Raw genomic sequence first — 144,179 nt, forward strand, 5'->3', positions numbered from 1 at the left:
TACCTACATATCATTGTATGCTTCCTGAATGGATCTCCAAAATCGAGCTTACTTTCATGCAACAAAGCCAAGTCACCATCTTGATTTTGGTGACCATACATGATCAGGTGATCAGAAGAGTTAGTAACATCATACACATTCACTAGTATCGCCTGATTTCCAGCAAGTTGCCCGAGCAGATTCTCAACAAGGGACTCCACATCAAAGGCTCCACCAAGGTATCTGTGTTCAGTTACAAGTTTATTTTTAATGCACAAGAAAATCCACTATACACGTAAAAATATGAATAAACCACAGCAATTAGCCCAGTTAATGCATAAGGCATCCATGTTCATCCAGAATCCCGGAGGCAAAATGAAGATCAAGATTTCTAGGTGTCTACTAAACAAAGAACAGTTGCTTTTCAATTTGACCAATGAACGTCAAAAGCATTTCAATTAGCCCAGTTTATGCTATGCATAAGGCACTCATAAACTATCTTTTGTTGCTTTTCAAATTGACCAATGAATTTCAAAATTACGTTGAAGAATGCACCAACTCTAGTAGGCAAAGCTTACAAACACAACCAAGCACAAATAAGTTTCAAAAAGACAAAACTTTCATTTCCAATTTGAAATACAGGGAGTAGAACTTACCCAGCAGTTGCTCCTATGCGCTCTGCCACAGTTGGCCTCAGTGGGAGCTTGGATTTGTAGACAGGGAACGTCAAAACAACACCAAGATGATGAGAACCAAGAAGCCTGAAGGGTCTAGTTAGGACGGCTTTCCCGGAAGCCCCAGCCCTTAAGATGTTTTCTCGGTCTTCCTGTGCAATGCAACACGGGCAATGCCAATACTGATTTTAAACATCAGAGTAAGGTAAAGCTTAGAACTTACAAGCAGATTGTGGATAGTAAATGGCATACCTCCCCTGACATCATATCAAGTGATTCGATATAAGATACAGTTTCTTGAGAGAATATCACCGGAGCATATTCATCTCGAATAGGAGAAGGTTCCCTCTGCATTGTTTTTATTGTCCAGCCATGCTGCCTCTCAAATTCCTCCCTCTTTGAATGCACTACTCTTTCTGCATAGCCCACCCCACTAAGCAATGGCCTCTCAAATGCAGTTCTTGCAGTGTACTCAGCAAAAGTCTCCTGCATTTATTGTAAAAAACAAAAAAGAAAGAAAGAAAAAAAACCAAAGTGCACAATCAGAAAAAGAATGATCAAAGATGCCACTTTTGATATTGTAAAACTCAGACAGATATGAACTAGAAAAACAAATCACCATCGTTGACCCAAAAAAATAAAAACAATTCACCGTCAAAAAACAGAAGAAAACATCCCAAAGTGCACAATCAGAAAGAGAAACTATTCAATATGCCATTTTTTTATATTGTAAAAATCAGGCAAATGATGAATTAGAAAACAAGTTCACAATCTAGGACTTCCAAGAAAATATGAGATCAACCAGACCAAGCTCCAGAAAGGGGCTTTTCTTTCCCAACAAAATACAACAGGTATAGAACTTTGATTCAAATAGAAACATATAAATTTCCAAATTCAAGAACAAGAAGGCTCAACCTGATCAATAGCAGATGGATTCTTGTAGTAATGAAAAGTGGAAATAAGGATGGCCAAGGCATGAACATGGTTAACGCTAACACTGAATTGATCTTGCAACATCCTTGCCCTCTCATCACACATGCTACTCAATACTTCCTTCCTCCTTACTTTGTTGTCAGCATCCATCTTTTTGTAGATCCAAGTGCTCAAAAAAGCCATCACCATTACCCAAAGCAAAAGAAATTTTGGTAACCAAGCTCTGTTAGCCTGAATAAATGTGTACCCTCTTTTGGTCCCCATTTGTTCATTAACTTTGACAGCCACCGAGTGGTGCTGGTGCAGGCTCTGTTGCAACTTTAGACCCATTAGTAAAAGCGCTACACAAATATCTGAACTTGTTCTTCTTCTTCCTCTTCTTCTTCTTCTTTCTTTGATACCCACTTCATATCGGAGCTAGAAAAAGCCCTCAATAAAACATGCATACACTATATATAAGGGTCAATAAATACCTGCTTTCTTTTTTTTCCTGAAACAAGGAGAAAAGATACTAGTTAAGCTAAAACTCCATGTTATTTATCACCATAACATTGTTTTGTGCGATTCAAGGACAAAAAGAACTTGGTGGGAAAAAAACAATACAAGCTTGAACAAAGAAATGAGTCGGAAAAATTAATTGAAAAATACAACTAGAGAAGAGATGGGAAACCCAGAACTCGAAAAAGAGAAAACTTTTCAATTCTCAGAAAGAAGCAAGCATGACTCTCAAAAGATGCAAAGACAGCTCAAATTCCAAAGATTTCTCATTATCTCTCACTACAAAATAATGGGTTCTTTTTCTATTTTCTGTTGCCATATAAAATAAAAAAAAAAGGGGATTTCACAGAGAAACAGCACTAATCATGTTCTCTTTCCAAGTGTGGAAGTGTTGGTTTAGTTTTAAGAGAACAAAGACAAAGAAGAGCACGTTTACAGTTCACTGTTTTTCTTCGATATTAAAATCAAAATCTGCAAATTGACCAGCAAACACTCACAGCAAAGCACAACAGAGCAAAGACCAAGGAAGACAAAAAAGAAAAAATAAAAGATAAAGTTGAAGACCTTTGGAGGAAGAAATGGGGTCAATTGAAATGGCGTAACAGGCACAGGTCATTGAATAATAGTAAAATATTTGTATAAACTACATAGTACCAAGTTTTTCTTTGGTCGTCCTTTGATCGGTGCAGTCTGCAGTGGGGTTCCCCTTTTTTTTAATTAAAAATTGATATTAATTTAATTTCAGAACAATTATTTAATGTTTCCAACTTTCTTCATTGCTTTTTAAAGCCAAAACTGAATCGAATTTTTTGGATTTTTTGCAGATACGCTGTTGTCTCCCTCTAAGACAAAGCCTACATTAAATATTTAAAGCCAACGACCCCTTCTCTCTTTTCCGTTTTATTTTTTCCATCATAATGTAATTTTTAAGCTAATGGTATTTCTCAACTTTGGTTGACAAGCATGACAAGTGAAGTTTGTATCGAATTTCATATCTAATATAATCTATTATTTATTATTTCATAGTTTTATATTTAATGTAATGTATAAATCACTCGTAGTGATTTATGTCATTAGCTTCAATTTTTTTAAAGGATGTGAATTAGCTTGTTAGATAGTTTATTTTTAAGGTTAAAATATATCATTATTTCATTTAAAATTTTCAATTCATTCATTAGAATTGTAAGTATTTTCTGTTAAAATTTGACAGCTTAAAATTTTAATTAGTTAAATAAATTTTGACAAAACTACCAACAACAGTAATATTTAAACTAAAATTTTTAAATTAAAAATTAAAAATAAATTCTATATAAATACAAACATCAACAATATTTTTTTAAAATTATTTGCATTTATCTTTAACGAGTTTAACAAAGGTTGATCATGTATTATGTATAAATTTTTATTTTGGTTCATACTAATAATGTATAAAATCACATGTCAGTTCTTTCGATTGAAATTTATATTTTATTTTAGTTTAATTTACATCATACATGACTAGATTTATTTTAGTATAATTATTTTTACTATATTTTAGTACAGATTAATATATATAACTACCCATAGTCTCTTTTTAACTCATAAATAATGGAATAATGCATTTCAATATACTCGAACCTATATCTTCTTACATTAACAATACTTATATCAATCGAATTAAGATTTAATCGATAAATATAAATAATTATTTAATATATGTAATTAAATTTTTTAAAAGTAAGAAAATAGTTACATATCCTTAATTAATACGAAACAATAAAAATAAATAAACCATAATAAAATATTTTAATTCTACATGTAAAATTAAAAATATATGACATCATTTAAACTAAAAGTGAAAAGGAATATGATGAATATTACAGAATAATTTAGAAATGAAAAAAAAATATTGAGATGTTAAATGTTATTGGAGGAAGGGGGTTTACCTTCAACATGTGATTTGATTGTGTTTTTGATCTCTTTCAAATATAAAATTATGGCTCTGCTTTTTCTATTCTTTCTCTCTCTAACGTGTATGACATCGTAGATACAAAACATAAATACAATTTTTTTTTTTTAAATGGCTCAACTCAACGCATAAATAAAATAAATTTAAAGAGATTTCGGAGGGTCTAAAAATCAGCATCACATATCTTTTAGAAAATGACCTGCGACAAGCCACGGATCTTATTCCCTTCATTGATTTGACATCTGTACGCTTACTTTATCACTCTATTTTCCACTTTACCCTTTTGCAGTTTAGACTTTTCTTTATAGGTGCCTCATCTGACCTGACCAATGGAGGAAATTTGGGAAGTAGTTTAATTTTCTGTTCATTTATGAAAATTAATATTTTTTTTATTTTAATTATTAGATTTGGTTTGTATCCTCATATTATTTTTGAAATTGAGAGTTTAGCTTAATTGCTGATTATTCTTTCTAATACATTTTGCCTCTTATGTTGAATAATTAATAAGAATCAATAGTTTAATTGTCTATAAGTAAATATCAATCGTTTAAGTTTATGGATTTTTAATTAGTTAAATTTTAATTAATTTAGATTCTGAATTCTATTAATTAAAAAAATTAAAGAAAATTTGTTTTAAGGGTTAAGGATTACATTTCAGCATTTGTATTTATTCCGACTCACATTAAATTGTATAATTGTTATTTGATTTTAATTGTATAACATATTTAATAAAATATTTTGATGATACTTAATATCAATGTCATTTTTATATTATCTAAATATTTCTAATTTTTTAAATAATTATTATATTATTATATTAAACATGTAAATACAAATCTAATTTAAAATATTTTAAAATAAATTATTAAGAAAAATGGGGAAAAAAACACGTTCCGTTTGTTATCGTTTATCAATAACGGGCAATTAAAAAATGTGCTTTCCAAATACATTTAATCTATACAGGTATAAAATCTTTGATTAAATTGATATTCACTATTAATTTGATACTAATTTAATTAGTAAAATTATTAAGTTTATGATATTTAATTTTTAATAAATAACACTTATTTAAAATTTAATTTGTATATTTAAGTTTATTTTATTCTTTGAAGATAATTTACTGACTTAAATGATATTTCAGATTGTAATGATAAAAAATATTTCATATTTTATTTTTATTTTTATCATAATGAAAGTAGTTTTTTCATCCTGGGTCTGATAAATTTTGCTACTTTAACGAAAAAATAATGAAATTCTCTTCTTTTTCCCCATAGTTTTCAAGTAAAATAAAGTTAAACAGATTAACGAAATTCAAGGCTTTGATTTCTTAATTTATTAAATTTTTTAAAAATAGGTTAAACTGTAAAAATAGTCATTTTTGTTTGCCTCATATTACATTTTAGTTACTTATGTTTGAAATGTTACGTTTTAGTTACTTACATTATCGTTTTGTTACGAAGTGGTCACTTTACCGTTAAACTTCGTTACCCCCTAACGACAACCTTATGTGGCAGTCTAAATGAGTTTTAAATATCAACTTGGATGTCCTGTTGCTGGGATGAAAATAAGTTTTTAATTAAATAAATTTAATTTAGACTACCACGTATAACATCGAAGTTGGCATTTAAAACTCATTTGAACCTCCACGTAGGACCGCTGTTAGAGAGGTAATAGAGCTTAATGGAAGAGTGACCACTTCGTAGCAAAATGATAACGTAAGTGACTAAAACATAACATTTTAAACATAAGTGACTAAAATTAATCTGAAGCAAATAAAAGTGACTATTTTTATAATTTACCCTAAAAATAACATTTAATAAATTTAAAAAAGAGTTACTAATCAACTATTTTTTATTCTAACTTAACATCTTTATTTAAAAAATAATAATTTGTTATACAAAAATTAAGTAAAAGGTAGATGGAAGGTACCGAGAACTTTTTTTTCATTTTTCAATTTCACTTACAATGAGCTTTATTTGTAAGCTCCTTTACATTCAATGAAGGAAAAAGAGTATACAATCTCTCATTGTACGTTGCCTTGTTAAAAATCTTTACCAGAAAAATCCAATAGAACAAAGTCTTGGTTAAAAGAAAATAGTGCAACATACTTTGGACTCCCCTTAATGATGATGTCACTTAACATTTTTTAGACAGGGCATTCCAATTTTGTATATCAACCTTTCAAATGTTGTGGTTGGTAATGTCATGCTAAAAATATCTGCTAAATTATCACTAAAACGAAGTTGTTAAATTTCAATATCACCTTTCTTCTCAAAATCATGAGTGAAAAATAATTTTGGTGAAATATGTTTTGTTCTATCTCCTTTAATGTATCCTCCCTTTAATTGAGCTATATATGCTGCATTATCTTCGTATAAGATGGCTGGTGCATTTTCCTGTAGACGTAAATTACACATATTTTGGATATGTTAAGTCATTAGCCTTAGCCAAATACACTCTGAGCTAGACCTATTTATGAGTCGAGCTACTTGTCTAGGCCTGAAGGCCCACTTGAAATTTGAGAGGGTTTGAGCAAAAATATTTGGCTTGAAAATGGATTTGGACAAAAAAATTAGGCCCGTTTAAAATATGGGTTGAGCTCGGGCTTGAACATTCAAGGCTTAAGCTTGGCCCAACCTGACCCGATTTTAAGTTTATAATATTGTATATAATGTTGTTTTCATATATTATGTAATTTATAATAAGACTCTAATGTAAACATTAAAATAATGTTAAGATGACTAAATAAAAAATATATTAAATTAAAATAATATAAATATTTAAAAAAATAATATGGGCCGGACTAAAATGGGTTTGGGTTAATCTTTTGCAAATATGGGCAGGCTTGGGCAAAATTTTAGGCTCATATTTTGGGTTGGACAGGGCTTGGAGAATCATAAAATATGTTAATATCATACTTAGACTCAACTCAAACCCATGCCAACCTTGCCCATGAACACCTCTACTCTCGGCTAGCCTCATACATTACAATTATTCCTGCATGATTTGAAGAGACAACGACTAATGTTTGTTTTGTTGAATGTCATGATATAAATGTACCTTTACATGTAAAAAAAGATCCTATTTGGGATCAACCTCGATGAGGATCTATTAAATATTCAACATCTGCATAGTCAACTAATTGAGAATTTAAATGATTTGAATAAATAAACCTAAATTAGTTGTTCCTTTGAGATAACTAAATATATGTTTCATTTTATTCCAATATCTACGTGTTGGAGAAGATTTCACATTAATACCCCTACAACATTAAGATATGGTACTTCAGAATCAAGTAGCTCTTCATCATCTTTATAAGGATGAAAGGGGTCTTTATTCACATCCAGTGATCTTACAATCATTGAGGTGCTCCATGGATGAGCTTTATTCGTGTAATTTTTCTGTAAGATCGTTTATGTATAAGATGATTGATAGACATGGATTTCATCTTATACTTGATTTATAGGTCAAGACAATACTATCTTTCATTCAAATTCTTTCTTAAACAATTTACTGCATTTTAAAGATTTACAATAGTTCTAATAATATTTAAATCATTAACATAAACGACAATTATCACAAATTTTGATCCAAATATTTTTTATAAAAACACATTGGCAAAATGGGTTATTTGTATAACCTTTTTTCAAAAAATATTCGCTAAAACGATTGTACCACATTCGTCCACATTGTTTTAATCTATATAATGATTTTCTTAATTTGATTGAAAAATCTTCCTAGAAAACTTTGTATTCTTCTGGAATAGTACATCCATTAGGGATTTTCATATAAATTTCACTATCCAATGAGTCATATAGACAGGTTGTAACAACATCCATTAGATACATATCAAATTTTTCATGTGCTGCCAAACTTATAAGATATATCTAAACATGATTGCATCTACCATAGGAGAATATGTCTCTTCATAACCAATGTCGAGCCTTTACGAAAATTATTGTACTACAAGTTATGCTTTATATCTAACTTCATTTTTCGCAAAAATACTCATTTGTACCCCACCGGCTTTACATCTTTAGGTGTTTGGACAATAGGTCCAAAAAAACCTCACATTTAGCAAGTGAATTTAATTCTACTTGTATTGCGTCTTCCCAATTTGGTCAATCTTTTCTATTTCTACATTCTTCAACAGATGTAGGTTCAAGATTCTCGTTTTCTATTGCTATTTCAGCATTAACATTATAAGCAAAAATGTCTTCATTATCACTATTGTCATGTACTTGAACCTCTTTTGGGGTTCTATGATCAATTATGTCTTTGGCCTCTTTTTGGGCACTCGCCTCTATTATATGATCATCTAGAGCATTTACTCCTTTCTTTTTTACGAGGATTCTTATCTTTGGAACTGATTGGTCTACCACGCTTCAGGCAGGGCTTACGTTCATTTGCATTAGCATATTGTCCTACAAGGACATCAATTTTTATTGGAGCATTTTCAGTTGGCATGTGAGATTTAGTAACTCTTTTTAAGTCAGCAAATGCATCTAGCAACTGATTTGCAATATTTTGCAAATGTATTATCTTCTGAGTTTCTAGTTCACATTGATTTGTTCAATGATCTAAATGAGATGATAATGATGCATCCATGTAATTTCCTTTACCAATTGTTTTCTTTCTCCCCCTCAAGTTTGGAATATTATTTCATCAAAATGACAATAGACAAACTATGCCGTAATCATGTTATTGGTTCAAGACACTTAATCATAGAAGGGGATTCATACCCAACGTATATTCCCAACCTCCTTTGAGAACTCATCTTTGTGCATTGTAGTAGAGCAATTGAAACATATACCACACATCTAAAAATCCTAAGGTAGGAAATATTTGGCTCCTGACCAAAAGCCAATTGTAATGAGGAGAACTTTTGATACCTTGTTGGTTTCATGCGTGCAAGTGTTATAGCATGTAAAACAACATATCCCCATTTAATAAATGATTCAACTCGACCATTTTGTGTATGAACATGAGCAACAAGACTTTCAATTGTTATTCCAATAGGCATACAATAGTCATTGAAAACTTGATACGTGAACTTGCCAACACTATCAAGACAAATTGTCTTGATTGTATAATCTGAAAATTGTGCCCTTAATTTAATTACTCATATAAGTAATCTTGCAAAGGCTTGGTTGTGAATTAATAATAGACACATATGTGACCATCTAGTAGATTTATCTATTAAAATCATAAAATATCTAGACGGTCCACATTATGGATAAATAGACTCACATATATCACCTTGAATACATTCCAGAAATGCAAAGGATTCTATCCCAATCTTATTTGGTGATGCTCTAGTAATTAATTTACCTTGAGAACAAGCAACATATGAGAATTCCTTGAATTGAAGAATCTTTTGTTTCTTCAATGGATGACCATGTGAAATCTCAATTATTTTTTGCATCATTGATGATCCAGGATGGCCTAACCGATCATGCAAACTAGTAAATGTATTTGAATCAATAAACCTATGGTTTACTATAGCATGTGTTTCAATTGTACTAATAGTTGTACAGTACAAACTTGAAAATAAGGCATGTAATTTTTCTAAAACACATTTCTTTTCAACTATAACTGTTATAAATTGCAAATACTCAATATTATTCTCATTTGTAGTCTTAATATGAAATCAATTTCGATAGATATATTTGAAACTTAATAAATTTCTCTAGGATTTTGATGAAAATAGTGCATCATTTATAATGAATATTGTCCATTGGGGTAATAATATCGTAGCAGTTCCAGAGCCTTCGATTAATTTTGCATTACCAGATATAATGTTGACATTTTCATTTCTTGCAATTAAATGAGGAAAATATTTCCTATCTTTAAGTATAATATGTGTTCTAGCACTGACTGCTAGACATGTGTCTTCATTTTTTATCTTGGTTTCAACCAAAAGATCCATATTCTTCATTAAAACAAAACACTTCATAAAAGATATTGTAAACACTCAAAATTTATAATAGAAACATACTAAAAGTACACTAGAAACAAAATGTAGTATAGCAACTCGAGGATAAAACAAGAATGAAAATATAAGAGATTAGAGTGAGAAGTGATACCTAGAAATTTGATAAGCTTTGTTCTTTTTCTATCGTTTAATACTAAAAACCTAATGATGATTTATAGGTCTTAATAGTTAAAATGACATATTTCAAAATTGTTAATAATTGTACGTAGGATCAAATTTTACTTTCTATATAATATCAATCAAAAAAGATAATCGTACTGATAACTTGTTATAGAAAAATTAAGAAAACAATAGTAAAAAGTAAAAGATAAATGAAAGGTACAAGAGAAATTTTCTCATTTTTCAATTTTAGTTATAAGTAAATGGTCTTAATTTTCATTGAAATATTTAAAGTACTCTTGTATTTATAAATGAACTAAAGAGTTTTATCTCGTCATTTTAATAAAGGTTTAATGGGTTATAAACATTACAACATTACTTAATTTTGTTGGTTGTACCTAAAACCCAAATTAAAAAAGAATATATGTATATGTATATGTATATGCTAAGCTGGCTTTGATTTTAATTAATCAATTTATTAGATTTACATGTCAAGAAATGTATTAGAATTAAAAATTATAGTAGCTGTATCAGTTTTTAAAGAAAATAAAATTTTGTTTCTGCTTCGTCGTCTCTAGTTGTAGGGAGGATAACAAATTATTTTGAATCATTATTTTTAAATTTTAATTTATTTTATTTTTTTGAATATTTTATTTTATTTTTATTTAATCACTTGACATTTTATTAAATATTTTTTCATAAACAGAAGTAGATTAATTAAAACAAGGTTCAATATAAGGGAATCAACAGCAATAATAGAAAAGTTAAGAGTTTGTAAATAAATAATGGTGTTTCCATTTATGTCAGCAGTAGATCTAATTTTAGTGTCTTGTCGAGCCAGAATGTCAACATTACGATTCTCTTCACAAAAAAAGGCTTAAGCCTTAAGGCTTGTCGATACTGAATTTATTTCTTATTTCAGTTCTCGTGAATTAGAGTCATCAAAATCACAGAACAAATTTCGAATTTTCCCCAAATAACCCTAAACACTTTCAAAAAAAATAAAAGGTGATGGAGAATAAAAACTCTCTCTCTCAAACATTTCACCTGTATTTTGGTTTCGAATTTGGAAAAGAGGAAGAGAAAACATTAAAAATTCATCGACATGTAAAAGAAAGCTTAAAGCATAATTTCCCACTAAATTGTATATATTTTAAATTTTGGTATTTTTTTAGCTCAATTTGGCATTTAAGTTACATTTAATTTAATGATGCTAAGAAAAATTGACTGGCATGTGTTTATTAGAATGCACTTGCTACTTTCACCAAATAAAGTGTGATTTGTGGCATCTGTGTAGATAAATTTTATTATTTATATATAAACTCTAAAAAATAAAAAGAAAAATCTAAAAACAATATTTTACAAAATGGTAAAAGTATATAAATATAAATTCTATGTTAAAAAATATAAATTCTATAAATAATTTTTTTTTAAAAATTAAACTTTTATATAATTAAGTTTAATACACATTTTATCCCTTATAAAATTAGGTTTATAAAATTTTATAAAACTAAACTTTCAACGTTAAAAATTAACAAATGAAATATCTAATCAATCATATGTTGAAATGTGTTATATGATGACATCATAATGATGTCATCATTTGAAAAATCATAAAAAGATCTTTAAAATGAAAAGAAATTACAATAAATTATAAAAAAAATATAAAATTAAAAAATTAAAAAATAATATAAAAATATAAAAAATTACTAAAATTAAAAAAAAAACACACATTTTTTTTAAAATTTTATAAATCACATTTACTAGAGCTTGGACATTGTTTCTTGGAAGGATATTATCTACAATAATCATTTTATAATTCAATTAATCGGAATTTATAATTAGTAGATAAATTTGGATAAGTTTTTTTTTACAAATTATTTAAATAATAAAAAATAATGTTATTTCAAATCAATAATATTTTTAATTATTTCAAATATTTTTTACTATTTAAAAATAAATTATTTGTTTCTAGACCAAAATCTTAAAAACTGTTGTTGAATTTTTTATTAAAAAACTTTGGTACAAAATAAAACGAATATGTACACAATGATAAATGAAGAATGCTTACTCCATAAATTAAATAGGGAACCAAGTTAAATAAACATATTGTCAGTAACATTGGTAAATTACTAAAAATTGATATATTTTAAAATATTAAAATATTGATATAAAATTTATTCAATTATTATTAAAATATAAATTTTATAAAAAAATGATTGCATTACTATGTACAATTTTTATATCAAATTTTTAATATTTTAAATATGATTAGCAAAGATATATTTTATTATAAGATATAATAATTTTACTAGTTTTTAAATTTTTAAATAATTATTTATAATATTTTACGATTTCTAATCGTTTTTATAATTTTTTACAATAGTTTACAATTTCTAATACCTTTTTAAATTTATTTATAATTTTTACAATTTTTAAAAAATGCTAACATATTTTTAATTTTTAAACAATTATGTATATTATAATTATAATTATATTTTATTTTAATTATTATAAATTTTATATATTTAATTTTTTTTAGATTTTCTAGGTGATGATGTTATTGTGACATCAATGTATATCATGTGGCAATTTATAATTGGTTGGATACCTTCAACCAATTTTTTTAACGTCCAAATGATTGAACTGAGAATGTTTGATAATGTTAAAGACTGAATTGAAAACATCTGATAATGTTAAGTATTGAAGTGAGCCAAAAAAATATAAAGACCAAAGTGGGAAAAGCAATATACTTCAAGAGTTAAAGTCTACATTAAGCCAAAAAAATAACAAAAACTGTATAAAATTTTATAAAATTTGTAAATTCTAGAAAAATTTAAAATATATATATATCCAAAAATAGGAAAAAAATTAGTTAAACTTTATAAATTTTTTAAAAAAATCAAGATTCTCTCTATATATAGGGGTAAAGAGAGAAATTTTTTTAGGTGTCAGAATTAAATTATATATTTTTACGATAGAAAAAAAAATATATAAATTTTTTAATAGTTTATATCTCTATAATTTTTAAAGGATTAAATCAAATTTTTATAATTTTTAAGAAGGGTCAAAGTAAAAATTTACCATTACTCATTTAATTTTTTATAAATTATAAATAATCTAAATAAATAAATAAAATCATTTTAAGGGGTTAGAGCCCTGACTTTGCATATTTATATATATATTAGACAAATTGCAATAAGTTTTTTTCTTAACCAATAAGTTGATTTGCAAGCTATTTTATTTTTTTTCATCTTAGCATTTAAATTATTTTTTCTTAAATTGACATCTCCGCTAATTAAACCATTAAATCTATTTTAAAAGAAGTTTAAGCCACAAATTATTTGCGCAAGTAGAAAATTACTGGTAAAATGATATACTTTAGGTACTCATTTATGGATTAAGGTTAGAATGTTTAATTATTTTTTAAAAAGTTCCTATTAAATTTATTATATATTTTTAATTTCAATACAGATGAATGCGACATGCTATGTTCTAACCGGTCGAAAATCCCATGTTATTCATTTTAATAAGCGCCACAGTACATTGAATCGATTAACAAAATAACACTTTGAGTATCAATTTAGGGAAAAAAAAAGTATGGTGTAGGGCTAAATAATTCTTTAAATCTAAAAGGAATGATGATAGATGGAACAACAATGAACGGCCCAAAGCATACTTTACTGCTCAAAATAATATTTAAAAATTAAGTCATTTATATTAAAGGTTAATTTAATATGAACTCGCGTGTTGGCATAATAATCATGATGTTTACTGTTTTAGGTATGGTTTGAGTTCGAGTTACACTAATCGTATTATTATTAGAGCTTTGTCCTCCTTCTATAATTTACCAAAAAAATTAATATAATATTTTTAGACAGCCAAAAATAATATTAAATATAGCTTAACTTTATATATATATATATATTATTACAGTTAAATTTAAACACAATTTTATTATTAAACAACAATTTTTATAGATATTAAACATTAATGATTAATTTGTAGTTTGTTCCATGAATTTATTTGAAAGCATTTAGTTGGTACCTGAAATTTTATTTTGGATCTAATCGGCATTTGAACTTATATTTTGTCAGCTAGATTGCTACCTCTATACTAACACTGTTAGTTTATGTTGATGTAGCACTAATAATCAATCTGTTGATGATGCGAGTGGAAAATATATAATTAAAAATTAAAAAAATACTTCTAAAAATATATAAATTAATAAGAGAAAATATAATTTTTTCGCATAAAAAATCTAGACTAAAATTTATATTTTTATTAATTTATTTATTTTAAATATTTTTTTATTTTTTAAATCAATGTTCGTCACATGCTATATTGTAAAGCTATTATTTGTCACCATTAGATTACAACGAAAAAATCAATTTGAATAACAGAATATAAATTTAAATACTAACTAAATCTAAAAAAAATTAAATACCAACAAATATTTTTAAATAATTTTAGAAGTTAAACTACGTATTAAAACAAATATTAATTTAAACCAGCCTAAATTCATAAAACTTATGTGCAAAATCTGACCCTTGGTGTAATGAAAGGACAAGGGACTCTAAAGATATGTAGCAATAGAATAGCTTTGGGTTTCCTCTACTTATTTAGGCTTCTCCATCAATTCTATTCTTTTTTTCTTTTTCCTTTTCTATGTAAAACATTGCCCACTCTGTGTGTGGGTGTGTAGTGCTATGGGAGTGCTAGCGAAACCTCTCCCCAAAATAATGCCTAAAGTGTTTGTGGGTAGGTTGAACTCTGAGTTTAGGGATAATATTTATGTTTGTTTAAGTTTGGGCTAGATTTTGTCTAAGACCATTTATATTTATAAATAGTAAATTTAAATTCATTTTAAGCTCAACTATATTACATTTTTAAAAAATTAAATATATATATTTATATTACTTTTAATTTAACATTTAATAATTTTATATATTTTTTATTTATTGAAAATTTATATATAACGATTTTAACATTTTTTAATGTTTACATTATAGTAGTATATAATACTATTATAGATTTAATTTTTATGTGTTATAAAATACATAATATATACAAATAACATAATATAAAAACTTTAAAAACTTTAAAAATGGACCGAACCAAACTCAAGCCTTGAATGTTTAAGCCCGAGCCTGACCCTTATTTTAAAAGGGCCTAATTTTTTCTCAAGCCCATTTTTAGGCTAAATATTTTTATACAAACCCTTTTAAATTTTGGGCAGACCTTTAGGCTTGGGCGAGTAGCCTGACCCATGAACAAGTCTACTTAGAACTATCTATAACACATCCTCAACTTTTAAATCGGAGGATAAAAGTGTTTTAACACCCTGAAACTTACGTCCTTTTGCACTAGCAGTAAGACGAATGTCTACTAAGCTAATACTCAGTTAGCTCTCCCTAAAATAAGCTTAAGAAAGCGATAAAAAAGTCGATTGGGTCTTAATTTAATTAACACTATTGTTATTAAAGTAATTTTACAATGTGGGATTTAAGCATGCTTAAATGTATTATCCTTCAATTTAATTAGTTTGGGATTTGGGAACTTTAAAAAAAATTAAAAAATGTATAAAACAAGGGGCTTAACTAACAAATTGGTACATAAATTATATTTTTTTATTTTGGTACTTAAACTTTTTTTAGTCACAAGTGATACCTAAATTATTTTTTTCTCAAGTTGGTACCTCTGTTAGTTCAAACATTAGTCAAACCGCAACGTCAATTTAAAAAAGAAGAAGCCTAACCCACAAATTAGTTCCTAAACTATATCATTTTCTCAAATTGGTATCTAAACCTTTTTTGTCATTAGTGGTACCTAAACTATTTCTTCATTACCATTTGTACATCAAAAATATTATATTGATTAAAAAATTCCAGCTAATAATAATACCTAAACTATATTATACTATATTGATTAAAAAATTCCAGTCAAACAGTTAACGTCAATTTTTTTTTAAAATGCTTAACCCACAAATTAGTATCTAAATTATATTATTTTTCTTAAGTTGATACCTAAACTTTTTCCGTCACAAGTGGTACCTAGACTATTTTTTATTACTAATTTTACATCAAAATATTATATTGATTAAATAATTTTCAGCTAATAATAAGCTGTTACATTATATAAACTTTTAAAAAATAATTTTTAAATTCTTTTATTTTCTTTTACATTATTTTTTTTCACAAACCAACAATGCTCAAAATTTACCCTATCGAAGTTGAGGTGTTGGCGATTAATTTTATTTTCAAACTTCACTGACTACTCACTCGACCTGATAGGATCAAAAAAGTTTTTTTCATTGATCAAAACCAGTATTTTCAAATGGGACCGACAAAGGTACTGGTCCAAAGATAAGGGTTGAATGGATTGACTCGCAAACTGATGGTCCGATACTGATCAATTGAATTGGTTCTCTATTTTAAAATATTTTTTATTTTATAAAATTTTAATAATTGATTTGATCGAATCGACGAACCAAACAAACCGAGAACTAGTAGCTTGATCGATTTGACCATTAATTAGATTTCGAAAACTTTTATCAAATCATGAAGTCTAAAATGTTCACACTTGTTAAAAAAGCACAAAATGAGAGGAATAAGGAATATATATACAACCTAACCTATATTTGATATTGTAAAATGTTGTTTTATTTTTATAATTTTTATCACATAAAAATTCAACTTATAATAAAATTTAATGTTATAATGTCAATATTAAAAAAATGTTAAGTTGTATATATTTAAAATTTTAATAGAAGAAAAACATATAAAATTATTGTATAATAAATTAAAAGTAGCATGAATTATTATTATTTTTTATTTTTAAGAAAAATAGGGATATACTTAAATTGGGTTTAGACTTTAGATTAATCATTTATAAATTTAAGCATGTTTTGTTTTGAATTAAACTAGGCTTAAACAAAGAAGAAAAAATTGTTAACGCCATAAAATAACTTGACTCAAACCCAATCTCAATTCTCATCCAACCCACCAACAACACTAATCGCAACAACCCTCGTTGTAGAAGGCAGAAAATGAGTTTATAGTAAGGATTTCACTCGACAATTGTTGAAACCATTTTTATTTTGAAAAATAGAGGTCGACTTTAAAACGAAAATGGAGTCGCCACCAATCTTTTTTGTTTAGGTGTGATCGGGTCACCTTGTGATCGATCATTTTAATAAAGCATTTGGGTTTATTAAAACAACGTTTTTGGTCTACGAAAAACTAGAAAACGGATTCAGGAGTCAGTTACGCGCGAGGAAGGATTAGCACCCTCGCAACGCCCAAAATTGATACCGTATTGATCAATTAACGTCCTAATGTTAAAAATTTGAAAAAGATTTTAAAATACAATTTCTTTAAAACGTTTGGATAACTTGAATTGGATATTAAGATTCTCTCGCTTAGAAGGAATAAAATATCATATCTAGCACGATAGGATACAACATTTCAAACCCTCGATACAAGATCATCTTATAATTTCCAAAACTCATGCATTTGAAATTTCAAAAGGATATTTGGCTATCTGGTCAAAAGGTAAGTCGAAACCCAGCACGATTGGGCACGATTTCTCGAATTTCCAAACACAAAATATTGCCTCATTTTAATTTAAGAAAACATGGACCCGAAATTTCAAAAGGATATTCAGTTATTCAGTTGAACAAAAAATCGAAACCCAGCACGGTAGGACACGATTCTCGAATTTCTAAACACGAAATATTTTCTTATTTTGAGAGGTTTTTTAAAATGAGGATGATTATAAAAGCGATCTAAAGTATATAAAATAATTTTTTTTAAAAATTAGTATCCATTCAAGATAAAATAATATATAAAACTCTTTAAAAATAATATATAAACAATTCAAAATATATAATGTGTAAAAAAAAGTTTGAAATATATAATATATGAAAATATTAAAGCAAATAGTGAATAAAAATTTGAAATGAGCGTTATATAAAAAGTTAAAATAGATAATAACAAAAAAAAGTAAAAAAAAAGATAAATAAATAGAATGTTAATAACAAGAGTGAAAAACATATATAAGAAAAATAATAATGAAAATAATATTAGTATATAAATAGAAATAAAAATTCGATAAATAATAATAGTATTGGAATAACAAAATAAATATAAATGGAAACATAAAAATAATAGCAATAATATATTAAATTAGTTAATTTGATAATAAAATAGCGAAAATAAAAAAGGATTAAATTGAACCTTAAAGCAAAATTCTGGAGCAAATCAGAAATAAATAAAAGAAAATGGACCAATTTGAACGTGCGAATAACAATGAGGGACCAAAAGGGAAATAATCCCCACCCTCCAAAACACACAGCTTCAAGGAAGATCAAAATGTAGTCAAAACAAATTTTAGAGCTAAAATTAAGAATAATGAAAACTTAATTGCAAAAGAAATAAAAAATAAAAGGGCTAAAAGCAATCGGACGAATTTAGAAAAAAACAAAGAAATTGGAATGAAATGGACAAAATTCCCACGTAATTGAAAGAGAAAAAGAAATAACTCAATTCCAAGGAAAATAGGAAAAGAGAGAATAATCTAATTCCAAATTGAAGTAAGAATACCAAAAGTTCTCCAAAAGTAATTGATTCCCTTTCAAAGAACAAAATACCCCTATTTATATGCAGGGAGTTTACTAAAAATAGCCTAAATAATTTAATAATAAAATAAAATAAAATAAAAATTATATCTTCCTATTTTTAGCATTTTACCAAGTCAACAAATTTTGATAACTCATTGTCTTTCTCTATCTTTTTGATTTGGCCACAATTTAATAATTATCTTTCAATTTAACTATTTTTTAATTTATTTCTGACCGATTGCATCATTTTAGCTTCGGGTATTATTTGTTTGGGGTCCAAGCTAAAATTTACCTACTACAACAATCAATCGCTTAAAAGGGAAGACACTCATTTCAATCCTTTTGCGATTGGCTTGGAGTTGATATGGAAGGAACGCAACAACAGACCACTTGAGAATTCAAGGAGCTCCGAGCAATAAATGGTTGGTAAAAATAAAAGGATGTAAAGTAATGGATTCATATAATTTTTTTACATAATTGTAAAGGACTTTAGTATTTTTGTAGCACGAGTTTGTCTTAGAGTTGTTTTAGGGTCAATATATCCGTCAAAGCCTCAAGGTTGGATCAAATTTTTGGAAGGTACGAACAAAAATATTAAGTCTTAAAATTGAGTTTGAACAAAAAAGTTGGTCTCATTTAAAATATGGGTTAAACTTAAGTTCATGCATTCAAGGTCCAAGCCTAACTCGACTCATTTTCTAATTTTGTAATATATTATATTATATTATATTATTTTTATATATTATGTAATTTATATCACATAAAAATTAAATCAATTAAATTTATAGTAATATAAAATATAATAATGTAAACACCCATTTAAAATATGTTAAGTTTCTTATACATAAAAATATTAATTATTAAATTAAAATTAATATAAGTCATTTTCAAAAAAAAAGAAGGATAAATTTGAATGAAATTTTATGTTAATATTTTGATATGGACTAGAATATGTTTAAGTAAATATAAAATATATTAATATCCTGCGTAAAATCTAAACTCAATTTAATTTCCATAAAAAAAAAAGCTAAATTTGTCAAACATGTATGGCCAATTGCTCTTGCTAATGAACTTAAAATCGAAGATGAGTACCGGTTTGGCCGGTAATCAAACAACGATGGATTCGATAGCATAGAAAGCATGGTAAGGATTAAGGAAGCAGAAATAACGATGTTTCAAAGCACGAAGAGAAGTTGAGAGTTATAAGATGATTCGGGTGAAATCCGAAAAGTTTGAAAAAGAGTATGCGGAAAATTTCTCGAGTCGAGAAAAGACGAAGGAAGGAAATGGAAGAAGTAAAAGTTTTGGAACATTCACATTGTGATTATTACACATTATATATAATAAAAATAAAAATTTATATTTTTTAACTAAATATTAAACACGCAAATAATTTTTCAAATTTTAGAACTTTAAATCTTAATAAAAACCCACTAAAATCAAATTGCTCATTGCTGATTCTATATTTGAAAGAAAAATGCCAAAAAAAAAAAACACCGTATGCTTAGGTGTGTTTGAATGCATTCTATCATGCTTTTGACAATATTAGGTCAAGTTAAACAACTGAATCATAAATTATAAATAAATTATGCTTGCTATTATCATAAGAATAAAAGAATCTAAACTGATCAAGTTTGGTGCAACAAAAGAAATTATTCTCAATATCAGCACCGAAGCACCAAAGGAAAATAAAAAAAAAGCAGTTTTGGAAATGGTTGATGGAAGGATAAAGGGGAAATATGGAAATGCAACAGCAACATTGATTTTAGGCCACAAATTACTGTTTGGACTATAGAAATTTTAAATTGCAAAAGCCAAAATGCCATTTGCCAATGAGTCACGGCAACTTGTATTGGTTGGTTTCCCTTTTCGACATTATTTCCATTTCACTATGTCTGTCATATCTATAAAATATCTCTATTAATAGGTGTTAAAATTATTTTTTATTTGAAAAACGGGAGTCGACTTAAAAACAAAAATTGAGTCGTCACCGATCTATTTTCGAGATGTGATCGGATCACCTTGAGATTGATCATTTTAATAAAACATTTTGATTTATTAAAAACAATGATTTTGGGTCTACGAAATTCAAGAAAAAGGGTTCGGGAGTTAGTTACGCACGAGGAAGGGTTAGCACACTCGTAACGCTCAAAATTGGTACCAATTGATTAATTAATGTCCTAACCTTGAAAATTAAAAAAAAAATGTTAAAATATGATCCCTTTAAAAATGTGCAAACAACTCAAGTTGGATTTTAAGATTCTCCTGTTCCGAAAGAACAAAATATCACGTCCAATACATTAGGATGTGACATTTTAAACCTTCGAAACCAAGATCCTCTCAGGGTTTACAAAACTCATGCATAAAAAAAAGGATATTCAGTTATTTGGTCAAACGGAAACTCGACACCCAACACGTTAGGGCATTATTTCCCGAATTTTCAAACACAAAATATTGCCTTGTTTTTTAATTTAAGAAAGTACAGACGAAATTTTAAAAGGATACTTGGTTATTTGGTCAAACAGAAAATCGAAACCCAGCTAGTTCGGGCACAATCTTCTCAAAGATGTCAAATTTCGAGTATTGCCTTATTTTGAAAACTTTTGAATAAAATGATTTTAAAACTTAAACGATATTAAAACACGACCTTTTAAGCGAATAAAATGCGATGGAATAATAATATACAACGCAAAGTAATAATTCATAAACAAAATGTTATAATAATGAATCACAAATAACAAATAAATACAAAAAAGAAAATCTAAAATAAAATATAAAACAATTCTAAGCAAATAATACATAAAAATAATTTAAAATGGATATTATAAAAACGATCTAAAGTATATAAAATAATTTAAAAAAAGATTAGTATCCATTCAAGATAAAATAATATATAAAACTCTTTAAATATATAAACAATTCAAAATATATAATGTGTAAAAAAAGTTTAAAATAAATAATATATGAAAATATTAAAGTAAATAATGTATAAAAATTTGAAATGAATGTTATATAAAAACTTAAAATAGATAATAACAAAAAATGTAAAAAAAATAAAAAAATAGAATATTAATAAAAAGAGTAAAAAAACATATATAAGAAAAATAATAATGAAAATAATATTAGTATATAAATACAAATATAAATATAATAAATAAAAATATAATAATAGTTGAAATATAGATAGATAATTAAAAATTAGATAAGTAATAATAGTATTAGAATAACAAAATAAATATAAATAGAAACATAATAATAGCAATAATATATTAAATTAGTTAATTTGATAATAAAATAGAGAAAATAAAAAAAGATTAAATCGAACCTTAAAACAAAATTTTGGGGTGAATCAAAAATAAATAAAAGAAAATTGACCAATTTGAACGTGCGAATAATGAGGAGGGACCAAAAGGGAAATAATCCCCACCCTCCGAAACGCACAACTTCACAACTTCAAGGAGAACCAAAATGCAGTCAAAACAAATTTTAGGGCCAAAGAAAATAATGAAAACTTAATTGGAAAACAATAAAAAAAATGGAAGGGCTAAAAGTTATTGGACGAATTTAGAAAAAACAAAGAAATTGAAATGAAATGGACAAAATTCTCACGTAATTGAAAGAGAAAAGAAAATAATTTAATTCAAATAGAAATAGGAAAAGAGAGAATAATCCAATTTCAAATTGAAGTCGGAATATAAAAACAATTGATCCTTTTCAAATAACAAAATACCTCTATTTATATAGATGGAGTTTACTAAAAATAGCCTAACTAATTTAATAATAAAATAAAATAAAATAAAAATAATTAAAAACAAAAATAAAAATAAAAATAAAATCTTCCTATTTTTAACCTTTTACCATGTCAACAAAATTTAATAACTCCTTAGCTTTCTCCATCTAAAAAGATTTGGCCACAATTTAGTGATTGTTTTTTAATTTAGCATTTTTTCGCTTGTTTTCGACCGATTGCATTGGCTTTATTCATTGTGTTATTATTTTTTGGGAAATTAGCCTATTACAATAGGTATAAACATCTTTACTCAGTTTCTTTTCAATATAATAATATTCATAGCGATGTTTTCCTTTAAATTTTCGATTTTTACATATTTAGAAGATTATATATTTATGTTGTTGATGTAGGGTAAAGCAAAGGTGGTTTTTAAGTCATTGTATGGTGCCTGAAGATAGAGAAAATCAAGAATAGTAATATAATATTAGGACGAAGGGTGTAATGAAGAGGGTTGCTTATACCTTTTTTAGACATGTCTTGGGGAGGCTTCAATGTCTAAGTCAATGTTTGAGCACGGCGCACATGTAACTCTCGGCTTGTTACGTGTTTTGCTTCATCGGTTCTTTAGTTTTGCTCCAATAATTTATATTTGAAAATGGGGGAGGAAGTAAAACATGTTTAGGAGAAGTTGGAAATTGATCTAGCGTTGGTGAATTAAGGTGGAGTTTGGATAGACAGTTGAGTATAGTACGGTGCGTTTAATTATTACAACATTATTATAATATCTAATTTTATTATCACTACTATTTTTATAGTCTCAGCATTAATACCGAGTGTCCGATTATGACTATCTATATATTTAAAGAATTAACTGTTACAAATTTTGAATATAAAAATTCAAAAAAATGAAAAATTCAGATAATATAAGAATTGAGTAAGACGTTCACATGATTTGTTTTTTTTTTTTTACTACTTAAAGATATTTAAGGTTGGAATTTCATAAAAATAATTCAGTATCATGGTTACTGTACCTTTATACGATTGTCGTTTGTTTCTGATTTGGGCGTATTGCGTAGGGTATTCCATCATCATAGCCATAGGCGGCGTTGGTTACTTACCACAAGACCATCACAAATTTAGTAATGACTTAATTTATCAATTATTTAAACTTTGACTTGTATGAAGCGGCAGCCACTGGCTAATTTCCCTTAATTATATATGTGAAAGGAAAGCTTCTAACTATACAATCCCCTCAAAGTCTTTGTTCATCTGCACGATAAAATATCTAATAATAAAAAGTTAAATTTGATACTAAAAAGGTTTTTTTGTCCATTAATTACTTGAACTTTATTTTTTAATTTAAATTGGTATTTATGACTTTTTTAGTTCAAATTAATATTTACAATAAATAATTTATTTTAACCGATTTAAATTATAAAACCAAATTCAATTACCAATTTCAACCAAAAATATTAAATTTATGTGCCTAATTAAACAAAAAAAAAACTAAAATACCAAATTAAGCCATGAAACAAAGTTCAAATCCCAAAATATATTTTACCCAAAAAAAACTTCCACTCAGATTTCAAGTCAAGCATCACCCAGTTCCCCCATAAATGGATTAATAAATATATGAAAATTTTTGTAACCAACCAAATCAATAGTCAAAAAGTCTTTACGTTATACCAAGTCAATCCATTCAAAGCCGCCATTAATACTCGACTTTTAACTCTGTCCATACTATAAAGAAACTATCTCCAATTTCTCCATTAACAAAGCAGCCATTGAAGCACCATGTCTTTGCTTTTCTTCTTCTTCTATTTCTTGGCTCTCTTCCTCTGTAACCTTCCGCCATTGTTGTCCCAGCAAGACCGATCCTTCAACTTCTCGGATTTCCCATGGACTCCATCTCAAAACAGGTTTCTTATCTCTTCAAACAAAGTCTTCGCTGCTGGGTTTAAGTCAATAGGTTCTTCTGCAAATCTCTACACTTTCTCTGTTTGGTATTACAACATATCTGGAAATAACACCCTTGTTTGGTCGGCTAATGATGATTCTCCGCTGACCCGAAATTCATCTCTTGTGATCGGGGACAATGGCGAGCTTCGTTTAATAAACTCTTCGGGCCAAAACTTGTTGCCGGGGCAGCCATCAGCGACTGGTAATCGGAATTCGACGAGGCTGGTATTGGAAGATGAGGGAAATCTGGTTTATGGGAATTGGCAGAGTTTCGATTTTCCAACCGATACCATTTTACCCAACCAGAAGATGAAAACAAATGGGACGACTATTCGTTCAAATAACGATAAATTCATCTTCCAGAACAGCTAAAGCCTTGTTTTCAATTCGTCTCAATACTGGGCCACTGATAATCCGTTTCTGAGACTGGAATCAAGTGGGGAAGTGGTTCAAGCTAATGGGGCTACTTTGGTTTCTTCCGATTTCGGCGAACCCAATCGTTTACTATTGGATACCTACAATCTTTGACTTTTCAAAGATGAATAGTGGCAGAAAGTTGGCACCGAAAGGCACCGAAAGTAGAAAGTAAGATTAGTTGGCATGAGATAATTGCAATTTTGGTCCCTAATTGTATAGGGACATTGCAAGTTGATCCTTAAACCTCAACTATAAATAGGCCTAACCATTTCTTACTTTCTTCATCCCACACTTGCCATTCTCTACTTAAGGCAATTGTTCTCTCTCCCTATTTGTAAACTTTCACTTGTATTTTTGGAGTGAAATATATTTGGTAGTGCCCAAGGACGTAGGCAAAATTTGCTGAACCTCGTTAAAATTCTAGTGTTCTTTATTTTTGTTCTGCATATTTTGCAAGTGTCATTGTAGTGATTTATTGTGCTATTAAATTACGATAGAGGGATATTCTGGCTAGGAAAGATCTGGTATGTAAGCGATCCTCGTGATCCACCTCTCTTTCCTGGGAATTGAACTTAGTGTGATTTTTCAGTACAATAATTTTACTCTTTCACACGTTTCCGCGCAACAATTGGTACCAGAGCCAGGTTCGTACTTGGGGAATACGACCGTTTACGGTACTATTCACGTATACGGCACTATTCACGTATATGGTACTATTCACGTATACGGCACTATTCACGTATACGGTACTGTTCACGTATACAGTAGTTGGGATTGAGGAGAAAAATGGCAGCAGCATCGTCATCAGCAAGGACTACTGTGACAAATGCAAAATTTGAAGTAGAGAAATTTGACGGTACCAATAATTTTGGTATGTGGCAGTGTGAGATCCTGGATGTCTTATGTCAGCAAGAGCTGGATATAGCCCTTGAAGAAAAACCTGACAAGATGGATGACAAGGAGTGGGCCAAGATCAATAGACAGGCGTGTGGTACAATCCGCCTATGTTTGGCCAAAGAGCAGAAGTACTCCGTCATGAGGGAGACATCAGCGAAGAAGCTGTGGGATACATTGGAAGAAAAGTTTCTAACGAAAAGTCTTGAAAATAGGCTTTATATGAAAAAGAAACTTTTTCGGTTCACGTATGCACCCGGTATGTCGATGAATGACCATGTGAACTCATTCAATAAAATTTTAGCAGACTTGCTAAATTTGGATGAGAAATTTGAAGATGAAGACAAGGCATTATTGTTGTTGAATTCCCTTCCTGATGAATATGATCATCTTACCACAACATTGCTTCTTGGGAAAGATTCAATCACATTTGATGCAGTCTGTAGTGCGTTGTATAGATCTGAGACTCGAAAGAAAGATAAAAGAGATCACAGAGATACAACTGCAGAAGTCTTAACAGTAAGAGGTCGTTCACACAGCAGCAAACCTGGTAGAAGGGGTAAGTCCAAAGGGAGACCCGCCAAAGATGAATGTGCCTTTTGTCGTGAGAAAGGGCATTGGAAAAAGAATTGTCCTAAGTTACAAAAGGGCAAGTCTATTTCTAATGCATGTGTAGCGAAGCATGATGAGGAGTCAGACTTTAGCTTGGTTGGCATGGCAATGGCATGTCAAACGGATGAGTGGATATTGGATTCGGGATGTACTTACCATATGTGTCCTAATAAGGACTGGTTTTCTAGTCTTGAAGAACTAGAAGGTGGAGTTGTTTTTATGGGCAATGATAGGGCCTGTAAGACAATGGGTGTAGGTACAATCAAATTGAAGAACCATGACGGCTCAATCCAAGTTCTGACAGATGTTCGCTATGTACCCAGCTTGAAGAAAAACCTCATCTCATTAGGGGCCCTAAAATCTAAAGGGCTCACAATCACTTTGAGAGATGGATTACTAAAGGTAGTAGCTGGGGTATTGACGGTGATGAAAGGCACTAGAAGAAATAACTTGTACTATTTAAATAGAAGTACAGTTATTGGATCAACATCAACAGCTTCTGCGAAAGATGCAGATTCAGAGGCTACCAGGTTATGGCATAGGCGATTGGGACATGCTGGTGAAAAAGCTTTGCAGACTTTGGCGAAGCAAGGCTTGTTGAAAGGTGCAAATTCTTGCAAATTGGAATTCTGTGAACATTGTGTTCTGGGCAAGCAGACGAGGGTAAAATTTGGTTTAGCAATTCACAATACGAAAGGAATTCTGGACTATGTTCACAGTGATGTGTGGGGACCTACCAAAGTGGCTTCTTTGGGAGGTATGCACTATTTTGTCACTTTTCTTGATGATTATTCAAGAAAAGTATGGGTGTATCTAATGAAAAGAAAAAATGAAGTTTTGGATGCATTTCTGAAGTGGAAGAAGATGGTGGAGACTCAGACAGGTCGAAAAGTCAAACGACTTCGATCAGATAATGGTACTGAGTACAAAAATGATCAATTTCTACAAGTATGTCAAGATGAGGGCATTGTGCGACACTTCACTGTTCGAGATACACCACAGCAGAATGGGGTGGCAGAACGCATGAATCGGACTATACTGGAGAAAGTTCGATGTATGTTGTCTAATGCTGGATTGGGCAAGGAATTTTGGGCTGAGGCAGTTACATATGCGTGCCATCTAATTAACCGATTGCCATCAGCTGCAATAAATGGAAAAACTCCTATGGAGATGTGGACTGGTAAACCTGCTACTGATTATGATTCTTTACATGTTTTTGGTTCCACTGCATATTATCATGTAAAAGAATCTAAGTTAGACCCAAGAGCAAAGAAAGCATTATTCATGGGTATAACTGGTGGTGTAAAAGGATACCGTCTCTGGTGTCCTGATACAAGGAAGATTGTTTTCAGTAGAGATGTAACTTTTGATGAATCAACCATGATGAAGAACGAGGATTCACAAAAGGATGACAAAACCAGTAGTACTTTGCAGCAGGTGGAGTTTGAAAAGGTTAATGATGATCCAGCTAATATTGAAAGAACAAATGATGAAGAAATTTTGACCCAAGAACTTCTACAGCAACAAGATTCAATTGCATATAGGAGGCCAAGAAGAGAGATTCGTAAGCCTGCTCGCTTTGACGATATGGTGGCCTATGCACTTCCAATTGCAGATGATGATGTTCCTTCCACTTACACAGAAGCAATAAGTAACTCTGATGGTGTAAAGTGGAAGCAAGCTATGAATGAAGAAATGCAGTCTCTTCATAAAAATAGGACTTGGGAGTTGGTGAGACTGCCCAAGGGAAAGAAGGCAATTGGATGCAAATGGGTATATGCAAAGAAGGAAGGATTTCCTGGTAAAAATGAAATTCGATACAAGGCTAGATTGGTAGCAAAGGGTTACGCTCAGAAAGAAGGAATAGACTACAATGAAGTGTTTTCTCCAGTTGTGAAGCATTCGTCTATTCAGATTTTGCTAGCATTGGTTGCGCAATATGATCTTGAACTAGTTCAGCTTGATGTGAAGACCGCGTTTTTACACGGTGATTTGGAAGAGGAAATCTATATGACTCAGCCAGATGGATTCAAGGTTGCTGGAAAAGAAAATTGGGTTTGCAAACTGACAAAGTCGCTTTATGGATTGAAGCAATCTCCGAGGCAGTGGTACAAGCGATTTGATCAGTTCATGAAAGGGCAAAGGTACACAAGAAGTAAATTTGATCATTGCGTGTATTTTCAGAAGCTACAAGAAGGAACTTTCATATACTTGCTCTTATATGTTGATGATATGCTAATAGCATCTAAGAGCAAAGTTGAGATTGAAAGATTGAAGACTCAACTCAATCTCGAGTTTGAGATGAAAGATCTAGGAGAAGCTAAAAAGATTCTCGGCATGGAAATATGTAGAGATAGAGCTCATGGCAGAGTTAGCTTGTCTCAGAAGCAGTATTTGAAGAAAGTACTACAGCAGTTTGGCATGAACGAGCAGACCAAACCTGTAAGTACCCCGTTGGCTTCTCATTTCAAGCTTTCTGCACAACTATCTCCTTCGACGAATACGGAACGAGAATACATGTTGCAAGTTCCGTATTCTAATGCAGTGGGTAGCTTGATGTATGCAATGGTGTGTACAAGACCCGACATTTCACAGGCAGTTAGTATAGTGAGCAGGTATATGCATAATCCTGGAAAAGGACATTGGCAAGCTGTGAAATGGATTCTACGGTATATTCAGAAGACCGTGGATGTTGGATTACTGTTCAAGCAGGATAATACACTTGGTAAAGGTGTTATTGGGTACGTTGATTCTGACTATGCCGGTGATTTGGACAAGCAAAGATCAACCACCGGTTATGTGTTTACACTTGCTGGAGGACCAATAAGTTGGAAGTCTACACTACAGTCTACAGTTGCATTGTCAACCACAGAAGCCGAATACATGGCTGTAACAGAGGCTGTAAAGGAGGCTATTTGGTTACAAGGTATGGCTAAAACCTTGGGGTTGGTTCAGGAGCATATTAACGTGTATTGTGATAGTCAAAGTGCTATTCATTTAGCAAAGAATCAAGTCTATCATGCACGTACAAAACATATCGACGTACGATTCCATTTTGTGCGGGAAATTATTGAAGAGGGGAAAATTTGTCTTCAGAAGATCAAGACTGCAGATAATCCCGCAGATATGATGACCAATGTGGTAACAACAACCAAGTTCGAACATTGTTTGAACTTGATCAATATCCTGCAAGTTTAACAGTTGAAGAAGGCACTATCAAGTATTGTTGTCAAAGGTAGAAAGAATTGTGTGAAGATAAGATTATCCTAATCAAATCTTCAAGGTGGAGATTATTGGATACCTACAATCTTTGACTTTTCAAAGATGAATAGTGGCAGAAAGTTGGCACCGAAAGGCACCGAAAGTAGAAAGTAAGATTAGTTGGCATGGGATAATTGCAATTTTGGTCCCTAATTGTATAGGGACATTGCAAGTTGATCCTTAAACCTCAACTATAAATAGGCCTAACCATTTCTTACTTTCTTCATCCCACACTTGCCATTCTCTACTTAAGGCAATTGTTCTCTCTCCCTATTTGTAAACTTTCACTTGTATTTTTGGAGTGAAATATATTTGGTAGTGCCCGAGGACGTAGGCAAAATTTGCTGAACCTCGTTAAAATTCTAGTGTTCTTTATTTTTGTTCTGCATATTTTGCAAGTGTCATTGTAGTGATTTATTGTGCTATTAAATTACGATAGAGGGATATTCTGGCTAGGAAAGATCTGGTATGTAAGCGATCCTCGTGATCCACCTCTCTTTCCTGGGAATTGAACTTAGTGTGATTTTTCAGTACAATAATTTTACTCTTTCACACGTTTCCGCGCAACATTTACGAAGACTGAAATTGGATTCCGATGGAAATATCAGGATTTACAGCTTTGATTTGAGATCCGGTGAGTGGGAAATCGTCTGGTTAGCCGTTCAAGAAATCTGCACCGTTCATGGAACTTGCGGGCCTAACGCTATTTGTATGAAGGATGCAACGAACTCGGATTCAACATCTTGCGTATGCCCGCCGAGATTCAAGAAAAAATCGGGTGATAATTCTTCATGCGAGATCAAAATCCCGCTGGGGGAAAACACCAAGTTTCTTCGGCTGGATTACGTTAATTTCTCTGGCGGCGCAGATCAAAGTAATCTCAAGGTTCAAAATTTCTCCATGTGTCAATCCAGATGCTTGGCAAATCCAAATTGTTTGGGATTTGCGTTCAAACTTGATGGACACGGCTACTGTGTACTCCAGATTGATCGGTTGTTGTTCGGGTATTGGTCTCCAGGGACGGAGGCCGCATTCTACTTGCGCGTCGATAAATCCGAGACAGAACAATCCGAGTTCAGAGGCATGACGAGCTTGTTAGAAACAACATGTCCCGTTACTATAAGCCTTCCTTTACCGCCTGAAGAATCCGATACAACGACGAGGAATTTAGTGATAATATGTACCCTTTTCGCTGCTGAGCTTATTTCTGGGATTTTTTTCTTTTGGGGGTTCCTCAGAAAGTACATCAAGTATCGAGACATGGCTCGAACGGTCGGACTCGAGTTCTTGCCTGCAGGCGGGCCTAAACGATTCACCTACGCTGAGCTGAAAGCGGCGACAAATGACTTCTCGAATCTTATTGGGAAAGGAGGGTTTGGCGATGTTTATAAAGGGGAATTACCTGATCACCGCGTTGTTGCGGTGAAGTGCTTGAAGAATGTGGCCGGTGGGGATGGGGAGTTTTGGGCAGAGGTTACCATCATCGCTCGAATGCACCATCTAAACCTGGTCAGGTTGTGGGGTTTTTGTGCCGAGAAAGGCCAACGAATCTTGGTGTATGAGTTTGTCCCAAATGGTTCACTCGATAAGTACCTCTTTCGATCCACTCCAGTCCCCTCTAATGAATCGTTGGCCCAAGTCCTCAATGCCCCTATTCTTGATTGAAACATCCGATACAGGATCGCCCTCGGGGTGGCAAGATCGGTTGCATATTTACATGAAGAATGCTTAGAATGGGTGTTACATTGCGACATAAAGCCCGAAAACATACTTTTGGGGGATGATTTTTGCCTCAAGATATCTGATTTCGGGCTAGCAAAGCTGCGAAAAAAGGAGGACATGATTAGTATGTCACGTATAAGGGGGACTCGAGGTTATATGGCACCAGAGTGGGTGAAAATGGATCCAATAACACCGAAAGCAGACGTTTATAGCTTTGGGATGGTGTTGCTAGAGCCGGTGAGTGGGGCTCGAAACTTTGATATGCAAGACTCATTGTTGGATAATAGTGAAGACTGGTATTTCCCAAGGTGGGCATTCGACAAAGTGTTTAAAGAAATGAAAGTGGAAGACATTTTGGACCGTCAAATTAAGCATTGTTTCGACAATCGAATGCATTTGGAATTGGTGGATCGGATGGTAAAGACGGCTCTTTGGTGCCTACAAGATAGGCCAGAGGCGAGACCATCAATAGAGAAGGTTGCTAAGATGTTGGAAGGGACTGTGGAAATTACGGAACCTAGAAAACCCACAATCTTTTACTTGGTAGACGAGTGAGACTTCAGGTTTCTTTTTTAAAGAGTATTCGTCTCCCACATCTAAAGCTATAGTAGGTCGATATCAAAATCTTAAAATAATATATATTTAATTGTTAATATTTGTATCTGCTCTAAATTTATTGTGGATAATAACTAGAATATATATTAAATCTTAAAATAATAGATATTTGTATCTTGTACATACTCATATATGTGTATAGGGATATATTCCTCAAAAATTCTCAAAAAAACAAAAATCAATATATCCCTCTTGAAAATATACTTATATTCAGGGGTGAAATTCAAAAATTTTTTAGGGGGTCAAAATTAAATTTCAATTTTTACGATAATAAAAATGTAATTTCATAATTTAAAAAACCTATACCTTTATAATCTTTAAAGGATTAAATTGAATTTTTATTCTTTTTAGAAAGAGCTAAAGTGCAAATTTATTTTTATTAATTTAAAATTTTAAAAAATTTAAAGAGCCTAAATAAATATTTTTTCATTTTAGGACGTTGGCCCCTGTCAACCACCATTGGCTATGCCCCTGCATTTATTTAATATTTACACTTAACTATAAGTATTAAACTAAGCTTTGACAATAAATTCAAGTATTAAATTGAGACTAAAAAAATTATATATCAAGTTAAAGATTGAAACTAAATTAAGAAAGGGTAAACTATTAAAATAATCACTTTTATTTATCTTAGGTTATATTTTAGTTATTTATATTTGAAATGTTATGTTTTAGTGACTTACATTAACGTGCTGTAATAATGTAGTCACTGAGTCGTTAATTGCCATTAACAATATAACGGTAACCTGACATGGCCCATTAAATCATAATTTCAAATAAAAATTTTAGGTTAAATTTTATAATTAGTCCCCATATTTTTCCGTTTTGATTAATTTACTTTTTTTCTTTTATGTTCTTTTTAACTTTTCTTTATTTTCCATTCTCTTCTACTTCTCTCCCTATTTTTCTCCCTTCTCTATATCTTTTAAGGTAGTTGTTTTTATGTTTTCCATTTGTTAAAACTTTTTTATATTTATGGAAAACATAAAGAAAGTAAGTTAAAAGAAATGGAGAAGGGAGGAAAATAGAGAGAGAAGGAGAGGAGAATAGAAAATAAAGAAAAAAAGAGAAGAAAGTTCAAAGAATATAAAAGAAAAAAAATTAAATTGTTCAAAACGAAAAAAATATAGGGACAAATTGTATAATTTAATTTTTTTTTTGTGAAAAGATGATTTAACGTGCCACGTTAGTGTATCATTATACTGTTAACGGCAATTAACGCTCAGTTACTAAAATGTTACAACATAATAACATAAGTGACTAAAACATGAAATTTCAAACATAAGTGACTAAAATGTAATATTGGACAAATAAAAATGATTATTTTAATAGTTTAGCATTAAGAAAAACCAAATAATAAGTTAACGAGAATGCAGTGTAGTAGAAGATAAATTTGAATTTTATTGGAATAAATACATAAAAGTATTAAATAGGGCAAACTTGTTCACATTCAGAGTTCATCAAAACATCCCAAATCATACAACAATAACATACACGAGGGCCTGCGCATTCTTCTATACGACATGTTATTAATGTTATATTCACACCTTCCTTTTTCTTCCCATTCAAACCACCAACTCTTCTGTTCTTGCCTAAAACATTTTAAAAATATAAATAAAACCCAATAATAAATAAAATTAGACATCATAAATTTATTTTAAACTTCATATAAAAATTTATTTTATAAATTCATCTTTTGAAACAAATTCGAAAATGATAATAAAATATATGAAAAAGAACATACATTCGTAAAGATTCGAGTTGTCAACAAATATAATGCATAAAAGAATGAGATAACTTGAAAGAAATTTGGTATTTGCCATTATATGAAATGAAATTTTGATAGTATTCATGTTGAGAATTTAGGGTCTTCGTTTTTTCTAGTAGCGGAGTTAATGGGGTTGGCAAGGGTCTTGGCCTTTCTAAAATAAAAAAATTTTCATTTAAACCTTTTATAATTTATAAAATTTTAAATTATTAATGATAAAATTACACTTTAGTCCCAAAAAATGATAAAAATTTAATTTAATATTTTAAAAATTATAAAGATATAGACTATTAAAATGGTGAAATTGCATTTTTATTATCATAAAAATATACAATTTAATTCTGATCCTCCAAAAACTTTTCTACCTTTGCCACTAGTTTTTTGCTTAAAGTGAATATGATTTTTCACTAATATGGAAGAATTATTGTATTCGAATGTGCTTAAGATGTTGGGTTTATTCATATGGCACTTAATCTTTTAAGGGTTTTTTGAAATGGGGAATATGAATTTTTACTAATAAGAAAAAATTAACGTATTAAGATCTTTTGAACCTTTTTAAGGGTTTTTAGTTTTCACCCATCTATACTATTATTTAAATTTTTTATTGAGTTGGTGTTATCGAATTTTAATTTAGTTAAAGAAATTATGAAAATACCATTTGATTATAAATAAATTATATCATTTTAAGGGTACTTTTGTCTTTTTATTATTTTAATAAAATCAATAGATATATCCCAAAACTATACATGAATTATGGTTTAATGTGTAATTGTATACATGAACTTTGATTTTGGACAATTTTATACAAGAAATTTTGATTTGATTTAATTCTTGTAAATTATTAATACAATTATTGATATAACATCATTATTATTAGCTTTGAATATTACATTTCATTAATTATTGTATATTAGTTTTAAACTGTGTTCTAAATAAGTAGTTTCCATGTGCATACGTTGTGATAGAATTTCTAGTACTTTTTTTAAGATCTTAGTTTATATATAGCTTTGGATTAATTATTTTGAATCTAAATTTCTTCGTCAATATGAAAAAATTAAAGGCATAATGTCAAATTTAGCTCTTAATGTTTATATCTTTTGTCAATTGGATCATTATTTTTTCTTTTGGAGCTAAATTTGGTTGTTGATATTTCCAAAAGAGTTAAATTGCTTTTTAACAGAAATGTTGACTAAAATATTAAATTTTTAACGATGTTGGCATGACACCAGCGTGGCAAATACTTTATACTAGCATAATACTATTTGTCTTACATATATTATGCCAACAAATAATTTAAAATTTATAAAAGAAATATATTCAAAAATTATAACTATAAATTATAAAAATTCAAAAAATGTTAGCATGGAGTACATGTGGATTGTCATGTAGACTAAAATGTTCAAAAATTTAAAGTTTTAGTTAGTATTTTTGTTAAAAAAACTCTCAATTTAACTATTTTTAAAAATTTATGATTAAATTTGACTCTTTTTAAAATGTAGAGTGCCAACTTTAACTTAAAAAAATAATAAAGGTAAAATTGATAAAATATATAAACATTAAGGCTAAATTTGATATTATGTCAAAATTAAATTCTTATATATGTATAACACTTTTTTTCGAAAGCGGAATTTTGATTATTTTGAAGTTGAAAATTAATCGAACAGCTGAATATATTTAATATAATTGTACTTTTAATGAATGTAAATCTTTTAATAGATATGAAACCTCTAAATATTGTTTAACGGTTGAAAGTTTTTTATGTTAAACAACTATAAATAGTTAGAACTTTTTAATTTACTACAAAATTTACGTACATGATCTTAATAACTAGAAAATGAAATGTGATTATTAGATTATTAAAATATTAATCATACAAAAAATGCATGTAAATATATGCATACTTTATACCTATATAAATGAATTCCTTCCCTATATATGCATATATTATAGCACATAAGCATATAAATTACTCCGTCAACCAAATATGTGAAAATTATAATTATTTATAATTACAAGAAAGTGTAATTACTATACAAATAACCCTTAATCTTAATTTTAATTTTAACCCACTGCAACAGATTTAACTTTTAGCGGCGTTTTTTAGGCCTTTAGAGGCGCTTTTAAGTGCCACTAGAACTATTTGCGGCGTTTTTACAAGCGCCGCTAAAGAGCATGACCTTTAGTGGCTCTTTAGCCACAAACGCCGCTAAAGAACATAACCTTTAACGGTATTTCTCCCACAAACGCCGCTAAAGAACATGGCCTTTAGTGGCGCTTTCTCCACAAACGTCGCTAAAGGTCATGAAATTAAAAAAATATATATTATAAGATATTATAAAGGTCATGAAAAATATAAAAAAATTAAAATTAATTATCAAAATATTGAGAAGAATAATAATATTCAAGTTATAAATATATATCCCATCAAACAAAAAGTTGATCAAGAACAATCAAACAAAATACCGCACTTATCATACTACACCAAAAATCTAACAAAATACAAATAGAACAAAATAATGATAGAATGCACACTTTAAGATCAGCAGTTAGCTCAAACAAGTCGTCACTATGCATGAATTCAGCTAATCTTGGACCATGCATCCAACAAAAACTCAAACCTGCAACAATGGTGTTTGAGATGAACCGGTCTCTGGCCTCCAAGGTGGAGCAAAAGTTGTAGGGGCTTGGCAGTTGAGTGGATGTACTAGCAACAGACAAATTTTCTGTTCCAAGGGCACCACTAACTTCCGTTTGATTGTAATAATCAACCCATTGCTTGTAATGCTGCTGATAATGCAAAGAATTTGCACCTGCATTACCAACGGCATAAGTCCCACTTGAATCTTGAGTATAGTTTGAACACTGCTAAGTAGTATAATTTGCATAATTACTCCCATTCCATGTGGTAGTCTGATGAGTGTAACTACTGCTTGGGTAAGCTCCAGCTGTCTGATAATCACCAGGATTGTAGTAATTGCTTGAATAACTTGTAGGCCCAAAAGTTAATGAATGACATATGAAGGCAAGAACCAACCAAAATAACAGAATTAGATTCCAGTTATTATGAAAGTAGATAACTTATCTAAGATAAGGTTCTTCTAAATTCAGAACCCTAAGTCAGATTAATAATAAAATATGCAATTAACAAGTCAACATTAACGCCACATATAACATCAAATTGCACAGCTTAATATACTCAATACATTAGCATAAATAACATCACATTGAACAATGAATTTAACACATTCGAATAGATCAATTTTAAGCCCACTAACGGTTAATTTAGCATGTGAACAACATATAAATGTTTTGCATTTACAGCATGGTTTAATCAACTTCAAGCAACAAATTAAATGCTGTAAATTTCCAGCATTCAAAATCATATATGGACAACATTAATATGACATTTTCGAGCACCTTAAAGACAGATTTGGAAAATTTGAAGAACCATTTGAACAACCACATTCGAACATCTTAAAGACAACTAAATTTTGTCTTGTTTTGGACAACCTTACAGGTTAGCAAGGCATGTATTAAACCACGCCTAACATGTTTATTTCATCATGCTTTGAACAACAATAAACAACCATTAGGCATTATATTAAATCAACTCTTTGACACATTCGAACAACTTAAAATACATCATTCGAATATCATAAATCACAACTTTCAGACACCATAAATTGCAACATTTAACACCTAAATTTTCAGCTTACTAACATCATAAATTCGTATCTATTTGGACATCATTAGTTAACATTTAACAATTCGTATCCATTTGAATTGATTCTTATGCCAAATGTGAGTGGATTAGTAGAATATTTGGTGTCTATATACCCTTTAAAATTCTGCTTCATGCCATCAAGTTGTCGCTTCTTCATTTCCTTAACCATTTCAACCTCTGCTCCTTACTTATCACAATGTTAATTTTCAATGTGTTTCATAACATAGACTCGTATAAACATTTACATGTGATTTTAACTGTTTTTTTAATTCATTAAATATACATTTACAATTTAAAAAAAAATCCACTAATATTAATTTAATTTATACTAAATGTTTTTATTTTGAAAGAAATAATTAAAAATAAAAAATAATATTTTAAAAATAATGAAAGTAAGAAAAAGGTGAAAAATAGTCAATAGTGAAATATTAAATGATTAGATAAAATAAATAAAGCATAAAATTAATTTATAAAATTAAAATAATTGAATAGTTTGCCAATTGCAGCAAGATTTATCAAATAAAAAAGGCATTCATGTTATACTTTAAATTTTATGTTTTGCTATTAAAAAAAAAAAGCTCAGCTCAAACCCATTTTCCAAGAATGTAACCAGACAGAATTTAGAGAAGAGGATATCAAATATGTGATAAAATCAAATGCATGGTCATACATTTCAACAGAAGGAAATCATTTTAAATGATTATGTATATTACTATTGGACCATCAATAATTAAAGGCAACAAAGTTATGACCTTGCTAAACGTGTTAACTGAGCCTCATGAAGAATAACATCCCCAATAATAAAAGAACCAACTAAAAGAACATACAGCTTTTTGTTGAATCAATACTGTAAAATCTATGAGGTAACTTTGTACTTGATAATGTGAAGAGAAAAAAGAAAGAGTTTGACCCACGTACCTTGTTATCTTTTGCACCATGTGAACTGCTATTAATTTTTGGCCTGAAAGCATTTAGACTGCTCTTCAAAGTTGCTCCAACAGAATCTTGTCTCACAGCTTCATACTCAACATTGTTATAACAATTAACACAATTGCACTCATCACAATACATGCCAGATGCAAAGCATTCACAGTACCTGACCAAGGCATTGCAATAGTACTGAGCCTCATGAAGAATAAGAAATGGCATCTTATATCATCAGTCATGTTGACTACATTTCAAACGCAAAAAATGGCTCAATCCAAAGTATGCACCTGTAAGCCAAAGTCAGGCTAGTAAGGAAATCACTTATACGACACTCAAAGCCACATATGTCAAAGCACATTAACTGATCTTTTTGAGTTATAATATGGAAAGATAAATTTTTAATAATGCCACCATAAAGCAAGAATAAGAGTTTGTTTCAACAAAAGAGAAATAAAACATTGTTGCTAATAACCGGATAGAACAAAAAAAAACAGAACAGCATAACTGCACAGGCTCAGGAGCAAGAGGGAATTAAAGGAACTAACCTCCATATCTAAGAATATCCTTTTGCTGAAAAGAATATCAAGCAATAAATGCATCACCAAGTACATATGTATGAGAAAATGAAAATAATATTCCATAGTTAACTCATATCAAGAAAAACTAGAGGTTTCACAATAAAATGGAATGCTTCTGTTATTTATCAGAACTATTCTCATTTTTAAGCTCAAACTTATACATTTATTCAATTATGTAATTAAAACAGCAATCTTATATAAAAATAATAATATAATATTTAATAAATATTCATAAAAATGAATAAAATATGTAATTACGTATTAAATTAAATGAAATAAGCCGACACTTGGAAGTGCAGAACATAGAGATATAAATATAAATCTCAAGGATTTCAAACCTCAAAAACAAGCTCTAATTGCTTCCTTGGAGTTCTTTTAACAGTTTCACGTTGTTGTTTTGCACCATGTGTCCGCATGACATATGATGGTAAAAACAAATAAGCACCTTGGTCATACGTGCCAATATTCATCTAAATGATCAATATTCATTGCATTAGCAAAAACTAATAATAGGAGTAAACGCAAGAACATGGTAGAGTACCATTTATCATCTGCTTTGCACCTAAAACAGTCTGAAATTTAGCTAATTCGAGTAAAGCCCCTCCCCATTTGGTTAAATTCTACAACCATTTTTAACCGATAATAGGAAACGCCGCACGATTTCTTTAAAAAAAACTCAAACCAAAGAAGAAAATAAGAATAAAATAATTAAAACCTCATTGCTATTAAAATCGATCAACAGAGGAAAGTAACTGCAAACAAAGAAACAAATTATAAAAAAATTGAAAGGAAAAGAAATAAAGAAGGAACCTCAGCATCAAGAGGGTCCTAGGCGTAGTTGACTTCAGAGGTTTTATAAGTGTGTTCTGCGACTAAAAGGAGATCGAAGTCGACTTGAGAAACCTCCATTTCCGTGATTGTTTTCTTCTGTTAGTTTAGAAAGTGAGGGAAGAGTGTAGCCGCTAAGGTTTTTTCTTTTTCTATTGGAGAAATGAAATAGAGAAGGTAACATAAACTCCATTGCTTCTTTGATCATTGCTTCTACTAATTTCAGGTGAAGTTTTAGGATTTCTTTGGGGAGGGGGGAGGGAACCGATTTTCTGAAAAAGAAAGGAGGGAAAAAAAAGAGATTTCATGTCGAATTTTGGGATTTGGGGGGGGGGGAAGGGGGGAACTGATTTTGGGAAAAAGTCTTAAGGCATTTTAGGGTAAAAAAACGGTGCCGTTTTGTGTAATATTTTTTGCGGTATTTTTATAAAAACGCCGCTATTGCTTACCTTTTGTGGCCTTTTTTTTTTAAAACGCCGCAAATAGTCATTTTCCTTTACACAAAATAGAGTCGTTTTGCTCCACTAAAAATCCCTTATTTTGTTTTAATATATATAAACTTTATCGTTATCTCTTAAATAATTTAAACTATATTGATAATTTTAATATATTAAAATAAATATTATCTTCTTTACAATTATATAAGAAATTAATTAATATATAAATTTAAAAAATCAGTCATATACCCAAAAAAACTTTAAAATTATTTTTGACATGTATTTTTCTATGATTTTACTTTCAAAATTTTTTCAGTAAAATCCAAATGTTGTTTCAATTTTCTAACAATAAACCCTAAACTTTAAACCCCAAACCATAAACCTACACCCTAAACCCTAAATATATATTACAAGGGATAAAAGTTATTAAAAAAGAACCTTATTGCTTACCTAAACCTTAAAATAATTTGATTTTTTGTTATTTTATCAAAAACCCTAACCCTTAAACCTTAATAGCCTAACCCCTAAAACCATGAACAGTACTACGACCCTAACTATAAAACAAAAAACCACAAACTCTAAACCATAAACCCTAAATTAAAAACTCTAAACCTAAAATAATAAACATTATACCATAAACCTTAAACTCTTAAAACATAGACATTAAACCTTAAATCTTAAATTATAAACCTTAAACCCTAAATAATCCCTTAAACTCTAAACCATAAAACATACACCATAAACCCTTAACCCCAACCCTCAAACCATAATTAAATATTTAATTATATGTATACACCTAAATTTTGATAGAGATACATCTCAGAATTATATATGAATTTCGGTTTAATGTGTAATTGTAGACGTGAAATTCTAATTGTGGTTTAAATGTATAGTTGAAACTTTAATTTTGATTTAATCATACACATTTTAAAAAATAAATACATCGATATATTTTTATATTGAATAAATATAAATATTTATGTATGTAATATATAAATATAAAATGATGTTATATCAATAATTGTGTTGTTCATAATTTATGCTTTTGGGATTTAACCCATTGCACACTGAACCATTGTTCATGTATGCTTTTGGGATTTAACCCATTTTGACATATATATTTTTAAAATAATAATTTATTATTTATCTTATTTAGATTTATATTATAAAAAAATCCACACACAAGTAGTTCACCATATTCACCCTTAAACCCCTAAACCCCAAACCCTAAACACTAAACCCTAAACCATAAGGCATAAACTAAATTGATTTTTTGCGGCGTTTTTCAAAAAGCGCTGCTAATGCTCGATCTATAGCGGCGTTTTTCAAAAAGCGCCGCTAATTCCACTAAAGGTCACATAAAACGATGGCGTTGTGTAACACCCCTCACCCGTATCCAACACCGAGATAGGGTTCGAGGCGTTACCAGACTTAAACATTCACAACATGCAAAACCGGGCCACAAAATTATCACCAAAAATTAAACATCTCGGACACATGCATATCGTCTCTTATATAGGTCTTCGAAACCTATAACATATATTGAGGTGGTTTGGGACTAAACCAAGAACTTTGAAAATCTTTGGCCAACTTAACTAAATTTTCTTACTTCGGAGAGTCACACGCCCGTGTGGATTGGGCCGTGTGGTCACACACGTCCGTGTGGCTTGGGACACGCCTGTGTCCTGTGCCCATGGAGCTCTCTGTCCATTTGGCCATGAACAAGTTAGGGTCACACGGCCAAGGCACACGCCCGTGTGCTTAAGCCGTGTGTCACACATGGCCTAGACACACGCCCATGTATCTACCCGTGTGGACAATTTCAAGGCTATTTTCCAAGCCAATTGTCACCCTTAATTACCTACATACACTTATACATTTCATAGAAATTGACATGGCATATTTGAGTAATTATATATATCCACAATCAAGACACAAGCATGGCATTCTCATAACAACACATAACACATTACCAACCATGCATGGCAAATAAGCATATGCACATCACCAATATCAGACATAACATGAATAGCTAGATTTATAAGTCAGAATCATTAGCTCACTAAAGACCAATATATTTGGCCAAATTATAATAACACATGTTATAAAACTAGGTCCCTATACATGCCACTCACTTGATAATTCTAGCATATTTGTTTATACTTTCAAAGTGTTGGCTTGATAGTGTGATGCTGCCTCCGACGATCTCCAACCCTGAGCTAACCTGACAACACTAAAAGAAATTGAAAGGAGGGGGTAGGTTTTACGCTTAGTAAGCTCGCATGAAAATAATAAGCAATTTACTAACATGCTTTCCATAGTAAAACTATCCCAATTGTACATTTACACATGTTCTGGTTAAGCTGTTTTCTTGAGTCACAGACACTAAATTATTTATATCTGGAGCTACGAAAATTCAAATTAAGATCCGTAAATTTTCCCAGAAACTAGACTCATATATCTTCCCACCATAAAATTTTTAGAATTTTTGGCCAACAAATAAGTACATTTTATTATTTAAAGTATACCCTATTTTTCTATTTGACAGCTTCGACCTTTCTTCACTAAAATTTAATTATCTCATAGTACGAGACTCAGATAATGTTCCTGTCTCTTTATCCTGAAAGTAGACTCATTAAGTATTTCATTCATATGAATCTCAACTCATAATCATTTTTGTACAATTTCTACTGATTTTCCAAAATTGAGACAGGGGATTTTGGAATCACTCCGACTCTGTCTCACAAGAATTCAAATATCTCATGATACAAAATTCTTTTACTTTCACCGTTTCCTTTATGTGAAACTAGGCTCATTAAAATTTAATTTCATATTTTATTAAGCTTCAAATTCAATTTCCACTATTTTTAATGGATTTTCAAATTTGGACCAATGTTGCTATCCAAATTTGTTTTGGTACAATATAATGATCACTATCATAAGATCATTTCCAACTATCATGAACTTACCATTTCATGGATCCCTTACTCATTTTTCAAAATGGAGCTCAATAATAATAATGATAACATTACTTACATTTCTTTTTCCATACGTTACATTTACGACTTACCAACTTGTCCATTCAAGGAACGACTTATGGATTTGAGTACATCGTGATCTGAAGCCCCAAGTCTAGCTGAAGCACACAAGTGTTAAAAGGAAGCCCGAAGGCTAACTGAAACAAACAAGTGCTAAACGGAAGCCCGAAGGCTAGCTGAAGCTCATCAGAGCTGAACTGAAACCCCAAAAGGGTTAACTGAAACTCATATGAGTTAACGGAAGCTCGTAAGAGCTAAACGGAAAGCAAACACGAGAATTCACAACAAATTCTGAATCTTGGTTTACTTGGGTAATTTACCGTCAATTCATCTTTTTCACTGAATGATCGTACTCATTTCCTGTGTTCAATTCCTCCGAAATACTCAGTTTAATTTCGTAACTTTTGTACATAATTTACTTATTTTCGATAATTAACATACATAAATATTAATCACTATTCATAAAATAATATTTAAATTTAATAATTTAACTGTACGAACTTACCTTGGATCTAGAAATGGCAATTTACCATTCTAGTTCATAACCTTGTATTTTCCCGATTTAAGCCCAAATCTCGATTTCCTTGATCTATAATATCACATTTACCCTAATAATTAGTCACATTATTCATATGGGTCTAAAAATCATATTTTTACAAATTTTTATTTTGACCCCTAAACTTTTGCTTATTTTCATTTTTGCCCCAAGGTTCGGAAATTAAACTTCTTCCTATTTTATTATGTTTTATGACATTCTGATAATTTTTCCCTTCTATGGAAACATCAAATTCTCACTTTAACATGTACTTATGAACATTAGGTATTTTTATCGATTATGTCGTTTTACTCGTTTTCACGTAAAATCGCTTAGCAAAAGTTGTTTAACACAATTTCAAGCTTCATATTCTACCATTAAACATCAAAATACATGCATATCATTCATGGGTAAATTTTTAAACATAAATAGTAACTCAAAATAATGTTAGAAATGAGCAAATCATGTTACCGGGATTTTAAAAATACATAGAACATTAAAAACGGAGCTCAAAATTAATTACTATTAAGCTTGGAAGCTTGGCCAAACCCTAACCATAGCTGCTCTTGGTACACTCTGCTGTAGCAAGAAGAAAGGGACACATTTGGGGTTTAAAATTTGTCTTTTAATTCATTTTACCCCTAAATGACCAAAATGCCCTTTTTACTATTCTTTCAAATTTTACCCAACCAAGGCCATTTTTATCCAACAGGTTATACGATGGTTTAATTATCATTTAAGGACCTTCCATTTAAAATTTAATGACAATTAGACACCTCTAACATATAAAACTCAACTTTTGCACTTTTTACAGTTTAGTCCTTTTTACTAAATTGATTGCCCAAACGTCGAAATTTTCGAACGAAATTTTCATGAAATCATTCTGTGAAATCGTAGACCATACAAATATAATAAAAATGAAATTTTCCTCATCGAATTTGTGGTCCCAAAACCACTGTTCCGACTAAGCCCAAAATCGGGATATTACACATTGTGCTTAATTTTTTCGTTGCGTTTTTTAGAAAGCGCTATTAATGGTCAACCTATAGCGGCGTTTTTCAAAAAGCACCGCTAATGCTCGATCTATAGCGGCGTTTTTCAAAAAGCGCCGCTGATGCTTGATTTATAACGGCATTTTTCAAAAAATGCCGCTAATGCTTAATCTATAGTGGCGTTTTTGGTCCTAGCGCCGCTAAAAACCTATTTTGTTGTAGTGACCTCAAGCTAAACAATGGTGTAATACTAATATATGAATGAGAAAGAATACAAAATTATAATAGTTTTCATATTTACCAAACATTTTCTACTATTTATATAAAGTAAAAAATGCTAAATATTATAAATTAAAAAATTTATAAAAATATTGTCAATTAATAGAAAATGATAAATATGAATTTATTTATCCATTTCATGAATTTATTGAAATTAATACGAAATAAATGAGATTATTAATAAGAACAAATCTTTTCAGATCAACCTGTACATTAAAACATCTGAAATCAAGTTTTGCATTACAACAATAGCAATTATGTAACCCATTGCAAAACAATCTATGGCATGAGGACAATGTTATCGCATCGGTCTGAATTTTCTTCCCATTTTCTTCAAACCAATCTATATCATTTTTGGTACCTACAAGTTTTCTGGTTTTACTTACAAAATTAAACATCCAATATATAATTATTTTTCTAATGAAATAAAAAAATATAATACAGATATATATATTTTTATTTTTTATTGAGGAGTAAGAAATGTGATTTTCTAGTTAATTTGAACCTGAAACCTCATATAAATTATGCCAATCACATATATACTTATATTCGTAAAGATTTAAGTTTTCAGCGAAGATAATAGATAAGAGAATTAGACAAATAGAAAAGAACTTGAAATTTGCCATTATATCAATAGACGAAAGGATGGTATGATTCAAATTGAGAATTTGGGTTTTCATATATATGTGTCTTAAGTTTATTATTTTTTATTCTAAAGTCGAAATTTTTACCAATATGGAAACAAATACTTTTAAGATTTCGTGTTTCCAATTGCATTAATTATTTCGGACTTGGACTTTTCATTCATATAGAAGCATTAACTATTGCATTAATTATTTCGGACTTGGACTTTTCATTCATATAGAAGCATTAACTTATTCTTTCCTTTTTAAAGATAAAATCTTTTTGAGGATGTTTGTTCTAATTTTTTTTCCTATAAAGTGAAGCTTGTAAATACATATAACTCTTTAGTTATTAGTTTAAATATGAAGGTTTGAACAATATTTGAAGGGTTTGAACAAAAATAAAACTTAAAAATAGGTTTAGATAATAATATTAAATCTATTTAAAATATGGGTTGAATTTTACTTCAATAATCAAGGCTCAAGTTTTTCCATATTCATTTTTTTTATAATATGTTGAATAAGTTATTGCCCTTTTTTCTCTATCGTCTTGCTATCCCAAGGAGTGCTGCTATCGTCGATTTTGTTGGCTTCTTTAATTGCGGTGGGAGACGTTTGATTCTTTTCATCTCATTTTCTTCACTGTATAGGTCACTGTTCTTTTTTTGTTCTTGTTTCCCGTCTTTCGCCCAGTTCAGTTTGTGGAATAGTTACTTTTTGTTAGGATATTATTATGTGATATTATCTTCTAAAAATTTGATTTCTAATGGATATTAAATAATATTATCTCTTAGCAATTTGATTCTTAATAGGATATTATATGATATTATTATGGAATATTATCTTTTTTTTTCTTTCATCATTCTAAATGGGCAGTGAGACTTCTCCTCCTCCTCCACCTAACTCTCCATTTTTCTTGGATCCTCAAGATTGACCTGATGACTTTATTACTCCTATTCGATTAAAACTCGACAATTTCAATGATTAGGGTTATGCTATTCATGTCGCTCTATCTTCTCGACACAAATTTGGATTTTTTGACAGTACCATTATAGATCTTGTTCCCTCTCACTCGAAGGATGATTGGGTTACCACCCATTGTATGCTCGTGTCTTGGATTCTCAATACTATCGATTCGAAGGTAAGATCAATGCTTTCCAATTATGATAATGTGAAAACGTTGTGGGATGATTTACATGAATGTTATTTCGTTGTCAATGGTCCACATATTTAATAATTAAAAGAAGATATTAGTCATTGTGAGCAAACCAATATGAGAGTTTCAATTTATTTCAGTAAATTAAAGGTTTTGTGCGATGAATTAGATAATCATGAACCTTTGATTTGTTGCAAGTGTGGATAATGTTTAGGGAAGGCACATGGACAACGTCGTGAGCATGACCGGTTTCATCAAATTTATTCTTAGTCTCTTTTCTGATTATTATGCCCAGAATAGATCTACATTGCTTTCCCAAGATCCTTTGCCTTCCTTGAATCGGACATTCCAACAAATTACTCAGGAGGAACGTGTACACAACATTACACAGGTTAAGGAAAAGAAGCCCGAAATTCTGGGCTTTGCGGTGCATACGGAGAGTAGTAACAAAGGCCGGGCTGATCGTATTGATAAGTCGACCTTGTTGTGAACTTATTGATGTCACAAGGGGCATGAGGTGGTTACCTATTTTGACTTACATGGTCGCCCAAATTGGTGGCTCGAGAAATATAGGAAGCCGGAGATGAAAAGTGATGGCCACAGTGGCAAGACAAGTGTCGCATCTTCCACGCAACAAGTTTCTTGTGGCAAAGGCAGTGTGCAAGCCAACGCTACTACCATTGATACCAACCATAGAGCAACACCAGCACAGAACACAACAAGGGCAACACTTCCTAGTTTTACTGCTGAGCAATGGCAATCTCTTTTGGCGATGTTTGGTAATAAACAATCAACTTCCACTTGATGGAATGGTAAGTCCAAGAATAATTGGATTATTGATATTGGGTGTTCAAATCATGTTACGGGTGATCGTATGTGTTTGGTGAAATTCGGAAAAGCATGATGAACACATAATCAAGACGAACAAAATGAACTAAATTAAGAAAACCGAGCTAGAGGTTAGGGCATGATGCTCTAGCTAAACACATGGTGACGCCGGAGTGTCGAGGCATTGTTGCAATGTGCATCCACGTGAAATTCATTTTTTTTTGTATTTTTGTGATCAAAATAATCAAGTTGGTACACACTTTGATAATTTTATTCACCTTATTCATAAAACATTGGACTATCAACAGATCTTATCATGAATTAAGTAAGGAATGGCTGAAAAAGTGGACTGATAGGGGCTTCTCACTCTTCAAAGGTGTTGACAGGTTTGTTTGGAAGCATAATTGTTCGAGATTAATTTTTTTGTTAATAGTGCATATGAAGATTTATGGCAAACATACTATGGTAATAACATGACTCAAGGTTTTGGATTTAATTAGACTAAATTATGGAGCATAAAAATCCCTTTTAGGGTATGCGTGTTTATTTTGAAATGCTACAATAATTTCTTACCCTCGAGCATTAAATTGAGGAAGCGATCTATTTAGGTAAATGAAAGATATACACATATTACAAAGTGAAATTTGTGTACACGACAATCAGTCCAAAGACGTGCTATAACATTAAATGGATCGAATGACGAAGTCAGCCGCTAACCAGAGAATCTACTCTACTCTAGCTGCTCATGATTAAAATTTGTTTTGTTACCCAAAATTCCTCCAACCACCAAAAAAATAACCCCAATAGAACCGATAGTTTGTTAAAAGAAATTATGTGTAGAAGGTGATTTCTCCAAGGTTGTCACTTGCACCAATAGCATGTGAGATGTTGAAAAAATGAAAGGGATACGATAATATTTAGTCATTAAATTTAGTATTTTTCTCAATTTGATCCCTGAATTTTTTGTTGGTTCACATTAGCCCTTAAACTTGGCATTTTCTCTAGTTTTGGTTCATGTGATGATATGGTGCTCTAAGATTGTGCCACATCATCACATTAAAAATTATAATTTTTTCTAAAATATTTAGGTGATGTGATAGAATCTCAAAGTGTCACGACTAAAACTGAGAAAAGTTGTCAAGTTTAGAGGCTAATGTGTATCATATCATTTTTTGTTTATATCTTGTATACACTATACACTAATAATTATATTTATTTAATATAAAAATAAATTAATATATTTATTTATTCAAATGTGTGTGGTTAAATCAAAATTAAAGTTTAATATATATATTTAAACCATAATCAAAGTTTTATATGTATAATTATATCAAATTAAAATTATGTATCAAATTGCATACTAAATTAAATTTTATGTATAATTTTGAGATTTGTCCATAAAATGATGGAACACATTTCTGTAAACTTCGAATTTCCGGTAACAACCCGCTTAGCTCCAATTTGGCCCAAAACAAATCATCCGAATCTAATTTTGAAATCTAGAGTATAAATTTTATATCAATTTTATTATAATTATTATTAGTTCTGGATTTCCCTCAGGTGCTTTTTGTGTAACGACTAACCATGGCGTTGAGATCGTCAGGTAGTCGAAAGCTCTCTTTCGAGATTTTAAGCAAGAATAAATATTTAGAAGGAGGAGACCCATCTTTAATCTACCAATCGAATTCAGATCCATTCCAATCCCAAAACGGCTGTAATCCCTCCCGCCATAATCGCAAGAAGAAGAAACATAAGAAGAGAAAGGATTCTACGACTGACCTCCCGATTATCGCGGAAGATTTGGTCGAAAAACAGCGCGGGAGCAGTGGCGGCAGCGTCTTGGCTGAGTCGAAATCGGAGAACTATGGGAGCAGAGACAATGGAAACGTTAACAGGATCAGTTACGTTGGTGGCGGGAGCGTCGTGGTTCTGGACGAGAGCGTGTGCCAAAATGTCTGTGGTTTTGGAGAATTGAGGCAGAGGAATGTAAATGGAGTTGTCGCTAGCGGAGGGGATGATATGGAGACCGTGGCAGCAAGGGCGGACGAGAGTGTTGTTGAGGTGAGTAGCTCGAAGGAGCCGTTTCCGCCAGTGGCGCCTCAGTCAATGGCCAATGGGAATGTGGTGAATACGCTGGAAACATCTGAGTCGCTAGATTGGAAACGGGTCATGGCAGAGGATCCTAACTGTGAGTTTTTTTTTCGCAATTCCATTCTTTTATGAGTTTCTTTGGTTTCGAAATTGATGAGAATCTATTTTGGTGTATGGAACATAATAGAGACGAAACTAAGAAACAAGTATAAATAAACTGTTCAAAGAAGATTTTTTTTCCTGATAAGCTGCTCAAAGATGATTTTAATCATTATTTCCTGCCCAATTCAATAAAACAGTTATTATAATTTTATAAATGATGGTGGGTGATGGTAGAGTGTCAATCATAATTCATATGTCAGCATTAGCAGTTATTAAAATGGTCTTGGTTGATGTTGTAGAGACTGAGAAAAGAGATTGCTATGGAGCACAAATTGTAATCTTTTGGAGAAACAAATGTAACTCATTAAAGCGGTTCAATGAGTTCAAGAGCTTTTTAGAGCTCCTGGTCTGATGTCCATCAAACCTCTTCACAAACCATAGTTGAGTCAAACGGAGGAAATCATGTGGCAGACCTGAAGTAGTTTCTGATTGAGGCTGACTTGTATTAATGTATGTTATCAAAATGGTGGCAAATGTGCATCATAATTCTGCAAAACATGAAAGAGAATGCTACTTGTGCATGCATCATAGGTAGAGTTTGGCATGCTGTACAAAAAAGCCTTTGCTTTTCTTTTTTGTGATAGCCTTTGCTTTTCTTTTGTTGTAAGTTGCAACTCCCTGTTTTTTGTCTTTGTCTCTTTGATTCAAAGGGAATCTAAAGGTGCTGGCAGAAGCATGTACCGGTTATTGAATGGTTGACTATCATATTTTTATATCTTCTTATCTTTTGATTCTCTGAGCAATGCTCCTGATGTTGGATCAAGAAAGTTATGAATGCTGACATACAGTCTAAATTCTTTGTGGAACTTTCCTTAGAAAGATGTCCTCTTTTTTTATTAACTGAGGATTCTGACCTTAAGTTAGGTTTCTTGGGTAAAAATTAGGGAAACTGACAATTATATATTTCTATATATACATTCTGTGGTTTATTTCAGTTATCTGTTGTGGAAATGTAAGTTTAAGATCTACTCTTGTTTTGGTCCTTGGCTTGTCAGATCTTTATACTGTGGATAAATCGCCATTAAAATATTTTTTGGACGAAATGCATAATGGAAATTCATTGCGGAACACTACAACACTTGGTAGTGAGAAAGAACGAGAAAGAGTATATGACACCATCTTCCGCTTGCCATGGAGATGTGAAGTGGTAATCTTAGCTCTCCTTTTTTGAATTTTAATATAGATAAAAGAAAATAGAGAAAACAAATAGATGGGTTTTGTTGGTAATTTTCTACCTGTATCTTTACGGATAGTAAGTTTCCTTACACTTCTTATTCAGTCTTTCTTTGATTTAAATTTTACCCCATTTGATTACTTAGTTAAGATTGAATTGTGTGAATTGAAAATAAATGTCTACTCTATTTTTTAGAACGCTGAAATAATGGTGTACTACTAGTCGATTGCTTAATCTTCAATTTATGTTCCGGTAGCTTTACTTTTTGAAACATTCTCAAGTGTAGTAACATTATTTCAGCTAATATCTGTTGGGTTCTTCATCTGCTTCGATTCATTTCTGTCCTTGTTAACTATCATGCCGACAAGGGTTCTGATTACGTTTTGGAGGCTCCTGACTACAAGGTTAGCTATCATTTTAAGATGTATATGGACATACATACTTTTGTTACATATGATTTGTTGGAAATGCATGCATGGAAATGTACAACTGAAATATATGCAAATAGATGAGCATTATTGGGTTGATCTTACTACACCTCGTTACTCATTTAAAATGATTTGGATTCCCCATTCCTGTAACAAAATTGTATCATACAGCTCTGCACTTTCTCTTTTCTGCTCATGCTTGAAAGAGTATAACTATTCCCTTAAATTATGACTCATCCTTTAATTTGGAAGCTTCGCTTTTCTTAAAGACAGTCCTCATAATCATTCTTTTTTTTTTCTTAATTGGGCTATTAGAACTCTGATCCATGCATATATTTAATACTTCCTCTTACTTTTCCTGATTATTCTTTTTATTTTGTTGAGAAAACCACTTTATTCAAAAAATAATTATGCTTCAGCAGATGAGTGTAGATTCTGGCTTGTGATTTCTGGACATTGTGTAGCCCAAAGTGTAGTATTGTGATAGTAGGTGCTAAAATTGGAAACCTGAAAATTTTCAGGGTGTTTTTTTTAATGGTAGGCAGAAATAAATTTAAATGACCCCCACCCCCCCCCCCCAAAAAAAAAAAAAAGAAAGATGGTGAAATTAGGGTGTATTATTCTATTTTGGGACATAGCGCAGTTATTGTAACTTATAATGATTGCAAAATAACCTAACCATGTTTGTGGCAGGCAGTTCAAATGGCCTTCTGCAGCAGAACTGTGTGATTTTGGCTGCTTTCTTGTTCTGGCCTGTGGAGTCATTGTCTTGGGTCGAACAGGTATATCTGCCCTATCACTGCATGCATGTTTGTAATATAAAATCATTAACATATTGTGTTATTGCTGCTTCTTAAGACTTTGAGGCATAATTAGTGCTCTTCCACAAGTGGACCAAGAGTTGAACCAGTGGTACTGATTTATTAAGCGGTGTTCTTTTCTAATTTTTAGTTTTGGCTTTCCAGATATCAGCCTGATATATCACATGATTCGTGGTCAAGGAACAATCAAACTCTATGTGGTTTACAATGTGTGGGAGGTGAGAATGAACAGCAGAACCTGATTTTTACTTATTTTTAAATTACTTTGAGGGGATTAGGATATTTTTAAATTACTTTGAGGGGTTTAGGATATGCATTTAAGGGCACAGACCAGATGTTACAATAAACCAAGCAATGAACTGTCTGAGATTTCGGTACTTAATGGATTTAGGGGCTGACTTTGATGAACATGTTGGTTAGAAATTTTTTTTTTGGGGGGGGGGGTGGAGTTCTTTTCTTCTACTTATAGGTTAAAAGTTTGCATAAAAGCAGTGAGGGAAAAAAGTGGAAACATATGGGAAAAGCTTTTGGAATTTCTCTCCAAAGATTTTTGATTGAATGTCATCATCAACAGGATGCAAAATAACTTCTTCAAGCAGACTTTCTTTGTTACTAATAGAATTTTCGGATCTCACAGTCTAGTAATGCTAGAGTCAAACAAACTCAGCAAGTGCTATTAGAGGTGTTTACACTATTGGACCGTGGTGGTGTTCATAATTGGAGTCCACTTTGGTTTTCCTAACTTCAGGAGACACTAACAAGTGCTACTTGTTGAGAATTTATTATTGCTTGTTTCATATATTGAAAAATGAGAAATTTTAGCTCCCAGCCTTTTAATCATTAAGCTCCATAATTGAAATTTGTCTGCACAATTGCTTATTTCATATATTCTTCCATGCTGTTAATCAAACTAACTAGAGTTGGGAGTTGGGACATTTCTTTTCTGAGGGAGAAGTATAGAAGAATATCTCAAAGGAAAGAGATTAAGGTCATGGATTCAAAGTTTGCTTAGTATGCTGCTTACACTTAAATAAATTCTATGCTTTTGGAATATGTTGTTTATTTTCATCACAGTAAAATAATTACTAGTATGTTATTTTCAAAGAGTCATATGAAGGTTTTCTAAAGTAAGATTAGAAAGTCTTTTAGAGTTTCTTTTTTCTTTTTCTTTTTGTTTTTTTTTGGGGAGGGTGGGGGGATTTTTATGATTGTTGGGTGGTATCTAGGGTTTCATTCATTTTGTATTTTATAACTAGCACGTGTTCCTCTTGTATTCATTTTATTCTACCACCATTAGCTATATCTTTTCACAATATCTAGCTGAATTTTCTATACATTATTTCTTGTGTCCACATACAGATATTCGATAAATTATGCCAAAGATTCGGTGGAGATGTGTTAGAAACCCTATTTAATTCTGCAGAAGGACTAGCTAATTGCTCTCAGGAAAACATGGCATTCTGGATTCGCAGATTTGTTTCTGACCAAGCATTGACTATGGCTTTCTCAAATATCCTTATGCTCAAGCACTGTTCTCTATCTGACTTTTTCCCTTCTTCATAAATATTCTTGTTCTATTTGTTTCCTTGACTATTAATACTTCTTCATTCTTTTATTTTATTAGCTCAGGCAATTACTTTATCGACTTGCATCGTTGCTCATAATAATGCACTATTTGCTTTGTTGGTATCCAATAACTTTGCTGAGATAAAGAGCAATGTCTTCAAGCGCTTTAGCAGGGATAACATCCACAGTCTGGCATACTCAGGTGAGTTGCCCTTTGCACATTTCTTTTTATGATAATTGTGTGTTGTGATTGCTGATGTTTTGGATTCTTGATGTTTTTTTGATTCATGGGAAATGTTGTAGATGGTTTCCTGTTAAAGTCATTTTGAAAGTTATGAAACCAGAATCCAAGTTATGGCCATGGTCTTTAATGTTCCATATACCTGATAATATCTCATATCTATCATGGTTGTCATATTTGGCTTGCTTTGCTTTAGGCTGTATCTTTTTTTATATTTATTTTTCTGTAAAGTACATGTATTCTTTTTTGGCAGATTAGTTGAAATTTACCGCTTTACACTCTCTTCTTTCCCTTTTTCAATACCTCTCATTCTCTTTCCATCCTTTCCATCCGATTTTATTGTTGACTTCTCTTCCTTTTTGGTATATTTTTTTGACTCCTTGTGTTCTACCTTGTTTGTTGCTGCAAACTGCCTTATTCCCTTCCTCTGAGAGATAGTGTTTTTAGAAGGTATTTATGAATACTTCGGGGGAAGGCGATGGACCCCTCACCGATTTTAATCTTTATTCTTGAAACCTATCTTACATGATGGTTAGGATTTTTCTTACTGGCCATTGTGGTTGAGTATGCTTGAAAATGCACATATCTTTTGAAAATATTGAGCTGCCAAGCTGATTGAAATATCAGTTAGAAAGCACAAGAAGTAACTGCAGAATGCACACTTCGTATACCTGTATCAGTTAGTATGTAACAACAAACTTGGAACTATTAAAATACATGTACGTGTGCACACACACACACACACACACATATCATTTCGTTTCCATGTTTCCTTTTTGTTGATACCAAAATAACAATGTTTCTTTTTTGTGGTATGGCTAATTGCTGTTCTTTTATCTTTTTATTCAAATATAAACTATTGAATTATTTTACCTCTCAGACTCAGTAGAGAGATTCCACATTTCAGCATGTCTCTTATTCGTTTTAGCTCAAAATATTTTGGAAGCAGAAGGTCCTTGGTTTGAAAGTTTTCTATTTGTAAGTCACTGTATAAAATCATGGTACTTTATGTTTTAAGATATTTTCTTATCAGAATACTTTAGAGGATTTTCTATAGTTTGCTCATATGTCATGTATGAACTGAACTCTGCAGAACGCGTTTGTGGTTTTCGTCTGTGAAATGTTAATTGATATCATAAAGCATTCATTCCTCGCCAAATTCAATGATATAAAACCCATTGCATACTCTGAGTTTCTCGAAGATTTATGCAAGCAGGTACGTGCTTCTGTAGCTAATGATTGCTGATCATTTCCCCTGAAACTGTCATTTTGGCAACTAAAATTGCCCTCGTATATAATTTCGTCTGTCATACTTCTCTTCTTCCATTTTTCCTTTTTTAGATTAGCTTCTTTATTTATAAAAGAAGGAAAAAAGTAAAAGAAAAAGATCATTCTTTAGTTGCTTTAATAATCTTGTATTAATAAAATTTTAAAGTTAATCAATGTCAACATTTTCAGACCTTGAATATACAAACTGAAGATTGCAAGAAAAATCTCACTTTTGTACCTCTTGCACCAGCTTGTGTGGTAAGTGCCTGTTATGTTTTGTTCAGTTGTTTATCTTTACATTGTTTTCTCGTATGTCTTTTCTTTTGCAGTTCTTTTTCCTTCTCGTTTCAATGTTAAATGAAAAGGTTTCTCCATGATTGCATATTCTTCCCTAAACACTCTTTAATGGCATAATAACGTATGAAAGTAGAGCCCAATTTTTCAAATATTAAGGGAAAACCTGACAGATATTCACCAGCTAACCATATTACGAATTACTTATTGTTTTGTGTTTTTTTTGGTGTTTTTAAGGTAATTCGAGTGTTGACTCCGGTGTATGCAGCTCACCTTCCATGCAGTCCTCTGGCATGGAGATTCTTTTGGATCCTTGTATTGATTTCCATGACCTATATCATGCTCACAAGCTTAAAAGTGATGATCGGTATGGGACTACAAAAACATGCAACTTGGTATGTCAGTAGGTGTCGGAAAAGAAAACATCATCTCGATTGATTTGATTCAAAAATGGTGGCCCGTTACCTGTTGCATGCATTTGGTTGTTTTGGGTTCAGCACTTATCAATCAATCATATAATAAATGCAACAAGAAGATGGAGGTTTCAGAATGAGACTGGTAGCAGGACATAACATATGATCTCGCGATCTGACTACCGACGAGTATACTGATTCTTTTGTAGAGAAGATGTTCAGTTGCTGGGTTCAGGGAGTTAGTCTTTTGATATGATTGAAGGTTTAAGTATTCCAACTCCTCTTTAATCTTATGCTGCTGCTGCATTTCTTGCATTTACATTGCTGCTTCTTCTTCTTCTTTTTTTTGTGCGTGTGTGTGTGTTTAGTGAGGAAGGGGATGGTGAAAATAGAAATAAAAATTATTTGTATAGTTTTATCTAATTTTTGGCTCCTAATGCCTTGTTGGCCCTAATCTTCTAACTAGTCCCACGTTTCCACTTTGTAGTTGACTGTTTAAAGTCCAGTAAATAAAAAAAAAATTTAAGTTGAATTATATATGAACTTACAAAAGTTTAAATATTGAAAAAAAAGAACTAAATTGAAAATATCTAAAATTGAAAAGTATGTTAAAATGATGATTTAGTTAGCAAAATCTAAAAGTAATCTAATTAACTCCAACACTCTAAATGAAAACATAAATTCTGAAAAAAAATGTAAGAAGAAAATGATACTTAAAAATAGAAAAGACCAAACCTAAAACTGCCTAACGTCCCCATTTGCCTCGGACTAAGATTCGAGCCGTCAATTTAGATAAAGGGAATTTTTATAAGTTTTGATTTTTGATATCGAAAATATAAAATAAAATAAAAATTGCATTTTGGGTACCAATGTTCTATCCAATTTTAGTAGGCTTTTATTTTTACAATTATTTTATCTTTTTAACTTTTTATGTTTTCTAGATTTAGTTTTAATTTTTCTCAACAAAGGAGAAAACTTGGAATTTTACAAAAGATTACCTAAGTTTTAATAGAAGATTTTTTGTTTTTTACACGAAAATTCATTTTTTTCAATAAAAAATAGAAAACTTATGTTTCTATAGGGAAAAATCAATTTGTCTCTTTAATTTCATTTTTTGTAGAATTAATTTTAGGTTTTTTTTCATAAAAGGGAAAAAAACTATGGTTTCATATCAGTAGTTGAATAATTCAGTTCTTTGTAAAAATTTAGATTTTTTTAAAAATAATAATAAAATTAATTCTAAAAAATGGTATAGGTATTCAAAATGGAAATTTACTAAAGTTAGATGACTAAAATGAGTTTAAAATAACATTACATAACATCAAATTAACGGCAGATGATTAAAATGAAAACGGCTATTAACAAAAGTGGCCAAGATGTAATTTTTTTATTTTCAATGCCCAAAATGAAATTTATGAAAGTTCAATAACTAACTGTGTAGTTTACCTTTTAGACATTGAGTGAATGTCATAAGTTATAGTTTAATACCTTTTTAGAAGTAAAGTAAATCTTACGAATAATTAACGTAGTTATGAGAGTATTTTTTATTTGTCATTCAACTTTAAAAAAAAATTCAATTTAGCCATTAATATTTTCAAATTTTGATTTTTGATCATTTTGCCATTAAAACTTTAGCGGAAGGCTGATGTGGCCCTTTTTATTGACATAATTACAAATTTAACTCTCAAATATTTATATATTATATCAATTTGGTCATAATTCTAAAAAAATCAATAAATTTGGGGGTAAATTACACCCATGGTCACTCTAATTTTTTTTCTCAATTTAGTCATTATAATTAAGATAATTGTTCAAAGCAGTCACTGCCATTAAAATTTTCGTCAATTCACCGACGGCTTACTAATGTGGCACATTAGCCCATTGAGTGACAGATACATGACAATTTTTTAGAAACTTTTGATTGAATTTTTTAATGGATCCAACATGTCACAGTTGTCTCGGGTTCGGCTTCAGAAAAGCTTTGCCATCTAAAAAAAAAAGCGAGAGAAGAGAAGAAAAAAAAATATTTTCACCTAATTATAGAGAGGTCTCTAGATTTAGTCAAAAGTCAAAATATGTCACTTGTCAGTCACTCAATATGTAACATCCCCAAAACCTGATTGCTTGAAAATAATATAAGATAGAATTTTAGTGAAATAAGATATAAAGAAAATAAATGATAAGGGGTGTTAGAGAAAAATGAAATAAGGAGTATGTTGTGAAATATTAATTTGAGTTAGGGATTAAATCATAAAAATATGAAAAGTTCTGTGGTTCAAGTGTAAATATTTAAAATGCGAGAGGTTAAAGTATAACTATAAAAAAGTTGAAGGCCCAATAGTGCAGAATCTTAAGGGTGAAAGGGTCTAGAAAATAAGAAAAATGGATGAATAAGGACCAAATTGAACATATAAAAAAATGAGAAGGATTAAATTGAAAATTTTACCAAAAATATGTCATGAAAATGATGGAATTGTAGAGAAAGTATTAGGGTAAAAGAGTTATTTCCTAAATAAGATAATTATAAGAAAATATCTTGGATATGGACAAATTTGGGCCTTTGGATTAAATTGAAAAGTAAAAAGAAAAAAGTTATGGCTATTGGATTGAAATAATTAAAACTTAGATTATTTTATTAATTAATAATATTTTATTAAAGATATTTTGATAGAAAATTGGATAAAATTCTCCATTTCTCCATGCTTCAATCGTCCAACACTAATATGAATAGGAGAAGAGTTTTGCTTTTTATGCAATTTAGTCCCTTACCAAGAAATCTCACTATTTCACCCAAAATTCTTGGAAATTTGAATAAACACTGAATAGGAAAGAGGAAATAGAGATCCTAGAGAGCATGTTGATCACTTTAGAAGCAAGAAATAGGTAGATGAAAGTGAAAAAAATTAAAAGAAAATAGAAGGATAGTGAGGATGATGAGAAAGAAATGGAAGTGGGGAAAAAGGGAAGAAACTCATGACGAAAAAGGTAAAATTTCATACAAAATCATACTTGTATGAATTAAATATGTTGTGAATAAAATATATGAAATGTGTATTTTAATCTAAATTCTTGAAATAGAAAGTATGTAATAAAACATGACATGTAGAATCTTGAAATTCTAAGCTTTCAAGTAAGAGATTAAGAAATGAGCATGTTGTCTAAGTGATTAAATTGAATACAACTATGTATAATGTAAACAACCTTTTCTGATTTGAGACAAAGATTAGCCTCAGCTGCGACAATTATCCAATAATTGTGAATCTTTTGTTTCAGAAGTTTATTATTGATATTTAGTTTTTGTAAAACCTAATATAATGTATCACAAATAATATAAATATATTTCTTCAGTTTTATATTTTTATGTTTTTTATTATAAAATTTTAGAATTTTTATCAAAAAGTTTTAATAATATTCCATTTAAAAAAAATTCTACTTATTATTTTTTGAATATTTTAGAATTAAAACTAAATTAATGGAATGTGTAAATTTATTAATTTTTTTAAAATTATGATTAAATTGATAGAATGTTTATAATGAACGGTTTAAAACCATGCAAACGAATGGAATTTGATGATTTATAAAGCATATTGACCAACATATTTTAATGCTTGAAACAGCCATATTAAATTCCATTTGATGATTTATGAAGCATATTGACCAACATATTTTAATGCTTGAAACAGCCATATTAAATTGTGTTGATTATACATATTTTAAAAAGGGCTTTCGACAAGGAAATAAAAATTGGGTTGCAAAGTGATGATAGGTTTGAAGAAAGACGAATGCAAAGTTGTTAGATAAACAAAATCACTTAGAAGTACAAATCCGCATAGTTGCAGAAGAAGAAAAAAAGGAAGAGAATATAAATGAATGTATCGAGCAGTTGCGCAAAGACTTTGTCCAGAAGCATTGATTGCAATCAAGAAGAATTTTTAAGTAGGTCCTTTGACCCTATTAATGGAGAAGGCAACAGCATGAGAGGGTTGGCAAAGGGATGTCTGCGCAAAAGAACTGTGTTTAATTATTTTTTTTAAATAACTCATTTAAAATAAAATAAAGAGGAGATTTTATATGGATGTGTATATTAATAATTTTTGTGTTTAAAAATTGATCACATATCTTTATTTCATTAGTTCTTTAAAATTAAAATTTTTAGGGTTATTTTATATATAATGTATATAAACTCAATCATAACAATCCAATCCATACTCCGAACTTTTTTTTTTAAGGTTACACTCCAAAAAATTTAAAATCTCTCTATTTAAGGTTAAATTTAAGAGGTAAGTAAAATTCGATTCGAAAAATTTGATAAGAAATTTAAATTTTGAATTAAATAGTTCAAATTATTTGAGTTAATTAAGTTATTCGGATCAACTCAAATAAAAAATTAAATTTTTCATTTTAACTCGAATATGAATTACACAATTCGAGTTATCCGAAAATTCGAATAAGAAAAGAAAAAACTATATCATTTTGATAAATGTTTATTTTTTTAAAAGTTAAAATTCAAAATAATTAAGTGCAAAACTACGTTGTTTTGATAAATGTTTACCCATTAAGTTAAAAAGGAAAAATCATTATATTGTTCATGTAGTTAAATAATCTTGTACTTTGTCTACTAGTTAAATAACTGGTCCATGTAAATGCAACATTAAGTATAAATAATATGATTCATTAAGTCAACTCGATTTGACTCGATTCGAAAAAAATTTAAATTGAGTTTGGTTGCTAAAATAGGATTTGTTAACTCGACTAACTCGAAAATTTTTGACTCGATTCGACTCGATTCAATTGAATACTCACCTTTAGTTAAGTTGACATTATTGTTGTTGTGCAAAAATGCTTTTAAAAAATTGTGTTTAAAAAAATACTGTGAGAAAGTGCTGTAAAAAGTGTGATTTATTAATTTAATGTGTTTAGCATCATTGAAAAAAATTGTTGTTGAAAGTCAGAATGTCCATGTTAAAATTAAAAAAATTCATGTAATAACTAGTGTTAACAGTTCCACAATAAGAATTATTATTAAAGTTAGGGTCAACTACATTAATAGTCATTCAACTATAAATTTTTTTTTGTTATCCAATTATCTTAGACCTTTCGGTAATTCTATTTTTACGTTAGTCAGTTGATGACAAAATAAAATTGAATAACTGAGCGATTATTTTATAATTTTTCATAGTTGGATGATTAAAAAAATAAAATAATTAGATAACATTTATTATACTTATCTTTAAAATTAAATTAAATAATATTTATATAATTTAATTTAATTACCTAAGTCATAGATAGTAGTAATATTATAGCAATTACTATTAAATTAATAATAACAATGACTATTTATGTAATTTTAAAAAATTAATAGGAGTGAAATAATATTTTCACATTCCAAACCCCTAAACCCAAAAGTCACTACACTTAGCTTGTCTCTAAAAGCATTTTTGCAAAAATAAATAAGATGAACAGTTTAATCATATAAAAATATTTTTTAAAGATGTAAAAACTTTTTAATTTTACATTTTTCATACAAAAACAAAGTGGTTTTAATATTAAGGAAGTTTCCTCTAAATATGTAGTCTAGACAATATAAAATTAAAATTAATAAAAACATAAATATTATTATAATAGAATTTATCACTTGAATCTGGTATCAATTATAGATATAGATGAAATGGTTTATGCCTATCAATTGGTAGTCAAAGTCAGAGATTAAGAGGGTGGGTAGGTCACTTCATTTCTTTAGCACCAATTACTGACAAAATTTTCTCTTTCCATTTTTGTTTCAATGACTTTCACTGCACATTCCTCATTTTACTCTTTTCGCGTTCTCGACTCTCTTCTTCTTTTCCCACCATCTCTTCCTTTCCTTTCTCTATATTTCTTCATAACAGAACACCATTCATCACTCATCATATCTATATTAATCAGTCTCACAGCAAAGAAATGGTGATTGTATTCTTCCATCACTAACTGTTGCTGTCTCTTTTTATATTGTTTTTTGATTCGATGTTAGTTTTTCTCTCATGGTTGGTTCCCAGGAAAATTTAGATTTTTGAGTATTGTATTTATTGCATCACTGAAATTCTCAGGAAAAGTACAGGCAGTAAAGCTTCTTGGGTTAATATATATTGTTTTGGCTTAAACTTTTTACTTTTTCATGAATTCAACAACTTTATAGTTGGTGTCGAAATTAATATGTTTCCCAGATTGTGTATTGATTGCATCGTTGCGTATCCATGGAATTTGAGTAATTATTAAAGCAGCAAAACTTGGAATGAATTGTTATTTGTAGGTGGGCTGCGGGATATACATAAAGAAGGAAAGAGATTGGGTTAGAAGCCTTGTGGAAAGCGAGTTCTTTGGGGTTTGTGTTGAACATCAAAACCTGAGAAAAAATGAGAAAAACGTGTTTTGCATCCATTGTAGTATTGGGTTTTGCAGGCATTGTAAGGCTCACACTCACCATCCCTCCTTTCAGATCTGCAAATATGTCTATCAAGATGTTGTTCGTCTTCAAGAAATCCACAAACTTCTCGACTGTTCGAAAATTCAGGTTTTATTTCTCTTTTTTTGTTTGTCATAGCTACCTGGGTGATTATGGTCATCTCTATAATTATTTCCCAATTTTAATTTTTTATAATTCCCACAAAAATCTGGGTTTGGTTGAATCATGTGACAGACATACAAAATCAATGGTGAGAAAGCTGTACATTTGAATCCTCGGCCTCAAGGTAAAGATTCCAAGCCATGTACAAAATCAAAAACTGGTGCTGCTTGTGAAATTTGTGGAAGATACCTTCAAGACCCTCCTAATCGTTTTTGTTCCATTGCATGCAAGGTAATTTCACTTTTAATTCTCCGACTGACATAAGTAATAAAGTGACCAATGCCTGAATCCGAGTAATAATATTGAAATGGTCAGGTAACGGCAGTTGATTTGAAGCCTAAAGACCCAAGTCATAAACTGGAGTTGCCAATACAAGAGCTTACAGATAAACTTGCCTGCAAATACAGTCAAAATGCAGAAACAAACTCGGAAGAAAAGCAATCCACCATCTCGTCAACCGATGTTTCGGAGGAGATGAAACCATGTTTAAGCACAAGTGTAAAGCCTAGGAAACGAATGACCAAAAGAAAAGGCATTGCCCATAGATCTCCTCTCACTTGATACAAACAGCAGAAATCCATAGCTATATAACAGTTGATATATAGGTAGAATTTCAACTGCATTTTTAAATTATTCCTCCTCCGATATTGTACAGTATAGGATAGAAAATGGATGAAATGTTAGATTGTGAAGCATTATTTACAAGGGAGAAGGTCGAAAAGGCTGAGGCAGAAAAAAAGGACATTATTTACAAGGAGAGAACAGGGATCATCAATGACTTTGCTCATCTCCATCTCGATGAAACTTCATCACCAAGCCTATGATAGTTCTCTTAAATTTATTCTAATTAATTTTAATTAAGTTTAAATTTAGTTATTCAATTAAGTGCTTTTAGTAGTTCCTTCTATGGATATGTTATAAAAAAAGAAAATCTGTCTTCCTTATGTATAGTATTACAAAACTTTTTCAACATACTGATTATACTTACTATTCCTGCACATGCAGAAAAAAAAAATCACATTCGCTTCGGCTACAATCACTTACAACTTATGACCGAGTGTCCTTCAACTATCCTAATCTTATTATTCCGGTGAGGTTGAGGTGGCAGTGGGGGCAAATTTAGTAACCTGTAAACGGTGGTTTGATAAGGCTTTGCTGACGTCTTGTAACCCACCTTTCCATGTGATGGTGGAGGAACTAGGGTAATAGCAAATGATGTTGGGATTCCTTTCTTTTGCCACTATGCTACCTTATATACTGTACCAACCAGTCCAAGCTCTGTTTAGTCAACATTATCAGTAAATCTTAATGTAGTGAAATCAGTGATAAATATGAAGCAGAGCAGCAACATTTTTAGGCATTATAACGATGTAATAGAAGATTATCTTTATAGCAATACTATTCCATTGTGTATTACTAGCCTTACCTTCATGCATTCAGGCAAATCATTGTCTTTGGTTCTCATATGAATCTGCAATAAACACAGGTAAAAGTTATGTGAATCTTTGACACTTTTTTTTGACAACATCAGAACATAAGGACGTTTTTGCATGAATTTGGATACCATATAATATATATACGATTAATTCAGGTCAACGAGTCATTTACGCTGTGTTTTTTACCTCAATGACTTGGTGGTACAGTCCATGTTGATTGCTATCCATGGAAGCCATGATGACGACCCCAGCGGCAACAGTTGAAGGCCAATAACGTAGCTGTTCATGGTCTGACAATGCAAGCACTGCCAGGTACTTGGCCCTTTTTTCAACATCTGCATCGGCCTTGGCTGCTTTCAGATAGAACCTAAGGATGATTTGTTGTAGATAAAATCTTGGTTCAGCACTTGTATAATGTTGTCTAGGATCTTTCATTAGAACAAAATAATAATAAAAAGAAGTGTACCATAAGAAGTTATATATGGTAGGCAGGAAACATTGGAAGTTGAGAACGTCCATCACCAGCCATTCCATGGCCACCACTTCATTTCTGCTGTACTTGTTGGTTCCTATGTAAATATTCCTTTGCCTCACACTGATAGATAATTAGACAGAAGTTTACATCAGCCAAAACCCCTTTTTTTTGCCAAAAGTTAGGTTCGTGGAAAGAGTGAATGGGACTAAGCGTATAACCAGTTGTAAGGCTGATTTTCTTCGATTCTGGTGGCCAATGCAAGGCAGGCTATTCCAACGATCTGAAGACTCCTTTTATTTCTGAAGAACCCTTTGCTTAAGAATCTGTCAAGCAAGCAAACGCCAAGGAAAATTGTCTCCTGCTGAAACTCCTTTGCAGTACATTGCTGCTTATTCATAATTATCAAACCCGAATCATCTTTAACAACAGATTATCATTAAACAAGTTTACAATATATAATACACATTTAAGTCACGCTACAGCCTAGTTAATAACAAAGACAACCATAACAGACAAAAAAAAAGGGAGCTTTTACGCCTAATCCATGGCCCAATCCAACCTTCATACATCGTCTATTACGTGGAATTGCTTTAAGAATCGAAAATTGAATTCCAATGCTTTTTGTTCTTTTCTTTCTCTATTAGAACTTCAAACCATCTAACTCACCATCTCGATATAAAAGGACGTCAGCAACAGAGAATCGGGTTTAGCTCAAAACGACGAGTTGTTGGACGCTTTGATTAAGCCCATTGACCGAGTTTAATTTTACACACTAGTCTCATTCGGTTACAAGCTAATTTGGGTGAATACGCTCGCTATAGCACCGAAATTACTTGCCACGGTAAGTGAGAGCAGTCTATCACCCAACGGTTCAAACAAGATAAGATAGCCTTGGCCAATGCGAAGCAATCCAAGGAAAGCGGACTAACTGTAGATTATTCGAGTAACGACTCAACTTTCATGAACGTAATGAGTGGTAGTATGTCTTTTCATGGACTAAAATGGTGATGTGTCGCAATTTGATTCAATTACACAGTGCTCGTGAAAAATCGTCGATGCAAAGAACATCTAAATGTACTTCTTTGCTTTGATTCAAGCTTATTTTCAAACGTGTTCAGAAAAATTAACCAAAAAAAATGACTGACCTCAACAATCCAGCGGATCATGAAAGAACGTTGCTGGAGAATAAGATCACCGTAGTCAGTCATGAATCGGTATTCCTCGGCATAATCATGCAAATAAACTTGTTGTCTCTCTCTGTCCCTCAACCTTTTGTAACTCTCCTCGTCTTCCTCATTTTCAAATCTCGCCAACTTAAAAAGAAAAAAAAGAACACAAATCATTAAATTAATTCAAATAAAAAATTCAACATATAACTGTAAAAAGACTTGAGTAGACTTATTACTGTAGAATTAAGTTGACGCTCATCTTCAGCGTGCGAAGTAAATTTAGGATCTAAATGAGAGGATGATCTGGAGAATTGTTGTTTGAACTCGAGAAAAAGAGAGTAAGTGGCTGAAGTAGGAGATTCATTTGTTGATTTCTCAGAGAATTGGCTTCCGGAATCATAAGATAGTAAAGGAGTATAATCTGAAAAATCTAAATCCGATGTTTCAGGGAAAAAATCTGATTGCAACTCAGAGAACACGGTCTCGTGACTCGATGAGTAATCAGATACGAGTACGACTTCTTCCAATGAGAACTGTTCATTGCAAGCGAGATGTGAAGAATCTAAACCGGAGAAGCTCTTCGGCTTTTGGTCCACAACGGACTCCGAGTTCGAAACGGTGAAATTGGCGTCCACGACGTCTTTTACATTCTCTTTGATTGCAGTGTCTAAATTCGACGTTGAGGAGTATTTAAAGCCGGAAGTCACAGAAACGAGGTCGTTTTCTTTATTCTCCGACGAGAGTTTTGAGATTTCATAAGGAATCAGCTCGACGCCGGAAATGTCAGATTGCGTAGCCGCTCCAAGAGAAGGAGAAACCGCGTCGTTTTTCTCAGTTTTCTCCAAATCTTGGTTTGGCTTTCTCAACTTAGAACTTCGTTTCCCAAAGGCAAGAAAATCAGTACCAGAATTGGATTCGACGCATGAAGATTCACTCACTTCCGCAGCTTGTTCATGTCCTTTGGCTTCTCGCTCCTTCTTGTAATACGATCTGGTGATCCTCCTAAACTTTGACTCTCCAATTCCTTCATTTCCTAAGTTCTTCTTAGCTTTAGCTACACAGCCACCTTTGATTTCAGCGAACTTCCTCTTCTTTTGATTAGAAACACTGCATGAATCGCAAGAAACATCAATAACGTCGAAGTTGGAGCAAGAACCGGAATCAACCGAGAGATCAATGGTTTGGTTTTGGATAACAAAAGAAGCGATCTGAGAACGTCCTCGCCGAGGTCGCTTCGAACGGAGTTTCTTAATTATGAATATGGACGACGTTGCAGCCAGTGGTAGTGCCTCTGGTTCCATTATCTTTTGGTTCTTCGTTGATTTGATATTCAATTTCATTTACAGTGATTTTGCTTAAAATTTGATTTAGGATTTTTGAAAAAGAAGTTTTGTTTGGAAATAGATGTTTGAATTAAGCAAAAGGTGGCGAAGGTGAAGTTGAAGCTATTCGGTTATGGACGTTGTGGGGGGCGTAGTGGGACTGGGACTGGTACTGGTACGGAGGACAACTGCGTGATAGATTTTTTATATGCTGTGTGCGGCCTTACCTTAGTACCCATGAAGATTCATTTTGGTATCCAATTAATGGTATAATTTTTTTAGTATCTAATTCAGTTTTATTAATTAATTATAATTTCTCATCAAATTAATTTTTTTTATAATATATTCAACATAATTTTTATATAAACTTTAAGTTGGCATGGTTGTTTAGACTTTTCTATAAATATAAAATTGAATTAAGGTGTTAATTTTTATATAAATTTATAATGTCATTATTATATATACTACCAGAATTTAACTTTTTTTTTTATCTTTTATGTCTGCTCTAGGTTTTAGGTTAAAAGTTCGTGATTATTCCTCTTAGTAATGTCATTTTCAAGATTCATTGTGTCTTTTTTAGAGGTATAATATGCTTAGGAGAAAGTAACATCCGGTTTTAACCAAAAAAATTAACAAAATAGGTTGTTTTGATTTCGATTTAATCAGGTGAGGCGGGTTGGTCAACTTTGACTTCGATTTAATCAATTTTGAAGGTTGGTTCTTAATTTTTTTATCTCGAAATTAAATTGATCGAAAAACCCAACTTATTTTATCTTATTTCTAAATAATTTAAAATATAATTATTTTTATAATATATAATAAATAAATTACTATATAAAGTCAGCCCAATAATTCTAAACCCAACTCAATAGAATTGACGGAATCAATGTGAGTTAAATTTGATGAATATTTTTTTAATTAAAATCAATTAGGTTAGTTTTCTTGTGTTAAAATCAATTAAATTAATTTAAAAAAATCGATGGAATCGACTGATCTCTCCCCTAAATATGCTTTAGCATTGCCCACTTTGCTGGTAGAAATAAAAAACTTTAAAGAATAATAAGTGATATACATCGTAATATGGTGTATAATAAAATAATAATAAATTTCAAATGTTTCATCATAAACATGAAAAATTATCCGAAATAATAATAATTATGAGATTTAACAAATTGCTAGTTAGCCACATTCATGATCAACCTGCTGCATGTATTCAGCATGCGTAATGAAAAGAAGAATAGAAACATATAGAAATTTTATATAAATTAGACATAAGATAACAGGCAGCAAGGATGCGCGGCTATTCGAAATTTTACTTTTCTTCAAATATTTGTTTAAAACTGTGTCCAATACATATTTGAACACCAGCATAGAAATATGATTCTTCAAATATATGAACAAAATTAGACAAAATTTGAACATAACTTTCAGAAGTTCTAAGTTCTGAGATATCTGCAATTGCCATCCATTTACCAGTTGGTTCAATCTCCACTTTTTGTGTTTTCCTCATAATTTTGTAGTAAAAGCTCGAAACTACAAGTTTTTTCCAAAAGAGCTCCAGAACCTGATATCTCCATTCCCATACCAGAGTAAAGGGATCCGTCTTCATTTCGATTTCCATCATCTTCATTATTCCCCTGAAAATCGTTTGCAAGAAGCTTTTCCCATGCACCATCATCATGCAAATCTGGAGGAAGGAATGGTGTATGACTTTCATCCATAAGTGCTTTAACAAAATCAATATCCATCCAAAAATCTTTGGTTTCGGATTCATGAGGATTTTCAGAATCTATCATTGGTGTCAATACAGGCTCTGAAGTTTCTATTGTTGGTGGCTGATACTGGACTATCATATGCTCAGAAGCCACTGGTTCAGTATCCTCTGAAACTTGTTCTAGCATATTGTTTGCTTCAGTCATGCGCCAATTATTTTCTTTCGGTTGAATCAGTTGGACCAAAAATCCCGGGCTTTGCATCGCCATTATTAAGAATGACAACAACTGTTGCTGACTTTTCTCCATTCCTTGAAGACGATCCTTCAAGAGAAGCAACTTATTGTCCGCAATCTGCTGGTACTGCCCAAGTTTAACTAATTCCTGCGTAAGAGCATTCTTATCGGTCTTCAAATTTTCAACTTCATTCCACAGCCTATTATTTTCATTGTTTTCGCATGATCCAACAGAGTTCTCCGGCTGCTGTTGCTGCTGCAGAGACTTACGCTGCTCAGGTCCCTGAGAGTATTTCCGCCTAGCAATATTCTTCAGCAAGTCTTTTCGACCTCTGACAAATCCATCATTTGCAAATTCCCAACGATCGCTATCAATTTTTCTAAAACCCTGGAAAAACTTTCAAGTGTTACTACTTGTCAATGTCTTCAATAATGGTTAGTAATTCAAAAAGAAAACAGCCATGCATTACACACCCCCTCCTCCCAAAAAAATTGTATTCTAATGCAATCGGACAGATATACAGGCATGTACAATACACACGTACAAAGATGCTATAATTGCTCACTAAATCAAACTGCTTCATTTGTACCATAAGCAAATGTATCCTGAGTATCAAGATTTCTGGTTTATTAATCCACTAGTATTGCCAGTTGACAGAAATGACAAGAGGTACATAATATAGGTCAACTGTGCCTCTAATTGTCTAATGATACAGCATCCATCTATGTTGCTTTGACTCTTATTATTTTTCGAAGCACCCATGTCTGGCATTCATGCCTGGCACATAACCGAACATGGGTATGGGACATAACTCTCCATGGACCCTCTAGATACGCAGAAATACTTCAGAACAAAAATTGAACACTCCCCTATCCAACACTTACGTCCAAGTAATATAGGTATAAGCTCATGTATCAGATACGAACTAAGCTGCCTACCTGTTTAGACTCAGCATAAAACATTTAAATTCAGCAATTTACGGGCTTGTGTGATTCAAAATGTCAAATTAATGCCCTAGACAGCAAAATTCCGCACAAACAGCACAACTATTAAGGATTCCATTGTTTGAAAGTTGCCCTAATCGAGCATGAATTAGTGAGAAACCTTCTAGTCCAGAAGCAATTACTTTAGTACATCATGTAAAAGTTTATTGTTCACGGTTACAACTATCAGTTGTAAACAAAGAGGTAAACGAAGAAAATTCATTTGCCGACCAAGCCCAGCCTATAGTTTCGGACCTTTATTTTCATATTCAATAGATTTAACTAATGAAAAGGCACTCTGAGGCTATTGAAACTCATTTGACGAATAATTCATAGTGGAACAGATCTAAAAGGGGATCCTTTATCAATCAGCAGAACATTCAAAAACAATGAGAGACTGGAAAAAACAAGAGGAAAGACCGAGATAATGTCAACCAAAATGCCAGCGGAAAAGGGGCAAAAGTAGTTAAAGACTCTGCCTCTTTTACCACCTACAACAAAGTACAAAATCGAGATGGAAAAAGTCGAACAAAGTTGCAGAAATACCTTATGACTACCTTCTAAATAATCATGAAATAAATCACTGAAAATAAACCACTGAAAAAGTATCAAGAACTTAAACGAATAAATCATTTCATTCTGCTAACACAAATAAGAACCAAATAGAGCAGGAAAACAAGAGGGCAGATGACAGTTGGAAAATAGCAGTTGGATAAAATAATTTCAACAACTTTTTCCAAAATCTAACCAAAAGGGCATTAGACAACATTTAGATGTTGCTCATTGTTAAAACTCTGATATTAGCCATGAATGGCACTAAAGTGCCCTATCAACACAAAGAAATTCCTAATTTGAATTATGCTTAATCACCATTTATCACTCTGCAACTCGCAAATCGCACTTCAGGGTGTATTGTCAGTGTATTCTTCCTAACAGTTAGTCTACGAACTTTTTAAAAACGGTAAAGAGAATCATAATGATGATGAATACAAGGCAAGAACTTTAGAGTTCCACCGAAAACTGACATTTACTATCTCTTTTAACATGTAGTCCTGAATTAGGTACACAATATCAGGATCCAAAGCAAATAATTCCCCCTTTTGGTACCAACAAGAAATTTTACATTGTGATTTCGATTGAATCGAATCATCCCCATGAAAATGAAAGGATCAATCTAACAAAACTTAGTCATAGTCAAGCTTTGTTAGGCCTAAGATAAAAAATAATAATAATAAAGAAGTCCAACGAAGCCAACATTTTTCTCTCATAAATCCAATCAATCAAACAAAAAAATTGAGCAAACATTCAACCTAACTGCTAGTGGTAGCGTATAGTCCTTTCCCCATCATTGCTACGTATTGAAACCAAGCCAAGAATCTCTACAAATTTAAATTCCGAAACTTGAATTCCCACTACTTAGAATATAACCCCAAGACTGCAAAGTGAACACCAAAATCAAGCTCTCACAAGCAAAGAACCAAACTCAAAACCACAAATAAAGCAATATTAACAAAATCCCAAATATTCAAAACAATAAAAATTCCAGCACAGATGTACCAAAGAACCCGATTCAGAACTCCAAGAACCCAAACACACACACACAAAAAGGAGAGAAAGAAAGAAACCAATTTTGACGTGTTTTAAAAAGGAAGGAGGAGGAGGAGGAGGGTAGAGATACTGACATAAATATTGAGTTGCCTGATGAAAGAAGAGAAATTGCTGTGCTTGAAGTACTGAGGAAGCAAACGAACTGAAAATTCAGTCATATCCCAGATTACAAAGCTATCATTATTTTGGGTCCATGAAATTATTGAATTGGTAGCCTCATCATCTACCATTTCATAACATTTTCTTAGAAACGGTGCTATTGACTGAGACCCAGTTTCATTGGGTTTCACCATACTGAAGTTGGGTAAGGAAAAGGAAGTTAGAACCTGAAAATAGAATGAAAATAATTAATTATAGATTGTTGTTTAAGAAAAGAGAATGAAAAGGGCGTGTAGGGGGTTTTATGAAAAAATCTTTGCTTCTTTAGAACCGCGTGAAGTTTGGAATATGCTGTGGAAAAACAACACCGTCTCTCCCTCGCCCTCTCTCTCTCTTCCATTTGAAGGGGCCGAAGATATTAAAAGAGTGTGTTGTTTGTCTCGCAATTGATGCAATGTACGACCCATCACCATAACTTGCGTCACCTTTTGGAGAATTGGAAGGGATAACCAAGTTTCCTTGCCCTTGGATTTGCTTTGTAATTACAGTTTCACTCCTATACTATTCCGTTCGTTTTAATCGATGAATGTCGATTTCAATTTAGTGGACCGCTATTAGATCTCTCCGAAGGTGGGTAGTCCGCCCGGCCCGGTATTTAATTTAAATTAATAAAAATTATTTTAAATTTTAAATTTTAAATTTAATTAAAAGTATATAAAATATCAATTAAAAAAAAAAATATATATATATATATATTCATTAATTTTTGAATAGTGAAATGAATTTTTTGGGTGGGTAAAGACAACTAGTAAATAGGCTTGGATATGAATTCTATTTAGAATTGAATGGAATCGGACACCTCTAATCGCTATTAATGAATTTTATAATTTAAAAGAGTTGAATTAATTGATTTACAATATTTTTTAAATATAATTTTCAAAAAAAAAAAAAATACTTAATCTATATTATATGTCTATAATATATATATAAACATGAGTTTGACATATTCAATAAAATTGAGTGTCAGTCAGTAACATCATCCAGTCAAGAAAAACTATTTTATACATTAAATATAGTGTAAATATTTAATTATAATTATTTTTAAATGTCAAACCCTATTTGAAATTAACTCATTGTAGTAACTGGTATGACCAACTAATTCTATTAACTGCTTATTTAAAAGTGTTTGATAAAACTTAACTGATAGCAAAAATGTTAATATGTGTAAAATGGCAAATAAATGCATGACACATTTTATTGTTAATTATTTGTCTGTTTATAATACTTCAGTCTTTTTTGAACAATCATGTGGCAAATGGATAAATTTTTTAGCAAGCATGGTTAGATATGTAATTTCACATATCTCATTCTCAATTAACTGTGAAAAAATTTACTCATTCTAAAGTTTTAGTAAATAGTATGCAGTAGTTAGACATATTAAATAAAGTACATTCTAATAAAAATTACCTAAAAAAAGGGGCTGGTTAGGATTAGTAAGTTAGAATTATACAAAAAAAAAAACCAAACATAAAAGCAAGTTTGAAAAAACTTTTAAACGAGTGAGAATATATTTTATTTTCTATTGTATTATTAAATTAATTTTAAAATAATATAAAATTATTAGTTAAAAAATTGTGGTAATTTAAAAATAGAGTTATTACTTTAATATAACTCTAAACATAATATATATATAAATTTTGTGATAATTATAATTTAATTTACCAGTTAAACAATTTTGAGGTAAAAAAAGTTTTGTTAATTTTTTTTTAATTATGCTCATTTTATTTAGGTAAATACTTATTATTAGAATAGAAGTCTAATACCTTAATTACCACTTAATTAATATTAAAGTTATATACCAATTAAAATTTAAATTTAAATTTAGCTTTATAAATAACATGCAAATGTTTTTGCCACATCAACACTAAAAGTGGCAACACCGATATTTTTTTTATTTATTGGTGTCACCTATCAATATAGAAATAAAACTTACAAAATATGTTTTTTATAGAACCAAAGTCTTATTTATCTTGTTTTCTTAAGCGATATGATATGTGGGATATGAGTATATATAGACTTATAATTCATTTGCACATTGTTCCTGGAGAATGTGAGATTGCTTACTCTTTTAACTAACAACATAAGATTAAAGGCTGCACTATATTTTATAATTTTTTTTATTTTCTTTCATTTTTTATCATGAAAATTTTATACATTATCATATTTGTTTTATTTTTCATTTTTATTATCATGTATTAATTTATATTTAAAAATATTATTTACACTTGCAATTTTTTTTATCATTTTTTATAAATAACAACATAATATTAAAGGCTACACAAACTTGTTTTATCTATAGGAATATAGAGAGTATTCTAGAATATATATTAAATTGAAAATAAAAAAATACGAATGTAGAGTGTTGTATTTTTATTTTTATATTGAAATTTTGTATATTTTTAATTAATTTTGTTGAGTTCATTTCACTTAATTGATAACCAACTTTGGAGTTTTAGTATTTGTGTAAACATTAATGAAAAATATTATATTATTTCATAATTATTACAAACAGCCATGTTTGTTCGGTTATTATTATTATAATAATAATAATTATTGTTATTGTTATTATTATACTATTGTTGTATAAAATAAAAGTTGGAATAAGCAACCTTCAAATTATATATTTTTTTGTTAGGTATTTAAATTTTTTTTGTCAAAAAACGATCTAAACAATAATTTCATAACTATTATGGCCTATAAAAAATCTTTCAACTAATTAAGAGTTTATACCTTACATTTTTAATAATATTAAAAAATTAAATTTAATTAAAATATTATTTAATAATCTCTCTTACACACAAAAACTTCACCTTTCTCTTTTCCTTTTTTTAAACTCTAAACATGGGAAAAAATATTGGCGTAAGAGTAAGTAATCTTACATTGTTTAAGAACAAGTTGTAAATAGATTATGAGTCTATATATATTCATATCTCACATCTCACATCGCTTAAGAAAACAAGGGAAATGAGACTTAAGTCTATATAAAAACCTGTTTTGCAAATTTTATTTCCACATTAAACGGTGGCAATATGGCATTAAGAAATAAAAAAAAATTATTGGTGTTGTCACTTTTAGAGAAGTGTTTTCGTAAATTTCCCAAAAATCGGCCTAATTAGGTAATCATTTTAAAAAATCGACATCTATGAGTATTTTAGTCAAAAAATTACCTAAACTTGTCAGGATTAATAAATTAGAATTATATAAAAAATAATGGAGCATTAAAACAATCATTCTTCAAAGAAGTAATATCAAATCATATTTGAACAATGTCAAAAAATGATCAAAGATTGTTTTAATTGATGATAATATAATATAATATTATGATTTTTTTAATTTTTTAAGTTGTTTTTACTTTAAGTACTCTTTAAAACCATTTGTTTATCTATTTGTTATTTGTTTGGTGTTGGAGGAAAATCTTTTATGGGGTTTTTTTTTTTAAAGTCAAAATTTATCAATTATTTTTAATCACTATTATTAAATGTATTTATTAATCTAGTGTAAATGTTTTTAATATTTATGATGAACTATTATTATAATAGTTACAAATTACCTTAATTTTTTTAAATTAATATTTATACAATGATTTTAAATAAATTATTTAAAAATTAATTAAAAAATTAAACGCACAAAATGCAAACTAATAAAAATTAAAAGTGTGGCACGAAAATAGATTTGATAAGGAGCTTTCTAGTCGTTTAGACCGTGCTAGCGTTGAGAGCCATTTGCGGATGTTGGGTTGTCGGAGGATTTCTGCGTAGGTTTGGTGGATTTCTATTTAGTGTTGAGGGATGTCCCATTTGTAAGGACACGACTTCCTTCAAATGATTATCTTATGGTGTATGGTCAATTCAGTTAAATAAGCATGACCACAATACACAGATGATGGCTTCCACCTTTACAATGCAGCCTCTAAGAAGATTCTTTGAACAAAATTTCCCTCCAACTGAGGAACATTAATTAATGCACCTACATATACTTTGAGATACAAGACCTCTAGTTGTTTATGCCACAAAAACACCCTCAAAATTTTTTTCAGCTCTCCAAAACATGATACATGTATTTTTAAATACCAAAATTAAATAAACTCAACACAAGTGAAATCCGAATCTAATTGCCTGAATGAATTTACCCCCCGGCAAGATCATAAGAGCAACTCAGCAATCTGAACAGCATTGAGGGTGGCTCCCTTCCGTACTTGGTCACCACAGACAAACATGTCCAACCTATTATAAAATTTCGTATTCACATCAAAATTATCTACAAGGGAACACACACAAAAGAAATGTAGGGAAATGAGAAAATTTACCCATGATTGCCTTCTTGAGACACATCCTGGCGAATCCGGCCAACCGCAACCTCATCTTTGTTTGATACCTCCAATGGGGCTGGGAAGCGATTAGAAGTCTGATCATCGATAACTACTACCCCTGGTGCAGTTTTCAAAATTTCTCTTGCAGTGTCCTGATCAACAATTTCCAAATAAAGAATCAAGATAAAACCAATGTTATATTTATCATGAAGAAGAATTATTAGGCCAGAAAACAGTTTGTTTGTCAGTGCACAATTTCTCTACAAGACCAAAGCAATAAACAAGCTTCTAAAACCCCGAACATTCCAAATTTAGTTTCAATGTGTAACGGATACTCTCATTTCTGTTGCAGTCTGCCCTCTTCCATATAATACAGGCCACTATGATTAGGGATGATATAAATCAAGGTCCAAGGCCGTTCTTCTAGTACTGTACATTTTCTTATTGAAACCAACATGCTAATATATCATACTCAAACAATAGTTGTCTCCGACAATGTGGCTTGAAAGTATGAACATGAGATGTTTCTGCCATATGAACATGAGATGTTTCTGCCATTTCTAATTTCTCTTGTTCTAGTCATAAAATTGAAACTAAAATGATGAAAGGAAAAAAAAAAAAAAGTGGCGACAAACTCATAAATACAAGTAAAATGAGAAGAAGCCCTAAAAACAATTAACAAAGAGCTTCAAAACTTGAAAGATGATGCAATGCATCTAGAAGCTCAAAACTAGCTATAATGACAAGAATAAGTCAAATGTTTGTGGCTTTTTACATTACCTTTATTTCATATACTGATGATACAATTGCAAATCTACAACTTATTAAAATATTACCTCATCAAGGGGCTTCTCAAACTGAAGATTCACGCTCTCAGCATGAGCACGCATCACAGGCACTCGTATGCATGTAGCAGTGACTTTAACATTCATGTCGTTCTGATTAAAAAAAGGAACAAAGTCATGCAAATAAAACATGCCTCTCTCAGATGATTGTTCTTCACAATAGATTTGATGATTTATACATACAGAACACTGATTACTTACCCAGATTTTTCTCGTCTCTTTTACCATTTTCATTTCCTCTTCGTTATATCCATTCTCAAGAACCGGAGCATTATGTGAGAACAAATTAAAAGCATACTGCATACATGCAAGAAATATGGGAAAACTGTAAGAAGCATGGCGAGACGAAAAGCATTTCTCACAATGTAAGAGAAATATGCATACTTGTTGTTTAAAGATATTACAAGTTGGTGGTTTCCCTTCCAAGACCTAAAATAATGCAGCAATTAACCAATTTAGAAGAATTATCAAATTATCACATAAAATAGGAAATAATAAAATGAAAAGGGAAAAGAAACTGAATCAAATAACCTCACGGGTTTGAAGCTCAAGCTCATGCATAGCAGCAGCACCAGCACCACTGGCTGCTTGATATGTACTGACCACCATCCGAGTCACCTGCCGCACATCATGAATAGAATCAATGTTTCAAGCATAAATTGTCGGATGTTTAAGTTGCTTGATGAGGGAACTGAAACTGGCAAAAAGCTCTAAACAATGAACAATACATATCCTACGCTAAAGACTAAAAACATATAGTTTTCTTTCTCAATATCTCATGTAAATTTCACACTATAAAATACAAACGACACAAAGCATTATACCCTACTAATTGAAACTCTCATTATTCATTTCTTACTTCATGTCGTCAATTTCTTAGTAGAATTCTAATTCATGCAAGTGTTTCTATATATTTGGAGGGTCATATTCTCATACTCATATACGGGAAATAGGTGTAGGACATGGATATTTCAAGAAAAATGAAGATTCCCGGCATCATAGTTTTCAACTGCAACTTCTAACAATCATCCATGAAATCCAAATTAAAGCATAAAACAAACAATGCAAAACTAAATTCTACAATTAATCTACCAATCAAAAAGCTTAAATATTTAGAACACCCCCCAAAAAATGAAATGAAATGAAAATTTTTAAGTTATACCTTAGCATGGCGATGAAGAGGGGTAGCAGCCATTAAGCAGATAATAGTAGAACAGTTCGGGTTTGCAATCAAAGCACCCTTCTTATTGCCAATTTTAATCCCGGCCATTGCTTCCGGATTTACTTCAGGAATAACTAATGGCACTCCATCAACCATTCGAAACGCTGAGCTATTATCTACCACGACGGCGCCTTTATCAGCCGCAATGGGACCGAACTGTTTGCTTATCGACCCACCAGCACTAAAAAGCGCGATGTCAACGTCGTCAAAGCTGTCGGCGGTTAGTTCTTGGACGGTTAAGGTGCGGTCTTGGAATGAAATGGACTTCCCAGCGGAGCGTTTGGAGGCGAGAAGCTTGAGGGACCGGTAAGGGAAGTCACGGTCGGAGAGGACGGAAAGAAATTCTTGGCCGACGGCGCCAGTGACACCCACGACGGCGATGGAGGGGCCTGATTCTTGGAAAGACATGCGGACTTTGGTGGGGCATTTGTTGGTTTGAAGTTTGGGCTTGGGGGTGGATAGAAAACGTGGTTTGAGAGGGTGGCTGAGAGAAGCCATTGTTATGAGATCACTGAGATGTAAAAGGTAGAGAGAATGGGAATGGAAAGGGTGGTAGCGGCGGCGGTGGTTTGGAGTGATTGTTACGGTGCAGACTGCTGCTCTTTTTAACTTTGATTTTCTTATTGAGACATGCAACGAGTACTAATCTAATACAACAGCATAAGGATTTTGGGTGTGTGACATCCAAGTTACAAATAATGTTAAAGAATTAATTATTAGTGTAGATTTTAAAGGTTAAAGAACTTATGACCCGCAAATTTCTTTTATTTAATGAACAAAAGAAAAATTCACTCCTCCTAGATGCAAATTTAGCAACAAAGTTCTTCACAGCCTCAACCTCAATCCAAACAACTAAGCTATTAGCAAAACTCAAACCTAAACTACATATAAAATAATAAACACCTTTAATTATCAAGCCATTATATAAGTTCCATTAAGTATTTATTTTTTTATAATAAAACATGAAAAATACCCTTTTAATTTCAAATTTATTTAATATAAATAAAATTTTAAAACTTTTATTATCAACTTTCTTAATTTTCCAAAAACTTATAAATGGAAATACATTTTCGTCATTAAAATTTTTAATGTTTTTCTATTTTAATAAAATAAAACGAAAACCACACTTTCATTCAAAAAATCAAATTAATTACCCCTCCAACCAAAAAGTTACATTCATTACGAGATATTTTAGAAAAAAATAGATAATTATAAGTTAAAAATTATTAGTCAAAATAATTTTTATATTCTTTTTCATATTTGTAAGGATTAGAAATAGAGTCGCTTTATAGTTAAAAACAAACTTAAAAGAACATTTAATTAGAACTTTCCTAATTTCCAAAGCATCAAATTTTCAAATATGCTTGACTTTTCTAATTTTTCAGAACATTTTAAATAGAATAATGAAAACGTTTTCTTTGCCAAAATTCTCATATATTTTTATTTTCAAAATTCATTTTTTTCAACGGTGCTTGATTTTCCAACAAAATGAAAACAAAAATAATCCTAGTATCTAAAACCATTCTTGGTTCAGTAATTCTAATTAATTGTAAACTTTATAAAAAAATTTTAGATAATTGTTATGTCCTATTAAAAGATGCCAGTTAATATTTTTCTTAACAATACGCGTAATCATTCTGTTCATATTCTTTCTGGTTGTATATTTTATAGTATCGTGTGTTTCATTAAAGTGATTTCTATAACGTAAACAGCTATTAAACTAAAAATTTAAAAAACTTCTGAAGTTAAACCAGTCTAACCTCTTAACTTCCAATTTAGCTAATTAAACCGACCAATTCAATTATAATAAACAATAAATATAATGAAGTTTATCTATCTCTCTTCTCTTTCTAATTTTCTGTTTTGAAATAAATGACCATTTCTAAGCCGAATCAAAAGTTTGCTTCTTTTTTCTTTCTTTTTTAAAAAAGGGAAATCATGGAAATAGAAATAGAGGGGCACTGAGGGGGCATATTTAAACCAGGAATAAAATACTGTTGGAATCTTCTAAGGCTCGTTGGAGCCTCCCAAGTGCATAGGAGCGCCTAAAATTTGCTCTGAACTGCACCCAATAATTTCTAACAAACTCTTACAAGATTTTGGCGAAAAGTATTCATACATATACATCTATCACTAAATCAAATTGCTCGTTTAACGTATTGAAAAGTAATATAAGGGGATGAAAGCTATAAAATCCAACGCCACATACATTAGGTAAATCAACATCAATCACAAAACTCTTCCCTACGACAGAACACGTATCCCAATCGAATATGAAAATGGATCTATAGGGAAATAACAACAAAACCCCGCCCACATACCTTCAACATAGTATAATATACCACCACTGCCCCTCTATTTCAAGTTTACCCTCAAGTTCAGGGACTGTTAGTAAAATACAATCAACAGAGAAAATCATCCCACCATTGCAAGCACAAAGTGAAGGCTCCAAACAATTACCATTCAACAATACATCTAGTTTTAGATATTATACGATAAAAAATTCGGTAATGACGACAGATTCCAAGACAATAGCAGGTTCTTGTTATGCTACATGGAACAACAGTCAACATGAGTGGAAACTATGGGGGAGAAAGCAAACTTACAAATTTGGGGTAACCCAAGTTTGTTTCACTAGCTTTCACTTAGCAAAATAAAGAGTTCCTCGTCAGCAATGGCTCCCTTTTCCATAGCCCTTTCTAAAGCACTTAATCCACCCCAATCTTTAATTGTTGATCGTGCGCCTCTGCATTGTATTGCGAAATTAAAACAGTTTATCCATTTGAGATGAGATTAACAAATAAAGCAATATATTAAAAGTGATACGTAGCTCATCCTTTTATCAAGAATCAGAAGAGCAATAAATAAGGTGAATAATGCAACCTATTACCTATATAAAATAGATTTATGAAATGACTTGGTCTGTGGTAAAGCATCCATCTCCAAATTAAATTTCATTTAAGTTCAACCAAAATTAAGCCATGAGTATTCCCACAGCTCTACAACAAACAGCTTCTCAGTTACAGGTATTATACAATTCTCTGGTCAAATTAGAAAGATCAGGACCTCCAAGTGAAAGAAGGCTATATACCAAAGGAAGAATTTTAACATTAGAATTATGTAGCTAATATATATTTGACGTGGGACTCAGCACACACCTGCACCACATGATGGCTCTGTCTTCCGATGAATTCTCATCAAGGTGAGTCACACTATTTGGTATACAGTATCCCTGTGCAACCAAGTCCACATGATAGTGTCTCCAGAGTGGGCTATAACAACTTCATAGTGAAGGTGTATCGAAGACCCACACTTCATGTAAATAAACTAGAGTTGTCTTGGGCATATAAATATATAAAAGGCGAACACCCCCACATAGCCCAGTCTTTTGGGTTGAAATCCAGGCTTGTAACAAGTGGCATCAAACCACTCTGGGGGAACTGTGATGTCATAGATTGCCCAGGAGAGCTGTTCTGGGGTGCGCAGGTGTATGCCAAGTCTAACATAAGATGTGTCTACAGAAATATTGGGCATAAGTACAGGTACGGTCACCTCACCCAATGGGTAGTAATTTGGATTGAGACCAGGCTAAAATTAGTATCCATCATTTGGACTTAAGGCATGCTTTGATTGTGTCATCTATTTGTCAGAAATATCAGATTCTTGTGGATAAGTAATTACGCAAAATATGCAGCCTACCTTCTTAGTAGATGCTTTGCCAATCGGTTGTTCCCTTCAGAAATGCAATGGTGCAAAGGAGTTCTGCCATGGAAGTCACGCATATTTATATCAGCACCAAATTGCAGCAACAGCTCAACCATCACAGGATTGCCACGTTGGCATGCCAGATGCAAAATGGAACAACCTTGTAGACAATTCTCTGGCTCATTTGAATCCTTGATTCTTGGACAGGATGATGGATCCCTTTCCTCTTTGTCGCTATCAAGTGATGAGTCTTGTGCATCAACAACATGGTGATACAACTCAATGGTAAAAACATCATCAAAGGTGGTATTTACAATATTGGTGTCTGATATTGCAATTAGACGATACACTTCTCGTAAGTTATCAGCCTTAACTGCTTGCCAAATGTTAGCAGAGTTTGGAAGAACCCCAGATTGCACTGCATCTCTGACAATTAGCAATTTCTCAACGTACTGGTTAAGAGAAGGAAAAAAGTTAGGCTTTGTATTGGAAATCACAGCATTTCTTATCAGAGGAATGCAGGAAATGAAAGACTACCTAAACAGCATGGCAATTCGCACTTATGCAAAATTGCAATAGTCTAAGGGGACAGGTGTGTATGCAAGTTCACCTGCTTTTCAGCAGTATACATGAATGCTACTGAGGGTATGAGGGGCAAAGAATCCAACATGAAATGATCTTGAACATGAGGAATAACACATAATATCCTAAAATGGTTTATTCCTTTCTAGCGTAAGAAGCCAAATAATCCATCAATCAATGTACAAAATGATTACAAGTAGCAGAAGACTAATATTCACACAATACTTAAGAAGGAGGTGAGTATGCAAGAAGAGGCTTCCTGCTGACTGAAAACCCAGCCAACTGCCCCTTAAATGGAACAGTAGAAGGAGAGCAGAGATGAGGCAGAATGAATAAATGCATTGTTTGTTAAGTATGAATTTTGATGCATGAACATCAAAAGAAAAAGAAATCCAACAAAATACCTTAGCATTAATGTATTTCTCTCTATGGGAAATCGGATCTTTGGCGCATGGTTTTGTTATTGATGTGCCATGAGCATTTGATTCATCCACTCTGCGAAGAATTACATTTAGCATGAAATGGAAAGAGGTTTATTGTATCGCTAGGTACTAGGAAACAAATAAGCTAACAGGTCAACCATTCATTGATCATAAGTTAAACCACTATCAGCTTTTGATTTCCTCAAATTCACTCATTTAGAACGTAACCAATTATCATGCTAACATATCTAACAAACACAATGCATCATTTTAGGAAATTTTTGGCTCACATTTTAGGGGGAAAGGGTGTGTTATAGAGTAGGACAAAAAGAAAGGATGTGATAACTCCTACCAAATGTCATATTATACAGAATAAACAAAAACAGAATGAGGGTTTTACTTTTCCCAAAAAATATAGAACAAAGCAGAACAAAAGAGAAAAGGATATTATACAGAACATTATTTAACAAAAAAGATAAGCTTTTCCAGTTTAAAGTTCATTATAAGAAATAGCACTACAAATTAACAAATCAGTTAGGTCCCCGCACTTTCATTTTCTTGTTAGCCTGAGGAAATCTTACCTCTCATTCTTCTGAAGCGAACCTTCCCATACAGAGTTACAGTACGCATTACCCAGAGAACGAAATAATTCCACAATTGAGGATTCCCACACTTTGACATCTAACGTCAAAGATCTCACCTGCATTGAAAAAAATAGTATATTTTATGAATGAATCTTAAAATAAAAGAAAAGTCATCATAGAAATTCCTATCAGCTGTCTCCTTATTAGTACTTTGATTCTTAAATTTTCTTATTATGCTTGTAAATATAGCAGGTGAACTTTCATTCAACTCATAAAATTCAGAGGTTGGAGCTTTACAGCATGACTCATATAAAATCCACCATATTTTCACAGATAAACAACTTGTAAATCAATGACAGGAAAATCATTTGGAAATATAGAAGGTTTGACATTGTACAACAGAGTATCCCAATAGCCTGCTGCAGCACCCAAACGTGTAGAAAAACTACTCAAGTCAATTGCAGAAGAGGTAATTGAAAGTATAAAAGCAGGTTTGAATGTACAATATTTTCTCCTAACAGATAGGTTCAACACCCAAAAATGTTGGAGATGAAGGGAAGTAAATACTTAAAGGGATCATAATTTGATATTCAATTCAATTTCAACAATCTAAAACGAAAGACTTCTTACCTGGTACACCAACTGTATAGGCAGTAAAAATTAAGACATGATATATAATGCATTAAGTTCAGTTTCATGAAACCAAATGTGGAAAGTGTAATATCCAAAATAACGACAAGGATAGGACGAAGCCTTTGCTGCTACCTAATATCGTTCAATCTCCCCACTATAGCCTATAGGAATAAATTTTCAGTAGCATAAAAGGAACTACATCAGAGCTAAAAGTAGACACTAATTTTTAGTAATATCAAAGAGCATAACCTACATGTGACTAAGAAGTCTTAAACAGGTTGAAGACCAAATATAGAATATTAACTAGAAACTGAAAACCAGCATAGCAAAATTAATAAAGAAAAGAAAAAGGGAGGTCCCTTTCTCTTTGAAGAATAAATTGCACCTTTGAAACGTGTACACCAAGATTACGGTGAACACCGGAGCATTCGATGCATAATAATATGCCAAGATTAAGAGATGCCCAGTCTGGTTCTGGAGCATTGCATTCTGCACAAACATCATTTCCAGAAATTTCTCTGAGAACAGCTGAGACAGGTTTTGCTCTGTTGCTAACTCGGTCAGTCCCTAAAGGAGGAAGGCTATTAGGTGACCTAGCATTTGAAGACGCGCTGTGAGAATAATCATTATTCTCCACATGCTTTTTTCCCGAATGCAGCCACAACAGACAACCAAATCACCATTAGTAACAATTTAATGAGAACTGTTGCTTCAAAATCACAGAAAATGGAAAAGGAATGGCTTCAAAGGGGAAAAAACCTGCTGCCGGATACGATAATTGAAAAGAGATGTAATAACTGCAGTTATTTTGTTAACCCAGTCCATCCTATCTGCCCCATTTTCAGCCTGCCCAGAACAGAGACAAAATGTACCAGCACAGATATCATGAGGAAAATAATACTATCTAATTCAAATATAATTGTAATAATTGTTTCACAATTAAGTTTGGACAAGGGATTTGATCCATGCTTTGTTCTCCTTTTAAGGGCACTATATCAAGCCATAGATCATCAGGAGTTCAAAATTTGGACAATTTTAAATAACTAAAATTAAGGTTTCATGAGAAAATTTACGATACACATAATGTCACAAACAAAAATCAAACGATAACACCAAGAAAACTAACCCCTTTTTCATACTATATATGGATCATAATGCGCCTTTTATTTGCTTTATACTATCTCTTTGATTAGTTCAGTAAAGTGAAGGGGAAAAAAGGGAAAAAAAAAAAAAAAAAACCTTCAATGACCAATCAATGTCACCTGCAATGTGTATGTTTTCAGTGGAGATATGATCCTGAAGCAAAGCCGTAAATCTGTATCTTCCGCATCCATTTTTATTGTTGAAATACGAAGATCAATGGTATGGTAGCCCAAAGTTTCTTCATTAAATGATGATGACCTATTATGATTAGCATGAAATCTTGAAAATACACCACTGTTGTGTTCAGCCGAACCAGTATACTGATGCAGAGAACCCTGGAAATAAAGCATATAAAGTAAATATCATCCCTCATCAAGATATTTTTCAATTCATTTTCAAATTGCTCTATTGTCTAACCTAAGAATCTATGCAATGCTTCTTTCATGGAACCATCTATTGATTGCAATCTACTATCTATACATTTCATGCTTGTTGCATTTCAATTTCAAATTAACTCTATTATCTGCATAACTAGACAATTTGAAAATATAAGAGAAAACACTGAATCAAACAGCCAATTAGAGGGAAAATGAACCACTTGAATATATTATATGGGTTTCATGTTGCTGATATGTACATAAAAGTCTCCTGTATAATGATATTCATTCAAACAGGAACAAACATGGGAAACAGCGATTGCCCGTAAGAATTTTGCCCTAAAATCTTAAAGAATGAGTTCTGAGATAGATAAACACCATTGAACAAGCAGTCATATTTACTGCAGGTCAACATTTTATGATGAAATATAATTGTGCAACTTAGAAGCCTTTTTCTTTCTCTCTCTATCAGCTAAACATAACATAAGACAACTCACCAGTCTAGTATTTAGTAACAAAGTATAGAACAGAGCAAGTTCATGCAGGTTCCCAATGAACAAGGAACTCGAACAGTTTGGAAGATCTGGCTGGAATACAAGGTTAAAATTATCTTGACTTTTCACTTTTCAGAAGTTAGATGCAGCAACTTCGTAAGTTTGAGCATATCCTGACTACATCATGTTTTGGGTTAATAGGAGAGAAGAAGATAGTAAATATATGAAGTGCTTTGACAGGAAGTACAGTCTCTCCATTTTAAAGTTAAGAGTTTTTGACACACATTTTTATCACTAGAATCATGTAGAATAATATTAATCATTCTCATTTCTCTCCAATAACCAAATGGAGAGATAAAAAAATGAGTCAAAAGAAAAACTGTATGTCTTCCCTTTTCACTTCTCCCCCGAACTTGCTATGTGAATGAGAAATAATAATTTCTCCATTTCACTTCTTTTCTCTCTATATTTTCTCAATCTGAAAGACACTGTTATAGCACAACAAAACCATATAAACACTCAACTATCTCGTCACACACCCTCAAATTTGTCAAAACAACTGATTAACAAGCATCAAGACCAAAATCCAGATACATGCTCCCATTATCCATAATCATATTTAAAAGACAACATGTTTCATGCTAAATCATTAAACTTGATCAACCAAAGACAGTAATAAAGACAACATAACATACCATTGGTTCAGTACCCTTATTCCTGTAATAGTATAAAGTTCCTTGACTATCAAGTACAAAGAACCTCCTGTTCCAGTCTCCCCTCAAACTTGAAGGGCGCTTTAACAAATATCCTTGCTTGATTACCTGGACCTGCAAAATGAATGAAAAAGAAAATATTATTTCATTCTCGAGTAAAACTGTTGGTGAAATAACATGATGCCAATATGATAAAAAAAGAAAACAGAAAGTAATGAAGATCAATCACTCACCTCCCCATTTGTAAAGGACTGCATGATTGCCTCTATGTTTTTGTCTGAATTCACGCCAATAACATGAATGCCACCAGAACTTGTTGAAGGCTCAATATTACCAGAAGCTCGTAAACTATCTATCTCGGCTTGAGTCCTGAATTCTTGAATACGTTTTTCAAGCTTATTTTTCTCAGCATTTGCTAATTCTTTTGCTTGTTGAGCATATGTCAATACCTGTTATATCAATAATATTAATTTAAATTAGAGGACAGACAGGTTAACGGCATGGGATCCCAAAGTCACCATTTTGAGATGACAAGTGTGCCTGTATTCTACACACAATCTAAGATCATCTGACAGAGATGGAAATTATGCATTTATATAACACAAACATAAATGAATACTATTGCATTCAGGAGACCAAATCTGTTTTATATGGACTTGGTTAAAAACATCAGATACAAGTATGCACCCAGATGTCTGATTTGTCTTTTGCTAAAGTTCCAGACTTATGGATTTGAACAAAAAGTGTCCAAAAATAAGATATGCTACATGGACACTTAAAATTACAAAAATATAATATTATTGGTAAATTTTAAAAAAGAAAAACCCAGAAAAGACTTTAACAAAACTCTTTTGAATTATTTGTTCTTTTACAATATAAAGACTGCATACTAGTTGGGCCTATGCTGACCAAAAATTGTGCTGGCGTAGTGTAAAAGTGTGACCTTGAATTGTGCCTATCTAATTTAAGTTTAAATTGTGCTGGCATAGTGTAAAAGTGTAAGCTAGAATGCACTTGGTATTTTATTACTAGGAGTTCTGAAGACCATTAAAACAAAATCCAAATAACTTTGATTGAAGAAGTCACATTAACCCCTTATATCCTGAATCTGTTGCTCTTCCTCTTATTTAAACTTTCCCTTCTTCCACTTATCATTTTATCTTTTCCCTCTCTTTATATTCTTTTCTTGTTCTACCTTTACTTCCATAGGATGTTTCTTTGATTTCTCTTTTCCTCTTACTCTATCCTTCGTGAGTGTAATTTTATTGTCAATAACTGGGTTTAATCTGTTGTATTTAATGATATTTAGTTTTATGCCAACCCAAATCCTCAAAGGCAACAATTTTTCTTAAGCCAGCAAACCCAGTATCACCTTTAGCATCCATTTTGATGTGGCTTAGGGAAGAAAACAGCAGTAATTAAAGAATTAGGGTTGAACATACAAATAGGAAAGAAAATGGAATTCTAGAAAATTTAGGGTTATAGAAAACCTCCAAATTTTTAATTGGTTCAAAGAAAATAATAAGAATAATAATAATGATAATGGCTGTAAAGCCTACAAGTTATTTATATAGGTTTTCTTTCTTGCAAATAAAATTTTATTCCTAGCCCTAGATTTAAACCCTAAAGATACTTAAAAATACTCACTGTTCAAAGTATATCTAAAACTAAATATTATAAAACTGAAATAATAAAATATTATAAAATAAAAAAAGCTCCTGCATCACTAGTTTTTTTCTTTTTACTTCTGAATTGATAATTTTCAAGAACCGAAACAGTAAGACCACTGACTGCCAAGTCCTTCTGTTCAACACCATATAGGACTAGTTTTCAGCACTCATTTCCATTTCATTCATGTCAACACAGTAAGGTGCATTAAATAGCTGAGCCTGAATAAAAAACTATGAAATTTGTGATACAAGAATCACTAAGAAGGATAAACCATACAACTAGATGATTCTAGGATATATGATAAATTTACAAGCATTGCACAGACAGAATATTCTTTGACAAGGTAACCCCCAAAAGAACAAACACACAAGAATACAGCTATGTGTGTCTTGTGTGTGCCAATCTATTTACGCTTTGTAACTAAAAACACTTCTAATCATATGCTTGACAAAATAAAACAGGCATGCAAACAATATCCACACTAGCCTCTAAAAGAATAAACAGTATTCAAATAATTGTATGGATTATTTATATTGATGAAAGTTCTTTTCTAATTTCCACTACAGCATCCAACACTGCTGTATTCATACTTCATAGGCTCGTAGCTAATTGCAGAGCCAACTTTTCTATGGAAGAATTTCCGAAACCATTGATTCTACTTACTACATATCATTGACTTATTTTAACATTGTGGAGCACAACCATCATTAAATAATTAACTCAGCTAATGGGTAGTGGCAATAAACATTTCTCCCATTTTTTCTAAATAAATAATGTAATATATTACCTGGTGAATAAATGGTTCCAACTGGCTCAATAATTCATACCCCTGAGACAAAAGCAATCAATCATATTCAGACCACAAATGCAACATGCATAACTAGCAAAAAATAAAATAAGTCATAAAAGAAAATACAAACCAGCTTAAAATATCTAAGATGGCCGTCCATAATTGCACTTATAGATTCTAGAAACTCGTACTTCTTTTTTGCTTCAATATTCATTAGAGAATTTACCTGTTTTCCTTAAACCAAAAAGAAAAGTCACGAAATCGTGCATGAAATATAACGAGAATTGAACATAAATAAGCAGGGAGTTTCACAGTCGAAGTGAACATACTAAATTGAAGCGGGTTCTTTCAAAAGCAGATTTTGAATTCTCTAGATCCTGTGAAAAACAAAATCCAACCCAACCCAGAGCACAGCCAGGTTAGTTTTATTAAGGAAAAGACAACTGCTCTGTACAGAAAAGGTAGGATGTTATCATGAAAAACACAAGAGATGTGGAAAAGATATGGCATAATCTGAACACAAAATGCATCCATTACCAAAAAAACAAAGCTACTTTAATACAAGGGAATGATTAGTTAGTTAGGTTCCAAATTCTTGAAGAGAAAGAGGGAATGATTAGTTACTTACGGGATCTTGGAAAGAATGCTCAAGATTTGCACCTAACGTATCTAATATTTGCACCTAATATTCAAGATTTCACCTAGTGGACTCAGAGGTATTTAAAATTTTATCAATGCAGATCAGAATAAGCTATCAGATACTGGAGACAACAGAATAGATACCTAAGCAGAAAAGACCAGATTGTGTAAACATTCCATCCAGGTAACTAGAAACATACTTTTTCATATTAAGGTGAGCAAAGAGAACGAATCAAGCAGATAAGTTTTCAAGAAAAAGGCATAACATCAGGATATATTGTTCAAATACAAAAGAAGTACAATTATTACAAGCTAATGTGATATCAGATCCATAGTTCAATGATCAAGAGAAACATGTGTTCTCTTTCTTTCTGATGGTACAGAAACAGTTAAATATTTACCAAATAATGGACCAGATTCAAAATGACAGAAAAGTGAGAGAACTAGTGAAAGACAAAGAGGATACTATACGAATATCATCTCTCAGCCTTCTTTAAAACAAGTACAATAATTACATCCTGACTAAAGACTCCGTTATGAAGAGTCACTTTCATCATAAAGAGATAATCAATCAGCTGGTATTTTTGTATGACTGACCTGTAACAAACATGTGGGAAGTCAATAATTAAGTAAGGAAGAGCATACCTCTTCTAGCACAGCAACAACATCTCCTGGTGTGTTCTTCTTCAAAGACACGAACTTTTCACGTGCCTGGCAGTACAGAGCATTTAGCAAAAAGCATTATCTACTAAAAAAATCAAGGAACATGATGCTTTTAATGGTTTTATTATGCTTACTCGGTGATTTCACATTAAAATTTAGAGGAAAAGTAGCTAATATTTAAGACTAATATAAATCCATCCACATAACTTTTGAATTCACCGCACTTGTATCAGTAAATCCACTGGAGAACATTGAAGATAATAAACTAGCAACTAGTCTTTTTGCTGCAAAGAATACTCAAGAGTTTATAACACAAAAGACATTTCATCAAGTTGCTCAATCAGTTTCTCAGTTATTCATGGCTATTAGTTAGCTCTTGATTTTTAGAAGAATTCTGTGGTAGCACAAATAACAGTCTGCTTTTACCAAATAATTGGTTAGTTCCAAAATTTACTCCAGATGATCTCAAAGGTAAGGGAGTGAAAGAGCGAGAGAAATGGTGAAGGAGATACGAACTGTCATTAACATAAAAACCCAAAATTAACTTCATGTCAAAAAGTAAGTTTCCATAATCTTCAATACCTGAGAATATCCATTCGTAGCTTTGTCAAATCGTTGACGAGACTCCTGAAAAAGACAGGAGGACAAGAGCTGTCATATAATTTTTTTTTTTTGGGGGGGGGGGAGGAGGAATGAAGACATGAGTTTAGCTCTAGACTCTAATCTGATTAGCAAGAAAAAATCATCATAAAAAATGTTGCGCTACTTTCATAATGAATGTAATCAATATGTTTTCCCATCCGATTCAATCTCCACCCTGCACACCCACCCACCAAACTCCACCATCAGAATTTATTGTATTCTGACAAGACATCTCAACCCAAACTGCAACTATTTGGCCTCCACAACTATCAACAAGTCAATCCAAATGTTTCATCCACAACAAGTTCTTATGCAGACAGTATACAATCCCTCCTAAAAGACCATAATATCCACGATTTGGATAAGAAACACTGTCGTATGTCCTCTGTAAAAATGAAACATAATATGGCTCAATGTTTCATTCTTCTATTCATTTGAGGATCCCATTTTTCCTGACATTCTGAGTTTCATATTCCCAAGTGGATTACTCAGGTTTGTTCTAGACGGCTCCACTATCAAGACAAGAAGAAAAAGGAAAAGAGGTAAATTTAATGTAAAAAGTAAAGGAATATTCTTACTTTAAGTGCATGGATTAAAAAAACATATTTTTAGGCTAACAACAAACTACATGGCTACGTAAGGAGGTAGGATAAAGGAAAAAGATAAGCTTCAACCCGAAACAAGGGAGATGAGAAAACATAAAACACAAACCATAGAAGTAAAAAGACCATAAAAGAGTATGTAATAAGTTGTTTATAGTGGAGGAAATACTTCAATGAGGCATGCTCCCCCCTCTAAAGTGTCTCAACTTTTCCAAACATAGCACATGAATAGACTAAAGCAAAAATGACAAGTGATTAAGTTGGTTATAAACCAAAGTGGTTTGTTTAACAAAAAAAGGGTCATCCTGTGCCATCCAATGTACCTAGATCAAATTTAAAGATTCACAAGAAAACCCGAGGAAAGTGTGGCAATCATTGCCAATCCCCCGTGCAAACACATCCAATTTTCAATGCAGAATCTCAACAAGGGAGTAATCAAGTTAATCTCTAAATGACCCAGACTAAATGCGGCAAGTTAATAACAACTTCAATTCCAAATTGATGACCAAAACCACCAAATTTAGAAAAAAGGAAAAAAAAGAAAGAGATAGTAGCTAAATTATCTTCACCTTTGCATCTTGCAAATCAACAGTTGTAAAGTGCATTAGCCGATCAACTAACACATGCTCCACCTGTAATGGATATTCAAATTTCAAAATCAGAAACAAAATTGAGCATCCCAAACAAAATAAACCAAAGATAAGTTACTAATCTCTTCGGCATGTAGATGGCATGAGGTAAAAGGTAATATTGGTTCTCCCATATAAAAATTGTTTCTGAAGTCATGCAGCGGGTGGCCTCAAGATTGTTAGCCTTCAGGCATCACATATTTAATGCTCAAAATACTATGATATTAAAGAGTAAGGTTAACTAACCAGATTGAACAAAAAGACATCTGACAGAAAACGTAGAATTTACAAAGTAGTTGCACATGTACAAATTAACGTGTTAAATAGTTTTTAGAGCAAAGCTACAATCTGACCAGGTGAATCTATTTTTGGTAGAAGATATAATTCATAAGACTGTTTGTAATAAGGTACAGGTACCATACATAAGTGCACTTAGCATGTTTTTTAAAAGACAACTGCAGAGGTCTTTGATTGTTATCACATGTCACCTAATTTCCTCAATAGAAGCAGGTTAAAGGAGTTGATGCCTTATATAGGCAAACCTTTTACAAATGCAAGCTTTTAAGGTCCATGATATATATCAACTAGGAGCTTATCCACAATTAAGTATGTCTTTAACACTCATGTTGGGAGTAAATGCATGGTGATTATGACATCTGACACAAACTTTTCCCATGTAATTTCATTAAGAAATATCACAAATGGTTTATAACATCAAACAGCTTAAAAATAAACACACGCATATCAATCCTTAGAGACCTATGTATACCTGAGGCACCAAAACTATGTACTCATGCACCAAAACTATGTATACTTGAGTTGCCAGAGAAAATAACATTAAGTAGAAAGTTGGTAACAAACCAGATACATTCGTAATAAGCATTAATAAGACAAAGACTATGTATCCCAGTCTTATTCAATTGCAGAAGAAAGAATTGCTTTCTCTAGATGGTAAATTGATACCCACTTGTGAAAAAAGCAACTCCTTATAGCTAGCAAGCTCACGAAAGGCACTGATGAACTTGGACATGATCGGCCCTACAAAAGGAAACATTCAAACTTTCAGATAGGTAGTTCTATCTTCAACAGCACAATTTTGAAATCAGGCACATCATCTTCTCTATTTTCATTTTACATCTTAATCTTTGATGAGTAAATTTGCGTAAGCCACAACAAAGGGGGGAAAACATTATTGGAACCTATATATGGCCATCACATAAAGAAATAGATAACCAGAATAATAAAAAAATAAAGCATCAATTAAAATTCTCAACCTCCTTGTACAAGAACAGTAGAGAAAAAAATCTCAGTCAACAAACAAGCAAGCTCCTAAGAAGCAGTTTAGTAAGAGGAAGGGAACCTAAAAGCTTAACCCTTATTAGTAATTTAATGGAACAAGAGGATAATCTCCCCATCATCTTCAGGAGGACAACTCAATCATCAGAAGAGTTTTAGCCAGCAATAATAACGAGTAGGAATATAACACACAATCATTGCCAGCAGCCAAAGAATGAAACAATGAATCATAGACCACTCTTTCACCATATCCTTTCCCCAAAAAAAGAAGGCTTATATACCCTATGCCTTCAGAATTGATTAAAATCTCCTCAAGCAAAAGTTCCAGGCAGCTTTCAGACAATGATCTTGAGAGGTGCTATGGCATTCCAGACGCTCATCTAAATATAATATTTTACAAGCACCAGCATCAGTAATTTGTCATAGAGCGCAATGCCAAATCTTCCTAGCACAACTTTTGGGGATTTTACATAGGTCAGAGGGTTAGTTAATACAGAGAAGTAAAATCATCCCAACTAATGGGTCTGTAGCTTCTTTCTACAGCTAAACCAAGTAACTAAAAAACAAAAGCTTCATTGGTCATTAGTAATGGTAGAATAGGTTCTTAGGTTTCTCCTGATCCACAAGAAAGTATTTTGTATATAAGCATCTGAAACACAGGGAAAGCTAACCTGATAGAAGCTTCTTATTACCATTGTACTCACCCATATAATTCAGCCCCACGATAACATGTCTTTCTACCACATATTTCACATCGGCCACACAACCCTACAAGAAATTATTGGGATATTTTCCTAAAAGTCTAAAACCTCAACTGGATAACATAACTTCTAATCTAGAATGGGAAACATCTTTTAGTGAACTAGAATATCCTGAGATAATCTGGAGAGCTAAATGCATCCACTTGTGATCCAATCTTGTTCAGGCTTCAGTCCCAAGAGCTCTACCTTTAAAGTTAAGAGGTCAAATATGTTGCATCATGCCTACATCAACAACTCTGAATAAGAGTACATAGTTCTAAATATGCACCAAATAATCTGCAAACCAACTTCATTTCCTAACCAATTAGATCTCCTAACTTTTTTTCTTTTTTTTTTTTTGCCTTCATGTTTTAATTACATTATACTGTAATAAACGCAAATCAAGTGGCCAAAAAGCAATTACCATTTAATAGCATTTGCTGTGCAAAATGGAAAAATAAAATTTTGTTAAATGGTATTCAGCTTTTGGCCATTGATTATACACAGTAGTTTACTTGAGAAATGTTATTTTGGCAGTCAGTAACACATACATGCAGAGCAAAATGCACATTTGAATTCATATCCAGTAATTAACAGAATTTGTTACACTAGAACCAAAACTTGTTAACATTAACTAGCAAGAAACAACTAGGCTGACTGGTGATGTAGTCAAAAAATTGAATAAGAGACATTGGCTACCTCCTATGGAGGCACTAAGAGGATCATCATGTCCACAACCAAATGCTTCTAAAGACTCAGCGAAGCTATTGTCTGCATTATATGCTTCTCCAAGAGCTGCTCTGCAAAGGAAACAGAGACGGAGCAAAATAAATAGATAAATACACATATGAAGAGAGAGAGTGAGGAATCTTAGATAATTCTTGTATTTTACAACTTAGGTATCTAAAACGAGCCCTTGAACCTTTTTCTCATGTTTTTATTTATTGGTTTTGGGCAATAATATAACCATATACTGCTTTCTTATTACAGCTGAAATTATATAACAGTAGCAAAGAGAGAGGATAAATTCAAGGTTGGATGCTAAGGGAAATAAGACCAAATTTTTGAACCCTCGAGCTCCAAGCTTGCTAAGAAACTGATGCTTTTGCATGTAACTTTGGGCACATTCAGAATATCTTTTGGTCTATGTTACTTGAACTCGAGTGTGGTATATGTTTAATCTTCAAAAAGTTTTTGATATATTCAGAGGTTCAGTGGAGGGTCATATCCCCATGCCCTAGTGCAAATGTGTGTCAGACATGGGTAATTAAATAAAAATGAGTAACATAGTTGTAAATTATTATCGTCTGGAAGCAACAAGAGAAATGGAAATCAATCAGAACAACCCTAATAAGAATGAAACTTACTAGTCGGAAATCATAACCTCCGTAAATTATAACAGACAACAATTTAATCCAAGCATTTGTAGCAGGAAAAAATGAATAGGTGAAAATAGAAAGAGAAAAAGTATGCATACATATATTTTCTACTTCCTTCGGTCAGTACTTGACAGCGGTTTTTCAACTCATCAGCCATCGACTCCAAAGAACATACCTGTTCAATCAACAAACAGAAGTTGTTTACTTTTCAGAAATAAAGAAAACGGAACAACAAACTGCTACTCAGCAGAGATTCAACGGAAATTTGATTATTCGGTGAACGGATTTACACTCGACTAATTAACTAATGAAACAAATTTGAAAAATAAACAAAAAATAATTCTGGAATCAGAAAGGTCAAATAAAGTCGAGAAAAAGGAGAATTCTGGAGTTACCTGCTTTTGAAACATAGGAGAATCTTCTAGCTTGAGAAAAGCCGCCATTGCTAATTTCGAATCTCAATACTGCAAAATCTCAGGGTCTCAATCTCGGATCCAGAAACGAAAATCTTTGAAAGCAAAATCCTTGTCGCTGTTGAATTAAATAAATATAAAGGTAGGATAACTCATGTTTGGTATCATATCATGTGTTTGCCGGTCATGGGTCTCTATCTGGGCCTTCATAGTTTGGGCTTAAAACCTACTCTATATTGGGTTGGACCATCAGGTGGTTAATCATCTATAAAACACAAAACTACATTCGGTTAGCGAGAATTTGAATAGTTACTCGGGAATAAAATAAATAAGTAGCAGTATTATCTTGATTGACTTGAGTAAAACATGTATACCATTGCATTGTTTGGGCGTTAGTATAGAAAAAATTCGTTTGTATTTTCGTTACATATTAAATTTATAATATTTTTATAATATTAGTTTTTTTTAAATTTTATTTTTTTAAATCATTAATAAAATAAAAAAGTAATGTAATTATAAATTATTTGTAACATTCTTAAAACCCCTTAGTCAAAAATAATATGAGATAGACTTTTAGTGAAATAAGATATAAAGAAAGTAAGGGATTAGAGAAAAATGAAATAAGAATTATGTTGTGAAATATTAATTTGAACTAGGGAATAAATCATAAAAGTAAAATATGTTGTGAAAATTTTTATGATCCAAATGTAAATATTTAAAATGTGAGGGGTTAAAATATAAATATGAAAAACTTGAAGGGCCAATAGTGAAATTATTTTAAGGATGAAAAGGTCCAAAAGGATTAAATTGAACAAATGAAAAAATGAGAAGAACTAAATTATAAATTTTACCAATAAGATGTCATAAAAAGGATGGAATTGTAGAGAAAGAATAAGGTAAAATAACCATTTCTTAAATAAGATAATTATGGGAAAATATATTTGGTTATGGACAAATTTGAGCCATTAGATTAAATTGAAAAATAAGAATAAATTGTGACCAATGGATTGAAATCATGACTAATAGATTTTTTATAATATTTTAATATTAATTAAGAGATTTTTTTACCGAAACATGAATGAAAATTTTTCATGCTTCATCAGCGTCCATCACTAGTATAAATAGGGGAACTTTAGCTTTTTATGCAACTTAATCCTTTATCATAAAATTCTACCATTTCTCTCAAATTTCTTGGAAATTTCTCTAGGCACCAAAGAAGAAAAATGAAAAAGAAATCCTAGAGAGTATGTACATAAATTTAGAACAAGGAGTTAGTAGATGGAAGTGGAGAAAATTTTGAAAGAAAGAGAAGGATGGTCATGATTTGAAGAAGGAAAGGAAAAGAACCAAAAAAGAAGAAATCTTTGATAAAAGAGGTAAGTTTTCATGTTAGCTTTAATTGTACTTCAAAGAATTGAGTTAATTGTGTTATGATTAGAATGCATACTATATGAATATAAATAAAATACTATAGTAAGTAAATTTATACAAAGCATCAAGTTTTCACGGGAAAAATAAAGAGTATTTACTAAAACAATTTTAGATTGTAGCAGTAGCTTAACTTTGAAAATTAACCAAAAATTGTAAAAATCGAATAATAAGTTTAATTAAAAATGGAATTAAAGCTTACTGAGTCCAGTTTATCATAAAAGAAACAGTGTAAGTAGAGGAGTAGTACATTATGAGACATATGAATTTTTGTGAGACAATGTCAGAATGATTTTGGCTTCCTCTGTTCTAACTTTGAAAAATCATTATAAATTATACAATAATTTTTAGGAAATTAACTTTATATGGATGAAATCTTAATAAGTCTATTTTCAACAAAAACAAATGGTAACTTAATATGAGACTTGTACTAAAAGATAATAGATTTTTAGTAAAGAAGAGTCATAGTTGCTCAGCAGCAGAATATGGGAAGATTTGAAGAATAAACTATATTGATTGGCTTAAGTAAAAATTCTAAAGTTTTTATGGTAAAAATTTCAAACAAAATGCAGATATTAATTTAGAATCCTCTAAGCTGAGGTATAAATATTTTAGCGATTGTCACTCAAATGGACAGCCTTGATAAGAATATGTGTTTGTGATTAGAAAATCCTTAATTAATGTCATACATAGGCATGATATGTTAAGAGCCAAAGATTTATTTATATATAAAAAAAACATTAACAGTGTTTTTGGTTGAAGGTAATGGCTAAGCCATTACATGCCTATTACCAGCCTATTCTTCAGGCCCACTTAAATTGGCGTTTGGTTCAATGGAATACCCTATTACGGGTGTATTCCATTCCAAGCTTAAGCTGAGATTTTTGGGGATTTTTATTCCGTTCCCTCTTCACCGTTTAGCTATTCGTTGCTTGAACAACCTTATTCTACCCTTACCAAAATTTCACCTCAAAAACACTCTCAATTGGCAGCCATTTCACATACTCTTCGACTCCGGCATTCCTCCCCTTCATCCAAGGTCAGGTAAACATTTTTACATCTTCTTCCTTCACATCATCTTCTTTCTTCTTCACTACTAAATGCTTGATAAATTATTTACTTATACATAAGCAAATATATTTTTAAATAGACTTATCCTATTTATTAATATGTATTGTTCATTTTTTCTTTAACAATTTGTTATTGTTTCCTCTTCTTATTTGGCTTGTTTGATTGCTTCCTCACCCAGAGTTGAGCATTTTGTATTCATTGAATCACTGTAAGTTCTTTGGCAATTAAATTCTTTGATTTTGTTTTACTATTATTGAAATTAGTATTGGAGAAATATGACCCTTTTACTACGATTTGAAGATATGTAACACTTTAATATCTTGCAGTAATGGCTCGTCTGCCTTTAATAGCACAAAATGAGAGGCGTAAAAGAATTGGTCTTGCTATTACAATATGGTTTCAAATGTGTATAGTTGCGAGTTGGTTCTTAGTTGCATTGGGTACCATTCATAGCCTACATACTTATAGACCAAGGGTTAGATCCTATATTTTAGATTTTTATGCAAAATGAGATTATGTGAAAAGACTTGTATATGCTAGTGACGAGACGTGTATTGAACAAGTTAGGATGAATAGAACTGCCTTTTTTAAACTATGTGAGATGTTACAAACTTTAGGGGAATTAAAGTCATCAAGGAACATGCTTGTTGATGAGCAAGTGACAATGTTTTTACATATCATTTCTCATCACCTTAAAAATCGAGTTATCAAGCATCACTTTAATAGGTCCGGGGAAACTATTAGCAAATCATTTCACAATGTTTTAAATCCTGTCATATGCTTACAAAATGTGTTATTTAAAAAGGCAGATCCAATTATAGCTAATTCTACAGACCCAAGGTGGAAATGGTTTAAGGTATTGGAGTGATTTCTATATATAGCTCGTATATAATTTAGTACATTTGGATTTAAATATAGTATTCTAACTTGAGATTTTATACATGTGATGTAGAATTGCTTAGGTGCTTTAAATGGAACCCACATCAAGATTAGGGTTCCAACAGTTGATAAACCTAGATATCGAACGCGAAAAGATGACATAACAACAAATATGTTAGGTGTTTGTACACCTGATATGCAATTTGTTTATGTTCTTCCTGGTTGGGAAGGTTCTGATGTTGATGGACGAGTTCTTCGAGATGCCATTAGTAGGAAACATGGACTAAAAATTCCTTATGGTAAAATGCAAAAATTAGAGGAATTGGAATTAATTTTTAAGATCATACTTTTTTGGGAAATTAACTATAACAAATAGTTTCTTTTTATAGGTTGTTATTATCTTGTTGATGCTGGATACACAAATTGTGAAGGATTTCTTGCACCTTTTAGAGGACAAAGATATCATTTGAATGAGTGGCGTCAGGGTTACCAACCAAGTACTCCGGGAGAATTTTCAATATGAAACATGCTTCAGCGCGTAATGTTATTGAAAGATGTTTTGGGTTATTAAAACTTAGATGGGGAATACTTAGGAGTCAATCATTTTATCCTGTAAGGGTCCACAATAGAATTATTATTGCATGTTGTTTGCTCCATAATTTTATTCGAACCTGTATGAGTTTAGATCCTATTGAAGAGGAGTTGGGAGAAGGATTACCTAGTAATGTGATAGATGACGATGAACCAAATATCATAAATATTCATCCGTCGGATGCATGAGCTACTTGGAGGATGGAACTAGCCAACCAAATGTTCGATGAGTGGCAAGCATCTAGAAATTAGTTAGGTTTAGGGTAAAAATAGTAAATGTTTAAGTTGTTTATGTTATTTCATATATCTAGTTTATGAAACTTTGGTGGTGTTTGAATTTTTTTTTTGTATTGTACTAGACTTGTTGAATGATAATTTATTTTCTTTTGATTCATCATGTGTTATAATTTTATAAAGTGTTGACCTTTTGATGCATAATATTGAACTTAATTTCCATTTGCGTTTTTTCTTAAGATAGTTATGTCAAGTTTTTCCCAATCAAGTGTTTCTTCCTAAAGTTCTCGATGAACCAAAAGGAAATGGGTTCCAGAAGAAGATGCTGCGTTGGTTGCTTGTATGGTCGACTTGCACAATGCCGAAACCTTTAATGCAGATACGGGATTCAAAGCTGGCTATTTAAATGAGTTAGAAAAAATGTTAGAAAAAGTTTTACCCAATGCCATGTTGAAGGCTAAACCTAATCTTGAATCGAGGATTAGGACATTGAAAAGGGAATGGTCAATCGTTTATGACATGCTTAGTGGAAAAAACAATAGCGGCTTTGGTTGGGATGAGCATAGGCAGCTTGTTGTTGTTGAAGATGCAGTGTGGAACTCATATATAAATGTAAGAATTATTTTAATTCTTTATTAGCTTATTTTGACAAAACTTATATCTAATATGAATTTCTCATTTTTATAGAGTCATAAAGAAGCAGCTCAATTCAGACATTGGAGTTTCCCTTATTATGACCAACTTACTGCCATCTATGCAAAAGATCGAGCCACTAGAAAAGATGCTCAAACAGCTGCTGATATTATTGAAAAAATAAATGCTGAGGATGTAGCTGCTACAAATACTCATGAAGAAAGAAACGATTTCCATGGATCTGAAGCTGATGTTTCTTTGGATGACATGGATCTTTCAGCTACACAACTGCAACTAGAACCGCAACCAGCTAGAAACCAAGGTGATTCTGCATTTTCAAAGAAGAAAAAAAAGATTTCTGATGCAAGTGATTTTTCTACTTCATTTAATGATGCTGCCGCTTTATTGACAGAAAATATACGGGCCGTTGGCCTTGAAATCAGTAAGAGTATTGCATCTGAAGTGGTAATTCAACAAAAGTTAGAAATGACCATTCAAGAAAGTGCTCTGAAATTATATCCAACATTATGTGAAGTAGAAGGTTTAACTGAGGATGAATGCTATCGAGCATTGAGAAAAATTCCAGATTATCTAGCGCAAATGCTCATTTTCTTTAGTTTACATTCTGCTATGCAATTGGAATGGGTCAGAAGATTTCTTGTTGACCATTAAAAATCTTGGTTGTGTTATTTTGGTAACTTTTTGTGTTTGTAATATTTGGATGGTATAATGACATGATAGAATGTCATTACAATGATGTAACTTTTTGATGTTGTAAAATTTTAAAACATATGGATTATGACATATAAACTAATGAAATCACGTGACTTTTTGTTAATATATGAATATTATATTTGGATGTGAAATATAATTCTCAAGTTATTTATTACTTTTTTAGCAATAAGTTATTTCTTACTTCTAATATTTAATTATTTTTTTATTGTAGAATAATTAAATTATTTATTTCAGTAATGATATTTTAGCACATTAAATATGTATTGCAATTTAAAAATAATAAAGTAGATTATATATATTTTTATAGTATTATATATTTTGATTTTTTAATTCATATAATAATAATTATATTAAGAATGTTATTAAATTATATTTTTTATTAAATTATATTTAATAATAATTATGTTGAAATATGGTTAAACTATTAATTATTTTTATTAAATTATTTTCAATAATAATCTTATTAAAATTTAATAACAATAACAATAATCATCTACCTTCAAAAAAATTTTGCTAAGGGTATTCTGGTCATTTTAGTTTTTTTTCCTTATGCTATTACAACATCGTTCCATTTAACCAAACACAAGAATACTATTACAGTTCTATTCCATTCTTTTCAACCAAACAGTTGAATTACTTATTACAACTCTATTCCATTACAGCTCTATTCTATTACTATAACGACCCTAACCCGTATCCGTCGCCGGAACAGGGTTACAAGATGTTACCGAAGTTTATAGAATAATTACACATAATTTCAAAAATTTTCCTATGTTCATAACAAAACTGTCTACCTGAGTCATAGTCATTAAATTATTTATATCTTGAGCTACAGAACTCCAAATTGAGAACCGCTAATTTTTTCTAAAACTAGACTCACATATCTTTTTACCATAAAAATTTCAGAATTTTTGGTCTAGCCAATAAGTACAGTTTATTCTTTAAATTCAACCTTGTTTCACTGTCTAACAGTCCTGACCCCTCTTCAGAAAAAAAATTATTATCTCTTAATACAAGATTCGAATGATGTTCTTGTTCATTTTTTTTTGAAAATAGACTCATCAAGGATTCTAAGTATATAAATTATAACTCATAATTATTTTTGTACAATTGTTAATGATTTTATCAATTAAGAACAGGAGATTTCAAAATCATCCTGACTCTGTCTTACACAAATTCAAATATCTCTTAATATGAAATTCTTTTGCTTACAAAGTTTTCTTTATATGAAACAATACTCAATAGACTTTAATTTCATATTTAATTCAACCTCTAATTCAATTTTCACAATTTTTGGTTGATTTTTAAAGTCAGACTACAACTATTATGTAAGACTATTTTAGTGCAAAATATTAATGACTAAGTTTAAAACACCTTTATTTCCTTTCACTACAATATTTCCTATCACTTCCTTTTATTTTCCTTCACTATCATATTATGTACATAGTTTCTCATGTAAGAAAACTCTACTTTAACATCACAAATACCTATTACATAATATCATATATCCTTAATTAATATACCATATGGCACATCAATATGCATATTTTTCCTTACCATACTTATACTATTTCATCCATGTGTGTATGAGAACCATTTATAACCTTATGAACTCGTATGTTTATATATATATCATTGCTAGCCATACTAATGGCTAACTTCCAAACATTGTGTAACATTTATTATTTCACTAATTTAGCTATACATGCTGTTTTCAAAATAAGTAAATCATTATACCAAATTTGACAATATGATAGTGTGATGAAGTCTCCAACCCTTCTTCCACTTCTTTCGAGCTTTCAAGCACTATAAGACAAGGAAAATAAAACCTAATAAGCATATTTATCCTTAGTAAGTTTATATAACATGAATCAAACATACCAATCATATTTAATATTTAAATCATATAAAAGCATAATTTCCATTCATTTTGGTTATTTGCCTATTCATAAACATTTCAATCAAACACATTAGTAACAAACATACCAATAGGCATAGATGAGCTCATCATGCTATTGTCTCATTCCATCTCATATTTCGCATGTTTTGTTTTACTATCTCATCCGTTGAATCATTGGAATTATCGATGGATTTTCTAGTAGTACACACAAAGTGTACATTTTTATACTTCGTCAATTCATATCCAGGATTTAGCCCTTAGGATGTTAAATCATCAAGCACTCTCTCGAGTTACATATCAAGTAACTGTAGCAAATCAAGATTACCATTTTAGGGAAAATCCTATTCACCTTGAGTTACCATAGTGAATCAGGAACAAATCCTATCAACTTTATATATTTCTAGTGAATCAGGAATAAATCCTATTCATTTTAATTTCTTTTAATGAATCAGGAATAAATCCTATTCACTTTTAATTCTCGAGAAGGCTTTTGTCAGATTTTTCCATCCCAACTCAATCTATTTCTGCAACACATGCAGAACCTCATATATTTCGGGAAATTTCCATTATCCATCGATCACTAATATTCAAACGGAATTTCACCCATTTATTAATTTCCAAATATGTATCATTTCTTTCATTTCACATCTATATAATTCATATATTCAATTTCATACATCATATACAATAAAATACAACATTTAAATTAACATATTTACTTACTCATTCAAGTTATACGAACTTACCTCGATAGCAACTTGTAATCGAAATTATTTTAATCCGATATCTTTTCTTTTCCACGATCACTTTCCTTTTTCGATCTTTCCGGGTCAATTGAACTTGAAATCTTAAACCCTAATTTCTCCCTTTTCTTTCTTTCCCTTTTTCCTTTCTTTGTTTCTCCCCTGTTTTTTTCGTTTCTATTCTATTTTTCCTTTTTTTTTCTTTCCTTTGTTTCTTTTGCTTATTTATTTAGTTTATGTTTATTATATTTTAGTTATATTATTATATTATAATATCTATAATAAATAAATACATATATGTATTACAAATGTACATATGTATTTATTACACATTTACATTATTATTACCACACAATTGTCATAATTTAATTTATTTTATTTACTTTATTTAATTAATATAATATAATAATATAATAATATTTACTTAAATTATAAGTAAATATATAATAATTACTAATATATGTATATTACGTATACACATGGAAATTATTTTTACCACACACATGTCAATTTATGGTATAATTTCTTATTTAGTCCCTTGAATTTTCTCTATTCTATAATTCAACTTTTACCCTATGTTCAATCTAGTCCTTCCACTCAATTGCTCTTAATTTAACAAATTCACCTATCCAAAACCTAATTAACCACACAACTAACTTCGTAAATATTTATTAAAAATATTTACGAATCCAGTTTACAGGAATAGAGTCCCGAAAATGCATTTTTTTTCAATTAACTACAAAATCAATAAAATCTTCTTATCAAAATTTTGATGCAACCTTTCTATCATAATATAGACCATGCCATAATTTTAAAATAAAATTTTCTTTTTAGCTCGGATTTGTGGTCACGAAAACACTGTTCCGATTTCACTAAAAATAGGCTGTTACAACTCTCCCCCCTTTTAAGAATTTCGTCCTCGAAAATCTTACCAGTAAAGAGGTTTGGGTATTGTTTCCTCATTGTCTCCTCCGGTTCCCATGTCGCTTCCTCAATCTCGTGCTTTTGCCACAATACTTTCACCAAATTTATTTTTTTATTTCTAAGCTCCTTTGTTTCCCGTGCCAATATCTTGACCGGTTCTTCACTGTAAGTCATATCCGGTTGAATCTCCACTTCCGCCGGAGAAATAACATGTGAAGGATCTGACCGATATCGTCGCAGCATAGACACATGAAAAACATTATGGATTCTATCAAGTTCCGGTGGTAATGCTAATCAATAAGCGACCGGTCTAATTCTTTCTATAATCTCATATGGTTCGATAAATCTTGGACTCAATTTACCCTTTCGACCAAATCGGAGAACCTTTTTCCAAGGAGACACTTTCAAAAATACCTTGTTACCGGCCTGAAATTCAATCTCTTTTCATTTAAGATCGGCATATGATTTTTGACGATCAGAAGCTGCTTTTAAACTATCCCGAATAACCTTTACTTTTTCTTCCATTTCCCGGATGAAATCAACCCCATGTATCTTCTTTTCACTGAGCTCTGTCCAATATAACGGTGTTCTACATTTTCTACCATACAAAGCTTCATACGAAGCCATTTTAATACTGAACTGATAACTATTATTGTAAGCAAATTAAATCAAAGGTAGATAACTCTCCCAATTACCTTCAAACTCTAATATACAACATCGGAGCATATCTTCGAATACTTGAATTACACGCTCAGATTGACCATCTGTCTGAGGATGAAATGCAATGCTGAAATACAACTGAGTACCCAAGGCTTCTTGTAATTTTTTCCAGAAACGAGACGTAAATCGGGGATCTCTATCCGATATAATGGAGACCGGCACTCCATGTAGCCTGACAATCTCAGATATGTACAGTTCAGCCAGTTTATCTAAAGAATAATCCATACGTACCGGAATAAAGTGCGCTAACTTTATCAATCGGTCAACAATCACCCAAATAGCATCTTTTTTCCTCAGAGACAACGGTAACCCCGATACAAAATCCATAGTGATTCTTTCCCATTTCCATTTCGGTATAGTAATTGGCTAAAGTAACCCCGAAGGTACCTGATGTTCAGCTTTAACTTGCTGACATATTAAACACATTGATACAAACTCAGAGATATCACGTTACATTCCCGACCACCAGTATATCTTTTTCAGATCATTATACATTTTATTACTCCCCGGATGTACAAACATAGTACCGCTGTGAGCCTCGTATAGAATCTTCTGTATGAGCTCTGAATTCTGAGGTACACATACCCTACCTCTGAATAACATACAACCATCAATCCCAACCTGAAATTCAAAATCAGTACCTGACTCACACTGTGCCCGTTTAACCTGTAACTTCTCATCATTCTTCTAAGCTTCACATATTTGCTGTAGAAATGTCGGTTTAGCTCTCAATTCAGCTAGGATTAAACCATCATCAGTCAGTGACAACCAGGTATTCATAGCTCGTAAAACAAACAGAGATTTCCGGCTCAAGGCATCAGCTACAACATTAGCCTTACTTGGATGGTAATCAATAGTCAAATCATAATCCTTTATCATTTCAAGCCACCTGCGCTGTCTCAAATTCAAATCTTTCTGCGTCGTCAAATATTTTAAGCTTTTATGATCAGTATAAATATAAGAGTTCTCACCGTACAAGTAATGTCGCCATATCTTCAGCGCAAATACAATAGCAGCTAATTCAAGATCATGTACTGGGTAATTTCTTTTATGTGATTTAAGTTGTCTTAAAGCTTAGGCTATTATTTTACCTTCTTGCATCAAGACACAACCTAAACCATTTAATGAGGCATCACTATAAATAACAAATTCCTTACCCAGTTCAGGCTGCACTAATACAAGTGCTTTCGTTAGTAGATCTTTCAATCGGTTGAAACTCTGCTGACATTCATCAGTCCACTCGAACTTTACATCTTTTTGCAATAATCGAGTCATCGGAGAAGCTATCATAGAGAATCCCTGTACAAATCTCCGATAATAACCAGCTAAACCCAAGAAACTTCTAATTTCAAATACATTCTTCGGCGGACTCCAATTGACAATAGCTGAGATTTTCCTTGGATCTACCCTGATGCCTTCGGCGGATACAATATGTCCAAGAAAACCCACTTCTTGAAGCCAAAATTCACATTATTGAATTTAGCATATAACTGTTTCTCTCGCAGAATTTGCAACACAATTCTTAAATGTTCTGCGTGTTCTTCTTCATCCTGAGAATAAACCAAAATATCATCAATGAATACTACCACAAATCTGTCTAAGTACGGTTTGAATATCCGATTCATCAAATCCATGCATACTGTAGGTGCATTAGTTAACCCAAACGGCATAACCGGAAACTCATAATGCCCGTACCTGGTTCTGAAGGCTATTTTTGGCACATCTGACTCCTTTACACATAACTGATAATAACCTGATCGAAGATCAATCTTTGAAAACACTGTAGCACCTTTCAGCTGATCAAACAAGTCTTCAAGTCATCAATCTGAGGCAACGGGTACTTATTCTTTACTGTGACTTTGTTGAGCTGCCTGTAATCAATACACAGTCTCAAAGATCCATATTTTTTCTTTACAAATAAAACTGGAGCACCCCAAGGTGATTGGCTAAGTCGAGTAAAACTTCTGTCAATCAATTCTTGCAGTTGTGCTTTTAACTCTTTCAACTCAGTTGGAGCCATCCGGTAAGGTGCGATAGATATTCGAGTTAGATACTTTTGAAATCATATTTGACAACCTGTCTGAATTATTAAATTGAATATGGAGCAATTCACCATTTTGACATTTTAACACAATATATTTCTGTTTGCAATTCACTACTGCATCATGTTGGGTTAACCAATCCATACCCAAGATTGCATCAAATTCATCAAAAGGTAATAACATTAAATCAGCCAGAAAGCAATACCCATTTACCATCAGTGGACAATTTTTGCAAATTTTATCCACCATCACATTTTGACCCAAGGGATTCGAGACTTTTACCCCAATTTCAGTGAATTCCACAGGTAAGTTTTTATCAAATACTAATTTCATGCATATATATGAATGTGTAGAACCAGGATCAATCAATGCAATAATATTAGTGTCAAGTAAAAAAAATATACCGGTAATAACGTCTGGTGCGGATGCCTCCTCTCTAGCACGTATAGCATATGTTCGGGCGAGAGTTCGTACCCCTGATTTTGCTGTTTAATCTTTTGTAGCGCTACGGCTACCGCTAACATTTCTGGATTGTCTGGGTGGTTTTCCCCTCGAGACTGGATTATTCAGCTTTGGAGTCTGATCAACATCTTTTTCAACTCTTTCTGGACAATCTTTGATAAAATGATTAAATGAACAACATCCATAACATGCTCCACCTTTAAAATGACATTCTCCAAAATGAAATTTATTGCAATGTTTGCATTTTGATTTCGAATTGCCAAACACTACCAACACTAGTTATTGAAGGAGATGAAAATCTCTGGTTGGAGCATTGAGAGCCCCGCTCTCTATCAGAATATCCCACAGAAGTAGTGGAACGATCCTGATATTTCTTGGATTTCTTAGATACAAATGACTGTGCCTTACCGATAAATCTCTTCCCAGAAACCCAAATTTCTTTTTCAGCTTATTTTTTTTCTTTATTTAATTCTATGCTTTCTTGGCCCAGTTAGCTAATACAACAAATTCTCTCAATTCACGAATTTCAACCAACAATTTAATATTTTCGTTCAACCCTTCTTCAAAGTGTTTGCACATTTCAGCCTCGGTTTGAACCCCTTCTTTTGCATATTGACTTAACCGAACAAATTCTCATTCATACTCTGATATAGTCTTATTCCCCTGTTTGAGCTCCAAAAATTCTTTTCTTTTCTGGTCTAGAAATCTTTGGCTAATATATTTTTTCCTGAATTCTGTTTGGAAAAACTCCCAAGTAATATTTTCTTTTGGAACAACTGATGTTATAGTTTTCCACCAATGATAGGCTGTATCTTTCAATAAAGAAACTGCACATTTCAGGCACTCGGCTGGTGTACAAGATAATTCATCAAATATTCGGATAGTATTCTCCAGCCAAAACTCAGCTTTTTCCGCATCATCATCTGTAGTAGCTCTGAATTCTTCAGCCCCATATTTTCTAATTTTATCAACTGGAGCTTTACCAATTCTGAAAGACTCAGTGCCCTGTGGCATATCAGGAACATGTCGAAAAACAGGTGGGGGAGGTTGCTGAACAGCAAGATTCAGATTTGTTCTTATCTACTGTGTAAACCATTCATTCATCATTTCAAAGAAGCTGCTTTAGCTTGATCACCTAGGCCTTCAGACTCAGGCCTTCTACTACTAGATTCAGCTCGATATCCAGAAGCTTGAGCTGTACTCTCAGCGTCCTCAGGTTCAATTCTTGCTCTGTTGGAGGACATTTACTATAAGAAAACCACATTTTAAATGGTCAAGAGATATCACACAATCAAATATAAATAATGACATGTATAGCTAATCCCATATTTGCTACGTTAGTTCGAGAACTGGCTAAACCGTAGCTCTGATACCAATAAATGTAACACCCCTAACCCGTATCCGTCACCGGAACAGGGTTACCATAAAATTTTCAGAAGTTTATAGAATAATTACACATAATTTCAAAAATTTTCCTATGTTCATAACAAAACTGTCCATCTGAGTCATAATCATTAAATTATTTATATCTTTAGCTACAGAATTCCAAATTGAGAACCTCTAATTTTCTTGAAACTAGACTCACATATCTTTTTACCATAAAATTTTCAGAATTTTTGGTCCAGCAAATAAGTACAGTTTATTCTTTAAATTCACCATTTTCTCACTATCTAACAGTCCTAACCCCTCTTCACAAAAATTTTATTATCTCTTAGTACAAAAATTTTCATGCAACCTTTCTATCATAATATAGACCATGCCATAATTTTAAAATAAAATTTGCTTTTTAGCTCGGATTTGTGGTCACGAAACCACTGTTCCGATTTCACTGAAAATAGGTTGTTACAATTACAGCTCTATTCAATTACAACCCTATTCCATTACAGCCAACCAAACGTACTGTAAGGATGTGGATTCGAGAGGAGGAGGAGGAAAATAATTGAAGAATTATAATACTAAGAAATTGTTACAAATGATGGTTTTGCTAAAACATAAAGGAAGTGCAAATGCTTTGTTCAAATACTAACTATATGTTTGGTTCACTGTAATAGAATAGGGCTATAATTGAATAGAGCTGTAATGGAATAGAGTTGTAATGGAATAGAGCTGTAATCAGTAATTCAATTGTTTGGTTGAATGAAATTGAATAGAGCTGTAATAGAATTCTTGTGTTTAGTTGAATGGAATAAATGTTGTAATAGTATAAGGAAAAAGGCTTAAATGACCAAAGTACCATTAGCAAAATTTTTGTATACATATGATTATTATTATTAAATTTTAATAAGATTATTGTTAAATATATTTTAATAAAAATAAATAATTTAATCATATTTTAACATAATTTTATTAAATACAATTTAATAAAAATATATAATTTAATAGCATTCTTAATATAAAATTATTTTTAAGAATATTTCAATGCCTAATATATTTGCCTAGCCTCTCACATGTTCTCTTAGGTCATAATCGCCAATATAAAAATGAGTTTAACATACAATATAATAATCCTCTAATAACATTTTATTTTAATAGTCAATTTTAATGGAAAACATATTTTTTATATTTTCTTTTATCCATTATAATAACATGATAACAACAATTAATTATAAGGTATACTCTTTAATAAATTAATTATTTATAGCAATCTTTTGATGAAATAAAAACCTTCAAATTTTATATAAAAATTACTAAATTTTAGTAACATTAGTTCTTTTCATATGTGAAATAAAAAATCAAAACTCATAGCCTTTGAAATAAAAAATTTTCAATTCAGTCCCTTTAGAAAGAATAAAATTACAAATTGATCTATGGTAAAATTGCACTTTAGCCCCTCAAAATATTAAAAATATGTTTAGTACCTTTAAAAAAGATGGAATTATAAATTAATATATGATAAAATTACATTTTGATCTCAAAATTAATATATGGTAAAATTACATCTATTACACTGGTTGGGTGGCAGCCAATGATACTTCTCCATTAGAGTAGAGATAAAGATATGCTGTCATACTGGTCGGAACAACTATAGTCATCCATGTAGCGCACTGAAATTACAACAATTGTAGAGGGAGTTATTTTGTTTAAGGAAAATTACCAAGTACTATTAGCAACAATTGTACCAGTAGACCATCAAGCTTTATGTAGATATTTCAAGATAAAATGGAAAACTAAGAAAACAAAAGATAAAAATGGAACAATTCTTTCAATGCTGAATGTGCTTGCAGAAGAATCAGCCTTACACAAATTATACACAATAACCCAAATTGTAACCATACAACTTTATTCAAAATTTAGGTTTAAAAGTATGCATAGTTAATCTTCTCTTAAACTCAAACAGCTCTACCTTGCTACTTATACTACCATTTAAAGAAGATTAATTTTCAGAGTATCTAGATAATCATGTTAATTTTCTCTTAAACTGAAATATATATCTTTCTAACGGGATTGGCTAAATTCACTTAAATCCAGATTATGGCTAACATCAGATTTGTCATACATGGTATAACACCAAGAAGTCATAACCAAATGAAAGCAACAAAGAATTTTAGAATGAAACAAAAGTTACACACACATATCTTTCTAACACAATTGGTTAAATTCTTTTGGATCCAGAATACAGTAAACATCAGATTGGTTGTATGTAATATGGCACCAACAAACCAAAACATGCAGGGTTCATCTACTGTTTCAATGTCCCAGGCCCTCTAACTTAATCAAATTTGCAAACTCCATAAAAGGGGTCATAATACAATTAGGTACGAAAAAAGGTTTGTAGAAAACAGAACCTCAAGCTACAAGACTCCAAACATTTAACTAGGAAAGAAGCTTGAAATTATTGCCTTAAAAGCTAACAGTCTATAACCTTTCCCACCCATCAAATTGCAAAGATCAGTCTGACAGCACAACCATATAAGTCTATCACAGCACAATAGATCCTTAGGAACCGTGCAAATAATATAATGGTAAGTGATATTAAACATAAAGTCATCAAAGCAATAATCTGAGAGTAAGTGAATAACATACCAAATTTGATGAGGTCCTCCTTTACTGTGTTTCAATGTTGTAATTGCTCTCAAATGGGAGCGAGTAAATAGAATTGGCAATTGTTGTGACTGGTGAAGTCTGTAAGAGTTGATCAAGATAAGGCATATCAGCAGTGCCAAAATATTTCCAGGGCTGGCCATTCATTTTTGCTTCCATATCTTCAACAAGTAAAGCAGCTGCTCCTACCTCTAAGAAATTATGTGCACTCATGTCTTGCACATACGCAGAGTGGTTACTGTTTGTTGAATATAGAACATTTCAAATGTTAAATTTGTTTTAGAAGCAATAGAACACATGGAAGAACAGTATTAATAGCTAGAACATACCAGAGACTTAGAATACCTATAAGGGAAGAAGTAATAAAGCCAATATGAACTATTTGAACACTTAATAAGCAGATGCAAATTGCAAAATCAATTAACTTTCAGTAAAATGTGACATGCAACAATAGGCAAATTGATAATTAACTGTAAAATAATTATACACCTGACAACAATTATTATTTATAAAAACCATGCATTATTTTTTTCTTTGCAATATCATATTCCATTCAAGTGTTTAATAATTTAATTTACTTCTGTTGTCGTCTCTATAAAATTTCTAGACATCAAAACACAAATTATGGGTGTTTCTAAAATAAGTTACACAAGATTATTCCATTGCATAAATATGGTGTCAATACACTGTCTCGTATGGATGAAGCATTCTAAGCTTTCAAAACATCAACAACTGGTGCAACAAATTTAACATCACACTATCATTTATCAGAAATAGGCATTACCTCACAATCACTTAAAATTTGTAACTCTAATCTATTTAGCACCCAAACAAGTTCATAAACCCATTTCTCTCTAAAATACATTATGGTATATAAGTACACTATGCAAATAAATTACCTGCGTTCTCTCTCTACAATTGTATGCTCTAAAATAACAATTTAAGACTGGCCAGTTGTTGAGGGTGTTGCCAGATAGTCCTGTCATTGTTAAATGTAAGTTCTGGTATTGTAAGGTCCAAATACAAATTCCACAGGTGAGACAAAAAGATCTGATGCTAATATATATATGTATATACGCAATTTCTAGGAAAAAAAATATAGAGTACGTGAATCATAATATTATAAAATTCAAAAACAAATTCCACAGGTGAAGCAAAGGGATGATATCATAGTCACTCAAAGGGCATCAAGGCCATAGGTATCTAATTTGGAGCCGCATATGTCAAAAGATTCAACTATGCACATTGAGACAGAATTTACCTCTGCACAAATTTTGCCAACAGTAGAAATGGTTTCAACAGGATACAATCCACGAATGACCATTGCAGGCTTTCCAGCAACATTACACTTGTAGAGGGCAGCCTTTTGAAATAAGAACACCTGCAAGGAAAAAGGAAATTAATTGGCAGCAAAGTTATAACAAATTGCCATAAACGCACAAACCCCCCCAAGAAAAAAGATAAAATGAAAATTTAAACTTACCAAAACAAAAGAAACCCCAAATCAAGAGAAAAATCCAAAGGGAAATCACTGATCCACTGATAGAGCAATTAGTGAATAGAAAAATATTGTAGTCTTTGTATATACAATCCCAACCTGAAATTGAAATCCCTTGCTATCTACAAAAAGAAAAAAAATCATGATGTTCATCTACAAAAAATCAAGGAAGAGAAAAAGAAAGAAAAAATTATAGGGGATTTGTAAAATGAATGTTAACTTCAAGAGCCTTGAGAGAATCCTTGAACGATTTCCTTATCTCCCTTATCTCTATTTTCTTTTTCCTTTTCTTGGCCAAAAACTTTGTAATTGATTCAAAGCTCAAAATCAAAAACTCTATCGTGGGATGAGAATAATCGAGCGGAAATGAGGAGACAAGGATGGAGGTGTGGTGGCTTGAGGTGTTTGCTGAGGGAGAGTGGTGAAGGGCAAGAATGGGAGGTTATGTTTTTTTCTTTATTCAGTGGAGGCTTTGCATTGCTATTCTTTGGTTCTGGTGGAGAATGGCTATTATGGGAGAGGATGGAATGGGGGATGAATGGGATTTCGTTGAATAAAGGATTCAATGAACCAAACTAATGAATAACTGTTTATCTTTGCATCAACCAGGAACCGTTTAGTTATTCATGCCAATCAAACATGCTGTAAACAACTGATATAAGATGAATTAATGAGACCCTAATTGAAAAATTGATTGGTAAATGTTAATAATAATAATGTCATGTAGAGAGGATAAACTATTTTTAGTGTAAGTCCTCTAAAGGATTTTTTTTTGTAATATATTGATAATTGTGTTAAATTTATAAATTTGGAATTAATGGCATTTTTATAAGGTTCATTACAAAACATCATATGTTTAAGAAATAAGTAGTTGGGTAATGATTTTTTATAATAATGCTAATATGTTTTAAGGCTGAAATAAAAAGGGACTTAATTGTAAAACATGATATTTGCTTAAAATTATATGAGATAATTATATGCTTATGAATTGGTACATAAAATTAGGATTAAAGGATGTTTGGAGATAATTTGGTATATGGATTGATATGGTTAAAGTTGACAAGTAAATAGGGGCTGAAAAGGGGTAAAATATGAAGGACTAAGGTGGTAAATTAACCCTGGCATAAAATAAAACATCAAATGACATTTTGGTATCGATATCAAGCTCATAGTATCGATAATCTGAAGGAAATATCGATACATTGGACAAGGTATCGATACATAAGGTATTTTTCTTGAATTTTTCAATTTCGAAACTCAAAACAGTATCAATACAACATAGGGGCATTGATACCTAAGCCCATGTATTGATATTTTAGTGCTAGTATCGATACTTTAGGCCTTGTTCTGCATATATGTAACAACCCTAACCCATATCCATTACCGGAATAGGGTTACGGAGCATTACCATAAAAACGTAACTTAAAATTATTCATTTCAAAAACATTTCGTAAATCATATCATAGTCCAATCAAACACATGCATATTGTCCCTTATTCGAGCCCTCAAGGCTTTATAAACACTTTAAAAATGATTTGGGACTAAATCAGAAACATATGAAACCTTAAGGAAAAACTTAGAAAAATTTAAATTGCAGGGGTCACACGGCCGTATGGCTAGGTCTTGTGACTCACACAGCTGAGACAAATGTCCGTATTTTAGGTTGTGTAACTGTCTGACTTACTACCCTTTGAAACTTACAAGGGACACACGACCGTATTGTATGGCCATGTGTTACACACGACTGAGACACATGCTCGTGTTTTAGGCCATGTGGACAAAAAATATGCCAAATTCAAGCCATTTATTTCACCCAATTCAAGTACACACCTACAAGTCATTTGCACAGAGAATCAAGCATTAAAACATACCTAAAACATGCATAATAAGACCAATTCGAATGACCAAATCTCATTCAACCAATATGCCATATAAGGCACCTCAAAAGGAAGAATTCAACTTAACCAAACATATGCATAATTGGTCACCTTGCTAACATTTTATAACATACCATAATTGACTTATACCATGTCAATATAACTTACCATTTGAACCATTATTCTCATGCATCTCAAACACACATATACCTAAACTTATATATATTTTATCATAACTCATCCATATATATTTAGTTTCATTCCATACCAAGTTATACCATAATCAACCACATTGAACTACACCAACATATACCCAATTGGTCATTTTTCATACAAACATAATTAACTAAATTTCATATTCAAGCATACCTTAATTAACCATGTTGCAAACATGACAAACTTACCTCTTTGGTCATAAAATCATGCATCAAGTTAACAATATTAACACCAACCATCAAGATACCATAAGTACATTAACCATAATGATACTTATACATACCAAAATAACCACTAGATTATTTATACACAAATCCACCTATACATGCTATTATAACCTTGATTAAGACATAAGAATCTACCAATATAATCACTGGATAGTGTGATAGATCTCAGATGAGCTTCCAACCCGATCGAGCTTCCAATAATCTGTAAAGTAAGAGAAAGACAACTACATAAACAATGAATGCTTAATAAGCTTGTAGAACATGAAACATAACTTGTCACTTCAATACTATAATACATAGATTCAACATGATTCAACACTAATACTTTAAACTTAGTATAAACCTATTGAACACCATTCAACTTACAATTGAATATATTCAATAAGATCACATATACTTTTCATATATAACATACTGGGATTTATAAGTCGTAATACATAATCATCAATCTTTTCATAAGATTATAAACCATTCTATTTACATCCCAATTATAAACTTACCGTTTCAATCATTTTCATAATTTCATGACATAGTTCATTTGAAGCACATACCTTACTTTTCCTTTTTCATGCATGTTAAACCAAATAAAACAACATCGGATAATTGAAACAATATTTACTGTACTAGTTATCTATATAACACACTAAAACAAAGCCTGCTAGGCTCGAGGCCTGATACAATTACACCAGCACAAAGCCTACTAGGCACAAAGCCCGAATATCACTGGCACAAAGCCTGCTAGGCACAAAGCCTGAATATCATTGGCACAAAGCTTACTAGGCACAAAGCCTGCTAGGCACAAAGCCTGAATATCACTAGCACAAAGCCCCAACTAATGTTACGTTCCAATTTCTTATAACATAGCAAAATGACATTTAATATTTAACAAATAATGAAATAGTATGAAATATTCAATACAATTAAGAATAATCGTATAGCGAACTTACCTGGCTAAATTGCAGAAATACCAAAGTTTAGGTGCATTTTGGTAATTTTCTATTTTCCTCGATTTTCCATCCAATCTTGATCTAAATTAATAATTTCATTCAATTTATCAGTTTAGACAGTAAAAAAAATTATTTCATGTAATTTGGTTATTTTTGAAATTTTTATAAAATTACCCCTAAAGTTTTATTTTTATTCAATTTAGTCCATAAGCCCAAAACATGCAAATTAACCATTTTTAATGCCAAATTATAACAGCAAAATATTCATGGCACCCATATCAGCCCATATTTATAATAATTTCATATTAAATCCTTGTACTTTTATTATTTTAACAATTTAGTCTCTAATTGGTAAATTCATCAAAAATTACTTAACAAAATACTTTTAATTATCAATCAACATTCCAAATTCATCATTTAACATCAAAAATCACAAGATTCATCAATGGCAACATTCAAAATCTTTAACAGTTTTCAAAATCTTCAACAGCTGGATCTAGTTGCAACGATCCCAAAAACATAAAAATTACAAGAAACGGAACTAAATTAGACTTACATGCATCCTATGAAGTTTGGACGAAGCTTGAACTTTCTTTCATGGAGGTTCGACCATCCAAGAAGAAGAATGAAGAAAAATGTGGATGAATTTCATTATGTTTTAAGTTACATTTCAACTTATTTACAAATTTGCCATTAAACATATTTTATTTTATATTTTCATTCAAGTTTCCGTCCAACCACATTACTTAAGGCTAAATTACCACATAGGTCATTTCTCAATTAATAATAAAGCCATTTGGTCACTAAATGCATTAAATAATAAATTTTGCACTTTTTACAATTTAGTCTTTTTTCTTTAATTAACTATCTAAACGTTAAAATTTCTTAACGAAATTTTAATGTCACTTTAATGAAACTCTAAAAATATTTATAAAAGTATTTACGACTCGGTTTATAGAAACAAGGTCCCGATACCTCATTTTCTAAAATCACTTGACTTTAGTTAATACCACTTAAACTTAATAAATCGCTTTAATTACAAAATTTATCGAATCAAAAACCTTTTTTAAAATCACATTTGACTCGTAAATATTAAATAATAATATTTACGAACTTACTCGTCGAATTTGGTGACCCCAAAATCACTATTCCCAGCACCACTGAAAATCGGGCTGTTACAATGTAAATGATTCAAAATGAATTTTTACTAAAAAGTTTCACTTGATTTTAAATTGTACACTGAAGATATGTTAAAAACATGTTCATAGGGTTAAAATATGATCGAAAAGAGTTCAAATAATTGAATTTAGTCAGGATTACTCTGGCACTCAAATGTGACATTCTTATATTCGACTTGGTATTCAAGTCGAGTATAGGGGTTTTACAATATTTTTTAAAATATTTAACTAGTTTAGAATTAGTTATATTAATATTATTTAATTTTAAAAATATTTAATATTAAAATAATACAAAAATTTATCATGATTGAATATTCATATTAATATATTACAATTTAAAATAAATTTATTAATAGTTTTTACATATTATTTATTATATGTATTGTCAAATTAATTTGCTTTAATGTTAAAATTATTAATATTCAATATTTTGTAATTTTATATCTTTGCTATAACTTAATTAATGAATGTAACTAACTCTTACAATATTTGAAAAATATAAAATTAATTTGATAAATGTTATTAGTAGGTGACTTTTATAAAATAAAAAAAACTATATCTTAAGTTTAACAATTCAATATTTATTAATTTTAATATTATAACATTAAAAGCTAACTCATTTAAATAAATTATTAAAGTAAATAGATAATTTATTTAAAATCAACTTTATTATTAACACATAAAAATTATAAAGAAGAATTTCAAAGAAAAGACATGGAATAACTTTAAAAAAATTAAAAGGCAAGGAGTAAAACAATAATTCATTCAAGTTATAAACAAGTATTTCAAATGGAGAATGTCATGTCTCAAAAAGTAGTATTGTGATATGACTATTTGTTAACCTCGTATTGCTATAATATATCAATATATATGTGATAAACCATAATTTATACATATTTTTATCTCATGCTTAGCACATTTATGGATGGTTTCTCCTTAGAATTGGTGAATTCGATGCTTCTAATCCTTTAATTTCATGTTTTATACTTAGGTGAGCATAGGAGAATAAAAAGAGCAAGAAACGAGCCGAAAAAGGAGAAAATGGACCCATGTGGGAAATCAACACGGCCTGGACTTTCTCACACGGGCGTGTCACACGCCCTTGTCCCTTTGGCAGGATTGAAACACGACTTACACGGGTATACTACACGCCCGTGCCTGCTTAATAGCCTTGACCACGAGCTAGAGTAATCGCACACGGGTGTGTCACACGGGTGTGTCCCTGTTGAGCCCAAGTATAACCCTATTCAGAAAAGGCCAATTTTGAGGGCTCTTAGCCATTCTAAAGCCTATTTAAACACCCGAGGAGACACTTAGAAGGGGGACGCAGAGTAGGAAGTAAGGAACTACTCAAGGAAAGCCGATTGATCCATCTCAGAAGCCGGATTCATCATCAAGATTGAAGATCTCCCTTTAAATTTCCTTCAGGAGTTTTGGGTTTTCTTATGTTTTGTTATCTTTATGCTTTTGCGATGTTTTCTTTCTTAAGTATGAACTAAACCCCCTAAATACCTAAGGGGAATGAAACCTAAGACGGATCTTGTTATTATTATTTGAATTGTATGATAAATATTTGACTTGTTCGTAATTATGCGTTCTTAATTCTTGTTTTGATATTCCAGGATATTGATTCAACTTAAGCTCTTATTCAGAGGAGGAATAGACCCTGTCTAAGAGTAAATTTGTCATAATTAAGCGGAGTTGATTGCACGCCTAGAGATAGGGTGATAAGATTTTTCCAAATTAAGGTGAAACCTAATAAGGGAATCCATAGATCGAGTTAATGCAATTCTAGGGTGTTAATTAGAAAGAGATTTCAATTATTCAACCTAGGGTTAGACGTTATTAGTCTCGAGAGAGATAATAATATAACTTAGGGATTTCTAAGGATCAAGTTAAAAGAATAAATCATCTGAGTCAGAGTCAAATAACAAGTGAAGTCTAGATGGATTTTTCCTTAGGTTTTGTCTTAATCAATCGAATTTTCCAAAAAGTATTTTCCCAAATTTTCTTTCTGTGCATTCTTAGTTAGTAATTAGTTTAGATAACTAAATATCTTAATTTTTAGGCTAGATAATAAAAAGGAAGTAAATACTAGTACTCGTAGTTCCTTTGGGTTCGACAATTCGATTTTGCTGAACTATACTACTGTTCGATAAGTACACTTGCTTTAATCGTGATAATAAGTTAGTCTCAAGAACGATTCTTTCATAAATCTTTAAAACCTGTCACGAATATCACGTATCAATATGATATGCCAAAAAGTACTGTTATTTTTTTTTTGGTAAATAATAAAACATTAACCAATGCTAAATTGGATTAGTATTACTCTTCAGCCATCAATGTACTTATTGCACGATGAATGTCATCTTCTAGTAGACTTTTCACGTATTTCGATGGATGTACATGGATAAATAACTATTCTATTTTGCCTCTAGCCTCTTTAGCAATATGTTTAGCCACTCGTTGTTGTCCGTCATGATCTGGCGAATTTCACTGTACTTGCTACTCGCAGCTAACTCGTCCTGGATGATGGCAATCAATAAAGCATTATCGCTTTCAATTTCCACCTGGCAGAATCCTTGTGCCCAAGCGAACTTTAATCCCTTAAACAATGCTCGAGCTTCAACCTGAAAAATATCTGATAGTCCTATCATAATCTTAAAACCCCCCATCCAACCTCTATTTGGTCATCTCACCACTCCCCCTAAGTTGCATTTGGTCTTATTGTTGACGTGAGCTATCCACATTCACCTTAATCCATCCATTAGCTGGAAACTACCAACAACCTTTAGTCATAGAATTACAAGTCTAAGTATCCAACTCTCCTTTAACACCTTAAGACCTTGTCCAAGCTTCTGCCGAAGTTAACAGAGACGGACTACTACCACTTATCTATTTGAAAATGAAGTCATTTTGGCTCTTCCAAAGAAACCAACTCATAATCGAAAAGAATGTAGGTCATTCACCTTTTTGGAAAAGAATGTTTCAATAATCCATTGAATAGTTGGTAATCTAAAGAAAACATTCTAAAGACTTCTAGGTACAACTTATTTTCAAATTGATCTAGAATCTAGGCCATTCACCTTTTTGGAAAAGAATGTTCCAGATAATCCATTGAACAGTTGGTAATCTAAAGAAAATTGTAACACCCCTTAATCCTAAACTGTTGTCGGAATAGGGTTACGGAGCATTACCAGACCTATTGGACAATTTACAATTAATATACAAATAATTACCAAACATAGCATAAAATACCTATATTTAACCTATCTAAACACATTTAAATATACTCAATGTAACACCCTTTACCCGTATTTGTCGCCGAAATAGGGTACGAGGCATCACCGAAATTTACCAATTAATTTTCTGTTATTAAGAATTAAATACTATTTATTTACCGAAATATGTCATAACGTTCTTTAGATGGGCCTCCAAAGCCCAAAACATATTTCGGGACCAAACCGAAATTAAACCAAAACCATAGGAAATATTTTTTTTATTTTTTTTATAAGCTCAATATAACCCATTTATAAATATCTAACCTTCCCTACAAATTTTAAAACCGAGACCAATCCAACCAACCAATTCATTTCAACAAATTTGATACCAAATTATACTTCTATTATAATTATACCATTTAACATATTCATCACTCTTTACTTTAATGCATATTCATTAAACAAGTCTTAGCATTTATATAATCATCAAACCTTATACATGCCATATAAATCAAAAAGGAAATTTACAAAAGCTACCGAAGATAATCTGAATAGTGTGATCCTCTGTGTTGATCCGATCCTTCGTATACTTCCATGTCAATCTACAAGAGACATTGAATACACTCAAGTAAGCTTATAGAAGCTTAGTAAGTTCATAGGCATAAAACATAAATCTTACCAAATATTCAAACACTTATACAATATACACAATTATTAAGTTCACCTATCAACCACAATCATTGATGAGTTCCCTTGTATAAACTCATTACCACTTATCCATTTCCTTTAATTCTTTTGGGCCCATTTGTCACATACCATTCTTAATCAAATTAGGGAACGGTTACGGAAAATTGAGTACTTCACTTTCACTTTGCCATAGTATAACTATGGTCTTGCGTATGATCACTTATCACTTTTTGAAATCATAGTCCTGCCACGGTCTTACACGGATCACATTTATCACTTATTACTTGTCATTGATCAGATAAGTGTAGCTAAAGCTACCACTTATCACTTGTCACTTGTCACTGATCAGATAAGTGTAGCTAAGGCTACCACTTTTCACTTGTCATTTGTCATTGATCAGAAGTATTCAAATCCGATGTTCCGCTCAATTTGATCATTTATTCAGTTTTTGCATTGTCATTTTATTTTCAATTAATTAATAAATATATCTCATCATACATTATATAATTCATAAAATTAATATTTAATCATTAAATTTCAGCCATATGAACTTACCTGGGTCGATTTCCAAAATTTGTGAAAATTCAGGGACTAATCGGCTACTTTCTCTTTTCCTCGATTTGCTTCAGGTTCTCGATCTACCATTGTAAAATCATTCACTTATCAGTATTGACTTCACATTCATTCTATTTCACATCCTTAATATTTATAACCCGCTTCTAGGTAACATTATTTGTAATTTCACTATTTACCTATGTATATTCAATGTTGTTCATCCGTGTCATAGTCACTAAATTATTTTTATTTTGAGCTACAGAACTCCAAATTAGGATCCACTAATTTTCTCTGAAACTAGGCTCACAAATATTCTTATCATAAAATTTTCAGAATTTTTAGTTTAGCCAATAAGTACAGTTTATTCTTTAAAGTCACCTTTCTTCTGCTGTCTGACAATTCCGACCCTTCTTCACTAAAAATTAATTATCTCCTCATACAGGATTCGGATGATATTCTCGTTTATTTCTCTTGAAAATAGACTTATTCAAAATTTTAAAAATATAAATTTAAGCCCTTAATTATTTTTCTCCAATTTTTTATGATTTTCCAAAGTCAGAACAGGGGAACCCAAAATAATTTTGACATTATCTCACAAAATTTATTATATCTCATGATTTACAATTCCATTGCTTTCACCGTTTCTTCTATAAGAAACTAGACTCAATAATTTTTTTTTCATATTTTATTCATCCCCTAATTAAATTTTTATAATTTTTGGTGATTTTTCAAAGTTAGACTACTGCTGCTGTCCAAAACTGTTTCAGTGCAATTGTTGATTTCAATTTTTGCCCCAAATTTCAGAGTTCATACAATTCAATCATTGCTCAATTAACCCCATAATTAAGCTAATTTTTCCCAATTAATAGTTTACCTAGAAATTAAAAGTTATTTCACAACTATTGAAATTCAGAATTTCCACATAAAACCCTAACTTCAAACTCTTTTACAATTAGGTATCAAATATTCACTTTTTATTCAATTCTTTCAATGAAATCAGCATATAAACAATGTAAAGTTCTAATTCCATGCTAAATCATCATATACTTCCAACACATATTCATAGGAACTTTCAATTTATTTCATAGAATCAAAAACTAATGAATTCAATAAGTGGACCTAGTTGTAAAATTCACAATAACACAAAAATTTCGAGAAATAATCAATAATTGAACTTAATTGCAGTAAAAATATGAAAAACCAACTTAAGGAAACCCTTCTATGGTGTTTTTTCTAATGAGAATGGAGAAAAATAAAGAGAATCTAGATAATTCCACTTTAGTCCTAGCTATATTAAGTAAATTTTGTAATATTCCAATTTTACCCTTAATTCTCCTTATTTTCTTGCTGATTTCATGCCCTTTCCGTCCAGCCCAAATAAACCTTGGGTCTATTTTCCTTTTGAACCCTCTTTCTTTTATCATTTAAGCTATTTAATCATTTTTTAAAATTTTACATTTGTTACAATTTAGTCCTTTTTATTCAATTAACTATCGGAACTTTAAAATTTCTTGACGAAACTTTAATACTAACTTATTAACACTCCATAAATATTTATAAAAATATTTATGGCTCGGCTTAAAATTTTTAAAGTCTCGATACCTCGTTTTCGATTCTAATTATTTTAATATTTATTTCTCGTCCACTATTCGCTATTTCAAAAATTTTTCTAACATCATATCTAACTTATATTCACTAAATTAATAATATTTTCTACTCATTTGTAGGATTTAGTGATCTCGAATCACTGTTTCGACACCATTGAAAATTTAGGCTATTACACTCAAAACTTGCCAAATTTAAGCATTTTATATATTATCCAATACTCAATTCTATTCACTTATCATATATGATCAAATAGTTCAGATTCATACTTATTACCCTAATTTTACCATATACCATTACCAAGTTTAATTCTACTTATTTCATTAATACATTAACAATCCAAAATGACACACACGTAAAACATCTTAAGCACATGTCATTACCAACTATTAACACGTTTTACCTTATTGAATTCGGGATCGGCCTGGGATGCTGATTCAATGTTCTAGCTTTAATTTAACCTGCGTACGGAAAAAAACCGTATGCTGAGTATGAACTCAGTGGTATTTCTATAATCCAAACATTAAATAGTAAAACATACACTTAATATCATTTAATGATCATAAATATTCATTTATTCATTTCATGGATAAATTTTTTACAACTCATTCAATCTTTATCATCTATTAACCCAATTAGCTTTTCAGATAAATTCACAATCATTTAAATAATAATATTTTCCATTCATATGTCTCCCTTATACTTCTATTCACTATTCAATATCAATAAATAATTTTCAGTATCGATCAATTTATCAGTTTCATTCAGTAACATTCAATCATTCAATAACAATTAGTCGTTTAATAATATTTAGTCACTCTTTAATAGTCAGTTATTTAGTAACGATAAATTATTCAGTAACAGACAATTATTCAGTAGCAGTCAATTATCCAGTAACAGTCAGTTTTTCAGTAGCAGTCAGTTATTCAGTACCTTTATTTACCCCTATTAACATGACTTGGACTTAGATGGATACATGGATCCAACCCACACATAGGGATAGCATACAGTGTGTCATCGGTCGGAGCCGGAATACACCGTAATGGTAACAGTAACAGTAACAATAACAGTAGTGGTACACAGAGTACCTCATCGGAACAAATTCGGAACAGTAACAGTAACAGTAAGGTATGGAGTACCCCTTCGGAACGAATCCAGAACAGCAACAGTAAGGCGACACTTATAGTGTCTCATCGACACAAAGTCGGAATATCCCTGAACACTTCCAATCCTATGGCATGCCAACTATATTCGACGTAGCCTGATACTGTTAACAGGGTTTCTAATTCATTTTCTAGTTTCCAATCATTACACATATCAACAATCATATATATTCATAATTCGATATAATCCATTTCACTTTTCATAACAAATATTCAATTTTCACAATAATCACATATATCCGTATAAATTTAATAAATTTAACACATACCTAATCAATCCGTTTCAATTATAAAACACAATATTTCTCACCTCAATTACCATCATAATATTCAATCAAAATCAACAATTAATAATAATTTCACTTTTCAATTCTAACTGATATCTATTCTAATTCAAATATTCATCTCAAAGCACTTTCTATACATATTAAGTAATAAATTCAATAATTAAATATTAAGTTCGGATTATAGAAATACAAACCGTAATTTCCAAGCTAACTCTCGTCGACTTTGCCTTTTTCTTGTTTAGCTGAGATTTCCGGCACAATGTTAGCTATGGGAATTAAAACAGTTAAAAATTCATCAATATACAATTTCATTTTGTTTATTCCAATTTCAACTTAATAATTACATAACTTCTAATTTAATCCCAATTCAAACTAACTTGTTTTCTTTACAATTTATTCTCTATTTTTCACTCAACTATCACTTAAAATCAAATTTCAATTATCTAATTTCACCATAATACCATAATTTAGAATTTTCTTCAGTCCCTAAAGTATAAAACTTATGAATTACTTTACAATTCAATCCTTATTTCACTTCTAACTTAAAATTCTATCAATTTAATCCCTAATTCAATCATTTTATTCAACATGAACCATATTTGAAAACCTATGAACTTTCAAAATATCAATTTAATTTCATCAAAACCTTATTCCAAAACTTCTAAAACATCAAAATTAAGTAAAAAGGGCTAAATTGACTTACCTATTAAACTTCCAAACCTTCAAATCCTAATTCTCCCTTTTTCTTTTCTTTCTCCTTTCTTTCTTTCTTTCCCCTGCTTTTCGTTTGCCTATTCTATTTCTTTTCTTTGTTTCATTTCTTTTTCTTTCTTTATTTACTATATATATTATAAATATAATAATAATAATAACAAAAAAATATCTATATTAAAAATCTATTTAATAACAAGTATTTATTTAACACTTGTATGGATATATATTATTACACTTGTACCAAATCATTTTTATACACTTGTCACAATTTAACTTATTTATCATATAAATATATTATAATATAAATATAATAAATTAATTTAATATCATTTATTACTAATAAATATATTTTTATAATTAAAATCTACGTAAAAATCTAAGATTTTTACTTTATATGCCGCCTCACTAGTGCTAAATGGCATAATTGTCATTTTGGTCCTTTTTATTTTCTTTTAATCTATAATTAAACTTTTACACTTTATTCAATTTAATCCTTTTATCCAATTATCCTTAATTAAGCTAAATTCACTTAATTAAACTTTAATTAACCACTCAATTAACTTTTTAAATATTTTTGATAAATATTTACAGATCCGTTTTTCAGTAACGGAGACTCGAAAATACAATTTTTCGATAACTGTAAAATTCGGGTCATCACAAAAATATTCTAAAGACTTTTAGGTACAACTTATTTCCAAATTGATCTAAACTCGTTATGGTGCTCTCACTTTCCATGGTAGTTCATTGCTTGCAATTCTAACAAGCGTATTATCAACAAACAAGTGCTTATAAGATTTCGATATGAAGAAATTTCCCTCGGATAGCCATCTCCAAGTTAGATGATATATTCATGCATTCAATGAATAAGGTGTACATGCTAGGATATGCTCTACAACCTATTGCGTGAATACCGAGGCTAGCCATTGTCAAAACAGGGTTACGGAGCATTACCAAAGTTTATAGATTGAATAAACAAATATTTCGTATAATATAACATTCATGTAACACCCCAAAACCGAATCCGTTGCTGGAATAGGGTTGCGGAGCGTTATCAGAAAATTTACAGATAATTATGTCAATTATTGTTCATTTTCTGAGATTATTCATAACTTCCTTTAAATGGACCTTCGAGGCCCTATATGAGCTTTAGAATCGAATTAGGACTTAATCGAGAACTCTAAAAAATTTTTGTGAAATTTCAAAAATTTTCCAAGTTACAGGGTTCATACGCCTGTGTGAGACCACGTCCGTGTTGCAAGCTGTGTTCAAAACTAGGTAGCTCTCTGACTTGTGCCACATGGCCAGCGACACGCTCGTGTGCTAAGCCGTGTGGTTAATTAAAATTTTCAAAATTAGGTGCAGGTTTCACATGGCCAAGACACACGCCCTTGTTCCATGTAGTGTAGCACACTAGGCCGTATGGTTAATTGAATTTTTCGAAATTAGGTGCAGCTTTCACAAGGCCAAGACACATGCCTGTGTTCCAGTTAGTGTAGCACACACGGCTGAGACACACGCCTATGTCTCTACCCATGTGCTTAATTCTAAGCATTCTGTCTCACGAATTTAAGATGTAGGGGACACACGGCATAACTACACGCCCATGTACCAAGCCATGTGTCACACATGGTCTAGACACACGCCCGTGTGTCTACCCGTGTGGACAAAATAAAGTCATTTCTAGCTTCATTTCTCACCTAAAATTTTACCATTTTCTTGCACCAAAGCTTACATCCAAATACCAACCAATCCAAGCATTGATTTTAAACAAATTTTAACATCTAATATGATACAACATAACATTCATACATGTTTAAATTCTTACCTTTGTTTAACCTAAACATTGAACATCATTTGATCATTTATACTTAACACATAAGTGTTTATCATGACATTATGCTTTATAAGTACCAAAACATACCATTACTAACCATTCTAATGGCTAGATTACAAATAACATATTTAAGCCATCTATGGCCAAGTTAGCCTATACATGATATTATACCAAAATAAGTGTACTATTTATACCAAAATAAGTTTGTGGATAGTGTGATGATGCTCCAATTGATCTCCAACCTTCGCGAGCTTCTGAGTACTATAAAACAGAGAAAATAAAACTAAATAAGCATTACATGCTTAGTAAGTTCATATGACATGAATTAAAACTTACCAATTTACATTTATTAACATTAAACATTCAATAACCTGCTTTTTCATCAATTTGGCAATTTTACCTATACACATACACTCAATCAAACAAGTTAGTTACACAAATGTTCACATATGCGTCAAGTAAGCATAGATGAGCTCAACATACTATATTCTTTCAAGACATCATTCATTTCGTCTCATAATTCTCATATCATGTGAAGTATTTTATCCGTTGAATCATTAAAATTTCGATGGATATTCAAACAATACACTCAAGGTGTACAATTTAATAACTTGCCAATTCATATTCAAGAGTACCCATTAGGGCACTTAATCGGAAAGCACACTCTCGAGCCTCATAACATATAATAGGATTACCAGTCCAGGCTAAATCCTTTTTGTAATATATGCTCAGAAGAGCTCAATTAGGATTACCAGTCCAGGCTAAATCCTAATTGTAACATATGCTCTAGAGGGATTATATTAGGATTACCAGTCCAGGCTAAATCCCGTCAGCAACAATGCAGGACCTTATTCAGTAAGGAAATTTCATTTATCCATTGAAATCCAATATTCAAACGGAATTTAACCCTTTTCAAACAATCTCAAGCATGTAATAATTTCTTATGTTATAACATTCAAATTAACTCGAATAAATACAAAACATATTCCATATAACACAGTATTCAATTTATCATATTTACAAGCTTAATTAAGTTACACAAACTTATCTTGACACTTGTTCGCGTATATAAATCTACTAATCCGAAACTGTCTCTTTTCCTCGATCTAGCTTCGAATTTGTGTTATCTGGATCTATATAAATGAATTTATTCATCAATTTATCATATTTCACATTCAAGTGGACTCAATTTACATCTTAGGCGAAATTACCATTTTTCCCCTAATTTTTCCATAAATTCCAATTTCGTCCCTAGGCTCAGAAAATGAAATTTATGCAATTTACTCCCTATTCCAAGTCTAACCAAAATTCACTATAAAATTTAAAGCACATACATTTTATAAAATTTAGAATTTTTCTTCAATTTTCACAACTTTACATTTTAGTCCCTAAAACATGTTTTCATCAAAAATCACTTTGTAAAAGTTGTTTATCTATCAACAACCTTTTATTTTCTACCATAAATTTCAAATTTTCAGCATAGTCATCCATGACATGAGTTCCATACATTGATAACTTTTCAAATTAATCCCTCAAATAGATAGATTAAGCTATCCCAGTTTCAAAAATATCAAAATTATTAAAAACATGACAAGAAAACTTACCCAATTAAGCCAAGAAAGTTTCTTCTCTCTCTCCTAGGGTTTCTATGTATTTTGGGGATGAAGATGACATGAAATAAGATGATATTTCTTTTATCATCTTTTAATTATTTAAATTAATTCAATTTAAAATTTAATCCTTACCCTTTTTCTAAATTTCCATAGATGAGTCACCAAAATATCTACATACTTTTCTTTAATGGTCTAATTACCATATAAGGACCTCAAGTTTTGAATTCCATAGCTATTTAATCCTTTTAGCTACTAGAATTTAACTTTTTCATTTTATGCGATTTGGTCCTTCCCGTAATTAAACACATAATCAGTAAAATTTTCTTATTAGAATTTTCACATGGCATTTCTAACATAATACGGACCATGTAATAAAATTAAAATAAATTTTATTTTTGGCTCGGATTTGTGGTCCCGAAACCACTGTTCCGATTTCACTAAAATAGAGCTGTTACAATTCATGTCAGAAACCAATCGAAATCAAACATATTGTCCCTTATAAGAGCCCTCAGTGCCCAAAATACGCGTTAGAAACAAGTCCGGACTAAACCAAGTACTCAAAGAATTTTCAGAAAATACTGAAAATTTTCAAAGTTGCAAGGGTCACACAGTTAGGAGACACGCCCGTGTCTCAGGTCGTGTGGGCATTCAAAATAGGGACACATAGCCGTATCCATCCCATGCCCATACTCGTGTAACTCTCTAACTTGGGTCACACAGCCAAGTCACACGTTTGTGTGCTAAGCCGTGTGAGCATAATGACTTGCATTCTTAAGAAGATAGAGGGGATGCACGGCTGTGTCACTTAGCAGTATGTGACACACGGCTGAGACACACGCCCATGTCTCTACTTGTGTGGAAGAAAATAAGCCATTTTCTAAGCCATTTTCCAAGCCACATTTCTCACCCAAATTGACATCAACCTAGACTCAACAAATTGCACGTTATCAAGCCATAACAAGGCATTCAAAACAAGCTAAAATAAAGTCTTAGACATGTATTATCACCACATGCAACCAATATGCCCTTAGGCACCTCAAATGATAACTTAAAAACATGTCAACTAAACATCCAAACTTACCTAAATAATTACCTAACAAAGCTACCTAAGTTCACTACAATTCAAATACATACATACATATACACTCATAATAGCATCACAATTATACCTTATTCTCATACCAATATATAAGTTGGTTATATAAACAAAATATTATTCATAATATTTACATAAGCCAAACTTCAACCAAGGCTGTACAAAAGCCTATACATGTAATATAAACCTTATTTAACGTTTCAAAACCTATCGAGATAAGCTGGATAGTGTGACTTGAGTGCTGATCCGATTGTTCAACCTTCTGAAAATCTACAAAGACATTAAACAATACAAATAAGTTTAATGAAGCTTAGTAAGTTCGATAGGTTAAACAAAAATCTTACCGAACCTCATATAACAAGTTGAATAAATAAAATCCTTCATGTCAACTCCCTGTCATTCACAACTTCAACTGATAAATACCTCCGTATTCAAATCAATACAAAAAAACATAACATGTCTTTTAAATTCATTAAATAAATCACTTTACCAAAATTTTCCATTTGAAAAATGACTTATGGATAAGAGTAGATCGTCAGCAAAAGCTCATAAGAGTTGGTCCTTCCGAATACGCCAACAGAAGCTCGAAAGTTGAACAAAAGCTCGTAAGAGCTAAACAGAAGCTCGTAAAAGCTAAACAAAAACTCATAATAAGAGTTGAACAGAAGCTCGTAAGAGTTGAACAAAAGCTCGTAAGAGCTGAACAGAAGCTCGTAAAAGCTAAACAGAAAGTAAAACACAAGATTTTGCAACAAATGTTGAAGCTCAATTTACTTGGGAAAATGTCTTTTTCTCCTTCCAATACCATCATATACCAAAATACAAATGTACTTAAATCTCGCGTTCCATTCAAACTGAAATCCAATTCAATATTATAATTCCAACAATAATCCATTTCCAACTAAATAAACAATATCATTCACCAATTTATGCAAAACATTAAATTTTAATCGTACACACTTACCTGGATTGAATTGTAGTAATTGTTGAAGTTTAGGGACTATTTCGCTATTTTTTTTCACGAGTATTTACGGGATCTTGATCTAAAATATAAAATTACTCACTTATTAGCATATATTTAATTTCCAAATCACTTTACAATTAATACCCTTTTATTTTTTGAATTTACATAATTACCTTAAACTTTTGAAATCTTTGCAATTTAGTCCCTTAATTAGTTAATCTATCAAATTAACTAAATTTTCTCAATCAATAATCTATCCAAATATACTAGGCCTTCGTATAGCCCCTAATAAACCCAAAATTCACAATCAAACCCTAATATTTTAACCGTTTCACAATTTAATCCTAAAATCAATATTTAACAAAATCACTTTATAAAATCATCATACAGCATAATCAACCTCTAAATCCATGTTATTCATAACAAAAAAAATCTAATATTTATCAATGGCAACTCGAAAATTTTTTAATAAAATAAAAACAAAGGTATGGTTTAGTTGGACCTAATTGTCACAATTTCAAAAACATAAAAATTACAAGAAACGGGTAAGAATTGAACTCACATGAAGCAAAAATTAAAGAACCGGCTTAAGCTCTCTCCTATGTCTGTTTTGAACCGAAAATTGAATAAGAAAATGTCTAGAAACTTTCCAATTCCGTTTTATTTTAATATCACCAAAATTACAATTTTGCCATTGAATGGCCTTATTTTATTATTTTCCTTTATTATGCCGCCTCATCTTTTAATTTAGGTTTATTTGCTTCTCAAGTCCTCCCTAATTTATTAATCAAGTCATTTAATCACTTAAATATTATAATGAACAAGTTTTGCACATTTTTTAATTTAGTCCTTTTTTAATTAATTAACTTTCGAAACGTTAAAATTTTTCAACGAAACTTTAATACTACCTTAATGACACTCTGAAAATATTTATAAAAATGTTTACGGTTCAGTTTATAGGAACGTGGTCCCGATATCTCACTTTCTAAAATCACTTGACCTAATAAATCATTATAAAACACAAATTACCAATTCAAAAAACTTTTTAAAATCATATTTGACTCGTAAATATTAAATAATAATATTTATAAATTTACTCGCCAAATTTGGTGGACTCGAACCACTGTTTCTGACATCAGTGAAAACTCAGGTTGTTACACTACACTCCCTCTATCACCATATCACAAGTCTGGAGTGAGTCTAGAAGGGCCGCGTGCCCAATATAATAATAGTGTAGAATACCCAAATTTGGTAATCAATCATCGTTCCAAAATTTCATCAACCTACCATCACCCGCTGGCCAATAGATCCCTTTTTCACTTCATTCCATATATAGGCTATGGAACGCCAAATATTGGAGCAATTGCTTCGATGTATGTAATCTGGCAGTATTTCATGTACTTTGTACTTATTCCTCAAAATTTGAACCCACAACTCTTCCATATTAGCAACCAACTTACAACCTAACTTCATAAGAAATAATTTGCTCTGATCTTGCAATCTTCGAATGCCTAAGCTCCCATATTCCTGAGGTTTACAATAAATCTCCCAATTCACAAGTGACGATTTCCTCTCGGAAAAAGTTGATCCCCATAAGAAACCACGAGCCAGTTTCTTAATCTCATTACAAACCGTTATATGTATTCTGGTTGCTGTCATGAAATAATTTGAGATAGTAAGTAACATCGATTTAACCAATGTTAGGCGGCTAGCCAGAGATAGCTCCCTTACCTCCCATCCATTTAGCTGAGTACGAACTTTGTCTAATATAAACTGAAAAGTATCAATACCAACTCTCTTGTAGCAGAATGGAACACCCAAATATTTACCCAACTCACTCACATTGGCAAAGTTAAGTTTGTTACAAAAGGATTCAGATTCTTCCACTTAGACATTGTTAGAGAAAAATACCTGAGTCTTTTGACAATTAACCCGATGACCTGAAAAGTGGAAAAATTCATTAAGAATCTGTAACACCCCCTAACCTCAAACCGTTACCGGAACGAGGTTATGAGGCATTACCGGACATATCAGACAACTTACGAATAATTTACAATTAATATAACTTTCATAGTATAATATAATAATTAAGTCCCTATCTTGAACTCTCGAAGTTCAAACACGTATTAAAAGTAGAACGGGACTTGTTCGAGTATTCCAAATTTTTTTTTATAAAAAAATTTCGGCAGCATTTCTGCTTATTTTTACCTAAACCTCCTGCAAATTCAAACCAAAATCACCAACACCAATGTTTCACATTCATATAACTAATATTTATATCATTAACATAATTTTAACTTAATAACTATCATAGCATCATTCAAAATTGATTAAAAACTTCATTCATTTAACAACTTAATGTTCATGTATCAAAATATCATGTACTTTCCTTACCATTTCATTTAACCATCTAAATTTTATAATTCATCCTTCACTACCCAAAGTAATATACATATTCAAGTGACTAAATAACACCTATGTACATGCCACCTTTACCCAAAAGAAAAATATACATCACCAAATTTGTGTTGGAGTCGGGATTGTTCTGGATGCTGAGCCGGAACACTTGACTTCTACTAACCTGCGCACAGAAACAACCGTACGCTGAGTATGGATATACTCAGTGGTATTACTATAAATCAAGACTATTTAATATTAATAAATTACAAACATCAACCATAAATTTTATAATTATATAAACTACTTTTATATATAATTATTTTACTTCATAAATCTTAAATTCATAATTCATTTTTCTCATACTAACTCAATTCATAATTTAGTTCATACATTCTTTCTCGTACTTTTCAATAGTGCTAAAACAAATAATCTCATTTTCAAAATTTCATTTCAATTATTTACCCTATTAACAAAGCTCGGACTATGAAAGATACGCGGATTCCATCCAAACACACCAGAATATCCAACCCAAACACACCCGGAATATTGTAAATCCTCCATAACACATTGGTATAATATATCCTCCCAAACACACCAATAAGGCATTAAATGCCTATTCGGATAAACCGAAGTATATAATAACAGAAACATCCTCTCGGCTGAACTACAATCTCTTCATCACATCACAAATCCAATGGCATGCCATTTGTATCGAATCTAGTCCGACAAGTTAATAGGGTATTATTTTACTTTTTCTAATTTCAATTTCATTTACACAAAAATTTTCAATACTCATTCAATTCAAATATCTATTATCTTAATTCATATACAAATTAATTTTCACACAAGTGTATACCATCAACACCATACATTTGTCACAATTTATTTATTTTCAATCAATACACTTTTCAAATAATCACATATTCCATAATTCACTTATTCAATTCAATTTGATTCAATTTATATCACTTTCATTTTCACTCAATATTCATATCAATTTCACATACTTACCTCAAGTCTTATTTACCATACATAACAATTAAAATTTCAGCAATCAATAATAATTAAAATTTCAATTATAGTAATACACACCGTAATTCTCCCGTTTTAGTCCTCGATGACTTTCTCCTTTCCTTTCGATGCTGATGCTTCAGGTTCTTTGTTGGCTACGAAAATAATAGTAATTTACATTATTATTTACAGCATTAATTATAATCAATAATTAAATTTCTAAACAACTCCTACCTTATTCCCAATTTAATCCTAACTAAACTTAATTATTTTCTTAATCCAATTCACTCTCTTTTTCTATTCAAATTTTGTCTAAACTTATATTTAACTATAAAATTTCCAGCATATTTCCCTAATTTCGAAATTTCTTCAATTTAGTCCCTACAACATAAAACTTATAGCCTAGTTTACAATTTAATCCCTTAATCAATTCTAACTTAGAATTCATTCAATTAAATCCCTAATTCCATAATTTTTCCAACATGAACCCTACTTGGAAACAGATGAACTCTTGAACTATCAACTTAATTTCATCAAAATCTTGTTTCAAAGCTCCTAAAACATCAAAATTAACTAAAAAAGACTTAATTGACTTACCAAATTAACTCCAAGCTTCAAATCCTTAGTTTTCTCTTTTATTTTTCTTTCCCTTTTCTTTCTCTTTTTCTCCCCTGCTTCCTGTTTTCAATTCTGTTTCTATTTCCTTTTGTTTCTTTGTTTCTTTATTTCTTTAATTCTTTTATACTTTATTATTTTATTAACATAATATAATATTAATATAATATATTAAAATATCTTTTACTTTAATATTAAGTAAATTAATAATTATATAACAAGTGTACATATTTATATTATTACAAATGTCATTATCTAATTTGCTTATTAAATAAAAATCTCATGATTTAATTAATACAATTAATAATTATAAAATATCTTTATACTTAAATTATAAGTAATTAAATATTTAAATTACAAATGTACCAATACAATTCTTACACATGTATATTTTATTACCATACAATTGTCTTCTATTTAATTTATTTATAATATATTATCAATTAAATAATCATAACAATTTAATATGAAACTATAATAATAATCATTATAATATATAAAACCTAAAAAAAAATCTTTGATTTTATTTCACCAATATGCCACCTCATTTATAGTCAATGGCTTAATTGCCATTTTAATCCTTTTTATTTTCTATTGCTTTATAATTAAACTTTTACCCTTTATTCAATTTAATCCTTTTTATTACTTACTCTAAATTAAGCTAAATTCACTTAATTAGATCCTAATTAGACACACCACTAGGCTCATAAATATTTTTAATAATTATTTTCGAACTTATTTCACTAAGACGGAGGCCCTATAACTCATTTTTCCAGTGCCCGTGAATTTCAGGTCATTACAGAATCTATTTGAGACACTTAACATTCTTATTGTTAGCTCTACAAAAGAGCACCAAATCATCAGCGAAAAAAATGTAAGACACCTGACCCTATTCTAGAAAGAAGAAGGGGTTCCCAACTTCCTTCCTCAATAGCTGCTTCAATCAGGTGTCTTAAACGCTCCATTGCCAGAATAAAAAAATAGAGATAGAGGATACCCTTGCCGTATTCCTCTTGTCAGAGTAAATTTGTTAGTAAGTAAACCATTCCATAACAGTTACATTAATAAAGTGGAGACACAACTCATAATTATACGATTAAGAGACGTAAGTAAGCCCGCTTCATACAAAGTATTTTTTAAGAAATCCCATTTGACCCGATCATAAGCCTTTTCAAAATCCAAATTAACTGCCATCCACCTTTGTTTACCTTTTGTATGTTTCATTATGTGAATTGTCTCTTATGCAATTATAATATTATCAAAAATATTGCGCGACAGTATGAAACTAGACTGATTCTGCTTAACCAATATTTGCATCATCTGTCGAAGACGAATGTCGATTGTTTTCGTTATCACCTTGTATAAATCTCTGCACAAACTGATTGGCTTATATTTTTAATCAACTTCGCACCAAATTTCTTAGGAATAAGAACAATGAGTGTATGGTTAATGCAAGGATCTAGTTGACAACCCAAAAACACATTTCAGACCATCTCATAAACAATACTCCCTACTATATCCCAACTTGCTTGAATTGTTTTTCATGAAAACCATCAATCCCCGGTGCCTTTAAAAGGGCTATACTAAACCGAATGTCTAATTTCCTCTATCAAAACCTCTTTCCTAAGTTCTCGAAGTGATTGCGATGAATTTTTTGGAAAGCATCCCCTAACAAGAAAATCCCCAATCGTGTATTGCTCAACAGAATACAACTATGTGAAATAATCAATCGTATGTTTCTTTAAGGTTTCTTCATCATAGCACCAACCGATATTTTCAATCATCAACGGCTCAGTCTTGTTTTGTTTCTATCGTTTCATGGTCCGACTATGAAAAAAATTTTTATTTTCATCACCATTTGATAACCACTCACTCCTAGATTTCTGAAACCATAACATCTCTTCTTGTTCCAAAATATTTTCAATTTTAGTTCGAACGACAACTTCTTTTTTTTGAAGTCTAGTTGTACTTCGCCTCTTCAACACTCATTGTATCCTTTCTAATTCCCGTATAGTTCGTCCTTTCCTAGTGAAAATATTTCCAAACACCATTTTGTTCCAATTTTGGACAGATAAGGTAAAGTGTTCCGACTTACGAGCAATCCCTTCGTCAACTTGCCATGACTCTACAACCACATCCTTGAACTCTAGGTGCATCAACTAGCTAGTGAGGAATCTAAATGGTCTACCAGCTCTCCCCATTCTCGCTTTATTAATCGATATCAAGATCAGATGATGATCTAATTTCAATTTGTGTAAGTGTTGCACCATTGAGTTTGGTACAAAAGATTGCCACAGATCATTATAGAGGCTTCGATCAAGTCTTTGAAATATACTCCCTTTGTTCCAGGTGAAATATGGTCCATAAAACCCCATATCATGAAAACCATGATCGAACACGAACGAATTGAAATGGTTATAGACTGCTTTGCATGACTCCGAACCTCCTTTCCAATGCATAGGTAAAAGCTTGTAACATGTGTACTATATGGTATAACAAAAAAAAGTATATAATAAATGAGACACTTTTCACTTTTTTAATTATACTTGTGTAATCTAAAAACTCTACAATTTGTGTATCAAATAATTATTTTATTCAGAGGTGAAGCCAGGAAATATTTTTTTAAGACTGGAATTAAACTATGCACTTTTATGAATATTCAATTGTAATTTCATCATTATATTAACTCATATCTTTATAAAATTTTAAATTAAAAAATTAAAAAATTATTATTTTTGAGGCAAAAGTGTACTAACTAATAATTTTATAGATGTTATGACATCAAATTTTATTTTTCATGGGAGGTCTTAGCCTTGCCACCCTCGCCCTCACTACCACCATTATTTTAATATACTCTTTATTTTTTAAATTATATAATATTCATAAAACTATAATAATAAATTATTTTAATTTTAATAATATATTAAAAGAATATAAAATAATTTTTAAAAGATAATATAAATTTATATATTTTCATTTTTATTTATAATGAAAATTTTTTTTCTTATCTTTTTAAGTCATCACATTCTCTTTCTATCTCTAAAACGATTTCTCTCCACCTTCTTGTTCACCAAAATTAGAGAATACAACTTACAGTTTTCCATATTCCAACCCAAAATATCATCGTTGACCAACAACATCAAAGCTTAGGAAATTTCCATCACTTATTTTCAACCCTCTACTCTACGTATTTTTAACTGGATTTCCTTAAAAGTCATTAAAATATCCTAAACTTACATTTAGATTTCATAATTTCTCATTCTCTGTTTTGTTAATAGCCGCCACTTTGAAGAGCCCTAGTTTTAGATATATTCTCTTCCCAGTCTGACAAACTCTTAATCCCAAAAGTTATAAGTTCTCACTTTGCACCTTTTTGTTATTTTTTCTACCATTTAATTTGAAGTTATCAAATAAAATTAAAATAGTGTTGATGAAATGAAAATAATAGTCTTAAAGTGAGATTGCGATCAGAGTTCATTCGGACCGGTTGAATAAAAATTCTTGTAAGAAAAAAATTTATATAGCCTTGAATGTTGTCGTAGTCATTCAATAGGAGGCCACTCTTGTAATAGAGATTGAAACGATAACATCAAGAATAGCCCAAAACGTATGTGAATCAAATAACCTATTGCATCGAATCACTTATTAATTCAACCAAACACGTTATGAGGAATTCAGTCAAATCAACTGCCATTCCACTGGAATTTTTTTTAAGAAAAAAAAAACAGCTACCAATAAAGCAAAATATCAGCTGATAGCAGACAAAACCAAAAGGACGTAGGAAATCTAAAACACCTGGTACACAAGAACCTAAACCAAAAGATACGCATTGGGTATACACAAAATAAGAATAGGTTCAATCATTCACCATTCATAGGATAGATAGCTCCAGAAACCCAAGGGGAAGTTCAACAGACAAAGAACACGAAGAAAAAGGAGCAGAAACAACACCAAAGAATGCAAATTAGTTCCTTAAGCACCTGCCGCTTATCCTCCCGTATCTGCTGCACCAAAAAGCACGGCTCCTCCTCCATCCAGTAACGGTTACCCCTATCCTTCATCCCTGTTGCCGCAAGGAGATGAGCTGCTTTGTTACATTCCCTGGGAGTGAAAAGAGCCTCTCAAGAGAGGAAATGTCGAAGAAATAACCTGGCATCCTCAATAATGGGTCTGATTGGTGAAAAATCTGGCGACCTCTCTTGCAGCTTCTTGATAATGCATAGCGAGTCTCCTTCTATAACTACTCTCCAAAACCCCATCTCCAACGCTTGAAGGGCACAGCAGGCAGCCCTAGCTTCTGCTGCAAATGGGCTGGTAACATTAAGGAAAATTTTGAAACAGGATACAAGAACCTCACCAGCATGGTCCGGAACAAAAATCCCGATAGCAGCTCGCATCAAAATTAATCTTAACCATACCTTCTCTAGGCGCCCCCTGCAAGATACAACGGCTCGCCATTTCCTTCACTAATGGCTGGTGTAAACATTCAACGTCCGTCGGAAAATATATTATTTCTTTAATGGCTATTAGCAATTGGATCAAGATTTTCACTAATGGCTATTATCTAATTTTGATATATTATTATATTTATTTAATTAAAAATTTACTTTAAAGGCTTTTAAATCATTTACTAGTTTACTTGTGTGTGTGTGTGTGTTTTTTTTTGTCATAAAGGAAAATATTCATTCATAAAGATGTTTATAAAATCATTCTAAGATTATCAAGAATGGAAACGGCCAACATGGAGAACAAGCACCAATAGTTGTTTGTTTGGCTACCTAGTCAACTACTTTGTTACCAGATCTAAGAACATGATTAAAACAAATAGACCTTAGATAAGAGGTTTGCGAAAAAAATATCACCCAGGACTGCAGCAGCATCCCAAGAAAAATCTAAGCTACCTCTCATCATTTGGATAGCTTTTGAGAAGTCAGATTCAATAGTTACAGTTGCCACTCGTTACGATGAATTAAATAGGAACCTAACCTTATAGCAAGGGTTTCAGCCGCAAACGCATTAAGGGATTAGTCTGTGCATTGATTCGGTCTATCACAACTCCATTATTATCTCTTGCCACTGTCACAAGACCGGCCACGTTCAATTTACCGATAAAAGAAGCGTTGCAGTAAATCTTAACCACATTTGGTGGAGGGGGAGACTAGTGCATTTTTCTTGGAGAGGCTCTTGGTTGGAGAGGTTGCCTCTATAAATTCAGGAAAGCTTTCAATAAATTTTTCCTAGATCCTAATGGGATCATCTTTCAATTCGCGGAAACTCCAATTGTTTCTAGAATTCCAGATACTCCAACATAGGCAAGCAATGAGACATGTGCTTGGAAGGAATTCAAAGTCAGGGACGTCAAAATTAATTTTGGACCACCAAGTTGCCATCGAGCTAAAACCTGTAGAAGCAGGAGAGTAGCTAAAGGTCGAGGCTCTCCAAACAACTTGTGGCAAAAGGGCAAAAAAATAAAATATGTTAGATCGCCTCTGTTTCGGCTCCCCATCAAGAGCATCCTTTGAAGATAAGAGTGATTCTTCTGTGAGGTTTTCATTGGATGCAACTGAGCTATGAATCACTCTTTATATACAGGTCTTAATCTTCTTCGGAGTCTTCAGTCGCCAACACAGTATTCCGGTCCAAACCACTCCATTAGTGTTGGAAACTTGGTTTGATTGGTTAAGAGAAATCGAAATTGCTTGAAATGAGGTGATAACCTATAGGAATCGTGGAAATGGCTTCAACTTCATTTGTAGTGAACGAAAATTGAAGCAGATGCCTATTCCATATTATGTTATTTTCTCTAAACTAATGTTTAACAAGAGTCAATCTCGGTTGTGACTGTTGAGTGGAGGAAATTCTAAAAGATGGTATTGAGGGAACCCATTTCTCCTCCCAAAACAAATCTTTTTCCTTTGTTTCCAACATTCCATCTCAGTCAACTTCAAGAAAATCCATGCCTTGTGATAAGTTGTTCCAGGCCCAAGAGTAAGATCTTCCCTTTATGTCTTAAGTCGAATTCGAATTGGGATAATAAATCCCTTTAAGAAATTTTGCCAATTTCGCAACCGATTCTGGTGTGAGTCGCCAAGTCTGCTTGGCTAGGAGAGCCACGTTGAAAAGACTGGAAATCTCCAATACTCATTCCTCCCACTTTGTTTTGTACAACCAACTTTTCCCAAGACATCTATTGAATTGTGTTTTCGGAAGGATCCGCTCTTAATCATCAGAACCAATTAAGAATGATGTTCATTGCATTGCAAAACGTGATATGGATTTTAAAATAGTGCATGATGTAGATCGAAATCGCTGAAATGACAGGTTTGATAAGGACATCACACCCATTTGTGTAAGAAACTGTCCTTCCAATTTTTTACTTTGTTCATCACCATTTCTTTCAAGAAAACAAGTGCCTCCTTTTTGTGATCCCAAATGGATGGTGAGCCAAGATATTTGGAGTTTTCAGACACGGAGACACCCCACAATAGAATATTTCATCACGGCTTAAGAATCTGAGAGAAGAAAACTAAAGATTTCTCTTTGTTAACTGTTTCCCCTGTTGTGGCTTGGATGAGCATTTTACTCAAAAAGGCCCTTTAAAAAATATAATTACGAAAATAGGATGTTTATTGAGTTTTTTTATCGAATTAGGCTATTTTTCACGAAAACGCATCCACATAAGCTCGATTTCAGAGTACGTGTCAGCAAAACGCTTCCTTGAGGGAGCGCTTCGTCCACGTCAGCAAAAAACGCATTCTTGAGGGCACGCTTTACTGACGTGGACAAAACGCTCCCCCAGGAAAGCATTTTGCCCTTTTTTTAGGGTTAGGATTTTATTATTTAATTGATTCACGGTTAGAGTTTTTTAGGATTTAGGGTTAGAGTTTTAAGTTAAGATTTTTAGGTTTTTAGGGTTTAGGGATTTTAGAAAAAAATTAATTGAATTGGGGGTATAAATTAACTATTAATTTTAAATACTAAATATTTAATTAGAGTTTAGGGTATTAGGGTTAATTGATTAAATTAGGGATTGATTTAGAGTTTAGGGTTAATTGATTAAATTTAGGGTTAATTGATACATAATGGTTTAAATATACTATTTTAATATTTTATTTCTTATAATATTTTAGTAAAAAACCCTTAAATAACTCTTAATGTGTAAACAACAATTTGGTAATTCGATTACTTCAGCGTTTATGTTTTTTTCCCTTATCAATGGCTTAGATCATTTTATTTTTGATCACCGACTAAGTTTCTTTTACTTTGTAACAAGCTCATTTCTAATTTTTTTAATTATTAATTTTCAATATACATACATGAAAAGAAATTCTCAAAGATAACATGATTGCAGCATATATACATACTTGTGCTATGCTAAGTTTAGGGTTTCGAGAAAAATTAATTGAATTAAGTTTTAGGGTTTTAGGGTTAATTCATTAAATTAACTATTAATTTTAAATACTAAATACTAAATTAGAGTTTAGGGTATTAGGGTTAATTTATGAAATTAGGGTTTAGTTTTTTAAAATAAATTTGTGTTTAGGGTATTAAAAAAAACATATAAGCAATATAATTTATTTTTTTTCTTAGGGTTTAAGGTTTATAGTTTCTGCAAGAATAATTCTGAGCAGACGTTTTTGAACAAATAGTATCCAAAAACGCTTCAAGTAGGATGCACTGTCAGCAAAATTTTTGGAAAAATCTCCCACATAGACGCTCTTTTACTACAGTAGTTCGTAGAA

General features: G+C 31.4%; 7 protein-coding genes, 2 long non-coding RNA genes and 1 pseudogene across 16 annotated transcripts in view; 3 read left to right on the plus strand and 7 right to left on the minus strand.

The window, feature by feature from the left end:
• The window catches only part of LOC121210995 (histidine kinase 4), a 6,766-nt gene extending 3,849 nt beyond the window's left edge, over positions 1 to 2,917 (minus strand). Inside the window, exons 1-5 of one of the 4 annotated variants that reach the window (XM_041083100.1) lie at positions 2,739 to 2,917; positions 1,569 to 2,076; positions 906 to 1,139; positions 636 to 805; positions 4 to 222 (exon numbers count right to left, since the gene is read on the minus strand). In XM_041083100.1, the coding sequence (XP_040939034.1) occupies positions 4 to 222; positions 636 to 805; positions 906 to 1,139; positions 1,569 to 1,916 (971 nt within the window). In that variant the 5' untranslated portion in view covers positions 1,917 to 2,076; positions 2,739 to 2,917. The other 3 variants (XM_041083099.1, XM_041083102.1, XM_041083101.1) reach the window with 3 other exon arrangements.
• A 27,279-nt stretch (positions 2,918 to 30,196) lies between these two features.
• LOC121210996 (G-type lectin S-receptor-like serine/threonine-protein kinase At1g34300) lies at positions 30,197 to 31,896 on the plus strand (annotated as a pseudogene).
• Positions 31,897 to 36,119: 4,223 nt separating this feature from the next.
• LOC121210997 (uncharacterized) lies at positions 36,120 to 40,129 on the minus strand. 3 transcript variants are annotated; one of them, XR_005906348.1, is made up of 5 exons: positions 39,764 to 40,129; positions 39,292 to 39,423; positions 38,545 to 38,662; positions 38,367 to 38,464; positions 36,120 to 36,710 (listed from the first exon to the last, which is right to left on the minus strand). It is a non-coding gene; the product is annotated as an uncharacterized lncRNA (long non-coding RNA). The 3 variants fall into 3 exon arrangements; XR_005906346.1 differs by having other exon boundaries at positions 38,545 to 38,945; positions 39,764 to 40,107; XR_005906347.1 differs by having other exon boundaries at positions 38,545 to 39,423; positions 39,764 to 40,107.
• Positions 40,130 to 49,175: 9,046 nt separating this feature from the next.
• LOC107938735 (protein POLLEN DEFECTIVE IN GUIDANCE 1) lies at positions 49,176 to 56,665 on the plus strand. The gene is made up of 11 exons (XM_041083103.1): positions 49,176 to 49,857; positions 50,918 to 51,069; positions 51,397 to 51,500; positions 52,218 to 52,306; positions 52,490 to 52,563; positions 53,705 to 53,855; positions 53,946 to 54,113; positions 55,033 to 55,130; positions 55,246 to 55,368; positions 55,611 to 55,679; positions 55,953 to 56,665. The coding sequence occupies exons 1-11, from the start codon at positions 49,254 to 49,256 to the stop codon at positions 56,151 to 56,153; spliced, it is 1,833 nt and encodes a 610-aa protein (XP_040939037.1). The 5' UTR covers positions 49,176 to 49,253; the 3' UTR covers positions 56,154 to 56,665.
• A 5,211-nt stretch (positions 56,666 to 61,876) lies between these two features.
• On the plus strand, positions 61,877 to 63,337 carry LOC107938727 (protein RGF1 INDUCIBLE TRANSCRIPTION FACTOR 1). Its single transcript, XM_016871963.2, has 5 exons — positions 61,877 to 62,071; positions 62,418 to 62,489; positions 62,604 to 62,678; positions 62,805 to 62,963; positions 63,048 to 63,337. The coding sequence occupies exons 1-5, from the start codon at positions 62,069 to 62,071 to the stop codon at positions 63,291 to 63,293; spliced, it is 555 nt and encodes a 184-aa protein (XP_016727452.1). The 5' UTR covers positions 61,877 to 62,068; the 3' UTR covers positions 63,294 to 63,337.
• A 312-nt stretch (positions 63,338 to 63,649) lies between these two features.
• Positions 63,650 to 67,230, minus strand: LOC107938726 (cyclin-SDS). 2 transcript variants are annotated; one of them, XM_041083105.1, is made up of 7 exons: positions 66,049 to 67,226; positions 65,789 to 65,956; positions 64,862 to 65,028; positions 64,635 to 64,763; positions 64,355 to 64,535; positions 64,159 to 64,203; positions 63,650 to 64,010 (listed from the first exon to the last, which is right to left on the minus strand). In XM_041083105.1, the coding sequence occupies exons 1-7, from the start codon at positions 67,150 to 67,152 to the stop codon at positions 63,978 to 63,980; spliced, it is 1,827 nt and encodes a 608-aa protein (XP_040939039.1). In that variant the 5' UTR covers positions 67,153 to 67,226; the 3' UTR covers positions 63,650 to 63,977. The 2 variants fall into 2 exon arrangements, with proteins under 2 accessions (XP_040939039.1, XP_040939038.1); XM_041083104.1 differs by having other exon boundaries at positions 64,355 to 64,763; positions 66,049 to 67,230.
• A 1,150-nt stretch (positions 67,231 to 68,380) lies between these two features.
• LOC107938747 (heat stress transcription factor A-8) lies at positions 68,381 to 72,394 on the minus strand. Its single transcript, XM_016871981.2, has 2 exons — positions 71,749 to 72,394; positions 68,381 to 69,470 (listed from the first exon to the last, which is right to left on the minus strand). Exons 1-2 carry the CDS (start codon positions 71,965 to 71,967, stop codon positions 68,616 to 68,618), a joined length of 1,074 nt encoding a protein of 357 aa, XP_016727470.1. The 5' UTR covers positions 71,968 to 72,394; the 3' UTR covers positions 68,381 to 68,615.
• A 3,371-nt stretch (positions 72,395 to 75,765) lies between these two features.
• LOC107938728 (aspartate-semialdehyde dehydrogenase) lies at positions 75,766 to 80,306 on the minus strand. Its single transcript, XM_016871964.2, has 7 exons — positions 78,150 to 80,306; positions 77,519 to 77,605; positions 77,372 to 77,416; positions 77,189 to 77,284; positions 76,979 to 77,080; positions 76,140 to 76,294; positions 75,766 to 76,056 (listed from the first exon to the last, which is right to left on the minus strand). Exons 1-7 carry the CDS (start codon positions 78,705 to 78,707, stop codon positions 75,975 to 75,977), a joined length of 1,125 nt encoding a protein of 374 aa, XP_016727453.1. The 5' UTR covers positions 78,708 to 80,306; the 3' UTR covers positions 75,766 to 75,974.
• A 232-nt stretch (positions 80,307 to 80,538) lies between these two features.
• Positions 80,539 to 96,465, minus strand: LOC107938742 (ADP-ribosylation factor GTPase-activating protein AGD4). 2 transcript variants are annotated; one of them, XM_016871976.2, is made up of 19 exons: positions 96,309 to 96,465; positions 96,012 to 96,088; positions 95,234 to 95,334; positions 93,466 to 93,536; positions 92,439 to 92,501; positions 91,208 to 91,252; positions 90,608 to 90,673; positions 89,653 to 89,700; positions 89,454 to 89,549; positions 89,321 to 89,362; positions 87,096 to 87,311; positions 86,845 to 86,976; positions 85,398 to 85,613; positions 84,895 to 84,981; positions 84,521 to 84,775; positions 83,500 to 83,618; positions 82,901 to 82,991; positions 81,909 to 82,366; positions 80,539 to 80,955 (listed from the first exon to the last, which is right to left on the minus strand). In XM_016871976.2, the coding sequence occupies exons 1-19, from the start codon at positions 96,354 to 96,356 to the stop codon at positions 80,844 to 80,846; spliced, it is 2,343 nt and encodes a 780-aa protein (XP_016727465.1). In that variant the 5' UTR covers positions 96,357 to 96,465; the 3' UTR covers positions 80,539 to 80,843. The 2 variants fall into 2 exon arrangements, with proteins under 2 accessions (XP_016727465.1, XP_016727466.1); XM_016871977.2 differs by lacking the exon at positions 96,309 to 96,465 and having other exon boundaries at positions 95,234 to 95,329; positions 96,012 to 96,035.
• A 15,085-nt stretch (positions 96,466 to 111,550) lies between these two features.
• LOC107938724 (uncharacterized) lies at positions 111,551 to 114,862 on the minus strand. Its single transcript, XR_001694959.2, has 6 exons — positions 114,448 to 114,862; positions 114,213 to 114,349; positions 113,991 to 114,110; positions 113,629 to 113,708; positions 112,712 to 112,967; positions 111,551 to 111,732 (listed from the first exon to the last, which is right to left on the minus strand). It is a non-coding gene; the product is annotated as an uncharacterized lncRNA (long non-coding RNA).
• Between the last annotated feature and the right edge of the window lie 29,317 nt (positions 114,863 to 144,179).

Source organism: Gossypium hirsutum, chromosome A12, assembly GCF_007990345.1.
Source record: "Gossypium hirsutum isolate 1008001.06 chromosome A12, Gossypium_hirsutum_v2.1, whole genome shotgun sequence".
In the NCBI taxonomy this organism is placed as follows: Eukaryota; Viridiplantae; Streptophyta; class Magnoliopsida; order Malvales; family Malvaceae; genus Gossypium; species Gossypium hirsutum.

What these genes read in the sequence shown, in the direction of transcription:
- LOC107938727 (XM_016871963.2), top strand. An exon ending in TGGAAAGCGAGTTCTTTGGG is followed by an intron (nt 62,490 to 62,603) that starts GTTTGTGTTGAA and finishes CCCTCCTTTCAG; the next exon opens with ATCTGCAAATATGTCTATCA. An exon ending in TTTGTTCCATTGCATGCAAG is followed by an intron (nt 62,964 to 63,047) that starts GTAATTTCACTT and finishes TGAAATGGTCAG; the next exon opens with GTAACGGCAGTTGATTTGAA.
- LOC107938728 (XM_016871964.2), bottom strand. Translation starts at nt 78,707, where the DNA reads ATGGCTTCTCTCAGCCACCCTCTCAAACCACGTTTTCTATCCACCCCC. An exon ending in CTCTTCATCGCCATGCTAAG is followed by an intron (nt 77,606 to 78,149) that starts GTATAACTTAAA and finishes GATGTGCGGCAG; the next exon opens with GTGACTCGGATGGTGGTCAG. An exon ending in GTAATATCTTTAAACAACAA is followed by an intron (nt 77,285 to 77,371) that starts GTATGCATATTT and finishes GCATGTATGCAG; the next exon opens with TATGCTTTTAATTTGTTCTC.
- LOC107938742 (XM_016871976.2), bottom strand. Translation starts at nt 96,356, where the DNA reads ATGGCGGCTTTTCTCAAGCTAGAAGATTCTCCTATGTTTCAAAAGCAG. An exon ending in TCTTAGTGCCTCCATAGGAG is followed by an intron (nt 93,537 to 95,233) that starts GTAGCCAATGTC and finishes TTCCTTTTGTAG; the next exon opens with GGCCGATCATGTCCAAGTTC. An exon ending in AGTCCTTTACAAATGGGGAG is followed by an intron (nt 86,977 to 87,095) that starts GTGAGTGATTGA and finishes TTCATTTTGCAG; the next exon opens with GTCCAGGTAATCAAGCAAGG.
- LOC107938726 (XM_041083104.1), bottom strand. Translation starts at nt 67,152, where the DNA reads ATGAAATTGAATATCAAATCAACGAAGAACCAAAAGATAATGGAACCA. An exon ending in TGATCCGCTGGATTGTTGAG is followed by an intron (nt 65,029 to 65,788) that starts GTCAGTCATTTT and finishes ATGAATAAGCAG; the next exon opens with CAATGTACTGCAAAGGAGTT. An exon ending in ATTTGCCTGAATGCATGAAG is followed by an intron (nt 64,011 to 64,158) that starts GTAAGGCTAGTA and finishes TTGACTAAACAG; the next exon opens with AGCTTGGACTGGTTGGTACA.
- LOC107938735 (XM_041083103.1), top strand. Translation starts at nt 49,254, where the DNA reads ATGGCGTTGAGATCGTCAGGTAGTCGAAAGCTCTCTTTCGAGATTTTA. An exon ending in TGGAGGCTCCTGACTACAAG is followed by an intron (nt 51,501 to 52,217) that starts GTTAGCTATCAT and finishes TGTTTGTGGCAG; the next exon opens with GCAGTTCAAATGGCCTTCTG. An exon ending in GGTTTGAAAGTTTTCTATTT is followed by an intron (nt 55,131 to 55,245) that starts GTAAGTCACTGT and finishes TGAACTCTGCAG; the next exon opens with AACGCGTTTGTGGTTTTCGT.
- LOC107938747 (XM_016871981.2), bottom strand. Translation starts at nt 71,967, where the DNA reads ATGGTGAAACCCAATGAAACTGGGTCTCAGTCAATAGCACCGTTTCTA. An exon ending in TCAGGCAACTCAATATTTAT is followed by an intron (nt 69,471 to 71,748) that starts GTCAGTATCTCT and finishes AAGTTTTTCCAG; the next exon opens with GGTTTTAGAAAAATTGATAG.